Source organism: Saccostrea echinata, unplaced genomic scaffold (assembly GCF_033153115.1).
Source record: "Saccostrea echinata isolate AGI-Se365-2 ecotype Australia unplaced genomic scaffold, CSIRO_AGI_Sech_v1 ptg000044l, whole genome shotgun sequence".
Taxonomy (NCBI): Eukaryota; Metazoa; Mollusca; class Bivalvia; order Ostreida; family Ostreidae; genus Saccostrea; species Saccostrea echinata.
Window position 1 is genome coordinate 79,184 of NW_026889793.1, and position 144,179 is coordinate 223,362.

Consider the following 144,179-nt stretch of genomic DNA (forward strand, 5'->3'; position numbering starts at 1 on the left):
GTACTCATTTAACTTTTATTCTCAGAATTATTTAATGCCATATCAAAATGGTTCTAGCTGGAAATTTCCTTTATATTTTTTATCCAAACCAAGCATTTGTTATAGACATGCAGACCTACCACCGATAAACTGGGGGGGGGGGGGGGGGTTAAACACAAAAGTAAGTTAGGATAGGAAAGAAAAGAAAAAAGTACCAGAAAACCATGGGCTTTTCATGTTGACACACGTGATGCAAACACTACCCACTGTCCAAGGTACTCTGTTTTTGTTAAGGTGTTTTTTTTAATGACGTGATTTTATGCTGTTATATTATCTTGACACTACAACTGGTACAGACACCAGATTACCTACCTGTTTTGTTTCATTAACTATTCTTTCTATTATAGTACTTGCTCATAAGAAAAGCAATTGAATGCTTTATTTTCAGGTCAGTTTTTCCTTTGTCGTTCGGATTTCCAACTTTTTAGAACATGTTGATTAGCTGTACAAACACTTTGAAAAGATAACTTAATGACAGAAGTTAATTTTGTTAAAATCAATCCTTTAATGGTTTTTTTCCTCGATTGATTATATCTGTCTTTCCATGCTTTACATTTGAACCTTTGGCCATCAGGTGACCAAAGAAAAAAAGCAAATCTGATAAGTTGGTAAAACAATTTCAATATTATATTTTAACACTACAGGAGACTGGGTAGAATAGTTGATCTCTTACAACTTTTTATCTTGCGGTATATACTTGTATATATATTATAAACACTTGTATATTTGTAGCTGGTAGAGATCGTGTTTGATTAATTTTCGTGTTTTGACAGGTCATCAAATTTGTGCTCATATGTGATAAACGTGAATTTGTGATGTGATATTGAGTGTGTGAATGATGGTATGGACGCCATTCTTATTTTCGTTGTTTTCTTTTCTTTTTTTACCTATTTTAATCACAGGAGTTAGCTATTATTATGCTATTATATATATATAGTTCTATATATATTGATAATGCATTCGTTGTTTGTTTTTCATTACAAAAGTTTATATTTTACACTGTAGAAATAGGATGCACGCCACTCACCCAGGAAGCCTTAGTACTGAGAATTTACAAAAAAAAGAATTTTTTTGAGTTTCCCATAATATATTTTGAAGTTCAGCAAACAGCAAAGTATTAATGTTAAATTTAGAACCATCATGCAGTCAAATCAAATAATACTTGGTGCTTCCGGTAACAATTTTAGGGTCACTTCCGGACAAGAGGTCACGGATAGAGCAATATACAGCCAACATTCATATACACATAATTTACGATATTTTTCCTCCAAAGGTCATTTTTGTTTCATTTAGTTTTCAGTTCACTGTGTAAATGTGGTGTGTAGCATTTGTTTAATAAATTCAAGTTTCCTATTTTTGCCCATTTGATTTCTTCAGTGCTTTTCCATGGGCGCTTCGTTAGAGATGAGTCGTCCCAGATTTGTTGGTGAATTAGAAATCAATGTTATCTATGGTTTTGTTATTATCATGTGACACTTTTGTAAAGAGTCAGAAATGACATAGGTATATATAATAAAAATATATGTATTCTACGTGTTTAACAGAAACATTTGTGAAATAAATATATGAAAATGAAGCATCTTTGTTATTGATTATTTCAAGATGATATATAATGTTGATGGCTTTTGATTGCAATCGCTTCTTTGAAGATGGAACTTTTTATATTGAATGTGAATTTCACCTACACATGAACTTGACGTAAATTCTATTTCAGCTACCTGTAACCTTAATTTTTGTATCACTACATGTAAGTTTAGTAACTGACATTAGGGATTTAAGATTTGATGATAACTTGGTATTGTTAAGTAAGTAATTATTGTTAAGTTTGTAATTATTGTTGAGTAAGTAATTATTGTTGAGTAAGTAAATAATTATTGTTGACAAAGTAATTGGTGGTCATCGGTATCCTTGTTTAGGTCATTTATATACCCTCAGAAAGGAACGTGCTGCAAGTAAATTAGAAAACAGTGTAATTATAAGAAAAACTACATATGAAACGACAAATACTAACAAAATCTTCGTATAAAGAAACACGTGTTGCATGCTATTTGTTACGAACTTGATTTTGTCATCTACACAGGTAGTTGAAAAGGTCGAGATTCATTATTTTGTTTTGGATAAAGGTGAAAGGTCAAGTACAAGGTCTATAGACCAAATTATTTTTAAAGAGCTTGTTTAAATGTTACTAAGAAATCTTGACCCTTTTACAAAATTATTCATAAATCGCATGTTTTGATATATAAATCAAAGGATAATACATCTGTTATCCTTAGGGAAGTTTAAGAAAAACAGTCGAACGATTCTTCGTTTGCTTAAATATCTAATGTATATCTTCTGTCATTTTATTTTGTGACAAGCTTTGAACATGCTTGATGGATGAATTCAAAAATAATGACGGGCAAATTGAAAATTTTGACAAAATTCAACTTAACATATTTTTTCAGTTATAACATACATGTATTGTATATACATCATAGTTTTAGGATTTTTATTAGTGAAATATAGAGATAACGAACAGTATTTCCATCTCAAAGTCCATTAAAACAATACATATCGGGAGCAGGGCAAACACGGACCTCCAAAAACATCAGAGGTGGGATCAGGTGCCATGGAGGAGTGAGCATTATACTCATTGGTATAACTTCATTTGAAAAAAAGAAAGTATTTTTACATCCTAAAAAGACTTCTAAAATATATAATCAAAAGAAATAGGGGTTTTTTTTTATCCTTCAGACTATATTAAGGGATATGAATGATTATTGTAGAAACAGAAATTTTCATTGGGATAATATTTAGTTGATTTATGGTCTTAAATTATTTCATGGGGACTTGTTATCGTTGTTTCAAACATAAGCATAACACAAAAATGTATATGTTACAATTTGCTTAGGGATTAATTTTTTTCCTTGATAAAAGTAGGCAGCGAAATAAACAAAATTTAATCCCCAACGAATATTTCCGCTTTTACAGTAGATCTTAACCTTGATTCAATTTCTTCTCTTATGTATATACATATATTTGAAAAAAATAGATTTCGGATTGCAATTTTACATTATTTGTCTCAATTCTGGTTTGAAAAGTTTGAATATGAAAGAAAAAATGATAGAATAAATTTCCGAAAAATTGATTTTTTATCCATTTAGTCGATTTTTCAAATCTAAGCCAAAAAGAATTTTGATATGCAAGTTTTCTTACAAAAAATACTAGACATTGAAATGATCCTATTTTACTTATTTTGTTGTACTCCTGAAACTGGTATTTTTTTATAATTAAACATTGTTTTAAAAATTATAACACACAATAATTCATTTAGATTTTGTAATTAAAAGCAGATCGTCGTTTTGATATATTTTTTTTTGGTCATTTACAGCAAGTTTTTCCGTATATTTTCGTGACTTATGATCATTATATAACACATACATGTATTATTTAAAATATATGTTTAGTGATGAAAACTGAATTGTCTGTAAAATGTCTAAAAAAAATTTTGTAACTTGATAGAGGTAATGATTTCAACTACAAATAGTTTCAATTTATTTTTAGTAAAGAGAGATAAAGTTCATTGATCATAATAAAACAGTTTTGTTGCACTCCTAACGGCAGTAAAATTAAAACCATAAAACACAAAAATTCATAAAGTTTTGTCAGCATCAAGTTGTAATGAAATTATGCAACATGTATAATCCATAATTTTCATGGTTAAATTAAAGGAAATTGTTTAACGGTGGAGTTATATTTTGAATTATTCCTTATTTATGTCACAAAACTAGCTAAAAGAATATCTAGAGGATAAAAGTGTATTTTATAGGTCATTTTACTTATTTACGTATTTACACTGTAAGCAAGTGAGGTCAATCAGAAACATTTTACTCATCAATTTTTTCACTAAAATGTGTTTGTGCATATTTGATCATCGGTAATTGTAACATTTTTGTTGCAGACCAAAAACATGTGAGTTTTTAATAATAAAGTAGAATTGTGAAGCATAAATTACACCAGAATGTTTTCTTTTGTTTCATTGAAGCTGTGGTGAAATAAGTTGAATTTTATTTAAAAAAAAATGATTTTTTTTTATTTCATGAAAAAAAAATTAAAGAAAAAGATTAAAAAAAAACACATCTGGTGTGATAAAATTGAAAAGAGACAGATTTCAATAATAAAACTGTCCATATCATTTGAAAAGATCTCTTCGTTTTGAACTAAGAATACTTAATAGTATGAATAGAAGTCTTACAAAAAATGTGTTGCACACGGTGACTCCTGACCTGGAAATATGGATCTGAAAAACAGACAGATCCTGTAATCGATAAAATGGTCTTTTTATGTCTTTATTTTACAGAAATAGAAAGCAAAGAATAATTTACTGATAAAAGATTTTCTATGTTGGGGAGCAACACATCTAATGTTGCTCCTGACATAAATGGATATGCACATACTTTCATTAATTCTGTATGTGATTGATATCACCATAACATTCTTAATTTTGAAATGTTATATCAGTTATTGTTTTACACCTTGAAAATTCTTTTCTGACTTAATTTTTACAGAGATTTTTAAAACCAATTTTTTTTAATTTTTTTTTTTGGGGGGGGGGGGGGAGGGGGGGGGCAACATTCAATCTTTTCTGTTCCAGACATGGTACATGTATAACATCTGCCACTATAGTTTAGTAACTATAGTCTAAATTTAAGTCAATATATTGAATTTTGTCAGGAAGGTCTTTATTTCCAACATAAATCATTATTATTCAAATTTAATTTTTACATAAATTATTTATTTCATAGATCTTAAAAAAGATAAATTTTCAAAATGTCACAAAAAGGTGTTGCACTTCTGACATTTTTATAATCTTTTTTTTTTTGGCATATCATTTTTGTGACTTACGGACTAATGACCCTCTGTTCTAAATTAAATTAAAAAAAAACTTCCCAACATTGCTATAGCATCAGATAGTATGAGGTATGAAGCGCTGTTTATTTTTTTCAAAAATGATTTTTATGTCAGGTCATGATATATAGAAATTTTAACATAGAGAATAGGAAGAGTAATAATTTATTATCACAACACAAAGTTAAAAATATGAGGTGTATATATGAAAATAATATTTAGTGGCATACCTTTTAAATTTATATATTACAAAACATAATAAAGCACTGCTTCCTAAGTCAGAATATCACAATATTATATATGGTTGTAAGAAAAGAAAAAAATCCGTTACAAGAGATACATTTCTTATAAATATTTTTTCAATGGAAAAAATTGTAATACTAATAAAATTCTACATGTATGATACTTGACAGACCTCAAACATTCAACACAATTATAAATTCATATTACATGTATATGTCTTTCGAAAATAAATTTCATTGTTTATTTTCCTAGTGTATTAATAATTTGAAGAATTTGATTTTTAAAGAAAACATAGTTTCCACATAATAAATACATTTAAATGAACTTCAGAAAATAAAGTTCTTAAAGAAAATAGTGTTAATTTTATTTTCAGGCATAAAACGACACATGTCAGACAGGTGCCAGATATACATTTTGAACAGAAAAGTTCACTTGAGCCTTTGGTTAATTTGAGTCCAAAAGAAATAAATTGAAAAAAAAAATATTGATAAAAACCGAGATTTTTATGATCGAAGTCATGACGTACTTCAGTTAAAAAAATTAAGATGAATGTTTCATTCTAAAAGAAGAACGAACGTCTGAGCTCCAGAGTGAGTTCTTCTCTCTAAATTTTGACTCTTTTCCAGGAGAAAGCTTAACGAATCATGCTGTATATATACATGTATCACCAGGGACAAATCTGATACGAATCATGATCGAAGATGACAAGTTTATCTAGGAATTTAAGAGAAATCAACTTGTTGAACAGACATTGTTTTCATGCAAACTGTCTTAGCAGATGGCCAATCCTCCTTAAACATGTTAAAGCTACACAAACATGTATATAAAACTCCTTCAGGTACTTTTTACTAAAAAATATAAATCTGCTCAGTTATAAAAATATAGAGAGATACTGTGAGCATTTGAGATGACAAAATGATATACCCCCATCCCATGTAATGGTAAAGTCCATTTTTTATCTATGGGAAACCCCAAATATTTGTCCGATCAGAACATGAATTAGGAGAGGCAAAGTGACACTATGTAGTAAAAGATTCTGTGAGAGTCTAATTTAAATTTATTCAGTGGTATAGGAGAAGTTGTCGAATAATAATTGGTACCCCCAAAGTGTTAAGGACGTACGGAAGGACGTACCGATGGATACCCCATCACTACATGTATATACCCCCCCCCCCCCCTCTTTTCAAGCGAGGTATCATGTTGTAAATTTTGAATTTATTGGATGGCAGTATATTCAAAATATACAACAAGAAATGGGGTATAAAAATTAACTTACAAAAAACGAGTTTAACTTTCATACGATTATGATTTTCTAGGTGCTAATTACTTGCACTCTTAAAAAGTACACAAATTATAAATGTTATGTTATAAATCATTTGAAAGGGCTAAAACAAGATAATTATATATATATATTAAAACATATAAAATGGAATAATACACGTACAAGTGACGCGAAATTCCAACTTATGATTGAAGTCTAATTAACGAAAAATACTCTTTTAGATCCCTGCAGCCGCATACTTTCAATGTAATTTTTTTATTCTATAATATTTTGATCACAACTATGAGCTCTCCATTTGAAGATTTACTGAAACTTACGCAAAGAAGAGCAAAATTATGCCATTCAAAGTGAACTTAATTACCAGCGATGCTAAAATAAAAGAAAGCAGGGATTAAATTAAAATTTAAACATTACTACAACCTAACAAATCCTTTCCGTAATTTGGTGAATTAAAAAAAAATGACCAAACGCATATTTATCAACCCACATTAAAAATACAGATAATGAAAATAGATTTCTATGTCTCAGCATATGTCTTCAAATAGTATGTAAATACCTGCCAAATATCTCGTTGATATCCCAATTAGCAAAAAAGTTATGCCCAAAAATTATGCTAAAATTGTCAGGAGTGCAACACCTTTTTGTGGCATTTTGAAATTTCAATATTTTTTGGAGATCAGTGAAATAAATACTAATGCTTTATGTTGAAAATAAAGACTTTCCTGATAATATTCAAAGTATTGAGCTTTAAATGTGGAATGTAGTAACTTTTGTTTAATCAAGTTGTGGTCATGGTTGATGTTTTAAAAATGTTATACCATGTCAGGAGTGCAACAGAAAAAATGTAGTGTTGCCAAAAAAAAAAAAAAAAAAAAAAACATCAATTGTAAAATTCTGAAAGAAAATGAAGGAGGCTGGGGGGTCAACAAATTAACCATCAAATATAACTTAATTTTTTAGATATGATATCTTAAGCTGTCAACTACCATTTGGTAAAGAAAAATTTCATACATTTTAGTTTTAAAATTTGATCATTTTTGTATATCTTTATATTGAGCTCTTCTTCTAAAGGAGATCAATATAGTCTGAAAATGGCCACAACCCCCCAGCCCTCTTAAGACAAAAAAGAATTTTCGAAGTGTTAAACAATAACTGATATATACATTTTAAAACTTAAAAATGTTATTTAAATCACAAGCAGCATTAATGAGAGTCAAGTATATGTGCATACCCAATAATGTCAGGAGTGCAACGTTTGATGTTTTGCTTCCAAGCATGAAAAAACTATTATCATTATATGATTTTATTTTTATTTTGGAAAATAAAGACACAAAGAACATTTTTACCAAATATATTTATCAATTACAGGATCTGTCTGTGCTTCAGATCTATATTTCTATGGTCAGGAGTGCAACGCATTTTTTTTTTAAGATTCAAGTTGTGTGACGAAAATACTTCTATTCAGGCTTAGAAGTACCGTATACTCGCATATAAGTCGGTCTGCCTGTAAGTGGGTTGTATTTCTTGCAGTTATTTTGGAGGGATTTGCCACTGACCCGCTTATAAGTCGGTACAACTTTTTGCCAGACTTGGTTGACAATTTCAAATCAATGCTCTAATGTTTTAACCTGGTTTCAATCAATATTTATTTCAAAAAATGTCGCCAATATTTAATTTTAAATCATTAAAAATAAGTAATGCACACTTTAGATAAAAATAAAACTTAAAATTTATAAATACTTGTACTTTATGCATTATCTTAGAATACATAAATGGTTTAATATATAAAGAATTTTGTCAACGATAATTGGCGGGATTGCTTGTAAGATACAGTAACTATCTTTCGTCGTCCAGAAAAATATCAATCTTTCTATGACTCGCCAATAAGTCGGACATAGAGTTTTTAACCAAACTTTAACGCCCAAAAAACCGACTTATAGGCGAGTATATACGGTATTCATTAATTAATAATAGTCTTTTTGTATAATTTAATACTAAATTATTGACAGTTTTATTATAAAAATCCTTCCTTTTTCAATTTTATCAATTCAGATGTGTTTTTATCTTTTTGTGATTTTTTTTAATGAATGTTAAAAATAAACACACTAAAAGTTGTCATAAAATTCAAGTAATTCCTCCTCAACTTCACTGAAACGACATAACAAGTTCTTATATAATTTTCACTTCACAATTATACTTTAAAGGCCCTAATGCTTTTGGTCAGGAGTGCAACAAATATGTTAGAATTATAAATCATCCAATAAAAATAAAAATAAAGAAAAAATTGATGAGCAGAATTTTTCTGGTGGTTTACTGTGTTTGTCCTCTAAAAGAAAATATGCTATAAAATATATTTTATCTTCTAAATACACATTGAAGCTAGTTTTTTGGCATAAATAGTGAATAATTCCAGATAATATGCGAATTTTAAATACTTTCATCTGTTTAATTATGAAGTATTGGACTGTAAATATTGCACAATTTTATTACCACATGATGTTGCCTACATATTATGAATTTTTGTGTTCTATGGTTTTCATTTTAAATTTTACTGCAGTCAGGAGTGCAACAAAACTGCTTTATAATTACCAATGCTCTTTAACTATCTTTACCAAAAAATAAGTTGAAAAAAATTTTTCATACTATTTGATGTTCAAAACACACCCTTTACCCAAAGGCACTCTGTGGGTGAAGTATGAGCCAGATTCGGCCAAGGGGAGAGAAAATATGCTCCGGGCAAGAATTTACACAGAGAAGCTATTTTTGACCTTGACCCTTGACCTAGAAACTTCGTTCAAGGTCACTGCACATCCATTGACCAGTGGCACTCTGCGAGTGAAGTATGAGCCACATTGGACCAAGAGGAAAGAAGCTCTGGACAAGGATTTTTCATATGATTCTTCTATGACCTTAACCTTAGACCTAGAAACATGGTTCAAGGTCACTGCACACTCTTTACCCAAAGACACTCTGTGGGTGAAGTATGATCCAGATTGGGCCAAGAAGAAAGAAGATATTTTTATATCCTGATAGTCGTCTGGGATTTACCTTGAATACCTGTATTTTACCAATGCATTTAAAAGAATAAATTTTAACTTTAACTTGTCCAACCCAACTAATGATAAAGTTGAAAATTTAGACAAATATCCTTATGGGAGTTCATCCTGTTTCTTTTTTAAAAATTAATATTGTTATTTCATAAAGATAAAATTAATGAGTAAATGAATTCAATCTTAGTTATTAAAGAGAGAGAGAGAGAGAGAGAGAGAGAGAGAGAGAGAGAGAGAGAGAGAGAGAGAGAGAGAGAGAGAGAGAGAGAGAGAGAATATGAATAAAATTATAGTTTTGATTAGTGTTTATTTTTTATGTTTTAAAATAGTTTTTTCTTATTTTGAAATTACAGAAATATATCAAAATATCAAATGCAAAATTAATCATTTTTTTCTTCCTATTCTTTCAAACTCGCAACTACAGTGTATTATATAATCTATAGCAATTCAGTAATTATCTTACCTGGACAAATTTTCGTTTTGCACACATTTTTTCAATACCTGAAATTCAAATTTGTGCAAAACGGAAACAAACCCAAAAAGTATCCAATTCAATAGAAAATCATTAAAAATGCATTAGAAAAATCATTAAAAAATGCATTTACTGTTTCCTTAAAACAAATTTAGGAATCATTGCAGGAAGTGAAATAATTTTGTGCTACAGTGATTAGAAGTTTTAGCATCGCGTTGCTTTCTTTTTATAACGAAAAAGGGCGTCATTATGGACGCATGATGCAAAATAACCCTTTTTTGAAGATGGCTTTAGCAAAAACATTGTGAAAGAAAATTAGAAATATATATACCAGGAAGAAATGTTGAAATTTGTTGAAAAATGTTCAATTTTCTGAATTTAAGAAAACCTCCCAAATAAATTAATCTGATATATTTTTATACCAGTTTGTAATGGGGACACATGTTATTACAAAAAAAAATATCATAAAATCTTTTCAACAAAAAACCATTGTGAGTCATATCGATAGATAAAAGCATCCTTATATATGTTAGATACAGTTTTGTTCAAATCAATACCCTAGGGAATAATTTGGGGCTACAACAGGGAATAAGATTTTTTTTTAAAAAAGAAATCTACTGATGAAGAACAATAAAGCAAAATTGACCGAAGTGAGCGTTTTGACCCATGGACTTCTTGTTTAACTAGCACAGACTGTCACTTCTTCGCAAATTCGGTTGCGAAAAGACCGCCAATATTACATCGCCTAGGTCTGCTCCACAGTAAAATTTGAAAATTTGAAATGATGGAGAACCCAGAAAGTGCAGGTTTTTCGCCTATGATTAATTAAAAAAGAGAAAAAAAAAGTCCAGATGTGAATCTTTGAGTTACGTAAATTGTTTATACATGTAATACCAGTATTCAAAGCAAAAGACAATTTTCTATCGATATACCTCCATCAAAAACAAAAATAAAGTCCTATACTGACAACTGGTTTTCTATTTTAAATAAATCTTGACTGTGTTCGTAAATGATACAAAGATAAAAACGAGGAGCAATAAAAGGGGGAAGGGGGCTGTGGACAGCCTCAGACAGATAAAAATAAAAAATGACTTAATTGACAAAACCTGTACTTAGATGTGAGATCTTGATAAAAAAAGTACATACATCTAAAAACAGCTTAACAGAAGAATGATTGCACAAGATGAGTACATTGAATTGCAGATAAAAAATATACAGTAACTTTCCTAAATGTTATTTGACGATGCCTTGATTTCTAACTTTTATGTGTTACAAAAAGTTTGAATGACAGTTTCATCAGCTCTAACCCAATGGCAAAGTCTGCTAAGATTGTATGATTTTGTAAAGGGCTTCAAAGTTGCAGGATTGTTTTCCTTTATTTATAAATGCTTTCTGCAGATTCCGAGTACTCTTGGGCAAATCAACAGAAACACATTGATGGATATTAAATTTGATGCATAAAACATCTTTCTGCGCAGAAATGCATGTTTCCAAATTTTTTTGATATTTTTGATAAAATAAAAAGAAAATCGTAGAAAGGCACATTTATATAATTGCGTATGTTCACATGAACGTGTAATTATCACCTTAAATGACAGCTAATTAATACTAATTGTTAAAAATTGTTAAGTCATTGGTGTGATGTCATTCGTAAGTTTGCACAGCCCAATCCTACATCAATAAGCTATATATTACGGGTCTGTGAGCTGAATTACATTAAATTCCATTTGTTCATGACTTTTCAAACATTATGAAATATGAAACAGAAATTCACACACAATTACTTCAATTACATCACTACTTAAGTTTCACAATTTGTTCACACATTCCATTAGTTAACAGCCGTTTACATTAGCTAAGTATTGCATAAAAATTGCCCCTCTGTGTACTGAAGTACAATTTAATGTCGTAACATTTGTACTTTTCGTGATTTATAAGAAATTCCGCAACTAGTATGAAATATAAAGATAACGAAGAGTAACCAGGCTCAAAAGTACATTGAACAATACAAATAGTAAGCAGAGCAGACCTGGACCGCTAAAACATCAGAGATGGGATCAGGTGTCATGGAAAAGTAAGCATCTCCTAACAACACGTCATACGCACGCCACACACTTTGTCATGATTGGGGAAAATCCGTATCGATAGCATACGAAATATTGCTTTTAAACGAAATTGTTGACATCACTGTATCATCGTATCATCAACTTATTTGTCAATAGCCCACTTCGCTTCGAAAACCGTTCGTGCGTAGAAAATATCTGAGAGTCATGTCAGAAACCATTTATATTAAAATTAAAATAATATCATAACACTAACATTAATTACATGTATGCAGATAAGTGATTAAAGTGCTAATTGTTTGTAAAATTATTATATGGTTTCAATCTTTGCACAAAAGTCATCATTTTTATTTTCATTTTTTATCTTAAGTTGTTTTTTCCAGAATAAATGCCAGGTTCGGTACAATTATATGCTCCATGATGTTGAATGATTAAGCAGGTACTAAATTACAAAGTTTAAAAATCAATTAGTGAAAGACATGACCAATTCCAAGTCATTATGCATCAATTTTTGTAATGAAAATAACTCATTGTATTTGTGATTTGTGTTATAAACAGGTAAACACACGTAGAACTCTAGCAAATCTCTCAAACGAGCCAATGTTAATGATTATCAAACCACAATTCACACCCATTGTTCTTTATTAGATTAAAAATGTATAAAAACAGGAAAATGCTTCTCATTTGTGGTATGTTATTGTTTTTCATGAATCTAATAATCAAATATGTAAGAATATGTGTAAATTATGTTTGGAAGGTAATTATAATAATGTTTCTCTTCGAATTCACATTTGTTTTACGTATGTTTACCTATCATTTAAAAATTGATTCATTAAATAACCCATCCTTACAAAATAACTGCCAAAGTTTCTCCAAATTGCTATTAAAATCCTTATTTACAATTTTCAATCTACAATAGCTTAGCTACGAGTCTCAACAGCTCATCCATGACGTCAAAACCTATACATGACACTACGTTACTAAAAGACAGAGTCTAGAAAATGAAAGAAAATATTGTTGGCGTATTCATGCTAATACTGTCTTATCAATACTATGAATGAATTACGGAAACTGACACAACTTAAAAAGGTCATTATCTCAATCACTAAAGGATCGGCATAACCCTGTGGCTAAAATTGGAAGGAATATGTTTTTTTTGGACATACATGGATTATAGAAAATTTTATATGTAATAAAATTAATATTTGATGTAAAAGAAGAGTCTTACTAACAATAATAATTGTGATTTTAAAAATCCAGACAAAAATGAAGAAGAATGTGTTATCTACTATTGCAATGAATTCATTTATTAGTAAACAAATGATTTATTTTGATTTGCATGTATTATATTTAGGTTTTCTATTCCTTAATTATTACCTTTTATAATGCTTACTCCTCCGAATGGCACCGGATTCCAGGTCTGATGTTTTTAGGGGTCCATATTTGCTCTGCTTCCACTTGGTATTGTTCCAGTGGACCTTTGAGTTTGTTTACTGTTCCTTACCTTTATATCTAATGAGTTTACAGTAATTGGGGAAAAACCCAAACAAACCAAACAAACAAACAAACAAAAAAGAAAAAAGGATTAAAAAAAAAGACAAAACGTAGAAATAAAAAAGTTGCAAAAATGATTCATGGCTCAATTTTTTTTAACGTAATTAACTCTTTTTCCTAATGTATAGTTATGGTGACCAAATACATGTTTGTTTTTTTTATGATCGGTGACCAAGTACAGGAAAGGGTGTTAAAGGTTGTTAAAGGTCATCATCATTAGTAATATAGTTCATGGCAAGGGTGATATCTAGAACTCCGTGACACAGGGTGACTAAATTTTAGTCACATTGAACAATCAATGTAAATACAAATGCAAAAATGCAAAATTAAATTTCTCTTGGTTTATCAATAACCCACAATGTATTATTTTCCGCTGCAAGTTCAAATTGTCAAAACAGTACTTCCGGGTTTAATTGTTAAAATTCCACAGAAACCGTCTATTTCTTGTCTTGCACTGATATCAATAATGTATCATATCCGACTCATATCAATAATGTTGTTTACATGTACTTATTGGTGTTCAAAACTGTTTTGTGAAATTAATTTTGATCGTAATGAATAAACAAAGGTTTCTTATATTAAATGTCCCTGATACATTTAGCTGGTTGTAAAGTTAGATCGCAGGGATTGGTTTCTCGATTTAATAATTTGTAAACCTTTTTTTTCTGTTTGGAAATGAATGATATGGTTTCTGCAACTCCAATACAAACTTTTTCTTTTCATGAACAACACCTACCACCTGACAAGACATCTAAGATAAAGTAGAGTTTTTAAAAAAAAAAAAAGTCCAGGCAAGTTTAAAAAAGGATAAAAATGATAAAAATATAATAAAATGTACACGTATTAAGGTGCAACAATACTGTATGTGTTACAGCATTTTCACCATATTGAGAAATTTCTCCGGTTATGACTTATCTGTCAAAGAAATCTTAAAATGTTGAACAATTTTCATAAAATGTTACTTGAAATCTAAATTCTAAATTTTAATATCAATGTGTATAATAATAAGACATTGGATGATTTTTTTTCTGTTCTCCCTCAGTTCAGAGTTATAAATGACATATTAGGAGTACGATATGCAGTTTTATTGCCATTTATAGTAATATCATACGGTTCGAATCAATGATAAACTAGTAACAAATGAAAAAGTGATAATATCTAATCCGTTTTGAGAAATGATAGCAACAATTATGATTCTAATTAACCTGTTAACCTGTATTGTGCAAACAAATAAACTTAATTCTACTCTTGCTTGTTACACTTAGATCAAATGATTTAATTGATAGTATTTGGCTCCAGTCTTTGGCATCCCCTTTTCTCAGCTCTCTAAAGTTCTTTTTTTTTTTTCATTTATTTAAGTATTTCGGATTTTCAACGCTTCGGCATGAGCATTACTGAAGAGATATAATTTGTCGAAATGCGCATCTGGTGCATCAAAATTGGTAAGACTTACACAGATATAACGTACATAGTGGACTTAGAGTTAATGGAAAACAGGAATGGAATTATCTGCAATGACGACAATTTTCTGAAGGATGATGAAAACGAAAGTAGAATTTACATGAATCGACATTTGAGATAAATTATGTCTGAATTTTATTTTTTAAAGGGAAGTTAATGATTTTATTATCAATTATAGAAATGCCTTTTTAAGTAGATAGTCATTGTTAATGAAATTTAAAAGAATATCAAAAATAAATGAATGAAATAATAAATAAATAGTTAAGAATGAATAATAGACATGAATGAAGATATAAATGAATATATAAATAATTTTATGAATATAACTAAATAAATAATAATCTTCATAGTACATTCCGTATATTGAGATCAATTATTGAGACTTTATTTATTCTATAATACATTAACTTATTAATATGTTAATTAAGACCTGATCTTGCTATAGTATATTAAATTAGGCCTGACTTTAGATGATATATAAAATTATATTTGAAATGACATTTGAGGATACGTTATTATGGACCTAATTACTTATAAATTAAATTAATTTTAAAATCTTTTTTCATATTTATTACCTGTATTCCGGATCTTTATACATTATACTAGTATAATAGCTATTGAGGAACGCGTCAATTGAGAAATATTATTTTCAGCAAATTCAATGCAAACTAACGTTAAAATTGACTTCTTACTATATCATAGAAAACGCAATGCTAAATTACTAACGAAAAATTAGCAATGCAAAGATAAATGTCAGATTTGTTTTAATGTATTTAATAATGGACACATGTCGGGTAAAAACAGATCAAACGTATGGATTTTTTCATTGATTTCCTTAACAGTAACAGGAACTAGTAAACCAAGGCCTCATATAGCAATAGATGCAGGCATGAAAAAATATCCCTAGCTAAAACAGAAGAAGTACAGTTATTTGGGGTTCTGTAAATTTGCTACATTATGTGTATATTCTGTAACCCTTTTGCTAATAGAATTGTATGTCCCACTGTTTCAATTCTAATTATTCTAAATGGATGTAATAGTATAGCAAACGGGTTACAGACTATACGCATAAATTTAGCAAATTTACAGACAAGGAAGACGTTATAATGTAAAAATATAATGTGACTACAAACATAACAATACAGACCACAGAAGCAAGACTGTAGTTGAAAATGTTAAATGTCAGACATTTTATATTTAATTACAGTGGTATTTGTATTTTAAAAACATTGCCTTTGTTCAAATAAACAATGTCATATTATTGTATTATAGCAATTGTATCGATAATGTATGTGATTTTTTTTCTGGATATCATAATATTAGGGGAACAAACTATACAGGGCTACGGACACCAATCATTCATCTGTAACTTCTTTTGGTGATAGCATAAAATCTATTTATTACTGTTGATAACTTTACTGACAACTGTTAAAATATTAAACAAGAGCATGGTTATTTATACATTCTTTTGTTTAACACATTCTATAATGAAATATATAGGGCTATGGAGTATTATAAAATAATGGACCAGTATGTAAAAAATATTAATTACAAAGTGAGCACACATTTAATAGCCATATAAGTATTCAATTTTTCTCATCGAACTTTTTCCTTATGTAAAATAGATTTATTAGATATATGTTATTTGCTCTTTTTTAAGCAGAAATAATACATTTATTCCATATTCCAACATCGATAAATCTTAAATTATATTACAAAGGTACATTCGCATATATTTTTAATCATAATTTGAACATTTCTTAAAATCATTTTCCTTCCGGTAAAAAAAAAAACTAAACTTGAGCTGAATGAGTTCTCTAGCGTAAAGTATTTTTTAATTGGAATGTATGGTTAAAAAGTAATTTTGATAAACTTTTTATCTAATGTAAAAATAGCAAGTGCAAAGTGCACCAGCATAAATCCTAGAAAGTGGTTAGATCGTTTGCTGTAGAATCGAAGTGTAAGGAGTTAATCCTTACGTAGCAGGTTTGAATCCACTGTGTGACGTGAAGACCGTGCGTCCTTCGGATGAGACCGTATAAACCGAGGTCCCTTGTCGCAGTAGGTGCTGGCAGAGATCCCTCACAGCTCAATGGTCATAAGTGCCGAGTACAGGTCTAAATATGCAGCCTTCCATCGGCAGGTGGTGGCGTCTCAATATGAGTGAAAAATTCTCGAAAGGACGTTAACAAGGAAACGAACAAGCATGATATTCATTGCTTTACAATGCAACAAAAGACATTTAGATAAGATGCTACATTACATAACATCATTCAATGGTCAATTGACACCTGATCTTGGCTAAGATGATTCGTTAGTTTTCACAGCCCAATCCTAAATGTCAGCTAAATATTAGAATAACGTGAGAAGGACTATCTTAAAATCCATTTGTTCCTGCCTTTCATTTGAAAGAGATTCCTACGTGATTATTTAATTTACATCACTTCTTTACTTTAACCCCTTGTTCAACACATTCCTTTAGTTAACTATAGACTGAGGAAATATGTTTGAATATACTTTATATAATGCTAAGGTCGCCCGCGCGGCGCAGTGGTTATAGCGTTTGATCTAAAGTCGGGGACTAAGGATTTGATCCTTACGTCGCGGGTTTGAATCCTACTAAGGGACATGTAGACCGGTCCTTCGGATGAGACCGTATAAACCGTGCCGAGATTACTAGGTATAAAAGTGGCAGTTCTCCGCCGGCAAGTGGTGGCGTCTCAATGTGAACGAAAAATTCTCGAAAGGGACGTAAACAAACAAACAAACAAACAAAATATATAATGCTAAGTATTGAAAAAAAAAAATGGACCCATTATATATTGAGTACAATTTTGTGTTATAATTTTTGTATTTTTCGTGTTTTTATGGAGGTTTGGTTCTTTTATCAGAGAGTCATATCAAAAACAATTTATGTTGGTTATATTAAAAAAAAAATTATCAAAACGCTAGTAAGATTTACATAGATTAGTGGTTAAAGTTCCAGTTGTTTGCCTAGAGAAAACAGCCAACGTACTTTCATTTTTATTTTTACCTTAAATAATTTTCAGCATTAATGTTACGTATTGGCATACTCAGTATTTGCTTAAGATAATGCTCGAGTTTTGCTAAACATTAAATAAAGAGAAAAAGAAAAAAAAAGAGAAAAAGGGAGAATAAAAAAGAAGCTAGAACGATAAAATGTGAAGACCAGAAGAGATAGCATGCAAGGAAAATGCAGCAAAACACAAATTACCTGACCGAAGTATATCAATTGCAAAAGATCACTAATTGTAAAAAATACGAAATAAATGGAGCCTAATTACTATATGTGACAACTACATACAAAGGGTAAAGTGGTTCACATGATTTCCATGTGTTTTTCGACAGAACTAAATGTGGGAGTCAGCACAGTAGAATAAAAGAACCAAATTTAGAATCTTCAATACAAATGTCACATAGATGTGATGCTGTATTGTTCTGATCAACCGGGAAAGATGAAGAAAGGCTTGATATATTCAACACCAATGTCTTTGGAGAAACCTGAAGATACATTGGCCAGACGAAATCTCAAATCCACAGCTACTAAGTAATGAACGAACATGAACCATCCCACTATCTACAACAAAAGGAAACGGAGAGGTATAATTCTCGGAAGAGATATCAACTTAAAGGTGCTTGGACACAGATTTGAAGTTAATATTTTCTCAAATTTTCTGTATAATTTCATAACTTGTATGTTGATATAGCATTTCATACTAAAATATAATAAAAATCTTATTTCATCTCGAAGTTATTAAAACTCCGAATTTCTGGACGCGTTGGATTGACACATCCTTGCGCGTTCACATATTATAATTTTATTCTTAATACTTAATAAAAGTGGCAATTTTGTTGTGTATTAATGAAAAATATTAAAACTATAACACAGAAAATTCAGAGTAGAAATGTTCGAAAGCAAAACTCACTCACAGTATTGTAAGTCCGTGCTCAGTGGTGTGTGCAGAGTTCAACAATTGAACACACCCGGTGAATCGTAAACCTTAACAATAACAGAGCTCGTGCCCTGTTTACAAAAACAGTTTACGTTTCACGGATTGAACATTTGTTAAAGTCTGTACACATCACAGAGCACGGACTGACAATACTGGTGAGTTGGTTTTGTTTTCGAAAATTTCTACTCTGAATTTTCTGGATTATAGATGTAATATTTTGCATTTATACATAACAAAATCGCTTCTTTTCTTAAATATTAAGGATAAAGTTAAAATTTGTGTAAGTGCAAAGATATGTTAATCAAACGCGTCCCGGAATTCTTAGTTCCAATAATTTCCAGATAAAATAAGTTTTTAATTATATTTTCGTGTGAAATGCTATTGCAATATATAAGTCTTGTTATTATACAGAAAATTTTAGAAAATATTAAGTTCAAATCTGTGTCTAAGCACCTTTAAGCTTAAAATCGACCCTGAAGAATTCGAAAAGAAAAAGTGAGTAAGACCGAAGAAAACCGGTAGACAATGAAAAGTGAGAAAAAGAAGAATTTGGGTGGATCGGTTGAATTGAAAGTCGAAGGTGGTGCCATGTGTTTAATGGTCTATTGCGTCCTTAGGAGCACGGAGAGAATGGTAAGTAAGTAAAATCTTCGCAATTCCAAAACATTCCCCATCCATTTTTTATGAGAATAAAAACGTTTTTTTCTGTTATATGTGATACACAGGTAAATACATGTAATACTCTTGTAAATTTCACTATAATGATTATCAAACCTCATTTCCGTCCACCTTTTCTTTATTGAATCAAAATTTATGCAAAACAGGGAAATGCATACTTTTCTTGGTTTGTTCCCCCTTTGCAAAATTTTCATATAAGATACACAAAAATTGTATTTATGTGAATTATTTTTATAGGAATTATATAAGTCCTTTTGTTCGAATTTACCTTTTATTTGTGTTTCACCTGTCACTCATAAATTGATTCCATTGATCATACCTAGGTTTATTTTTAATCATAGTCAAAATTTTTAAAGTTTTATTTTGATGACATTTCTTTGATACAGATAACAGTCCTATCAGTAGTTTATCATCAAAATCAGAAGGGGGATACATTATAAATGTTAACAGATAATGATAAATTATTAATTCCACTTTAAAATTTTATAATCTACACACAAGTTTACCGATGAATAGCAATTTATATATAACAGGTTTATAAAGATTATTAATTTTATAAAAGGAGGTTTATAAAGAAAATGCTGACTACGCAATACTATAAATCAAATATGGAGATAACGAACAGTAATCAAGCTCAAAGGTCCAAAGAAAAAATACAAATCTGAAGCAGAGCAAGCACGGATCTCTAAAAGCATCAAAGGTAGGATCAGGTGCCATAAAGGAGTAAGTTTCCTGCCGACCGGTCACCCGCCGTGTGCTTCTTGTTATGATCGTGAAAAAAGAAAAATCCGTGGACAATTCAATATGTAGATAATGACCTAACAATAAGTATCAAAAACGTCAGTCAACATTTGACTTAATGATAGATTGTATTTGCTGATAATGCCATTGTAACGTAAATGATGACTTTAAACGAGACAATTGATATTTTTGTTTCATCAATTTGTTTGTCAATAGCTTGCCTCGTTTTAGAAACTGTTCTTATGTAAAGTATGCTCTTGCATATCCAATCAACTGGGAGACATAAACCCCACATGCAGGTGATAAGGGTATACATGATTTATTTAAGGACTAATGACACTCTGTTCTATATTTCACAATTTTTTTTTTGCAATTCTGAACAATGATTTTCATCAAGAGCTGTAGCATTAGATTCAAATGAAAAATAGTATGAGGTATGAAGCTTTGCGTATTATTTTTTTATATATATGATTTTTATGTCGGATCATGATATGAAGAATTTTTTTTCACAGAGAATAGGAAGAGTACAACATAAAATTAAAAATATGAGGTGGATATGAAAATAATATTTAATGTCATACCTTCTAGTATTAAACTCATATCAGAAAACACAATTAAGTACTTCTTCCTAAGTCATAATATCATAAAGTTATATGTGGTTGTAAGAAAAGAATACGTCCAATAGCAAGAGTTACCTTTCTTATATTTTTTTTTTTACAATGGAATAAATTTATACTAATAAAAAATCTACATATGGCACTTGATACATTAAGCATTTCAAAAATTGTCCATTAAAAGATAAAACTTATTTAATTTGTAAGGGCTGAAAAACAGGATTTAAATGTTTTTTGTCAAATATAATAAACAATTTGAAAAGTATAGGCAATAGGAAATACATGTAGAATTCGAAGTTAATGTTTGATATCATAATTATGTCAGGTTTGATCCAATTGACTAATCAAAAGGTCTCAAGTTTTAAACTCTGGTGAAGTAAACTTTGAGTAATATAAGGACTTTTTTTTACTTAGAAAGTTATTTCTCTTATCAGAGGGTCGGCCCCCTTAAACTTTTACAACGAAAGAAAATAACCATCTCAACTATTAATAGATCGGCATAACCCAGTACTTAAAGTTGGTAAAAAAAAATTAAGTTTTAGAATGGGAGACTATAATAGAAAGTTTGATATATTACGGTAACACCATATACGTATATTTGATGTATAATAGAAGGGTCTCACTTCAGATAATAAAATTGGAAAAACCGCAGAATATAAAAGGAGAAGGATGTATTTATTTTAACTATTGAGGTGAATTCATTTATAAATAAACAAATGGCTTATTCTATTTTCCTGTATTATGTTTCTTTATTATTATTCCTCGGATATAACAGTTTTGTTTTTGTTTTTATATAATAATTCAATTTATTAAAAAAAAACAAAAAAAACAAAAAACAAAACAAAAAATACACACACAATATGAAAATTAAATTAAAAAAATAATAAATTGTGATGCATTTTTAGACCTACTTAACCTCTTTTCCTAATCTGTAGTTGAGGTGACCATATCCATTCTTTATTATCGGTGACCAAGTAAAAGATACTCAAATCAGAGGAAAAGAAATATAGTTCTATGAATATGTATAAGTGCTGTGTATTACTGAAAGTCATACTGCTACTACATTTAAAACATATTGAATAATCAATTGAATAATTGCGGAAATACGAACGTATATATATATATATATATATATATATATATATATATATATATATATATATATATATATATATATATATATATATATATATATATATATATATATATATATATATACACTTTCATCTACTGACTTCCTTTGTTAGATGTTCAAACTGTCAACAATAGGTATTGTGTCAATTGATTGTTAAAAATTCCACTTACAGTGGCCATTTGTTGTCTTGCACTCAATGACATATCAATGATGTATCATATCCGATTTGGTTCAGTTTCATTTTAAATTGACGTACATGTATTTGACTGTGATCATAATAAACAAACAGAGATGTATAAGTTCTATATGCCCCTGATACATTAAACCGATTGATAAGTTAGGTCACAGGGATTCGTTTGTATATATATATATATATATATATATATATATATATATATATATATATATATATATATATATATATATATATATATATATATATATATATATATATATATATATATTGGTGGGTGGGTGGGTGGGTGTATAATCACGAACAATTTGGTTTTAGCTCACCTGAGCCAAAGACTCAAGTGAGCTTTTCTGATCGAAGGGTGTTCGTCGTCCGTCTGATATCTGTCGTGTATTGTCTGTAAACTTTCACATTTTCGATTTCTTCCCAAGAACCACTGAGCAAATTTCAACCAAACTTGCTACAAATCATGCATTCTTAGGTAAAGGGGATTCAAGTTTGTTCGAATGAATGGTCACGCCCTATTTCAAGAAGATATATTAAGAATTAGAGAAGGTGAAACTAACATAAAATTTCATAGAGAAGATTCAAGTTTGTTCAGATCATGACCAACGGAGTTAGGGCGGGGCCACATTTGGCGTAAAATTTTACATAAGAATATATAGGAAATTATCTTGAAAACTTTCCTCTCAAGAGTAGCAGATCCATGATTTGTCATATTTATATGGAAGGTTCCTCAGATAGTGTGAATTCAGTCTTGTTCAAATCATGAGCCCCTGGGCTTGGCGCGACTTTGTAAAACGATCAAAGCTTAATATAGATTATATGACAAATAAATCTTTAAAAGCCTTGTTCTAAAAAAGAAAATAGCCCTGGTTAGTCATTTATATATGGATGTGTCAACAGCTAGTGTAGATTCAAGTTTGTTCAAATCATGAGCCCCTGGGGAAGAAAATTAAAAATTTTCCTTATAAGAACGACAAAGTCATGATTAGTTAATATATTCATACGGAAAAATTCTCAGGTAGAATGGATTTTACTTTATTCAGATCATTGGAGTTAGGGTGGGGCTACATATGAAAAACAAAGTCCTACAAGGGAATACATAGGAAAAAAAATCTTTTTTGCAAACTTCTTCTCAAGAAGAATAGAGAGGGAGATTGAGCAAAATTGACTTAGTTCCAAGATATTTTAATGAATAAATAAAAGTGAAATTAGGTTAAAATATAAAAGCAACAGAAGCCATCGAAGAATATAAAAAAAAAACAGGTGTTAAGTGCAGTCATCTTTAGCATGAAGATGAAAGTGAAAATAAAATTTACAAGAAGCAAACATTGCTGAAGATGAAAACTATATTCTTATAGGGAAATCATTTATAGAGTTATCTTTTTAAGCAGAGGGTCATTGTCCATCAATTGTACAGAATATCAACAACAACAACAACAACAACAACAACAACAACAAAATTGGGAATAAATAAGTAATCATCTTTGTATTGTATATTATTTATCAAATCATGAAATTTTATGAACCTATTATTACATTTGTTTAGTTCTGATAAAGTGACCCTAATGACGTACCTTGCGCCAGTGACCTTCATGATGTACTAGTATCATGAACTAGATACTGTCATGACGTATCATGATCAAGCACTATCATGACGTGACATGACTTAGTGACCATCATGACGTATCATGACTCAGTGACCATCGTGACGTATCTTGACTAAGTGACCAACATGACGTATCAGGACTTAGTGACCATCATGACGTATCATTTTTTTTCACCAAGGATAGCAAAGGTAATGGTCAAAATAATTTGCAATATACTTTCAGTATCTGCGTTATCCTGGTCTTGGCAATTTGAAATATGATTAAGTGCTGTTCATTCCAATAACGATTATTAAGTTATAGACATAATAAAATTCAAGCAAAAACAGACAAACTATTTTATGAGCAGAAACAAGGAACAAACCAACCCATGTGCAGCAAAGAATTTAGAAGAAAAGTATTTATAAAGTATGATGACTTTTAAAGACGTCATAAGAAAAGGATCTATTTTAAAGACATTACAAAGTCTTTTTTTAAATTATATTTCTTACTTAATTCTTATACTTTTTAATCAAAGATTTCAAAATAAGATCGTTAAGATAAATAAATAATATTATTGTGTATTTCCTTATTCTATTAATTATTACTCAAGACAGATAGAAAACAATATACAGGCATGAAATACTAATAACGGTCTTAAATTGTTGTCATTAGATACGGTAGAACGTATTTGTGTTACGTCACCATTTTCATTCTTCTTAATACCTGTGCTATACCTTGATTACTTGTAAATGACGTCATACGGAGCGTTTGAAATCACCAGAACCACCACACTACAGGTAGCATACGTGCTAAAGGAAAATACATGAACCGAGATGGTGTGTTTTAGAATATAATAACATAATCTCTTTAGCTATTCAAGTTCTACCAATGTTTTGTTTGTATATTTTCACTACTTTTTAAGATTTAAAGTTATGAAAATGTTGTAGTACCATAGGCCTTTATAAATTTTAAAGTGGAATAAATCACTGCACACTCAATGGAAGAATTATTTCTCTTAAAAGTGTACTTGCATAATGTTCAAGCGAAGGGAAGTGGATACTTCCTTATAATGCATGCTCAAGCTATCATTACTTTATCATCTAAGTCATCTAGAGAGAAACGAGCGCGATTTCCTTCAAGAAATAAACGGAAGAGGACTAAAGTGTTAATGTATCGTATTTAAATTTTTCCTGATGTGTTTAAACGATTTCAAATTGTGTAAATACATTTATTTTTCCCCCTCCGAATTCTTCTTGTTGTCTGAAATCGTCTGAAAGATAGTTATAAATTCGTTGATTTACAGAACAACTTGAAGTAAGAATTACATATGTATAGCAAAAACTAGATGTTATCATAAGACAGTAAAACTAGCTCGTAAGTACATTAAATTATTTGACTCTGGAAGTATATTTTCTCGTACCTGGGTAACTATAGCAAAAAGTCTCAACACCTTCTAAAATTAGAAATGTAATGATTCTCAGAAGTCCATTTAAACAATACAAATTATGATGCAGAGCCAACACGAACCTTTCAAAAACAGAGGCGGGATCAGGTGCCATGGTCGAGAAAGCGTTCTCTGTCGACCGGTCACAACCGCCATGTGCTCCTTGGGCAAACGGAAAAAATCCGTAGACAATTCATGGTGAAGAAAGTAAAATGGTAGAATACTCCAAAAATCATTTAAAGTCTTCCTCGCCCCAAACATTGACTATTTCATTCTTTGTGTTAAAACAAAGTAATGACCGATATACATGTGAAAATCCCAGGAGTAATCTCATAGTTAATTGTTCAAAAACCTATCTGCCAATTTAAACCCAAATCGTTAACCACTATACAGTGCAAATACACCTGTATATATAACTATTGCCCCTGACACCACACATATTAGTCAATTACAGATTGTAATAATATCTGGGGATCACTTTTGGGGGTAGAAAAACGTCGTTTTAATTTTCAACCCCCAACTGTTCGCTTAATTCGTGATGGGGAGGTCCGGGTTTGAGCAGTATCATACCTAAGACGTAAAACATAGATAGTGATTATTCTTTCTCCAAGCGTCCGGTATTAGAATTGAAAGTCATGAGACCCATGAGTCGGATGAGACCTTAAAAACCGAGCTCCCGAGGTACGGTAAGCGTTGGCACGCTAAAGAACCCTCATTGCTAAATGGCCTTAAGTGCCGAGTATCGGTCTAAATTTAAAGGCCTGCACAGACTTACAGTGACGCTTCGTTATGAGTGCAATATTCTCGAAAGAGATATAACAACAAAAACTCAATCAATCAATCCCCAACAGACACCCAGGATGAACCCCCCCCCCCCATAAAAATATCAACAGGACACCACCAAAAATTAAACTGGCTACTGGTTAAAATGTAAGAGGAGTCTAGCTACGAATGAAGAAAGTATGATAGAATAATGGACGGACCAATATAACAAAATTATACCCAAACTTTCTGTACGAAATGCCCTGATTGAAACAATAAAATGCTTTCTTTGGTTGTAAGTGTGGGAATTAATGTTGCAGCTGTTGCAGAAAAAAAAACATAAACTGCCTAAGCGGGTTATATATATTCATTTTCTAAAATAGCAGCAACGTTAATTCCCTTACTAACAAGCAAAGAAAGCTTTTTATTCAGTCTAATTCCATTATGAATAATCATTTGAAGTAGGATTAAGTCGGTTAAATATTGTATTATTGATATGTACATCATAGTACTTTTCATTTATGGAAGAGACACTGTTCATGAAATCTATTTAGGTGGTTTGCTTCGTGGCGTACGCTGATTGATAAACGACCATGGTTTTCCTAAGATATAAACTTAAGCAGATTTTATTGATTGGATGTAAATGTAATGATATTAAAAAAATCACAGTGAAATGTTGGTTATATCCCAAAATTACGCTAAATCTTACTTTGGTTTTATAATTAAATTTTATTTTAAGGATATCCGCTCCTCGACCAGGAAGGAAAACTTAATATTATTATTTATTTAAAAAAGAGTCAAAAATATATAAGCTTGAAATTCAAATCATATTCATTTCATGCATCTCAATATGATTCAAGATTCAAAAATGAATACATCTTGAGAAAAATCAAATTCTATTTAATCTAGCCTTAGATACCAATGCTTTATAGCCACGATATGAAATTAGAAGTGATCTGTAATGGTTTGTAATGATGGCACAAGCTTTTATACCATGTGTTATATAATAATTGAAGAAAATATAAAAACTAGTATACCATGTACGTATAAAAAACGCAGTTTTCCCCGAATGCATAGATACCTATAATTCTTTTTATTCTAAAATATATTTGTTGATCAAATTACAATTAGAAAATGCATAGGTGGTGCTTTCATTCACGTTTCCTGTATATATATTTTACATTTGATAATTTTCCCTATATGATATGACTAACTATATTGATGAACTTAGAAGAAATACCATGGGAAAATACATATTACTTTGTGAATATTCAGAGACGTTTTTGTTAGCATTTTCAATTACTTAACTGCTGATGGATCGGGCTACCTTAATGGACCTTATATCCAATGCAAAGAAAGTGCATGAACATTTTTCAATGTACTTCATTAGAACTCGAAATGGGCTTAACATAGAATCAAATCTGTCTAACGTTATATTTAATAAATGACAATTTCATACACTAAACAATACACATGACAACAAGTAAAGAAACTAAGTAAACAAAAATGTAAATAAAAATCAGATAAATGAAATACGTGTACATGTATCTCATTGCTCTCAAGTTAAATCTTTAGGACATGTAGTATACACTATACATGCAAGATCCAGCTTAATTCAACCTATCACAAGCATGAATAATTATGTCTTACGCAAGTACTTTTATTAATTTAGTCCATACGTTTCACTGAGTCATAATACGAAAGTACGTTTGTACTTGCACAAAAATATTTTGATGACTCGCAGGAAAGAAAAATCTTGTGGCAATTTTAAGTGAGTAAGGTATTACGTCTGCATTAGAATTTCTCTGTATTTAGACAAAACTTACTCTTAGAACTGAAAATGAAAATGTTTTTTCCAAGAATAATTTGGAAGCGATGATCACAAAAAGTTTATTGTTTCTTTAATTTTTTTTTTTAAGAAAAATTTGTTGATATTTTTCATGGACATTGGTTTAATTACTATGAAGAGTTCCAATTAAAATACCCGTATAATACAAGCAGCAGAAAATTAAATTCAAAGATTTCTTCTCACGATGGCAGAGATTGTGTGTGTGTGTGTGTGTGGGGGGGGGGGGGCTTAAACATCATGCCTCAAAATAAGATAAAAGTTCATTTAACATAATCCCAAAGATTAGTAGTGGTTTCCACTTGTCTTGTCCGACAAACTGTTATTTTCGGTTTTCACCAAACCGCACAACACTTTACGTAGTAATTTCTTCACTTCCCTACGAAAAGATCGATCAAAATAGCCATAAATTATTGGATTAACAATGTGGTTGAAAATATACATCCTGCGCAGAATCAAGAAAATCTGAAGGGCAGAGTATGATTGGTTAATCCAAAAGTATCGTGATCGCGATTCTATAGCAGACACGATCACTGTTGGAATGTACGATATCGCAAAAAAGAATGATATCGATATAAAGATGTAAGAATATCGATGTGTTGAAAAATGGTTCTTTACAGCTTGATAGCTAGCTTTTCTGCCTCGTTTCGTCAGCTGTTTTGATTGAGTATCGATACGGGAGTTTCTCTGACAGATTGAGTCTCGACTTTTTGTGCCATCTTCTTTATCGATAATCATAGAGGATCTCGGGTGCCTCTCTTTTGCCAAATGTTCGACCAGGATGAATTGGGAATTTCTTACTTCGAGTCCATTGCTACTTGTTTGGCCTTGGGATGAACTGTTTAAAAGATCCTCGCTGGAAAAATCCCCCGTATTAGCATCGGCCATTTCTCGTAGCTGTTTCCGTCGGCTTTCGCGTTCTTTGAATGTGGCACTTCTTTTCTTCATTGATTTCAAAATGAAAGTATACAAAACTGTCATAGTGACCAGTATGCCAATCGTTGCTAGAAATAAGATACCATTATAAATCGAGAACATAACACTGTGGAGAGCTGTAGGTTTTACAATGCTGCACTCGAACCCCGTGACATTTCTTTCTTCACTGTATACTTCGCTAACGTCGTAAAACGCTGATATAGGAGCAGACAGGCCGGTGTCGCATAATATTTGGTCCGCCTCGTTTAAAGGTCCGGGGGGACCTAATACGATATCATATAAGGTCCGCCTTTTATAAGAAAAGGTCCGGCCCGTATAAGAAAAGGTCCGCCGAAGTTTAAAGGTCCGGGTGGTGCAAAATGTTTTAATCTTGACTTAAACACATAAAATTAAAGAGAGTTTGTTTACATCATATGAAGAAAGATTAAGGATTTACCCTAGCTGTTGTGTTTATTTTTTTGTACAATATATCTCTAAGGGCAGGAATTGCTACTCCATGTTTAGTGTGCTTTTAGCAATACCGTTTAGGGCAATGATTTTTAAAAAAAAATGTCGCATTTATTGGGCTTGTGTTTGTTTTTCCACAGCATTTGCTTTGTGTAAATTAGGACGATTAAAGGTGTGGAATCTGCCGGTGTGTATAGGCAATAAAACAATGGGGGTGTGAAGTATTCGTATACTTGACAGGTACCCGCAGGTAGAGCCCGCGGCAGATAGCAATGACAATGTAATGGTCACGTGTTTGCTTTAAATCAATAGATATGAATTCTCTATATTAATAAATTATGCTGAAGAACAAATTATAATACTATTATGATATTCATACGTACACATCAAAATTGTGATATAATTATATAATTATATATAGTCTATTTTTATTACAATATTTAAAGAAATTTCTTATTCCAAGTGTATGTAGAGTTTAATACTACGACCGATAAAAAATAAAAACATGTATATTATGCTTCCCTTTAGTTTTAACAATTAACTTGTTTTCAGTTTATAATAATATTTTGCCCTTTATTTGTGGATAGGGTAATTTATAGCCTAATGTTGTATTCGATCTATATTTACTGCAGAAACAAAATACATGTAATGTTAAAGCTTAAAACAGGTAATTCAATATTGAAAACATATACATCAGATTTAAAGTATAATCATGGTTTGGATTTAATTCTTTCTTATAAAAATATCACTCTTCCTCGTCATAATGAACTACATAAGAAAAAATATTTCATTTTTGTATTTTTTTTTTTTTTTTTTTTTTTTTGCCAAAAGAAAAAGAATTTACACATTTTACTGTGACTATAATAGACAGACTGTGGGATAATCTAGCAGGCTGTATTGCTTGACAGATTAAAATTTGAAATCATTATTGTAAAATATTTTCTTTTATTACCGACATGAAGCATTTTGGGCAAAGTTGAATGTCCAGTTCTATATACAAGTCATTTATGTATCTCACGTCTGTATGAACGGGGGAAGGGGGAGGGAACATCAGTTGATCCTCTTCCCTTTTTTTTTGCGTATCAAGGAATTTCTATTTTCTACATTAATTTGTGCTATAACCCCCCCCCCCCAGCCCACAAATGCACCCAGAAATATACGGAGTAATACTGAGCTGTCTGGAGCTTGATTGAGAGTGATCTCCCGTGTAGAATTTTCTACGCGGTGAAAACCAATAAAGTGTATTGTTTAGTACCACTACACCTGCTCAAGAGTTTTTGAAAAATTCTTTACGAAAGCTAGGAACTTTGCCAATCTCCTTAAATTATCCTTTTCGAAGTCCTCAGTCATTCTCCGTGGTAACCATGGAGGAAATAATACAATCGGTCTCATGTAGTCATGACAGAATTTTTGAAGTTCGATTTTCATAAATGCTATACATTGCACATATGTTGTTTCGGATATTACCTAACAATTTTGAATAATGATTATACAGGCGCGGATCAAGAATTTTTCCGGGGGGGGGGGGGCATCCCAGTCAAAAAAATTTCTAACCCAAAAATTTCTTGAGAAGGAAGAAAAAAACGTAAAATCCAATTCCATTTCCAAAACGTGAAAAACACCTATTTCGTGCTGGTGATGGTAGGGTCCACGTTTTCTAAGGGGCCCAAAGTCATTTATTTACTTCAGTACTCTGCAAATTCCAGATGGGGGGGGGGGTCCCCCCGACTGCCCTCCCCCCTAGATCTGCGCATGTTATATGAATAATTTCGGTAGTGGCTGGAGAAATTTCCGGTAATACATTGCATCTCAGGTGAGGAAGGGGGGGGGGGGGTGGCAATAACACCTTCTTTAAATTTCCATCTGCTCATTGCGTATCAAGTACGTAGAAAATAAACACCATCTGGTGTATTACAGATTTCTTTTTACTTGTCACACAAGGCATTTACCACATACATTATGTACGTAGTGTTGATGAACCCCTTTCTTATTTTTAAGGTGATTCTTTTCCCAAATCTTTGTATGAATACAGAAACAAATACTCCCTCTTTTTCATGCTATATGAATCAAAGTCTATAGATACGGATACAGTACAACTAATATGATAATTCTAACATAACATTTTTGTGATATACATGGATAATAAATCTGAACATATCTTTTGATTGTATGTGGTGAATATATTCTAGATAAATATACATTGTACTACCATTATACATTCAGATTCGTCACTGCCTTTTATAAAAGAATCGTCCTACGATTTTCCAAGACCTTGACATAAAATAAGAGGCCCATGGGCCACAACGCTCACCTGAGTCAATAAGGCCTGCTGTTTTTCATCAGCAAATTTATTCTAACATATCTTCCAATGTAAAACATTAATCACTATTGTGACCCCACCCTACCCCAGGTGTCATGATTTTTATAGATATAGCGCTAGCCCCACCCTACCCCACGGGGTGACGGGTCATGATTTAAACAAACTTGAATTTACACTACCTCAAGATACTTCTATATCAATGTGACTAAACATGGCTTTGTTGTTCCTGAAAAAAAGGTTTTAGAATTTTTTTCCTATACATTCACATGCTAAACCCTGATAGTGCATTGTGGCCCATCCTACCCCTAGGGGGTCATGGTTTGATAGATTGATTGATTAGGGTTTAACGCCGAGTCGGCTATATTTCAGCCATATTCCGGCGGAAAATTAATTTTATATGACCTGTTATCATGGTTTAAACAAATTTGAATCTACAATACCTGAGGATGTTTCCATATCAATCTGACTAAAGATGGCTTTGCTGTTCTTGTGGAGAAGATTTTTCGATATATATATATATCCTATGTAAAACTTTGATCCCCCATTGTGACCCCACCCTACCCCGGGGGTCATGATTTGAACAAACGTACATCTACACTAACTGATGATGCTTCCATATTGATATGACTAATCATGACATTGTTGTTCTTAAGAAGAAGATTTTTGAAGACTTTTTCCTAGATATTCCTATGTAAAACCTTTATCCCCCGTTTTGATCTATCTATTACAAAGAGAAAATTATAGACAGGGTTTTTTTCTGTAGCATGAAAAATAGAGAAAGGGGCAGGGCGGACCTTAAAACGCAGTATAATAAAAGCCCCGCCTTCTGTATTTCAGATATCGTACTATTACAAGGCGAAAACTTTGAACAGGTTTATTTTCGTAGCATAAAAGCTAGAGAAATAGGCAGGGCGGACCTTAAAACGCAGTAAAATAAAAGCTCCGCCCTCTGTTTTTCAGATATTTTACCATTAGAAAGCAAACATTTTGGACAGGGTTTATTTCCGTAACATAAAAACTAGTCAAAATGACAGGGCGGACCTTAAAACGCAGTATAATAAAAGGTCCGCCCTCTATATTTCAGATATCTTACTATTAGAAGGCGAAAATTTTGAACAGGGTTTATTTTCGTAGCATAAAAATTAGAGAAAGAGACAGGGCGGACCTTAAAACGCAATATAATAAAAGGTCCGCCCTCTATATTTCAGATATCTTACTATTACAAGGCGAAAATTTTGAACGGGGTTTATTTTCGTAGCATACAAATTAGAGAAAGAGACAGGGCGGACCTTAAAACGCAATATAATAAAAGGTCCGCCCTGTATATTTCAGATATCTTACTATTATAAAGCGAAAATTGTGAACGGGGTTTATTTTTGTAGCATACAAACTAGAGAAAGAGACAGGGCGGACCTTAAAACGCAGTATAATAAAAGGTCCGCCCTCTATATTTCAGATATCTTACTATTACAAGGCGAAAATTTTGAACAGGGTTAGAAAGAGACAGGGCGGACCTTAAAGCGCAATATAGTAAAAGGTCCGCCCTCTATATTTCAGATATCTTACTATTACAAGGCGAAAATTGTGAACGGGGTTTATTTTCGTAGCATACAAACTAGAGAAAGAGACAGGGCGGACCTTAAAACGCAGTATATTTAAAGGTCCGCCCTTTATATTTCAGATATCTTACTATTACAAGGCGAAAATTTTGAACAGGGTTTATTTTCGTAGCATAAAAACTAGAGAAAGAGACAGGGCGGACCTTAAAACGCAGTATATTTAAAGGTCCGCCATCTATAATTCAGATGTCTTACTGTTAGAAAGAAAACATTTTGGACAAGGTTTATTTCCGTAACATAAAAACTAGTCAAAATGGCAGGGCGGACCTTAAAACGCAGTATAATAAAAGGTCTGCCCTCTGTTTTTCAGATATCGTACTATTACAAGGCGAAAATTTTGAACAAGGTTTATTTTCGTAGCATACAAACTAGAGATAGGGCGGACCTTAAAACGCAGTATAATAAAAGGTCCGCCCTCTATATTTCAGACACCTCACTATTACAAGGCGAAAATTTTGAAAAGGGTTTATTTTCGTAGCATACAAACTAGAGAAAGAGGCAGGGAGGACCTTAAAACGCAGTATAATAAAAGGTCCGCCCTCTGTATTTCAGATATCTTACTATTACAAGGCGAATATTTTGAACAGAGTTTATTAAAAGTTATCGTAGCGTAAAAAAAAAAACTCGTTAAAATGGCAGGGCGGACCTTAAAACGCAGTATAATAAAAGGTCCGCCCTCTGTTTTTCTTTTTTCCCACATACATGTATCTCACTTACAAAGCAAAAATTATGGAAATGCTGTAAGTTCCTATTTTTTTTTTTCTTTGTTGGTTCGTGTGTTTTTCCAGGGTAAAAATATAATTAGTTTTTTAATTTTCGGATGGACGCTAAATTAACTTAGAAAACTCTTGGAATGGCCTAATTGTGCATAAGAATTGCATATATACTACATGTAGTAGTGTACATTTTTCATTTAATATGCTGACAAAAAGACAAAACTTTAATGTCAGTTAATTATCCACTCTATGTACGTTTGCAGGAGATGTGTCTACTGTATTGTATATCTATATGCAACCATAAACATCTGTCTGAAGGGACCAAGGATATATATTACCATTTAATTAGTAATGTTGATGACGTGCAGCAAGAGAACTATAACCCCCCCCCCCCCTCCCCTCCATCACACACACATAAATAAAAAAGAAATAGCCGCTTAAAGTCGTAGAAAATCTAATTTAAACCAAAATCAAAATAAATATAAAAAATATTAACAAAAGAACACGACTTGGTGGTGTTTTATGAATTTTTATATCAGTCACGATCTCAACAGACACTTTCCTTTTTATTTTAGGGGGAAATACATGTCAAGTTGCTCTGTAAAACCCCTCTGTAAACAGTATGGGTGGATAAGATTCTCCCTAGTAAGAAGGTGGAAAAGGAGAAAATTCTGTACTGAAGCGTACTGAGTATTTCCTATGGTGGGTAATAAAGCCGGGGTTGTTTCTTCCAAGCTCGCTGCATGTCATTTCCGAAATTTTGCATTGCATTTCCGACATTTTTTGTTTTCATTTTACAATACAATCAACAATAAATCTAGTAAAAATACGAAGTTTAGTAATGAAATGCAATAATTTCAATAATAAAACATGCAATTTTTGATCACCAAATTTTAATGCCCACTGAATTATATGTGTTTGAAAGCACCGAAAAACAGAATCTCCTCAACCTTGATTACTTTATTCCGTCAAACATAGTTTCTGTATGTCATAAATTCTATCTAAACCTTTCTGATCTCAAATTCAGTCTGATTATCTTGATTTGAAAAGATGAACAAAAATTCACAACTTACACTTACATGTGTCCGAGGATAAAATCATCATAAGATTCTTTTAAATATAAGCAGAACAAATTATTTGGAAATCAATGAATTATTCTTGATTTATTCTTTAATTTTTTTATAAGGGAAATTTCAATTTTGTTTTCATTGCCGGAAAAGTACTTTATGATGATAAATGTCAGAGATGAAAATTTTAAAACGTCAGAAATGAAAACTACAAAATGTAGGGAATGAAATAAACAATATTTAAAAAAAAATTCCGGAAATAAAATCCTATGCTAGGCTCATTTTCCAAAAGGGGAGGGGTCTTTAAACCCAAGCTCGTTTTTCCGGGAAAAAATATTAATGCGGGAGGAAAGTCTACAACATCAGTATTTTTTAAACTATTTGACATTTATCAGCATAATTTTGCTATACCCCACCCACCAAAAATACAACAACACCATTTATAATCTTTTCCTTTTTTGGGGGGAGGGGGTGTTTTATTGCTTAAAATGTTCAACTCGATTGACTTTGGTTTGATTTTGCCAATTAATGCACATCTTCCTTAACCAGTGTTAACCCCGGGGTAATATCAAGTAGAATGAAATAATCGTTAGTCTTTAACTGGATAAGAAACGATGGTTATAAAAACACGGGGGATATGCGACTTCAAGTTTCGTCAGGTGAGACAATAGGCCTACCCCCCAAAGCACAGACATGTTGTTTTAACAACAACGGGATAGGCTAGTACACCGTAACACAAGTCCCTGTCAAAGTGACCCTCCAATTATTTTATAGTTAGGTACAATATGAATCGTAAGAATTATGCATAATTATTATTAATGATATAACGAAATATCTTTCGAAAGATATGAAAATTCTTTTTGGGAAGTGGAAGTCGAACGTTGTTAGGAAAGAGACTGTAATGAAATGATCATTGTTGGACTTACGAACACCATATACTGAACAATGTGCCAGTGAAGGTATGCGTATTATATATATGTATTTTTTTTATTTTGCAATGATAATATTGATATCACTTAAACTATAAAAGACACATGTCGTACATGATTTTCCCATAAGGTAACTCGATCAACAGATCTTTGCATCTTTATATTTTTTGTTTTGTGCACTACCTGGGAGGTATGTACTACGATAAGGAGCTAACAGTTAATCAGTGCTAACGTCAAATTTTGAATAATTTTTTGATAGATAATTTGAGGTTTTGTACTGAAATATATCATAGTATTAGAAATATAATTAATTAAAATTGGCTAACGAAATCCAGCAACTAGCAATATATCGCAAGACTTGATCCTTTTAGTATATATACAATGTACATACATGTACGTCTCTGGAACTCCATTTTGCTGGGAGGAACACTTTTATAACAACTATACCTTAAATAATTTAAAAAGATTAATAAAGCAAATTAATTTCGAATCAATAAAGGAGAAAAATCTGCATATTAAACCGAAGGCGGACCTTTTATTATAGAGGCAGGCCGGACCTTATATGTTATCGTATTAGGTCCCCCCGGACCTTTAAACGAGGCGGACCAAATATTATGCGACACCGGCTCCAGCAGCAAGGCTGATCGCTAACATAATTTTTCGGTGGCGTGCGGTAATTTGTCTCCTCGTGGGTCTACAGACCAATTTGTATCGCTGGATGGAGATATATAACAGTACAATTCCCGACGTAACTCCTCCTGTTTGAAGAAGGAAAGAAAATACCTTGCACACTGCTCCATCTTTTGGGAGAACAAAGTAAAAATTTAGGAACAGAGAATAAGTGACTCCTGCTATCAGTGCACCAAGGTCCAGCTCCGCCAGAAACAAGATGAAGTAACGGTTGTCCGTCTGCATGTGCGAGCGAGATTTGTATACGAAAATTACAAGTAAATTTCCTACCACTCCAATGGTCAAATATAAGCATAGTATGACTGTATTAAGTAGACGATCCGAGGCAATTTGACTATTCCAGTCTTCGAGGTCTCCAACCATAGAACCATTGTAGGTCACGTTTGTTGTTACCCCGCTTTCATTCATGATCCTATGCAATGTCAGAGACGAATAAAATGAAATCCCGTTTACACCATATCTGATTAAAGCTTTTTTTTTTTCGTCGGAATGCGTAGAAAACTTTCCGGTATGCGCGGGGACCCACTGTGCATTATTGTTTACAACAAGTGTCCTTTTCCCGGAAATGACACAATACTGCTCAGAAGTTAAGATTATTAAGGCGAAAGTTTCATATCACACGACAAATTTCTACTTCAAATGATTTAAAAATAGAAACTAAAAAAAAAATTAACAAGAGGCGATTTGACGGTTATCTGAGTATCATGAGTTTCTCAGATATGACAACTTTGGTCTAACATGGAACTAAATCTCTGGTTTGGTAAGGACGGTATGATTTAAATCATATTCATGCAGCTTGTCTCCTAGAATTCATAGCGTAAAACTGCGAAGATAATATGTACAATACATAATACATTTCAATGTTTAACGGTTCAAACCCACCCTTTCTAGTTCCCTGGAGGATGAATTTTTTAAATAAAATTTTGTACAAGGTTAGCTGCTCATTATAATCATCCGAACAATTTGCTCACTAAATGTCCATGAGTAATGAAGTTTTTTAAAGATGTTACCAGTTTGCCTAATCTTAGCCAAACTCCGTGGCCTGCCTGATGTGTCGGGGTGTGGGGAGGGGTATGAATTACAATTTGGTATAGTGTCAAGCGTTCAATATAAACATGCAAACAGTAAATTTGTCTGCTAGATGTCTATTAGCGAAGATTTTCAATCTGAGGGTGTAATTTATTTCATATATATATCATTTACTCAGTCCCATCCTGAGCCTGAACTCTGGACCAAAGGGACAAGACTTTTCAAATTTGGTAAAAAAAAAAAAAAAAAAAAAAAAAAAATATATATATATATATATATATATATATATATATATATATATATATATATATATATATATATATATATATACTTACAATCACGTAATCAATTTTTCCCAAGTAGATAATCTTCAAAGAAAAAAACAACAACAAATAAACAAACAAATTTCAGATACAAGACCGACTTAGCCACATCCTCGGGTCTGAACCATAGGCCCGAAGTCACGACTTTTATTAGTTTGGAAGATGGTTAAGTCTTTATTATAACCATGCAAACAGTTTGCCTGCTAAATTCCAATGAATAAAGAGAAAACTTTCAAAAATATAATGTTTTTTCAATATATGATCAACTAAGCCCAACTCTATGACCTGAACTTTGGATTTAGGGCCAAAAATTAGGGGAAAGAATTTTTCCAACGAAAAAGAAACACTATCCATTTTAAAAATTTATTGCCAATCACTTACACTGAACATGTTAGCAAAAAGGCACAAATCACCAAAAAACATCGAATTATAATTATAACCATTAATCATGATATTTTTTTCATATAGCGGAATAGCATGTATAGTTACCATGCATGGTAACAGTTTATCTTAAAAGCTCTATTTTAAATAGCCGATGATAATGCAACATAACAAAAAGCTTATTAATAAGTTCCATTTTCACATATATAACACTAAAATGATGTTCAAAGTTTATTTCTAATGACAAGTGTACATAATGTGCATTTCGAACGAAATATCCATTCAATTACACTATATATCCATTATATACATGTATTAGATTATGGATTAACATAAAAGTTGTATGACTATAACAAATACAATGCAAGTATTTAAATTTTCCTGATTTAATCACAAAGCATAGGACTTCACACAAGTCACAAATGCTCAAATAACACAAAAACAAAAAGACGTGTACAAGTTAACCATGTTTCATTTATTATTTGATTAGATACCAAAAAAAAAAAAAAGAAAAAAAAAAAAATCCACTTCGATGAGCTATGCGTTTTAGTGAAGACATAGCGTATTCATAAAACCTTTTCAAGACATACAGAACCAAATAAAGTGTTCATGTCCAATTTATAAAACAATGGCTAAAATTCAGAAGAGTTTTAAGTAGATAGCCTACTGTAATATTACATGACTAGATGCAAGGTTTAACATAGACCGTTCTGCCTTTGTGCTATTTTTACGCTAAGTAGGAAGTATGTCACCTTTTCTGCGAGTACTCGACGTTGCTTTTCTGCGAAACAATCTACAAAGGGTTGACTGTATTCACCAATGTTTGATTTTTTTCCGCGTTTTTAAATACAACGGGTAACATGCTGCCACTTTATTTTAAAACTCTCTCTCTCTCTTTCAAATTTTTAAATTCAGCCATCAGGCAAGTTTTTATAGATAATTTCTCAGTTCAGTCCGGTCTGTGCGGGGCTTTGGTCATGGAAATAATTCACAAAGAAACAATTGCGGCAACAAATTTATAGATAGGAAATTTAATGTTTCATAAAAGAGTGAATACGTTTCTTTTTAATGTTGCAGTACCTATAAAAATCATGCAGGAATTTTACAACCATATAGCGCTAGTCTTAATTACAACAGCTCTCTGTGCGGTGGTAATGAGGTCTCAAGCACAACAGCGCTGTGTGCGTAGGTATGGGGAAGTCTCAAGCACAACAGCTCTCTGTGCGGTGGTAATGAGGTCTCAAGCACAACAGCTCTGTGCGTAGGTATGGGGAAGTCTCAAGCACAACAGCTCTCTGTGCGGTGGTAATGAGGTCTCAAGCACAACAGCTCTGTGTGCGTAGGTATGGGGAAGTCTCAAGCACAACAGCTCTGTGTTGGTGGTAATGAGAATTAAGCCTAAAGCACAGCAGCTCTGTGTGCGGATCAGGGTAGAATATGTTTAAAAATATATCCTTTGAAAATTATTAGAGAGGAGCTACAAATTCATGGAAATCCAACTTCCTCTTCCGCGTGGTATAAAGCAGGGGGCAAAAGATAAAAACAAATTACGGCAGCCTGTATTGCAGAGAAAAGGTAGGATTTTTATGCATAGGAAAGCAGTGTCAATTCACGGAAAAGGGGAACAACTTAATACATGTATCTGTACTTCCTTATTCGTTTATTAGCTGGTATGGCTCAATAAATTAATAAGGAATGTATACGAAAAAATAATTAAAATAGCTAGCATAAAGATTGAATTCCAAGAAATATATTTGTGTTCAGCAATGATCTGAACTACGATGGAATTGATCAAAGGACAAGGGGGTGGGTGGGGGTAAAAATAAATATTAATACATCTACACAAAATTTAAAATACATATACCAGAGCAAACGTAAAATAAATAATGCATTATTACACTAAAGGAATGCAACATAATTCAGAAAAATAGATACATGTATTTTGTCCCATAGTTTAATAATTCACAAGCATTTCCATAAAATCAAACGGTGTATGGCTACATTTTTCTCTAAACTTTATTTCAAAAGTACTAAAAATATTAGAATCTGATATATAACTGCAAATTTTTGCAGTAAAATAAATAATTTCACATTTTCCAGGTAGACTACTTATGGTGAAATGTTAAAATGCACATTAAAGGTACTGTTTAAAATTCCAAGAAATAAAAAAACATACAAATAAAGTTGAACATCATTATCTCGAAAAAACAGAATATGTCAAAGTGATTTGGAGGTCCAAACTACTTTTTCTGTATGTTTTTTTAACCTCGTTATCTCGAATCCTCGGACGTCTCAAAGGTTAATTTCAGTCCCAACAAGTTGGAGATATCTTGAAGTTTAATCTCAGTCCCGACGAGTTCGAGATAGCGAGGTTTCATATTTTCTTAGTATTTCATTTGAATGGTCCCTGACAATATCCAAGGATCAAGAGATCATTACACTGAAATATAAATAAATATAATTTACGTTTTCATCAAAAATAGAGACTTGAATATTATAGACAAATTACTGTTGAAGATTTAAAAATACAAAGAATCACATGTATAAAAGAGAGCTCAGGTCATACAATCATACATGTACTATGTTTGTTTGGCAGTGTAATATTGATATGTGTTAGTACTCAGTTACAGTTTGAATGGAAAGTTAAGAAAAAAATGTTTGTCCCCCTAATATACCCTGTAAAAGACGAAGATCAAAAATTTTAGCCGTTTCTAAGTTTGTTTAAAATAGCTCATCTTAAATTCTCATGCACCCCTGATTAATGTAAAGAAAAAAATAATTTGAAAAAATATATTTTGGACTTGGTTACAATTCTTTTTGTATAGCAGACTCTTGGTGATCAAATCAGTGAACCATTAAATCATAGAGAAAATCCATTCCTTATTATCAGAATGCCGTGTCTGTACATTCTGTCAAGTTTGAAAATTCTACGTTTTGAATTAAACCTCATGTACTTACCATTAATTATGGATATTAAGTCACTCAGTACATATAAAATATGAAATGACAGAATTCAGATTTTTTTTAAATTCAAAATTCATTTAAGTGGAATCTACATGTATTTCACATATATAGCAATCACTCTTTTGGGATGCATTTAAATAATCATAATATTAATCTTAATTATGATTATTAAATAATAATAACGATAAAAATTCTTTTCGAATAATTTAAATGATTAATAATTATAAGATATACACCTGAAATATTTTGTTCAACAAAAGTCATCATATGACAAAGTTTGAGAAGAAAAAATACTAAAAGAAAAATTAAAATCCAACTAAGAAATAGTTAAGAAACTAAGACAAATATTTCACATAAATTAAAGACTGACCTATAACTACTTTACAATACCTATCTTAGCAGGACAAAAAATATGAAGTTTTATTGAAAAAGTGTCATACAAACATACCAATGGTATTCCCAGTATCAGCTATTTACCGTGTAGTCCTGGTGTGTTGGTGTGTATGTGCATACTTCACAATGTCCCTATGAAGAACAGCAGTTGGGGGGGGGGGATTAAATAGCATATTAATCAGGTTTTAAAGACTGTTTCACAAAATATTATGCTGAACTGATTTTGTCTTGGTTTTGTACATTCCATCCAGTTGCATGTTTTTTGTTTTTTTTTTAATTTTAAATTTAAACCCTCTTTTGTTGACCTTGACTTGTAGAAAACATGCATTCTTGATGATCCTCCTTGCTTAGCTTCTCCCTCTTGTAACATTTTTCCAAGAAAATGCCTAGGAGATACATGTACATATATTAATTCCAAACTAAAACCAACAAACACTACTTTCACACATATCCCAGAACCCTCAGCTTGTTTCATCAAACAATAAATGCAATTATCCATCACAGATCCATAAGTCAAAAATGGCTCCACAGCACCGAGGACATTTCTATCCTAATATTCTCTAATCTACATAACAGTTGGCTAATATATGGCTTCATTATTCATCAAACTCGTTAGCCAGGAAGTGGGCAACAAAGGCAGCCCGCTTTATCTCCTCCTCCTTTTGTTTGGCTTTCTGGGCCGGGGAGGATATAGATCTTGCAAGGGTGTTGGGCGGGGGGCGTAGGAAGATTTCTCCAAATATAGAGGCTACAAAATACAAAAACACACAGGTTATAAATTTATCAAATTTAATACAAAGATATGTTACTATCAAGCTCTACAAGAAAGTCACATTACTAGTTATAAAATTTTAAAATGACTTTTAAAACAAGTATTATAATACATGTATTAAAATGATTAAGTTCTCAATTTGAAATAGTTTACACACTGTATTTGCTATAAACCTGTCACAAGAACTTTGTATTGCATAATTTTTATGAGTTTGTCTCCACTCAAAATTAAAGATCTTATGAATAATGACAGGAAATAAAACTTATACCATATTGTACAGAGAGAGTGGGAAAAATGTTGCAAGCAAATAAATATAATGCTACAAGTTGAGCTTTTTCAAAAAGCTTACCGTCTTTAGCAACAACCTTAAACAGTAAACTGACCTAAACCTATCAGGCCGTATAATTCTTGAACATTTCTTGGCTCTGTATTTCTTCATTAGTTTTTTTCAGACATAAGCTCTACCAAGTGAAACGTTAACAGATGCTCGGGTGTCTCCGTAAACTTCAACTCTGCTGCCTAGATCATTCGGCAAACCTCGGCTGATTCCGTCACCTCTGTGATATGTAGATGAGGTACGAATCGGTCGAGGTGTTGCCGAGTGCTGCCGAGATTAGGAAGACAGTGCAGAAGAAAGGGAAAAAGTATACATACAAGTTGTAAAGCTTGCATGCAATAAAAATCAATTCTGTTAACAATGAAAATATAGAAACGTTTTTTTGGTAATTGCTATAAAAAAAACGATCATGTTAAATCGAATTAACTAGTCCCAATTCCACTGTTCGTTTTGTCATATTTTTTTTACGATTGAAAATCATGAAAAATTGTTAAGTCCCACGAAAATTAGATCATCAGAAAATTATCTCCCTTGCCTTGAACAACATTTCAGCCAATGAAATAATTCAAAATTTTCTCATCATGCAATTTCTACCAATCACAAAAGAGAAGAAGTGCATAGTCCGACGACAGTAAAATACTTCAACTCTGTATACCGTCTTCCAAGGAAGACGGTAATAATCACACACAAATAAAGTCATGTGCAACATAAAAAAATTATTGAGTTCAAATCTAAAGTTTTCTTTTTCATTTATCATGCATCACCTTCACACTCACAAGTATACCCCCCCCCCCCCAAATACATACATACATATATATATATATATATATATATATATATATATATATATATATATATATATATATATATATATATTTGCATGTAATTTGCAATATGAATTCTCAAGAAGTTTCATAATTTTTTCTTTAACATGACTCTATATACAATAAACTCTTTCTGTGTGTATATTAATTTCTGTTTATTTGTAAGAATCAAATTTTATAGATTTTGAATAACAAATGTCCAAGGGACAATACTTGTTCATCAAAACAGAATTTCTACTGAATGTTACTAAGCTCTTTAAGCAGATACATGTAAATGCACAATGCAGGATAAAATAGAACAAGGGGTATGACTCATTATAGCTTCACTTACACAGTATGTTAATGTCTAGGTTGTTTTGTTGGGAATGGTTGAGGAGTTCCCTCAAGAATGCACATAAATAACGGAACAGGTTCTTGTGATGTTCTGGGATCTGGGAAATCACCTACAGAAGAAAAAAACAGACTGATACAAGCAGGTCAACATACCGAGAAAACTGCCTCTCTATATATACTTAAGTTTATAAAAAGAGTCAATATAAACATTTTGAAAAAAAAATTAAGTAAAATAAAAAAATATATTAAAGTTGTCAACATACCTGTTTACACACCATGTAGTTAGCGGAACATTCTAAACATCTATAGTAAACCCTGCTGGGAATGACTGGATCTGGGAGACATTCTAAAAATAGTAACAAGGCCTCGGCCACAGAATGAATACTGCCAGCTTATGGAAGATTAAGGAACTCTAAAATTTATATATATTTATAATCACTTACTTTTCAAAACATGTTATCAAAGACTAGGGGACCTGATGATTGTTATCTGTGAGTAAGACAAAGTCCCATAAAAATAGAGTGTTCAATAATACTGTAAATCACCTATTATTTGAACTTTATTTTCCCATAGATGCTTTGCTCAAGAAAATTTTTATGTTTAGTACTAACAATTATATACATGTGCAACAATTTCCAGGATTGGTGAAATTTTTATCTTGCTTACATGTATAAATACCAAATAATTTTCTCAAGATAATAAGGTGTTGCAAAAATTTGGTGATCTACAGTATACATTTGAAAGGGCAGTAATTCAGTCAAACCTCTATCTCGAATTCAATGGGACTGAGAAAAAACTTAAAGAATAAGTGTTTCGGAATTCCAAATCACTTCTGCATATCCATGATATTCAAGATATCAGTGTTTGAGATACCGAAGTTCAACTGTATTTACAAACACCTCAATAAAATTCTTACAAATCAAGTATAAATTATCCAAACTGTAGCTTTATATTTCAACATATCAAAGCGTACCATTTCCTGAAAACTATTTTTTTAAACATGAGGAATGAATAAGAGGCAAATTTGATGTGTTATGCCATGCTTGTTGTAGTTCTAAAAATTTTTTCTCTCAAATACATTCAAACCTTGTTATCTCAAACTTCATGGGACCAAGAAAATACTTCGAGATATCTGGGGTAAAATACTTAAGAAATAAGTGCTTGGGATTTCAAAATCAGTTCGACATATCCATGGTATTCAAAATACCAAAGTTCAACTGTATCACATATTCATCACTTTTTCATTCATTCATTCATTTTGATTTTCATTTGAAGGATACGGATCTTATCAGGTACACCTGTGTCTAGGCAATCTCTGATGGCCTGCAGCTCTTTAGTTAATCCTGCCTGTTGGAACAACTCACTCTGCAAGTAACAGATGAAAAGAAATTGAAAAAAGTACAAATGTTAGTATGTAAAAATAAGTTCTAATCAAACAGTAGTGTGAATGGTTTACACATTTCATGTGATTTTATTTCCTTTGAGACATGATTTTGTACAATTTTTCTGTGTATCTTTGGTACAATTGTAACGTAAGTGTTCAGTTAATCTCTTATCATTAGTGATTCAGCGATAGTCACCGACGATCAAAAAATTGTCATTGGAAGGTTGGCGATGCCGACAATCGATAGCGTAGCAGCAAAATCGATCGTCGCTTTATATATATATATATATATATATATATATATATATATATATATATATATATATATATATATATATATATATAAATTTATATGTAACTACTTTAAACATTATGCTAAATCTTAATATATATCTTTTTTTCATGTAGTGTTTCCTTTTTTCTTTTGTACAAAGAAGACACACTGCAGCTGATTAATTTTTAAATGTATCTTCCATGTGCACACATATAATGAATTCCTGTGTGTTCGCCTGTACTAAACGATGCATTTAACTACACTGACAGTGCCTGGGAAGGTCAAGCAACAGGTGGGGCCAATGGCCCCACTGTTCATAAAATGATGGGGCCATTTTGAAATTTAAGGGGCCGAGGGGAAATATATTGGGGCCATTCTAAAATAAATCATAGTATGATGCTATAGGATAATGCATATATATCTCTAACAACAAAATTTAGGAAAATTAAAAAGAAAAATGCGATAGAAATTGACAAGTCATATGACATTGACTAGTACAAATGATTTTTCCGTTTCTAAGAACTTCAGTCAATTGTCATCTAGATTCTAACCAGGGACCTATATACTAACAGGTCCCTGATTCTAACCAACTACTATTTAGAAAAAATATATTTAAACCAAAAGCACCTTTTTGAACGATGCCGATTTAGAGATCACGGGACAGGCAAAAATACATTGTAAGTGGACTTCGTTGAAAAGGTTTTTCACTGTAAGGTATATAAATTTTCCATGTGCGTGAATTTCGTAAAGCTGTGGTCAACCATCGAAAACGACTAGACAATTACGAATCGAACAACATGAAAAAAAAAATTGTTTCTTTGCCAGTCAATGTCAAAATGCCGAATGATGGTTCCAATTTTATTTTATAATACATCACAGATTCCATCTAACTTCGATGAAGAATACAGATAGCGCGGACTGCGATGAACTTACAATGTAAAAAAACATTTTGCGGGGCGCGCCGCATGGCGCTGCGCACCGTTATTTCATTGCGCCATTTTTCGACAGTATGCGCGTATGGCGCGGCCCCTTCCCAGGCCCTGCACTGAGTCAGTGAATGATTCATAAAAATCTAAATAAAATTCCCTTGTGTTAATGCAGGACATAATTCCTTTAAGCAACAAAAGAATTCATGATAAAACTATTAAAAGCACCACTCTTAAAAAAATTGTCTTTTAACCTGAATTTCCTCTGCTCTCACACTTGAAATGATATTTTCAATTTTCCACTCATATTTTGTCTATTACTTTTTACAGTTTAAACAGTTATAGGTCAGTCAGAAGTCATACACGAATCTACTGCTTTTTTTTTGATTATATAAAATGAATTCACAAGAAGTATTAATTAGTATTTTATTGTGCATACCAATATGCTGTGTGTACAGTTTCATAATTACATACTATTAAAATTCCATTTTATTGAATTGAAATTTAAGCAAGTGTTAATAGTTATAGTAAACTATCAGCAGATTCATTAAAACTTAAATATAGGCCAACAGGTATACTTATCAATTATTTAGACACTTGTGACTATAAGCACAATACAAGGCCTTTAATTATGTAAATATAAAGAAACACAAGAAATGTCCGATTATTTTCGATTATGAATCGAAATGGTGTTTCTGATTCGATTCGATAGTGTTTTTCTTCCGATTCTGAAACACTACTTATCATTGGTCTCCTACGAGGGAAACTGGAAGGGACTGTCTATGGGTTTCCTCTTCGTCTGTCCCTCTGTCTGTCAGTCTGTCCCACTGGGTTTTACACACTTTTTTTCTGCATGCTTGCAAATATTGAGCTGATTTCTTGATATGAAAGTCTGCCATGTTGAGTTTCAACTGCTTCAACAATTTCTTTAATGAATTTACAGCATTTAAAGTTTTTTAGAGAACAAGTATTTATTTGCCAGTAAGGGACTAGTATCGCTGATGCAATACTCCCAGAATGCTTTTTCAAGGTAAAACTTTCTTTTTCCATCATAAGCATTAATTTTGCAAAATTTAAATAAATGTAAATAAAGGTCTGGCACATGTACTTTACTGTAAATACAAAATGTAGTACAACAATGCAGAGCTCCATGTTACAGCTCATTATCATTCTTACACCATTACCCGTACTTCTTACATAAATCTATTGATTATTCAAAAATCTTCTATTATTTTTTATGACCTTGATCTTCATATTTTATACTTACTATGTACCTAAGTCGAAATCAAATGTATAAACTCATTATTTTCATTCGCTGTCCATGTCTGTAAGTGTTTACTGCTAACCATGCAATGACTTTTGCCACCCTCCCCCTCCCTCTTTCCAAGTAAAAATTCCACCGAAACAGTATTTTCACAAAAAAATTGTCTCCTTTAATTTCAAGTAATAAATCTTAAGATATTATATCATAGTCTACCTTGTCTCTCCCATAATGCCATATATGGTCAACAAGCCTCCATACTTCCTTAGGTACAGCATACAGTCTGCCTCCCTGTGTTAAATCTCTAGACATCAGACTGCCTGGCTGCTCCTGAAATATATTGAATTGCAAATTGAAATTCTTTGTTATAATTGATGAATTTGCAATTTGATTAATCTTAGACTCCATTTAATCACACTTGCTCAGATTCTAAGTAAATGGAATCCAGTTTTGAGTGTCCCATCAAAATGTTGAGTTGTAAGGGTCTCTCTAACTGAAAACATTAATGTACTCACTATCTCCATATTCAGCTTTTTGTAAGTTAAGAGTTTTTCTGATTGGTCAGTTTACTGTATAACACTAGTGCACTCACTATAAGAGTTTCTCTGATTGGTTTGTTTATTGTTTAATTAGTGCACTCATTATCTCTATCAGCTGATCTGTAAGAGCCTCTCTGATTGGTCTGTTTATCAATTAGTGTACTCACTATCTCTATCAACCGATCTGTAAGAGCCTCTCTGATTGGTCTGTTTATTGTTTAATTAGTGTACTCACTATCTCTATCAGCTAATCTGTAAGAGCCTCTCTGATTGGTCTGTTTATTGTTTATTTAGTGTACTCACTATCTCTATCAGCTGAGCTGTAAGAGCCTCTCTGATTGGTCTGTTTATTGTTTATTAGTGTACTCACTATCTCTATCAGCTGAGCTGTAAGAGTCTTATAATATTAGAATACTCACTATTTATATCAACTGAGCTGTGAGAGTCTCTCTGATTGGTGTGTTCATTGTATAATATTAGAGTACTTACTATCTCTATCAGCTGAGCTGTAGGAGTCTCTCTTATTGGTCCATGCATCTGAACGAGGGCCTCTAAGGAACAACCAAAGCTGGATGGGATGAAGTTTCCATTCACAGTTACCTACACATATGGTTAGGGAAGATAGACTCTGGTTTTAGAATCTTATTTGAAACTCTTTATTAGGTCTAGTGTCATGGTTATCTAGTAAGTCTTATAGAAAGGAGCTGTCATACTTACATATATAGGAATCATTCAAGAACAATATTCAAGGTAGATTTATATCATATGAGACCTATTCCAAAGTATCAGAATGTTCGGATGCCAATACTGATATTCAAATACAAGTGGAAAATATAGACTTCTTTTCTGACAGCCCCTCAAGTTAAACAGTAAACTAAATACATGTATATGCCTCACTATATAACTAGTTATAGTTTGAATTTGTTACTAATATAGCAAATGATAACATCACAACCCCTCCCCCTATTTAGTATATGTAGGTAATTATTTAAGGGAAATCATAAAAGGATTTTTTTTTAAATCACATTTGACAAAACATGTTTTATATATTACACAGTGGACACACAACAGGATTTAACTAAGCCAGTCAATTTTTCCACACACAATATACACAAAGGATACAAAGAAATCCTTTCCACCATTAAGATGTAGGACCAGGATATCATCTAACACGTGATTGGATGCATCTAATGCCGCTACACAAGTCTTTTCTACCAGCACGTCTAAATGGATTTCACAGCTTGATCCTACAACAAAACATTAAAGTTTGAATCTTTCTAGCTACATTTTGTACATGTATCTATAATCTTTTTCATTACTTAGAAATCATAACACTTTGAAAATGAAACTATGTAACCTTAGCCTCTACATGTAAGAATACTCAAATCATTAATTTTATAGCAGCTGCTAAATCTTATACATTGCATCATATTATCATTTTTCTATATTGATGTACAGCAAAAAAGACCCCACAGATATTTTTTTAAAGTAGATTTTTATTTCCGATCCCTAAATAATTTTTGTATTAATTTCAATTGGGCTTATCTCATATCTAAAAGGCAATTTGTAAAGTGAAATTTTTTTGTTGAGAATACAGTGGGATCTCCTTATTACGGTGACGGATTTATAAGATAGAGCGCTTTTTAGACGGTGGCTATTTATAGCCACAGGCTATTGCTGCTGGTCTGGGCTATGAATAAACAACAGTGTAAAAACACGGGGACCCTAGCAGCGATTTTTGCAGAGACAAAATAATGAAAGTGGAGTCGTTTCGATGTTCGAAAATAAAATGCACATGGTTCTCAAGTTATTTCAATGACATTTTGTTGATGGGCGCAAAGTTTAATTCCTGATATTTCCCGTTTTAATATTTCTCGCCTCATGAATATTCATTAAACTACACCGACTTAATGTTAATTCGAACAAAAACTGATTCGTATATAAGGAGTCAATTCGTATGCAAACCACAAAAGTCAATTCATACATAAAGTTTGTTGAGTATGAAACAAATGCAAAAAGTTAGTTCGTATACACGTCCTTTTTTACGTTGTGTAAATGTAAAATTTCAATAAAATTTATTAAAAGTAAAAAAAAAAAATCTGGGGGAAAAATATTTATGGATAATGGTTTCAAATTACACCTTACCATCTTAGGAAATAAAATAATTATTGTTAAACCAACACACTCTCGGCGGTTTCTTCGCTCTTGGATGTGTAACAAACACTTATTATACAAGATGTTCCCAATTTGGTATTCCCTAATTACGAAATACTCCATGCTTGGAATGCCTCAATCCCCAAATTTCTCCATTTCCGAAAATTCAGTTAACATGATTCGAGGACTGCGTATTCCTTGTTGCAGAACTGCATGTTTTATTTGAGACGTTTTGTGAAATTTTTATTCAATAATACTTATACAGTTTATTGAAATTTTGCGGTGTCTTTTGATGTATGGAATTTCTAGTATCTGTTGATGATACTATTAAAAAGATATATTTTCGGAATGGAAAAAAATCACGTCCTCTTAAAGTTTACATACATGTAAAAGAGAGTTGTTGAAGGCAGATACAATGCCATTTTGCAAAGTTAATTTCGGTTCTATCTAAAAACAAAAGTCATTGCCTAATTATCTCGGACACAAAAACTACTGAAAGGATGCTAATTTATCAAAGCTATAATTATAAGACTGTGACGAACAAAAGTTACCCACTCATATATTTCATTTGTATTTGAAAATTCTATCGTGACTCGAATAAAATTTACCCTTTAAAAAGTGTAAGAAAAAAAACTACACAAATGCATGTACATGAAATATTAGGATTTTCTTGCGAATTCAGTTGATTTAATTTAGGTCAGTCTTCTCCTACATGTGTTTTCAAAACTTCGTATTACGCAATGACTAGCGGGGTCAGTGCATATAAAGATACTAAGAGAAATAGAGGGTGAAAGATATTTTGTTATTCTGTTCTTTTTTCTTTTCTTTTCGAACAGTATATATATATATATATATATATACATATATATATATATATATATATATATATATATATATATATATATATATCAAACAAAAAGGTAAAACTACTGTACAATTCTTGAAGTCTTTCAACCTTATAGAAATACATGTAAGTAAATTACTGGAAATTTGGCAAAAATGGGGATCCAAAGATAAAGTCTATTTCATTATCTTTCAGCATATGATTTGTGTCGCACAATCTACAGTACATCGCCAAAAGTGATTCATCATTTCCCTTTTTACCATATATTTTAAGAAAAGTTAGTTTTTTTTTGTTTTTTTTTTTAAATATTGTGAGTTCAATTTAACTCCAGATTAGCAAAATTTGATAATTAACCACTGAGTATAAGAATTTAAATTATAAAATCACAATTTCTGTTTAACAACTTCAATTAATACATGTCCTCATCATACTGACGCAAATATAAAATAACTCATTAAATACATGTATTGTAAAAATTGCAACAAACGTTCATAATTTCCATATCATTTTACAGATTCTCATATTAATTTATTTAATTTAATTCATTCATGCCAGTGGCCGGTAATTAGAGCGTTTGCTCTAGATGTCAAGGAGTAAGGAGTCGATCCTTAGGTTGCGGGTTCGAATCCCACTGCGGGACGTGGAGACCGTTCCTTCAGATGAGACCGTTAAACTGGGGTCCTGTGGCGCAGTTAGTGCTGGCCAGAAAAAAGATCCCTCACTGCACAATGGCCCTGAGTGTTGAGTATAGATATAAAATTTGCAGCTCACCAATGGCAATGGTGGCGTCTCATTATGAGTGAAAAATTCCCGAGAGGGACGTTTTAATTAAAACAAACAACAATCAAACAAAATCATTCATGCCACCGTCTATAAGTACTCACAGTACTTTGATTACGTTGTAAATTCAAAGCACAAAACCATTTCTTTACAAATCTATACAAGAAAGGACCGTTTATTACGTTATCCAAAAATGCCGGGACTCGGTATTACGATGTAAAAATTTTGACCAAAAAAAAATTCCATCCGTGTTTATTCAGTATTGATCGATAATTGACACTTTAGGAGACGCTAAATAAACATTGGAACACCTGTTGTCTGACAAGGTGTGTTCACTACCAAACCTGTTAGGTGATTAGTGACGCTTGACTGATCACACTTTGACAGGTCAGGAAGAGAAGCCGTTGTTTCCAAGCCATTGATAAACTTTGAAAGTGTGCATATCTATAGCTTCTAGTTTATTTAATTATGTAAATTTACTTTATTTTTTAAAGGTTGGTTACCAAATAAAACTTATTTATAAAAGAAAACGTTGCATTTAATTGTGTTGATGCGTGTTTAATCCACTGTGTAACTACGTTCGCCATTACACGTGTTAATGGACAGCTTGGGTATCAAACATTATTTTTTTGGGGGAAAAAAACCCTCAGTCAAGTTTCAACAGCTTGGATAATGGCTTGGGCCAATTTAGAAGTGTTAACTGTTTTTTCAGTGAAGTTTTCATGAACGCATTGTCTACGTACACATGAAAGTGAAAGTAAAAGAAAATGGAGGGATCGCGGGAATGAATCCACATAGCCTATGTTTACTACAAAATATGATTGCTGCATTAGAAATAAAGCAAAAGGAGTTCAACAGCATGAAGAAATATGCATTTACAAGATAAGTTGTGAATAAATTAAAGTGTCAAAGTGTTTTAACTAAGATATTTAAGGTAGAACGGAAGAATAAAATACAATTCAATACACAGATAACATAGCCTTTCAAAACGATGTTTTAGTGAATTTTATTGGGAACTTTTATTACGTTGCCCTCGGTATTACGATATTTTACCGTGACAAAATGAACATCGTAATAACAAGACCGCACTGTATTGAAGATTTTCATGAATTCAGGGTTAACTTAAACTTATCTTTTAAGCAGTAAAAAAGGTTTAAACTGGCAATCAATGCTTCCAATCAATTTTGTTGGATTAAACAGCATCAACATTGGAGAATACTTTAGAAATATAAAGATATATTTAGGGACCAACTTGTAGATAATTTGACAAAATATCCAACATATGGATCATTACTTTTACAATTGTACTGTATGTACCTTTTTGGTTATTTTTAGTTTTCCCTTGTGACAGGTGTACATGTAACATATAATAATGATGTATATTTTTGTTTTTACTTGCATTGGCATTTGAAATAAATGCTCTTTTTCAATTCAAAGTATGTTGCTATTATCTTTTGGCAAAAAACAGAGCAGAGTAGATTCTGGTAGAAAAATGAAGAGAGGGTATTTGAAGTTAAAATAGACGATGGTATAATATGCAATACATGTAATTATAATTACCTGGGGTTACCACAGATTTGTATTACCTGGGGTTATCACAGATTTGTATGGTGAAATTTTGAGCCATGGTTGACAATAACTCTTCTCTTCTAGTTTGTTTATAAATTCAAACTCCACAGGAACCTGTTCAATGAAAATTACACATAAATTAATACAGTCATATTACAAATTTTAAAGCAACTCAAAGAAATACATGATTGTACATTGTACACTGTACATGTAGATTTACAGTGGTGTGAATCTATTTCTTGACATAAAGCATTGTGAAAGAGCTTCAGTCTTGAGATAAAAGAATTTTAAAGTTCTGTTGAATTAAACAGAATAAAGAGAATTGCTATCTTTAAAAATTCACAACATATTTTCAGTTTGCTTTACCCTTCTTTTTTTCTTTCATCTTGATTTCTGACTTAAAGACAAAATTAATACAAATCTCTGATGCCCCAAAATTCCACATTTTTTTTTTTTTGTTATTTGTTTTAATCTTGAAATTTCTGTAAACATTTTTACAAAAAACAAATCTTTGACTTTGAGGTTCTGAATTTTTTAGTTCATACCATAAAAAACTCCTTGAAGTACAAGTTTTAGAACCTTGTTCACAAAAATCAACCTTAAATTTCTATTTATAGTTATAGTAGCAATCTGTCCCATACCTGGCCTGTGCACCATTTATAGAAAATTTCCCCCTTACCTGGCCTGTGTTCTGTTTATAATGAATTTGTCCTTTACCTGGCAAATTTTCAATTTAATAGTGACCTTATCTTGCCTGAGTTCTATTTATAGTTCATTTGTCACTTACCTGACCTGTGTTACAGACAGTCAGAATTTCTGATCTCATCTCTATAAACATCACATCTTTAAACAGGAACTGTAAAAAATATGAATCAAAACTGATACTTTTTATGTTCCTTAAACATCATCCCATATATAGAGCTTAAATAACAGCATTAATTAATGATTTCTGTACATTTCCTTTTTTAGAATTAGAATAGTATTCTTTTGACTTTTTTTATTAATCTTGCTCAATTACATGTACATGTATCCTGCAATTCTCCTACCATTTTTGATTTGACTTGCACATACTGCATAAATAATACTTACACATACTGAGTATATCATTAAAAAAATCTACCTTCTTATAGAATATATTCTGTAAGTTATATAAATTATAGAAGATCTATTTCTTGTCTACATTTACTAATAATTAAAATGCACTGTTTTAAGTGTGTTGTAGATGTAATGCTCCGTCTAGTCTGAAATTAAGATACGCTTCAGTAATTTTGGATGTGATGTTGTGGACATAAACTCTGTATTGTCTATCTTGACTTAAGCATCTATTAATGACTTCAATCTTTGTACATCTTTTTTTCTTCAACTTGACTTGTAACTAATTTGAAGTTGAGAAATAAATTACTCAAGTTTTGTTCAACTTGACAGAGGGCTAGCTTGACCTTACCCCTGTTTTGTCTAATTTGACTTGAAATGTACAGTTTTACTTTGTGTAACTTGTTTTGAGACAAACCTGAATACGAGTTTACACTTACCTCTGTTTTGTCTAACTTGACTTGAGGTAGGTAGTCATTTTCTAGTCGGTCCAGCTTTTTCATTACGTCTTCATACACCTTATTGGATTTTTCTTTATCAATCACTTTTACCTACATAAAGAATTAATTTAGATTTAATTCATACAATGTAAATAACCTTTGTAATCAGTCTCAAACTGATGAAGAAGATAATATAAATGATAAAATAAATTTAAGATGATGCTAACAGTCTATCTAAAAACCTCAAAGGTATTCAGTAGGTGTTGCTAAATACAGTCTGTCTACAGCTGGGTGTTAAATACAACTTTATGAAAATGGAATATTAAAATCACAAAGGCAAAATTAATTCATTAACAAGTAATATATATCTACTGGAAAAACAGCTTTATTGCTAAAAATAACTACATTGTATTTGTAAAGTACATGCAATGACATTATAAAGAGCTGTTTCCTCATCCATAACTAAAAGTTTTCTTTTATCTTTAACGTGTTGATATATAAAACTTAACACAAACTATGCAGCCATTTCTTACATGAAGCAGGTCATAATAGCTGAAATACCTTATCAACAAGCAATATATCTGCCATCTCTATTACAATTCTCCCTAGATTTACATGATATTTCCTTCATTTTACTCAGAACAACCCAATCCATACAGAGTCACATTATTTCTATATCAAGATTAGCCTGATTGCAATAAGGAAATATAATCTGAATTCTGACTTCATACACAAGTTCCTTTAGTCCTGTACATGAAGTACTTTCTGGAAGTGTATTTCTGTGATCAGAAATAGTGTATATATCTATCAATGAGGACATTCCTGTCCAATAGAGGAATCAAGTAATAAGTAGAGTTAAGTGTGGGAATTGTCATTGATAATGAAGTGGTTACATTGGATCTACATCTACAGACCCACATCACAAGTGGGTCCTGAGTATGTGGACAGTGTTGGAATGCAGAGCAACGTTTCAGTCTTATAAATGGCTGTTTTCCTCAAAGTGTGGTGTATTTTGATAAAAACAAGGACACTGGCAATAGACCATAATTAATGTCTCATATGAAATTTGCAAACACTGATTTATTTTTTTCATAATACATGTATTAAAATGATAAGGCAAGAGTATTTTTATATAATTGAAATTTAAAATGTTTTTGAAAACAACCTTGGTAACATAATTGTTCACATGAAGTCCAGGTAGGGTTTTATTCAAAGAGCAATGCAAACTTACTGTAAAATCACGTATTTTCATGGGGTCAAATTTTCATGGATTGAGGAAAAAATATGGGTATGTGGGTATTTGATTTTATGAATAAAGATTTGTTCAGTAGTTATATATTGTAATTTACTAAATTCACAAATGACCATGTGAGCTAATGAAAAGTCAAACATAAAAGAGACCAAAAAATTTGACTCTTAAAAAAATATAACACCATTCTCTGGGATAGCAAACTAAACGTGAAGTTTAATAGTATAACAAATTTAATTTGTTAAAATGTACAATCATTTTCTGTCTTAATGCTGCACTATATCAGACATTCTTCATAAATGTTTCTGTCTATCATATAGCATTCAAAATAGAAATGGAGAAAATGAAATAAACAGAGAGGAAATATTAATTTTATTTTAAAAATTGCACAAAAATTGAAAAAAAATTTAAACTATCTTATAATTAAAAAGAAAAAAAACTATCTCCTATAACATGTATAAGTCTTAGATTTTTTTTGTAAAATAAATGATTTGCAACTCACCTATTTTTTTTTTTCAAACAAGCTATATACCATGCAGCAGTAAACAAGGCTACTAGCAGTTACTATGCCAATATATCAGGAAGAAATTTCTTTAAGGAATGTTCAATCCATGCTATTTTTATATTTTAATTTTAGAGGAATCATAAACGCCTTTGTGACCAAACTAGACACATCACAATGAGGAAATAGCCTGCAGTGATTGGCACGCCAGGAATGAGTTCTATATTACTCCAGCACTGATAATCAGGAAGTGCAAACGTGTGTTTGACAGAAAGTCATTGTTGACCACTTTTTGTTCATGTAAAAATAACTATATTTTATCAAACTTTATAAATGTCTACATTGAACATGTAAATGACAACATACATAACTTAATGAATAATTATTCTAAAAATGTGGATAATTCCTATTGGGATATTTCTTTTTAGATGTTTTACCTTTTTCGATAAGATAACCTTGACTAAAGATAGACTTGACCTTGACCCTTACTGCAACTAAATATCCAAAAACAGGATTAAATTATGCATATTTTAGCATATAGAATGCAAACAAGAAAACATTTAACACTTTCATTTAGTGACAAAAAAATCGTCAATTACACTTTGGTCATTTCAAAATAATAAAAATTAAAAAAAAAGACACCTAAGTATATTGTATTCAAGTACATTTTTGACTTGTGTTTGTTCACTTTTTATAAAGGAACAACACCTCTTTCTACAACACAGGTGTGTAAAGTAGATAACATAAAAGTGGAGAATGAATCACAAATGACCTTGACATTAACCATGACTTCCTCCATCTTGAACACTGAGGAGAAAGCAATGAATACAGAAGGTCAAGGACAGATGGACTTGAAATGACCATATGAAAGAGTCACCTCTATTTGGAACAGCATGAACATAGGTTTTTGTTGATAAATACAGAAATGTCAAGGCCAATTGAGACTGGAAATGACCTTGACCTGATGAATGACTCACCTCTATCTGGAACAGTGAGGACACAGGTTTGTGGTCGCTGATAAGTAGGTCAGGATGGGAGGTATAGTGAATTTGTTCTATCCCCTCCCCTTTATACAGAATCCTGTCACACCAGGCTGGAATTCTATTCTTTTCACTGAAAAAAAAATCACTTTCAAATCTCAAGTTATCTTAAATTAAATGCTTTCATCTGAAATTGAATTCAGTCATTTTTTTCCCCTTGCATGTTCTTACATGTGAATGAAACTCAGCTAAAACAATCAAGTTCTGAAAAATTTAAACATGTGTACCTTAAATAGCAAATGAAATATCACAGAATAATCCAGATACTCAGTAATGCTCAAAAAATTTTTGTCACTTAGTCAGACTTGAAAAGACTGTGATTAAAAGATTGATAACACGTCCATAAAAGTAACAAGGACTGAGGAAGGAAATGTCTGTGTGCATTAAACAAATACACGGCCACATACTTCTGATCATTATCAACATCATAGTGACACTGTACAGGTAAAATTATCAAAAAGGAAATTGGTGGTGGATTGCTTTGTGTGTAAAACAGTACTGTAAATATCAATGTGGATAGAAAAGGGTTTGTGGATATTATATACTGTAGATTCCTTATTTTTCGCGAGTACTTATTTTCGCGAAATGGCTCTTTAACGTCAAATGGCGAGAACAATAATTCGCAAGTGGACGGTTGATCAAGAGATTTTACATTGATTTCAGCACCATAAAAAATAAAAGCGAGTAATTTTATTTCGCGAGTGGTGCTTCTCGCGTAATTACGCGATAATTAATTCCTCGCGTATATTTCGGAATCTACAGTATACTAAGCAGTATTCAAGATTCTCAGAAAGTATTTTTTACAAGGTGACTTCTTCAAGAATATACATGTTGCTATATATACATGTACATTTATTATATGACTTTAATAAATATGTAAAATTTAAATTTGACAAGTAATTCATGAAATATAGGCATTGGAAAAAAGTCAAACAATGTACATGTGTTAAAAAATAATTGTATTTAAATTATTTCATGACAAGTGGTTGTATAAATAATATTTGACAGGATGTCTTTCTAAGACATCCAACTTCAATTGTAGGAAACTATTGTCATTGAATATACATGGGGACAATGGAAACGAGGAGGGGATGGGGCATGGGGGGACTTCCAGATTTCAAGTAAAGGTAGGATTAACATGAGTAAACTGTTTCAAAATTGAATGTTTGGTGAATTACCTAGAGACCCACTCATTAATTTCTGTGTTGTATTTATATGTTGGCATTAGACTGTATATTTACTAAAGACCCACTCATTAATTCCAGTGTTGTATTTAAACATTGGCATTAAGATTGTATATTTACCGAGAGTCCCACTCATTAGTTCCTGTGTTGTATATATATGTGGGTGTTAGATTGTATATTTACCTAGAGTCCCACTCATTGGTTCCTGTGTTGTATATATATGTGGGTGTTAGATTGTATATTTACCTAGAGTCCCACTCATTAGTTCCTGTGTTGTATATATATGTGGGTGTTAGATTGTATATTTACCTAGAGTCCCACTCATTGGTTCCTGTGTTGTATTTATATGTGGGTGTTAGATTGTATATTTACCTAGAGTCCCACTCATTGGTTCCTGTGTTGTATTTATATGTGGGCATTAGATTGTATATTTACCTAGAGTCCAACTCATTGGTTCCTGTGGTGTACTTATATGTGGGTGTTAGATTGTATATTTGCCTAGAGTCCCACTCATTGGTTCCTGTGTTGTATTTATATGTGGGCATTAGATTGTATATTTACCAAGAGTCCCACTCATTGGTTCCTGTGTTGTATTTATATGTGGGCATTAGACTGTATATTTACCTAGAGTCCCATCATTGGTTCCTGTGTTGTATATATATGTGGGTGTTAGATTGTATATTTACCTAGAGTCCCACTCAATAGTTCCTGTGTTGTATATATATATATATGTGTGTTTGATTGTATATTTACCTAGACTCCCACTCATTAGTTCCTGTGTTGTATATACATGTATATGTGGGTGTTAGATTGTATATTTACCGAGAGTCCCACTCATTGGTTCCTGTGTTGTATATACATGTATATGTGGGTGTTAGATTGTATATTTACCTAGAGTCCCACTCATTGGTTTCTGTGTTGTATTTATATGTGAGCATTAGATTGTATATTTACCTAGAGTCCCACTCATTGGTTCCTGTGTTGTATTTATATGTGGGTGTTAGATTGTATATTTACCTAGAGTCCCACTCATTGGTTCCTGTGTTGTATTTATATGTGGGCTTGAAGTTTATCTGGCCTTCCCTGTAGCCCTTAAACACATCAGATCTGTATAATTGTTGATGAAGCTGAAAAAAAATGATCAAAATTTATTACACTGTAGTGATATCAATATTTTACATGTACATAAAATAAAAACAAACAACATTGAAAACATGCTTTCTAAATCTCAAGCAGCCTTTTGATAATCTTTGCAAGGTACACAGTGTTTTCATTTAGAATCCCAATAAAACTATAATTGGTTACTGGTGTGATTCAGATGTGTTAAAAGTTAACAAAATATTTAGAGAAGGAAAAAGTATCCTAATGCACAAACAAGAGTAGGAACAAATTTTAAAACTAAAACCATAATTATGTACCGGTACATTCTGAGCACTGAAAACTTTTTGTTACATACGAGAAATATAACAGGTTTTCTGATTTCTTTTAGAGGTAAATATTTCTTGCCATAAACAATTCACTTCATTGTTAATTTATGCAGAATTATTCTTCAGTTGCAAAAAATTAATAATCGCAAAAAGTTGTCAAAAATAATAGTTTGTTTAAGATACATGTTAAGATTTTTAGAAGCCATGTAAAACTTGCCTGATCATAGCTGAGAAGATCTGGGTATTTCCCCTTGTCAATCATGGTCTTCACCTTCTCAATGTCCAGCCCATTTATTCTGTAGTTCAGATCACCAATCCAAAATATTTGACTGAAATATTAAATTTTAAACAACTGAAATTGCACTTGCCTTCAGAACCCTGCAGTAGTTTAATGGTTTTGAACCTGTAATGACCCCCTAATTATAGGCCAGAAGTTGAGAAATTATCATTTTGTTATCTTAAATTCTTGCCAAAACTTTTGGACAATTGTCAAAAACGTAAATCATATTGTTTTTAGGTTACATATATTTAGAACTAATTGAATCTTTTACCTCACTATGTACTGTACAATACAAAAGAAAGATGTACAGATCAAGTCTCTATTTACACATAAATGAGAAATTTACAACTAAACTCTAATAAACATAACAATTTCTAGATATAGTTCAGAAGGGATTTAAAGCCATTTTGTTAATCAATGGAATATTAATTATGATAATTATTTTCTGTTGACTTACTCGTGTTCTGATATTGATAGTGGAGGCAGGAACTGTTTAAACCTCATCTTGCCTTCCACATCTCTATAATCCTAAAAGTAAACATGTCCAAATATATAGTCAAGACTAGATGTCTCAAAGATGACAGGGCTGTTATAATGCAAGATATCCAGCTGTATTAACAGCATAATATATATTCTGAATTCAAATAAACCATAAAGAAAGGCATATTTTGAAGTATGAAAGGGGGGGGGGGGGTTGTTTTTTTTAAAGATTTCTTTTAATGAGCATAAATTACCCTCAACAGGTAAATTTTCAATCTTAAAGTAAAGCATGGTTACGGAGTACTGAATGACAAAATCTTTAGAACTCTGAAGTTTTTCTGAAATGAACAAACATGTACCTGGTTTCTTCGTTCATACTCGTCTTGGTGAGCTGCTAAGTGGGTGTTAACAAAACACAGGGAGGTATTGTGGAGGGTCATCCTTACCCCCACCCCTCCTTTGTTACCCTACAAAACATGCAAAACAAGATTGTCAATATAGAATTTTAACATAACTAATTGAATGATGAATTATTCATATTTGAAAAGAAAATCAAGTTACAATGAAAAGCAACATGTAATATACTCTGTATCAAGGTAATTGATATGTCAGTGTAAATGGTACAGGCATTAAAATTTCATCTGATCAAGAATGTAAAAAGTATATTAATTTAATACTTATGTAACCACTAATATTTTTCTCTGAAGTTAATATGAATTGGGCAAGTTGTCTCCCTTGAATAACCTCAAACATTTGTATGCTTTAAATCATTTTCAATAAAATATTCAGTAATTATTAAATATTTTTAATTTTATTTTTAATTATGTGATCTGTGTTGGAGAATTAAAATTATAGCCAAAAGCCAAGACTAAAGAAGAGGCGAGGCACTAACATATTTTACAAAGAAACTCTGACAGAAACCAGAAAATATATATAGTGTTAAGTGTGTTAATACTAGCACAATTTTAGCAGTATTTGGGCCCCAAACTTTCGTGTGGAATCAATTTTGTGGAAATAATAATAAAATATATAAAATTTATATTGAATAAGGCTAATGAAATTTCTCTTGAAAAAGATTACTCATAGAGAAAAACACTGCATTTTTTCACAGAAAAACACAAAGTTTTCCCCCTTGCAAACATTTTCATATCCTTAGTACAACAAATAATACAATGTCAGAATAAATGCTCAAAGTGATCAATGACCCTATAACCTCACCATAATTCCCATGATGCCTGTGGGCACGGAGTCTGCGTCTATGAGGTGAGGGGGAACATCTGGGGCGAGGGAATCTTTGACGTATACCAATAACATAATTCCCACCATACGAATCAGCTTCACCTGTTAAATTATCAAATATCAGAAATTAGTGATCAAAATATTAACTTATAAATAGCACTGCAATTCTGTGGTCCATAATTTACTTTAGGGGGGTTATAATGAGACTGAGAGAAGTCGAGTGTAAAAATTTAGCTGCAGTTTCCATCAATTACTCTGCTTATATGCTGAAGTTTATTCATATCCTTTGAGTATAAATACATGTAATTAATCCAATATAATATTTGACACTCAAAAGTCCAATCTAGAACATGTAAAGGAAGATAACTCTTTTCAATCACATAGAAATCAAAATCTGGAAATTGGTGAATCTGTATACATGTATATGGATGACTGACCCTTCTGTATTTGTGTATGTATGACTGACCTTTTCTATATTTAGATGACCGATCTTTCTGTATTTGTGTATGGATGACTGACTTTAAAATATTTGTGTATGGATGACTGGACTTTTCTCTGTAAAGATGACCGACTTTTCTATATTTTTGTGTGGATTACTGACTTTTCTGCATGAATGATTCACCTTTCTGTATGTGTGACTGACTTTTCTTTCTTTATGGATGACTAACCTTCCTGTATGTTGATATTTGTGTATGGATGACTGGTTTTTCTGTATGAATGATTCACCTTTCTGTATGTGTGACTGACTTTTCTTTCTGTATGGATGACTGACCTTTCTGTATGAATGACCGACCTTTCTGTATGGATGACCGACTTTTCTGTATGGATGACTGACCTTTCTGTATGGATCACTGACCTTTCTATATCGGACTTTTCCAGGCAGACTCTTCCTGACAGCGTTGTTCCACTGTTCTTCCTTCACAGAATCACTGAACACATAGGCCTGGTTACTAAGATCTAGCTCCTGAAATCTGTCAATTACAAAACAAACTGGCATTGTTACTATCTAAATACACTGAGTAGGTGCTATGTTACATGTACGTGTGAATTCTAATCCAGAGTTATACTTTTAACATTCCATCATTGACAACAAACTACTATGCAAACAAGTCAGTGTGAGAATTGCTCAATGGCGAATGGGAGATTTATACTGAAACAAATTAGAAGCATAACAGCAAGAATAAAAGAAATTTATCCCATGTTTACCCCTTTATCCCGTGGATATGGCTCATTGGATAAATTTTTCATATTCCACAGTTAAGTGCAGTTGTGACGTCACAATGGTTTTTGAGTTAGAGTGATGAAGTAAAATAAAGTGGAGTCCTATATAAAACAGTGTAAAACATTGGATGTGAAGTATTTAACATGGGATAAAAAGAATCTCCCATGATTTGTAGTTGGATATGACTTTTATCCAACTTGTGTGTTTTTATCCCCTCGCCAAGGCTCGGGGATAAAAACACACAACTCGTTGGATTAAAATCATATCCAACTACAAATCATGGGAGATCCTATATTTATACTATGCTACATGTATATTTTAAGAAATGAATTTATTTTTGAGAATTCATGAGGACATGAACTACAACGCTTCACACTGGCATATTCCATGATAAATATGCTGGCGTGAAGCGTCGTAGTTCATGTACCTCATGAATTCTCAAGAATTAAATTCATTCCTTATATTTACATTATTTTTTTGATGATTTGCCGATATTTTTGTCATTCAATGATCATCTTTGAAAAAAAGGTTGCACTAGCTATTTTTTGACTTCAGTTAGGTCATAATGGATATATTCTTACTCATCCCACGGTAGTTCATGAGAACATGAACTTTTTCTAATTTGCAAAGTATCATAAGGAAAAATATTTGGAAAGGTAAATATTTATCACTTAACTTGCACTATATTTCAAAGGAAGCAAAATTTCCTTCCAAAAACACAATGCCCAAACAGAAACATACTCTATTTCATCACAGAAATTAATGTAAGTCCACTTCTTGAACTTTAATCTTGGTGGCATAAAAAATACATGGAAGCAAAACCATGTCACTTACCCTATGACATATATGTATATATCTGGTGGAGTATCAAGTCTAACTAATGCTTCAGTGACAACTTACCCTAACATATATATCTGGAGGAGTGTCCAGTCTGTTTACTTACCCTACGACATATATATCTGGTGGAGTGTCCAGTCTGTTTACTTAATACCCTATATGAAATATATATAGGATCTCCCATGATTTGTAGTTGGATATGATTTTTATCCAACGAGTTGTGTGTTTTTTTATCCTTGAGCCTTGGCGAGGGGATAAAAACACACAACGAGTTGGATAAAAGTCATATCCAACTACAAATCATGGGAGATTCTTTTTATCCCATGTTTAATACTTCACAACCAATGTTTTACACTGTTTTATATAGGACTCCACTTTATTTTACTTTATCCTGCTAACGCAAACACCATTGTGACGTCACAACTGTGGATTATGAAAAATTTATCCAATGAGTCATATCCACGGGATAAAGGGGTAAACATGGGATAAACATGTATATCTGGTGGAGTGTCTAGTTTACTTACCCTATGACATATATATCTGGTGGAGTGTCCGGTCTGTACTTACCCTATGACATATATATCTGGTGGAGTATCCAGTCTGTTTAACCAATGCTTCAGCGTTACTGGAGGACTCTGGCCATTCACATTCCAAGTTCCACAAAACACACTGAAATCGTTTAGAAATATTCCTATGAAAAACCAGTATTTCACTTTTGCTTTATACTGTATGGCTAATAAAGTGACTGTGGTACCATTTTAGTTCTGAAGTGCTTTATTTGTAGTACTTTCATTAATGGAGAAATGATACCATTTGGTATATTTATGGTGCCTATCATAACCATGTTCACTATAATCATTTTAATATCAGACCTAAAAACATGAAGTGTGTATGTACGTATTTACTTTAGCAATCATGAATTAGCAATACTCACTTCTGCATTGTGTATTGTTTTCAAGAATGATTCAATGGTATTCATGAATTTAGCGCATTGTTGTCCATGACAAAGCCACTAAATTTTGAAGCTCGCTTTTTTAAGTACACATACAGAACCTTGGGGTGCAAAATTTGACAGGAATTGCCCTTTCTACTTGACATTTTTTAAGGGAATAATAGTCATTGTAACTCCAATGAAAGTAATCTCTTTTTTCAGATGGTCCATGAACCTTAAAGTGACAGTCCTTACGTAAAGTATTTCTTATAGGTGAACTCCTCCTCCCTCATTCTCATGTAATGCCTGACCACATGTTCCCGAGCTGTGGTAGGTTTAAGGTTGTTGACCAGTTCGACCCCTGACCCCGGGATCCCCAGCTGATTGGTGATCATTTTCAGGGAATCAGGAAATGCCCCGTTGTCTTCCTCACGGTAGTATCTATTGAACAAATCCAGTTATTAGCAATATTCTTATAAAATACTATTTGAGATCTACTGTAAACTTGGGTATTTATCATGATTAAGTATTTTTGAGAGCAACCATAAATAGCTATTGAACAAAAAACTTCAAGAAAAAATACATAAATACTTTTTAAAATTCAGTAGGAAACAATTTGAACAATGCAAATGCATTCAAAACTGGGAATTAATTTAATTTGGAATAATTCTTAATCACATATGAAGTAATTTTGAAAATAAAAGTAAAGTTATTCTGAATATAAAGCTATTTTGAATATATGAAAAAAAAAATTTGGCAATGTATTTTTATGTTAGTTCATTTTTTGATAATACTTTTTTGAAGATCCTTTGTACGTGTCATAGTATACAATGAATAACTCTGTTATGAGAGATAAGTACAGTTCAGAGACACTTACTCTTCTAACAGATCTAGAGAGTCTCTACTCTCAGCCTTACGTAGACCAGGTGTCGAGTCTGTCATATTGTCCTCAACCATCGGGCTCGGCTTCTGTCTCACTATAGAATAAAAGAATTCAAAATGAATCAAAGAAAATAAAGAAAAGAAAATACTCAGTCTCTACAATTCTTATTAACAGACATCCTTTAAATGAAAAGTTGATCACCTTTCCATAAAAAAGACAGCCCCCCCCCCTAAAAAAGTTAAAAATTATTTAATGTAAATTGAATTTATTATACTATTTACTATTTTGCTCTCTTTAATATGTTTTCAGGAAGTTCCCTATTGAAAACTGCTTTTGTACACACTATATACATGTAATGATTCTCTTTTTTTACAGAGGATAAAACGTCTTCTAGTTTACACCAGTATTTCAGAAATGGACAATTTTCAATGACCCAGCTGACAACCAATATGACACAACAATTACCAATGTACATAGGTAATACCTATGAAGTTTCCATATCAATTTCTGATTCACTAAATTCTACAATAAATGAGTGAAAAGATTCAGAAAATGAGAGAAACACACCAACACAGATCCCATTTTTCATTTTCCAACCTGTGTCAGAATGTAATATAATTTTTTTGTCCTTCATGTATACATGTAAATCATCTTTCTCATTGACACATTTCTCTCCTTGAAATTCTAAAACGATTGATTTTATGATCAGAATTAATGAAGCATGACGTAAGAAGAATAACATTGATCACTATATACACAGCTGTTACAGTCATGCAACAGTGACGGTCACGTGAGCGTTTAACCTGGTGACATCTGTTGCAATTACATGCATAAGAGGGAACTTATAAAATGACAATAATAAAAGTGAACAATTGTGTTTGTAAAATCATTGATGCTTAAAGACATTCTCTCATAAAATTTTATCAATGCATGAAAATATGACTCTCTGTTTTAAGGAAAAAACATTAAGAATAAAAGAGCAAATCAATACACTGTAGATCAAATATTAAACAGGATTTCTTTTTGTAATTTATATTTCCTGTATGTTTACTTAAATCTAATATGTTGTGATAATTTAATGAGATTTTTATTTAGTTAGTATGCTTTTTAGAGTAAAATTTTTCATTGGCCTATTAATTTGAAAACAAATTAATATTTTTTTTGCTAAAAGCAAATTTAATAAGAATTTTGATTTGTATAAACTTTTGTTTTTGTTACTGAATAAACATGAACTTTTTTTCTACCCATAATCTGTTCAAAAATTGTCAACATTATAAGAAAAAAAAAAAACAGTTGGCTGATATGAGCACAGGGCCATTCTTCATGTTCATAATTACAATGAATAAGAAGACAACAAAATTGTAGGAAGACTAAATGGTTTGCATTAAAATCCACATTAATGACAAGATTTCTTAAGATTGAATTAGAATTTTTCAGGAGATGATTATTCATGCAAAAATGCTATGGACAAAGTGCAGATCACATGGACATCAGAACAGAAGAGGAATTTTGTGTACAAGCGAAGTAACCAAGTTTAAAGAAAAGATGTATATGATAAACCAACTATCCTTTGTGCTAATACTTTCTTCAAGTTTTTCACAAAAGAAATATGCAGAATATTTTCTGCTTGTGGACCAAGTGGTTTAATTATTCTGTCATAAGTAGACAATAATTTTAAGTTACAGAAAAAATACTCAGTACATTTTTCATTTTTTCATTTCAAAACAACTTCTGGAATTTCAATTATTGTAAATCCTTGTAGAACCTGAGAAAGTCGCACAAAAAAAAAGTTGGTTCGACTTCTGTGAAAATAATTTTACACACTCTCAACATGGTCTGTTGCCACAACGTTCTCGCCATCCGAAATATTCATGTATTTCAGTGGGTCAAAAACATCCTCCTGAAATGGATTTTGTGACCTCTCTGGTTGAAACATGTCAATCCCAAAAGGATTGTCCAAATCGTGTACTTTCGAGACGTACAGGCATTCGGACTGGGAGTGGCGGTACCTGTCTGTCCAAGCAAAGGAGGAGGGAAGGCCCTGGGGGGCACCTTGTGGGAGTTCTGCAAGGAGAATACATGGGTGGATCTAGGATAATAATAACGTAAAATATGCACCTAGATTTAATATATTTTGTCAACATCACAAGGAGATTGGGAAGAAGTTCTTATAAGCATTCTTTCTCTAATGGATATTAAGGTTATAGAATAAGCAAAGCATTCATATACACAGTCATGTATAAATATATATATCTGGAAGACAGGGTTAGAAACTCCCTAAAATTACAACTCGCAAATAATTGCGAGTACCAAGAAAATGAACTCGCAATTTTGTAAGACTACTCGCAATTTTCATATAAAGTTAAATTTATATAAATTAAATACATGTAAATTAAGGAAAAAGTAACTATTGTACAATACACAAAATACAACTACAGCTTGACAGTGTGACTTTTATTTAAATTACTGATTTAAATCAAAAGCATTGTGTTCTGTCATATTATATAATTTTGCTACAGTTTCAAAGCAAAAAAATCAACTCGCAAGTTTTTGCGAGTTAACTTATTTTTAACTCGCAATTTTGGAATTCTAACTCGCGTTTTGCGAGTTGTATATAGTGAATTTCGAACCCTGGAAGAGATAGGAATTTTAGTGGGAGTTTTTAGTGGAAGCAGAAAAAAATTTTCTTTTGTAAAATTCTGTATTCCACAACACTTGCTGAATGTTCAATACAAAAATAAATAAATGTATCTAAATCCACAGCTTATAAAACTACTGTCTCCAAGGTTACATAATTTTGATACTTATATAAAATTTGTAAAAAAATATCTTCACAGGTAAAAATTGGCCTTTGCTTCTAATTACTATAATTTATATGTGTAGACTGCTTAACTAGTGTCTTAATTAAACTCCTTCAACTGGCCGTCTATTGTTTCCTTAGTCCCCATGAAATCCCAGTTTTCAGATATCAGTTGATAAAAAAAATTTTTTTTTCCCTTTTACATGATATATAAAGCAGGATACAATATATTTACTTCCAAGTTTTATACAGATACCACTTGAAATCCCAGGCATATACAATCTGAGGTTGCTACAGAAAGAAGCATTACCCTCACTCATAGCTTCCTACGGATAACAATCAGATCTAACATTATGAGCTTTCACATGATTTTAACTGATTAAATTTTACAACTTTGAGACTTCCCTACTGATATCAGATGACTGAGTTTTCTGTAGATTGTGGCTGTTAATTACAATGTTGCTATATATATCTTTTAATATCAGATGACACCGATACATTCCTGAGCTTTCTGTAGATTGTGCTTGATAAGTACAATGTTGAGATATCTACTGATATCTATGACATTTGCTACTCTGAGCTTTCTGTAGATTGTGTTTGATATTTACAATGTTGAGATATCTACTGATATCTATGACATTTGCTACTCTGAGCTTTCTGTAGATTGTGTTTGATATTTACAATGTTGACATATCTACTGATATCATGTGACATTTACTACTCTGAGCTCTCTGTAGATAGATAATTATTGATTTGGATGCCATACATGTAGCATCTTTTAATAATACTCTGATAAAATTTTACAACTTTGGAGATTTCTCTACTGATATCAAGGATATCAGCTGAAACTTACGACTCTGGGCTTTCTGTAGATAGGTAATTAATGATTTGGCTGCCACAGCATCTTTCAGTAATACCCTGACGTTCTTGCCTCCCACAAAAAGATCAACCACCTGCTCAGCTGAAATCAGAAAAATAACATTTTGATTGAAACATTTTAATATTTTAACAAGGTAAATTTTTTAAAGGAATTTTATTCAAAGTAGAGAAAGGAAGACCTTTAACCAAGTGAAACAAAGTTTTCTGTAACAAAAAATAAAGACTTAGATAGATCTATAACAATTAAATATATGATATTTATAAAAGAATTATACACTTTAAAGATACATAACTATAAATAATAGATTGATTACATACATAATAAAGAATACACATGAAATGAGTAACATACTGTTTTTCAGAGGATCAAAGTCATCAAGAGAGGATTGTCTGTTGACATTGTCTGTAAAACAGCCAAAAAAAAAAAGATTACATTGTCTATAAAACAGAGAGAGAGAGAGAGAGAGAGATGGGGAGAGAGACATAAATATGGACATTTTTTCAATGGTAGATGCATGCAATCACAGCTCCAGTTATAATCTTTTAGTGCAAAGTGTATTTTAATTTTACTCCATGGTTTTCAATTCAATGCAGATTTTAATTTGCATCTGAGCAAAAAGCATAACATATTTTGCTGTTTAAATGTAAAACGAAAATCAAACACTGAGCTTACCTAAATTCACATTTAATATTAGATATGTTGAACTTGTACTAGTGGTATTAAATTTGTTGCACACATACCGGTAACTTTCAGAGTATAACTCATATTTACAATTGCTAATGCATAATTGTATGCCCAATTTCAAATTTTAATGTGTATTTTATAAATGCATATTTCTTTAAATATACACATTATCTGGACTGGCTTTAAGTCTCGATAAATAAAACCAATACAATAATATTTATAAATACAAATTTAAGTTTACACAACAACAAAGTATGTGAATCCCCTTTTTTTCTCTCTGGATAAGATTTTAAAACAAGGAAGAAATTTTCTCTCATCTCTTTGTCCAGACAAACAAGTAAATGTGGTAGACATACTCATAAAGAGCTAAAAACATAATTGGGTAAACATGGTATAGAGATCACATATTCCCCCAACTTCATCAGATTGTTATTAATAATAGTATTAGTACATACAATAAATATGTACTTGATCATGAGTCACATGCTCCTTATAACATGTTATTATCTCACATGATAATTCACAATTATATATATTATATTTAAGGACATATGCAACATAGTTTTGAAATTTATTTTCATACTCCTAGAATAATCAAACAGTTGCAATAATCAAGGGTCCTTTGTGCAATTTAAAGATGAATGGTAATGCTATGTACGTTTTCTAAGTCAAATTTTGGAGAAATTCCTGCTGAAACATTTTTTAACTTAATTTTTCTTTGAAAAATACAAGGGCATTTATTATTTGATATCTGTTCAAAAGTTCTGGAAATGAATGCTGATTTTTTTGGTTTAAGAACATGTGATTGCATTTTGATTTTTAATTAAGAATATCTCGGAAAATTATCAGTGGGTAAAGTACAATGTAAAAAACATGTACATGTATGTTGCATAAGTCCTTAATTATTAATCAATATTCCACTCATCTTTAATGTTCACTGATTGAAATTTAAAGATCATGGAGATCAAAATATTAGTTCACCACTGTTCACATGAATAAATAATTTTTGATTTAACATTAAGAAATAATGAGACCATTGATATAAATGACATTCTTGGTTTACCTTTTTCTGAAAAGATCAAGAAAGAAATGCATGGTAATAACGTCTTTGTGAGTTCATCAACCAAAGAAGAGAGATAATGAGCCCACTAATGCATCCTCAATCAATAATGCAGATTCTTAGATCATCTATGTTTATATAATATGGTACAACAACTTTACTAACACAGAGCTGCATTGATTGACTTAAAGCTTAGCTAACAATAACAGTGCTGCCTTGAGATATGAAGACTTCCTAACTTGGATGAAAACAATACCAGTTTAAGAACAACTTCTGTAATTTTTCTGAAGTTGGGAGAGGTCATTTAATGCTGATGATTCTAATACTTTGCTGTTGGTATTATTTTCAAATTAGTATATTTTCTCAAAAGATGTTTAAGCTGTTCGTCAAAAATTTAAAAATGCAGTTTGGCACTGAGCCTCCATGGATACAAGTTCAGTCACTAGCTTACGGTTATTTAGGAATGGACTTGCTCCAAAAACCTTAACCTTTCATTCATTTTGAAAATTAATGTCAGATCCAGCATCTGAAGTAAGTATGATAGTGTGCATCCCTAGATCTATGCTTAGATTTATGCATCAAGTTAAGTCACCATGGGGCTTAAAGTTACTGGGAATGGACTTACTCCATATACTTTAACAGGGCACTCAACTGGAAAAGCAGGTTAGATCCAGCATCTGAGGCATCCCAAGATCTACGCATCATCCATGCAAGTTTGGATACCAAAGAATTTACAGTTACTTTGGAGTGTACCTGTTCCAAAAACTTTAAACTGGTCACTTTAATATCCAGATAATCAATGAGGTCAGATCCAGCATCTGAAGCAAATCTTGTGATTATTCCTTCCCATGATACATTATCCATGCAAGTTTTGTCTAGGTACAGCTTATAGTTAGTTGGGAATGGACTTGCTCCTTAAACTTTAACAGGAACACCAACGCTGATACCAAGTCAGGGGTGTAGCATAAACTCCTCTTGACTTAGCTGATGTAAACTAAAAATGCTAGAAATATTTTCTATGCTCTGCTCTAGACAGAGAGGGACTGTTCAAGACCAAGTGATCATTGAAGAAAATCAAGATATTGTGTATCTGTCAGCCTGTTTGTGCTTTGTACTATTTCTGTGAAATTCTTACTTTGTGACATGAAGAGATGTCTGTATGCATATGTGTCTCATTTTGCTCTGAGCTTTTTACTGAAAGGAACATTACCAGTGTGTCTAGCTGTCTGTCTGTGTCTTGTCTTGAGTTTCTTTGTTGACCCTGAGAGGAACATTACCAGTATGTCTAGTTGTCTGTCTGTCTGTGTCTTGCTCTCAGATTCTTCGTTGATGTTGAGAGGAACATTATCAATGTGTCTAGCTGTCTGTCTGCACAGTATTGTCTTGCTCTGAACTTAATTTGTTGATCTGTGAGGAACGTTATCAGTGTATCTAGCTGTCTGTGTCTCATCTTGCTCTGGTTTTACTCTGAGAGGAACATTACCAGTGAGTCTGTTTATCTGCAGCTCACATTCACTGTTCTAAATGATAAGAAGCTCTTTGTGTGTGTGTGTTTGTCTGATGTAAAGAAATATTGATGTCTGTATCAGTCTGATATGAACCTCATTGTGTTTTTTAGATATAGAGGCCCATTGTCTGTGTTTGTCTTTCATTGCTTATTTTTTCTGTCTGCCTTGTGCTCTTTGTATTCTCACTTTCCCTCACTGGGAAAGTCATATTGTCTGTCTGTTTGTGTGTTGTGCTATTATTTATATTCTCGCCTTCCCTGACCGGGAAAGTCCTATCGTCTGTCTGTTTTCATCTTGCTTACTTTCCCTGGCTGGGAAAGTTATATTGCCTGTCTGTTTGTGTGTTGTGCTGTTTGAGATTCTTACTTTTCCTGACTGGGAAAGTAATACAATCTGTCTGTATGTGTGTTGTGCAGTGCTTTGACTGGTGTCTTACTTTGTCGGAAATGGAAATCCTCGTTTACTTTTATCACATCCTCCACAGATAAATCATTCTCACTAGTGCAGGGGATTCCCCGGGAAGAGAACAGGAATAACCTAAAAATGATACCAAAAAATATTCAAGTTTTGTCATCTTTGGTTATTTTTTATTTTCTAAAAGTTTAGCTATATGCAAGATCTGCAGGAACTCTTCTACTGAAAAAAAAATTTATCATGAAATAAATTTTAGAAACAACACAGGACTATAGAGATTTACTTCAGTTCAAATGGTCAAAGACAAAGGTCAATATTAATTACGGATTTACTGATCATATTACTAGCACTAACATAGAAAATTAACACAGTATATACATTTATATAAAAAAATATACATATTCCAATTACTTTCTTTTGCAATCACATTATTCCTTTAGTTATTGTAATAAATAAATGATGCTTTACAATTATTTTGTTTACTTATCACTGCTTTTGTAAAGTCATAGTTTTCTTTTAAAAGTTTCCTTGATTTATTGAATATCATGTACAACAATACCACAGTATCATGATTCTTCAAAGATCTGACTTAATTTATATGTATAAATTTATTTCCTGTAGGAGTGACTGGAGTATATGCACCTAGTCATAATTCTACTTCAAATATTTTCTTTGAAATCTAAATATTGTTTCTACTTTTTTTTTTGAATAATTAAATCTACATCTCATACTCACGCAGTATCTGCCTGTTTCTGTACGACAGCGATGTACCTCTCTGCCTGGATATTGTCTTCTATGATCCGGCCCAGAATACAGTACAGTAATTAAGGAAGCTCACACAATTAACTATTACTTGACCAATAGTATCCAAAGTTATATATTTAAAGTCAATGACATGTACAACTATCGCTAATTATTCAATCCTATAATTTTTGAAGCTGTTGTTAGAGCTCTATAGTATATATAATCAATAAAAATCTTGCATTTGTTATACAATATGTAATATCCACAAATCATAATGACAGTTATTGTTTATATAACACTGCTGCAAATGTATATAACAAAAAAAAAAAAATTGCATAATATACATTTAGTATTTAAAAAAAAAAAAATGAATTAACTTGTGAAAAATAAAAATCTTATTTAAGTATACCGATATACATTTATATGTCCTAAAAGTAAACTATATTGAATATCTTTATATAATTATTAATAATGAAAATTATTGATAACTGCTTTTATCCTAAAAGAATTTTGCAATAAGTTCTAACTTAATTAATTTTCTGATTCAATTATTTTGTCGTAAACAATATTAAATTGAGTGACTGACCATGCTGAAAGTGCTTTCATTCCTTAGTAACTATAACAATCATTGTATATAATTATAATTACTTAAAGCATCTATTTAAAGTAAATGTGTCACTGAACATGATCTAATATGTTCAGAAGTTACATAAAGTAGCATATACGTACAGTGAATAAGCTTCCTAGAGAACAATCTACTAATCAGGACATCAGGAAGTGAACGACCGACTTCCTTTTAACAACTCAATGTTTAAAATATTACACGCGTACACCACTGTTGTACCGGTAACCAAGAGATTGTCAATGATTAGAATTAGTGATGTTATTGATTGTCTTTCACCTTTAATCTATGTTTATGCAATATATGTAAAATTTGTCTATGAAAGAAACTGGGATAATTATTTATAATCAATTAGAATGATTCAGTCAGAATTTCTAAAAATAAATACTTGTGCATTTATCATGTTTATTTCATCTGTTTACAAATAATAATAAATAAATCAATAAATACAAAGTATGTGACAGGATTTTTAAAGGTTAGTGTAATTAGTAAAATATGTATCATGCTTTGAAAATAGAGTCAGTTCAAACAGCCTACTTGAGGCAAATTATGACAAACCACCAAGTGTTTTTTCAATCACTTTTCATGAATATGAGGAATAAATGGAACACTGAAAAATTAAAATGTTATCATTCTGGTTTGCAGAAATACAAGCAAAATATACTGTTACCATGATCATGGATCATAATACCAAACCATAGCTGCCAATAGACCTGAATGTCAAAGGATATGTACAGTACTTTTTCGTCTGCTCGCAATCGTCTCTTCACAAATGGCGTGACCTCCATTCCGCGTGCAACATTATCAATTTAATTCCATTCAAGCGTATCTTTGATTTATATCTATCAGGAATTCACTTTGAGTTTAGATCAAGTTTCTTACTTGTATTTCGCATTCAATTTTTGTTTTCGCAGGAAATTGAATTTGTCATAGTTGCAGTTTCTACATCTTGAACCCGATCATTGAGAGGCATTTTAATAGCAAAGGTCAAATTTTTTTTAGGTTTAGTAAATATATGCTAATACTATATATATTTCAATACTTAATTATCAACATTGGTCAAATTAATCAAATATTTTAAGAGAAATATTAATGGCTTCCATGCAGCATTGAAATCAATCCTGACTATATTTCAATCGGAATCGGAGTTGACTTTATCTAATTTCCAACGCGGCGATAAAAACTGAGAAACATGATGATGATCAGCGAGGAGGAAATCTTTTATTCTGTCTTAATTTTCCTTTGGATCGTCTATTTCTGGGAGTCTTATCTTTCCTCAAGACAGGTGTTACTGATCTGCAATTTGTTCCAATATTTTCTTTTGTGAATAATCAATATGGGCATATTTTTTCAGTTTGTGACAGCAAGATGCCTGATGGAATATTGAATTCACTATCCCGTCCATGTGTGTGTGAGATGAGACAGTGGCGGATCCAGAAGTTCCTGTGGGGGGGGGGGGGTTGAGGCCCGTAGAGCCGAAGCGGGAGGGCATGGGAGGGGTGTCCCCCTCCCATTGGTGGGGGTTCGGGGGCCTCCGACGAGAAATTTTCTTTAAAAATGCTCCAAATTGTGCATTTTCCAGCATTTTAAATTGAATTAATTAGTTTTTGTCCACTTTTTTCTAGATGTTTTTCAAGACTGACCTACCCAAATTTTCAAGAATTTGAACATAAAATTAAAATTTGGGAGTTAATTATATGCACTCATTATTTCTTTTTCTTTTTTTTTTTACACACTTGCATGTACATGTAGCAGCCTAATGCCTGATAAAAGAAGTCTTTGCAAAATTGTTGGAATAATTGCTTATTCATTGGGGGGGGGGTAATTACATGCACTCTTTAATTCTATTATTTTTTACCCCCTTTACCAGCCCAATGTTTGAAAAAAAAAGTCTTGAAAGACAATTAAAAAAGTGGCCAATTCTTGTGTTCACAGGACCTCTACTTTATACATATCTGTTTTACCTAAATTCATAATACAAAGTTGTAACCGTTAGTTGTTTTTTTTTTTAAACAACATTCAACAGTAATTTAAAAAAAAAAAATGCAGATCTTTTGCTTTTTAAAATTGCATTGAAACTTCCATCTACAAAAGGAACACTTTCAATGTGCTTTTTGGTACAGGCCACAACGTAAACAACTAGTAAACCATTATTACTCGAAGGGTCAACTTTCCCAGTAGTAAAAGCAACCTGATTATGTCATGAAAATATTGTATTAATTGATTTTTTCTAAATAATAATAATCACAGTTTATTCACGTAGTTCAAGAAACACTGATAAAGTAACATTCATTAAATTCTTGAAAGTATATTAGTTTACTTAAGCAATTATACCAAAACCGTAATAACTACGTGCAGTTTTGGTTGTTAGTATATGACCTTGTGTGATCTCTACTGTTGATTACCTGTGTATTGTACTGTGCACTAAAGCAGAAAGGGATTTCTCGTGGTGGCTGTATATTTCATCTCTTTGTGTATAACAATGGGCTTGAATAGAGTCTCATTTATGAAATATATTGTTAAAATGACACTTGTAAAAAAAAATTTTTTTGATTGGGTGGTTTTTTTTTCCCGAACCCCCCCCCCCCCCCCCCCCCCCAACCCCCCTGAATCCGCCACTGTGTGAGAGAGAGAGATTACTGTCTTCAATTATTGCCCCTTTTGGTAATGAAAAGGTTAAAAAAAGAAAATTCATGAAAATGGTTTTCTCACCTTAACTTTAATGTAAGCAGCATAAACTATTTTTCAGAATGGTGGAGTCATTTTTTGATGAAATAATTATGTTCTTGATATTGGCCCTACTTATTTCATAATTTAGATAATTACAAATTTGTTAATCATACCCATTTTATTAATTACAGCAGGTCCGTAGGAAGCAAATTCAGTTTGGGGGGGGGGGGGGGTACAGCCATACATTTTCAGTTGACAGTTGAGGGGGCACTACTTCCAAAATTTCCTGACAAACAAAAAAAAAAAAAAACAAAACAAAAACAAAAAGGTCATCAACTACCAGAAATTCCTTGACAAGCAAAATAAAAGTCATGAGATGTTTTTATTGAGGGGGCACAACCATATAGTATCTATGTTTACTAATACACTGTTACAGTACTATAGTAATTTATATACCGACAGAATAATTGGAGGGGGGGGGGTTCCTACGGCCATGTAAAATGTATCTGTAAGTGACTATCATTATTAGCATCCAAGGACACCCAGTTCTTCCTCTTTTAACATCTGTGTCTTTTAATGTTAACTCTAAGTTAAAAAAAAATTACAGTAAATTATTAGATGCCTTGTACTAACAAAAAATGAAATCCAACTTTAATATGTAATTAAGTGTACAATTTTACAATATACAGGGAGTTTTCTGGTACATAAACCTGATAGGATAAATGGGCATTTTTTGTCTTAAGAGAACTTTGAACAAACTTGAAAAATTGTAACATTTATTTATTTTATATTTGTAGAGGTATCTTGCGAAAACAGTAACAGATGTTCCAGCAGAGCTAGAAAAAGTATTGGACCAAGAAACATTCACCAAAGCTAGGCTCTACTCACTGGACAAGAGTACCTTTGGCTTCTGGTCGGGTGTTTACCACCAGCTAGAGTCCACGGTAAGAGGGGTTATCTCAGTAGTTATATTGAGATATAGTAATGACTAATGAGATGTGGTAGAGTCTATATGTAGTAAGAGGAGTGTCTGTGATCTCAGTGGTTGTATTGAGATATTGTAATGACTAATGAGATGTGGTGGAGACTATATATAGTAAGAGGAGTGTCTGTGATCTCAGTAGTTATATTGAGATACTGTAATGACTAATGAGATGTGGTAGAGTCTATATATAGTAAGAGGTGTGTCTGGGATATCAGTAGTTATATTGAGATATTGTAATGACTAATGAGATGTGGTAGAGACTATATATAGTAAGAGGAGTGTCTGTGATCTCAGTGGTTATATAGAGATACTGTAATGACTAATGAGATGTGGTAGAGACTATATATAGTAAGAGGAGTGTCTTGGATCTCAGTGGTTATATTGAGATATTGTAATGACTAATGAGATGTGGTAGAGTCTATGTATAGTAAGAAGAGTGTCTTGGATCTCAGTGGTTATATTGAAATATTGTAATGACTAATGAGATGTGGTAGGGACTATATATAGTAAGAGGAGTGTCTGTGATCTCAGTGGTTATATTGAGATATTGTAATGACTAATGAGATGTGGTAGAGACTATATATAGTAAGAGGAGTGTCTTGGATCTCAGTGGTTATATTGAGATATTGTAATGACTAATGAGATGTGGTAGAGTCTATATATAGTAAGAGGAGTGTCTTGGATCTCAGTAGTTATATTGAGACATTGTAATGACTAATGAGATGTGGTAGGGACTATATATAGTAAGTGGAGTGTCTTGGATCTCAGTGGTATATTGAGATATTGTAATGACTAATGAGATGTGGTAGAGACTATATATAGTAAGAGGAGTGTCTGTGATCTCAGGGATAATATTGAGATATTAATGATGTTGTAATGAGATATGGTGTGTCAACTCAACCACAGAATGAGATAGCATCATATCATTATTGACTTGTATAAGGCCAATGCTGTCATCTACAATGCATGCAGCTAATTGAGAAGACAGTATTCACCAAATCAGAGGGTTGACATGAATATACAGTTGAACTTCAGTACCTTGAACATTAGTATCCGAAAATACTCTGAATATGTTTGAAGTGTATTGGAAGTCTCAACTACTCTACCTTTCTCTATGTATTTTAACCTTGATATTTGAGTCATTACGTGTCTCAAAGTTTTTTTTCTCTGTCGCATCAAGTGCAAGATAACAAGGTGTGACTGTAGTTATTTGAGAGTAGCTAAAGTGCTTTTCAATGCTACAGTTAGTTAATATTCAGAAACTGCACTAAGATCGATAAGTTGAAAATATTAGGATTCAACAATATTAATAATTCTAATTATCATAGTTTTTTGCCAATATATGTAGTACAATAGTTTCCTTATAAAATTAGAATAATGCAGCTGTTAGATCACATTTCTTGGCAAAAAATGGAAATTTTACTTGGAACATTGTCTGAGGCAGTAAACTAAAACACTGCAAAGTTTCATTTGTATAAAACTAGGCAGAGAGTCCTAAGTTAGGAAACTTGTTCTCGTTCTGTTATATATTGATAAAACTTCCCACCAACAGGAAAGCTGAAACAGCTACTAGGGCTGATCAGTTGTTTAATTATAAGGATTTTTAAAAAAAAAATGACTTCATTGTAATAGCATGTTTTTCAACAACTTCTGTTATCTGGTACAATTCCAGTGCTTCATTTAAACTACAACTTTGATAGGTTTCAAATAAAATTTTCATGATTATAGTTTTTGATGAAGATTACTAAGGTACATGTAGCATTTATTTTGTTTCAATATGCATTTATCATTATGTCAATTTTTCCAGGTAATTCTGTGTATTGGTGCCCTGCCATTTGTATGGAAACTAGCTGGCAGGATAAATGGCCATTTTGGATATGGCACTGAATATGAGGTGACTATATTTTTAATAATTAAAAATGTCTATAAGTGCAGAATGTTTAAGTTGATAATGATTAATATATACATTTGCAAATGTTTTCTTTAATATAACACTATTAAAAGCAATGCGTATCTATATCCGTATAAACACAGGTTCCTCACGTCATAAACGTTCGACTTAATTTCTCAGTGACGTCATAAAGGGTCGACGCGCAATCAATGGATTAAACACGTGCCGTTGAGTTTGAAAAAATAAAACACTTCACACGTTAAAGATTATAATCAGGCAAATATAAAATATAAATAAGTCACAAATGTAAATATAAGTAATAAGGTATCATTTTAAAACATCTATCTGGCTATAAATACGGGTTGGTACGAGATCAAAGAGCTAAATCCACAAAGGGGCTAAATCGGCCTATTTTTTCAGGAAAATTAAACTAAGGGGAAGAAGAAAATTAACAATAGAAATATTATCCTTGGGTATCAAACGTTTATAGTTTATGCCAACTTTTTTATTTGATGACGTCATATTTGTACAGAAAACGTCTAAACACGTGCACTTTGATAGTTTTTATCAAAATAAAGCATTTTTTCCGTCTTTGGTTCAAATTTTTGCTGTGGCCACACCCTTCGAACAAAATAAAATTTATACCATTGAAAAGAGGATTAAAATATGAATAAATAAAGTACTTTTTTATTTTGTTCGAGGGGTGTGGCCACATCGAAATTAATACTTTTCGTTCGATTCAAATATCTTAGCACCGACTCACACAGTGAAAATAGCGGGGATTACCCTACATTAATATGAAAGAAAAGGATTATATATTGTTTTTTATTAATATTAAAAAGTTTCGAAATGAGAATGTTATATTTATTATAAGTTATTTTGTGTTGTGGTGCAAAAAAGTACGAAAAACTCTTGCTAAGCATGACTGCATATAGATGCAATAATGTCGACATTTTGTGTACTATATACGTGCCTCGGTCCTGACCCAAGACTTTTCCTTCAAGTAGCTGATATATATTTATCTCGTCATTATGCTGAAATGTTTAAAAAAAAATAATGTGTTCTCTTTTCCTCTGACAGCCTATTTATTTATGCTTTGAATTTGTTTTCCAACTCCCGGCTCCTCGTCACCATGGTCACTACGTAATCAAAGGGAGATCACCTGAGAAACATGTAGGCTACATCTTTATTTTCTCCTGAGTGGCCATGTCGGAATAGCCTAGAATATTAAACAGATTACATCGGATGCAACTACCAAGATGATTGTTTTGCCACCTTACAAAACATAAATGTCGACTCGTGAAGTCTGCATCGACAGCATACAAATGGTTAATGTTACGCAAATAGAGTCTATTATAACTACATGTACATGTATATTATAACCCATACCCAACATGCGTTTCAGAAATCGCCAGTGATATTTTAAGACAAAAGATTAATTAATATTTATTAGTGAAAACCTTTACTGATCCGAGACCTCTAACATAAATTATGTTACGAAGTACTGAACTAGAAAATTCGAGTTGACAAATCAAATAAACAATAGATTGATTTTACAGATCGCGTGTAATTTTTGTGATAGGCCTCTATAAGAAAAATGCCCTATATTGTATAAACGAATAACTTACTACACTGTACCAAAGCTGTGGCAACTCTGTATGGTTTTAAGTAATTTCAGTATCGCATGCATGCTGTGACCTAGCCAACACATGAAAAAAAATGTCAAAGGGAGGCTATACTTGCTATCTCTTTCTATTTTGAGTTACTCCGCTTAAATGTAACAGGCCCAAGGGAGAGAGGGCAACCAAGATTAGCAAGCATACATGTAGTAGTGTAATTTCAAAAAGGGGGATTAGAGCATTGATATAAAATAAGAAGCAAAAAAAAAAACCTATTAAATTTACAAAAAAAAAGGGGGGGGTTATTGGGGGGGAGAGGGGTTTCGGGATTCCCATCCTCACTCATTAAATACGCGTGGGACAGTTCGACCAATTACTGCTGCCATTTAAACAAGAAAGTAGTAAAGTGAATAAATAACAATGCCAAATATGTTAGTCCTTGTATATATAGGATGAAAAAATATCATATACATGTTTTCAATTTTTTTTTAATCTGCTTGAGAAAAATTTAATTTAAAAACGATTGATTTTTTGTGACTCGGTCGTTGCATAAATTTAGCATAGATCCCAGGCCCGTAGGTAGTAATTTCAGTTGGGGGGGGGGGGGGGGGGGCACAGCCATACATTTTCAGTTGGAGGCACTATCAACTACCAAAATTCCTTCACAAGCCAAAAAAGGGGGGATCAGACGTTTTTATTGACGGGGCACAAGCATATAGTAGCTTTGTTTTATGTAGTATTCTATATATCGGCAAAATTATTGGGGGGGGGGGGAGGGGGCATGGCCACCCCCCGGTTTCTACGGCCATGTATCCTGAATGTATTATTATTATTAACGGATATAACTGCTAATTTTGCCTGTCTATCATATTTGTTTTTTTGAAAGGATGTCTATATAGAATATAACTTCATAGATCGGGCATTTATGGAATTTGATCTGGTGACCAACCCGTATTTATATCCCGATAGATGTTTAAAAATGATACCTTATTTCTTAAATACATACATTTTGATATGCTCATTTTAAGAAGTTTTAAAACTTCTCTTATTTTGTTAATGTGAATTCTTACAATTTTTCTTTTTGTGTGAAAAAAGAACTTTGTTTAGAGAGCATGTAACTCAGAGCTTATTAAAACTATTCAACAGAAATAACAGAGGTAAATAATAATGCTCCAAACAAATTGAGACTCGTGGGAGTCTGGGAGAGAATTCAATGTATCAACATTGTACACAGCAAACACATAAATAAACCATGAAAATATTTTCAACTCTATAATATACTGTATGTGTACATAAAATAGCGGGCTTCATATTTTAGCGGCTTTGGTGCAGACAACGATGCTCTAATTCATGAATACCACTAATAAATAATTTATAAACACAATATATGGCGCGTTTGTGTGTAGCGCTAATTCATGAATACACTAACAACTTAATACCCAGTAATTGCGCTAAATTATGTACACGTACAGTATGTACATGTAAATGAACTGTGAGAGTTTCTTTTTATTTCTAGATTTTGCAGTCCATCACATTTATTCTGATATTTTTACTGTATTCCACGATTACCTCCCTTCCCTGGAGTTTGTATCACACATTTGTTCTGGAGGAGAAGCATGGATTTAATAAACAGGTATGGTATGAAGTGAATAATTTCAATACACAAAAAGACAGCATAGAAATTAATCAAATAATGATTTGAATAATTTCAAATAATCAATGTCTCACTATTTACAACCCCAACTTTTAATTCGTTGATCTGAAATTATGTAATTGTTGGATTGATATATTTCAGTGACGATTTACTTCAGCTAGATATATATTATTTATTGTTTTCTTCCAATTTATGTATTTTAAGATCTGCCATTCAGTAAGGGAGTGAATTCCTGTTCTCATTCACTGATAATTGATCATTTTTCTTTGCATCAGTTTAACAAAGAAAACTGTAAATCTGTTTTTACATAAATGTAAGATTTTTAGTAAAGCATTACACAGGGAAAAGTGGCTCACATGATATTCACATGATATTCATGGGATTTTCTTTCCATATGAAAAGTGTGCGAAAATCATGAAAAAATTCTATGTATGTTTAATGCAAATATCATGTGAATTGGTTGGCAAGATATTCACATAATATTTTTTTTTAGAAGTTTCATGTGTATTTTTCTTTGATCGATATTTATGCCATATGTTCTTCATCTAAAATTCCTGTGAATGTTATGTCAAAATCACATAAAACTTTTGCATAAATTTCATGAGTCTTGTTTTTCATCTCTTTCTCATGTGAAGAATTCACATGAAATTCATGCAAATTTGATATAAAATTTATGTGAGCCACTCTTGCCAGTGTATTTCTCAAACTTTCAATGAATTTTTCTTTAATTTCAGACACTGCCATTTTTTATTAAGGACACAATAAAGAAAATGATTGTAGGCATGGCTCTATCTCTGCCGATTGTGTCCCTTCTCATCTACATTATCAAGATCGGGGGCGACTATTTCTTCATATATGCCTGGGGATTTATGCTGGCTGTGTCACTGGTATTTTGCCAATTTCTTTAAGAATAGTTTAAAGATTTCAGTTAATCAAGTTACACACTGGATTTTGGTTTAGCTTTATGTAATTTTATCAGTCCTTTGAATATGTTGATGAGTTGATGATTGAAATATGAAGATGATGAGCAGTAGTCAAGCTCAAAAGTCCATTGAAACAAAACTAATTTGGAGTGGTGAAAATGTGAATACTCTTCCCTCTTCATTTGAACGTAACGAGAAGGACAATATACAAAGATTTTCAATTGACCACAAATTAAGATTCAAAATCTATTTCAGTATTTTTTCAAGTCAAACTACATGTATTTTAAACAGTTTATTTTCTGTCTCTAATCCCTTAGTTTCTGATCACCATTTATGCTGATTTCATTGCTCCGCTGTTTGACAAGTTCACTCCGCTGCCTGATGGGGAACTCAGGACCAAGATAGAGCAGCTGGCAGCAAGCATTGAATTCCCTCTCACTAAACTCTATGTTGTTGAAGGTAAGGAGAGATATACATGATATATATCAGCTACCAATAAATACATAAAAATGTTAAATCAGTATAGGAGATGAAAATTTAGCTCACCTTACCAGTACTGTAGATTCCGAAACATGCACCAAGAAATTAATTATAGTGTAATTTGTAAGAAGCATATGAATCTCAAATAAGAATATCTCACTTTTATTTTTCTGAAACTGAAATACATATTAAAACTCCTTATCAACAGTTCATTTGTGAATGCATATTCTTCCTTTTTTGATTTCTAAGAGTCATTTCGCAATATTAAGTACTCACAAATAAGAAGGATCCTACAGTATTTGCCAAAGCATCCAATGCAGAAGGGTATTCAAGTTTTACCAGAGCAAAGATTTAGCTCATTTTTTGCTTGCCGATAATGATATACATGTACATTTGTAGACCTAAAATTATTTATCAATTTCAGGATCTAAGCGTTCAGCACATAGCAATGCCTATTTTTATGGATTCTTTAAGAATAAGAGGATTGTACTGTATGACACACTTATTGAAGACTACTCTCCAGAAAAGGAGGAGGAAAAGGTATGTACCTGTATATTATCAGCTCTCTTTTTGGTTAGGCCAATATACATGTAAATTCCGTAGACTGTCATCCCTGCCTGCCTCGATTTTTTAACTGCCACTTTGTTTTTTTAATTTCTGTTTTTAAAAACTTAATTTGTCGTAATTCTGATGGGAATCGGTTTTCAGCTAAACCGTTCAACTTTCTTTTTTTATTCTGCAAATGTCGGTGTAATTTTGACATCTGACAAGATGGTGTTTCAGACAGAGTATCAAACAAGGACCAATGGTTGTTAAAGATTGTTGAGGTTGCATAGTAAGAGATATGTGCATAAAATGGAACTCTACAATGACTTACAGGGCTTTAATAGATATATCTATAAAATTGATGAGGTAAAAAAAGATATATACATGAAATGGAACTTAACTGCTTTTATTTGAATATACAATGTAATAGATAAATCAGCACCAGTCCATGAGGTCAACAAAAATATCTGTACAGTGAATAAATAAGAAATATGTTATAAAATTGCCCATCAGCCATCGGCCATGATTTAAAAAAGAAATTGGATGAGAGTCTAGGAATTTTTTATTATGGCCTTATACATGAAAGTCTATACATGTAATTTGAACTAAAAATATTGTTACTGAAGTCTTTTGTGTTGGATAATTTTGCAGAAATAATTGAAATTGATCACATATTATACACTGTACTTATTGTACAAGCCTTTTAAAAGAAAACTTATTTTGAATGGGTTTTAATTTTGCCCTTTTTTCTCCTTCATACATGTATATACAAAATTTGTAAAGATTACCTATTTCCAGGGTTGTCTAAAAACCTGGGAGCCGGGAAATTTCCCAGCCTATAATGACATAATTCCCCGGTTATTCTGGTATTCCTCCTCAACCCCCTCTTACATGTACCCAGACCCCGTTCTATTTAACGTCTCCTGCTATTTCAAATTTTAAGGACAACCCTGCCTTTCACAATCATTTTTGTTCTAATGGTCACATCAGATGCTGATTTTTGATTTGCTTTGAAATGGTCTTCACAGTGGTGTGTATGACTGTTTGAAATAGCTACATCTAGTTGATTATGTGTCCCATTCTCTTGCATTCTACGTTATTGTATATGTGTGCTTTCTTTGTTGTTCTCATCCTGAGTAAAGTCTTCATAAGTAAAAATTAAAAAAATAACACACAGAAAAAAAATGTAAAACTTGGATAAATGCTTCTCTAGTCTTAAATTCTAGGAATCAGAAGGTTCATTTCAAAGTGCCAGTAAACAGAGTTGTGAAACATCAGAGTATGTACCTGTTAAGTAATAATTTTAATTGCTTGGGGTCGTCAAAGCACATACTTAATTGAAATGACTGAAGTCCTTTGTACAGTGTAAAACCAGTTTTGCACTGCTGAAATAGTGAGATATTTATTCTTGTCATCATTTTCATGCCTATTCACATTTTTGTATGTCGTTCATTTTCATGTCTATTCACATTTTTGTATGTTGTTCAGAGTTAGAGCTGTCACATTGAGCACATATTCAAACTTATATGTTTTTCCGACATTCCTTTACAGACTGACTCAAAAGAAGAGAAGGAAGTGACAGAAGAGCCAAAATCTGAAGAAAAGCCAGCAGAGGAGAAGCCAAAGAAAAAGACAGGATGTAATACAGAGGAAATTCTGGCTGTGTTAGCCCATGAGCTTGGACACTGGAAACTAAACCATGTTCTAAAGAACTTTTTTATTAGTCAGGTAAAACTCATTATATTATTTCGAGGGAAACCTATCAATTATTAAATCTTGTGTGTATGTTATAAATTTTCTCTGTGTTCAATGACATACTTGTAACATAATTAAATTCTAGAAAAGAAGATTTTAAGATTGTTTACTTTTGAATATATATCCTTGTAATGTATAATATGAAGTGAAATGGATTTAAAACATCATGGATTGGTGTAGCTTTAGGAAACAAAATATTTTTTATTAGCTCACCTGAGCTGAAAGCTCAAGTGAGCTTAGCTGATCACATTTTGTCCGTCGTCCGTCCATCTGTCCATCCATCTGAAAACTTTTCACATTTTCGATTTCTTCTCTAGAATCACTGGGCCAATTTCAACCAAATTTGCCACAAAGCATCCTTAGGTAAACAGGATCACAAGTTTGTTCAAATGTAGTATAAATTCAAGTTTATTCAAATCATGACCCCAAGGGTAGGATGGGGACATGACGGGGGATCAAAGTTTAACATAGGAATATGTAGGAAAAATTTTTCAAAATTCTTCTTCTCAAGAACAGCAAAGCCATGATTTGTCACATTGATATTAAAGTATCTTGAGGTAGTGTAGATTCAAGTTTGTTCAAATCGTGACCCTTAGGGGTAGGATGGGGCTACAATGGAGAATCAAAGTTTCACATAGGGATATGTAGGAAAAAATCTTCAAAAATCTTCTTCTCAAGAACAGCAAAGCCATGATTAGTCTTATTAATATGAAAGCGTCCTAAGGTAGTGTAGGTTCAAATTTGTTCAAATCATGACCATGGGGGTAGGGTGGGGTGGGGCCATATTGGGGGTCAAAGTTTTACATAGGAATATATATAGGGAAAAATCTTCACAAGAACAGCAAAGCCATTATTAGTCATATTGATATACTGTAGGTAGTGTATATTCAAATTTGTTCAAATCATGACCCCCCGGGGTAGGGTGGGGCCACTATGCTCTATCAGAGTTTAATATGTTGATGTATAGGAAAAAAATCCCTTAAAACTTTTTTTTCAAGAACAGCAAAGCAATGTTTAGTCCATCTTCGCTAGCCAAGGGTTTCTGATACGCTACTCTCCTCATCAGCCCTTGGCATACGGTGTTAAAAAAAGTTGGGATTTTTTTCTCAAGTTGTGATTGGAGTTGATCGACATCGTTCGACCAATCAGCAATTGTTTTTGTAAATGACGATATTTGCGTTCGGGATATATCTTGACTCTTTAATATTGGTAATGTAAAACGCAAGTAAACAATGATCCGTAAGATAACATGCCATTCTATGAATAGCTATATGGTGTCATCCAATATCTAAAGCTACGTGCACAATATGTGATTAAGAATCTATACTGAAGATGTAGATTTGCAAATTCACATAACTCAATACCTTCTTGTTAATTATTCTTTAAAAACAAAATTTTTTTAATACGCTTTTTATTTCTGTCGATGACGCAATCTTCGCGTACCTGGTAAGAATCATGATCACGTGACAAAAACAATCCCGTCTTTTGTCAGCACCGTATGCCAAGGGTTTATGAGGAGAGTAGCGTATCAGAAACCCTTGGCTAGCGAAGATGTGTTTAGTCACATTGATATTGAAGTATCTTGAGGTAGTGTAGATTCAAGTTTGTTCAAATCATGACACTTAGGGGTAGGGTGGGGCTACATCAATAAAAATAATGAAACTTGGGTTTAGGGTGGGGTTACAATAGGGATTAATGTTTTACATAGGAATATATACATGTAATAGAAAAAAAATCTGCCGATGAAGAACAGCAGGACATACTGACTCAGGTGAGCGTTGTGGCCCATGGGCCTCTTGTTTCTTCAGTGATTAAATTGCAATATTTCCAGGTGATTGAATGAAATAATTTGAATGTAATTTACACATGAAATGGAGCATTTACAATAAGTAAAAAAAGATTTTTTTTTATTTTCCAGCTAAACTTGTTCCTTTGTTTCATGGTGTTTGCCATGTTATCAAAGAAATTGGTGATTTACCGAGCATTCGGATTCGACACAGAGCCAACACTTATCGGTCTCATGATCATATTCCAGTTCATTTTCCAACCTTATCACGAGGTATGTATTAATTTGTGAAGAGTATCCAAATACTGATAGAGGTTTTGAAGCAAGGCATGGTCAGAAATGAATCCATGTCCTTACATGTACCAATTTGAAATGATGGATCAACTAGTTAAAGGACAGATAATACAAATAAAAGAAATGGATGCCATGATTGATATATACTTTTGGCCTTATTTTGTTTGTGAATAAAATAGATATAAAAATTTTAAAATTTTAAGAAATTCTGAACTTTCTATGCTGTTCAAAATTCTATATTTAGCCGCCACTCTTATAAATCTTTCCAACTTTTAAATCACATTTTAAGAATTCATTGTGAAACATTGTGAATAAAAATTAAAATCTACCTGGCTAAACTTTTTCATTTCACATGCATGTAGTAAACATGGTTTTAATAGTTTTACTCATGATTTTTGGAGAAAGTTTGTATTACCTGTCCTTAATGTGTTCTTTATTTGGGCAAAAAGTCTGTGTTTAAGAGGTGAAAAACTGTGGGAGGGAGTGAATGTCATTTAATTATCACATTAAAATGAAAAAGAATTCAGTAAAGATAGCAATTGCCAAAATTGGCAATTGCAAAAAGTTACCACAATAATATGATAGACCTTGATGTAAGTACATGTGCTATATTTGGTTAAAAAAATCTTTTTAGAATTTATTTTGTATCAAAAAACATTTTTATAGACTATATGTATTGTTTCTGCATTAAGTACTAATTAAAATTAAACCAAAGAAAGTATCTAGATTAATATGGTTGATCAAAAATAAGTTGATTATCGGGTTTCATGCTACTTTTAAGGATGGAAAAAGTTTATTTTTGCAGAAATAACAGAAATGCAAATAGATGTAATTGTTTAAATTTTGAATAAGAAATGCATAAATTATATATAAACCTCTGAAAAATCTTCATTACAGGTTCTGGGTTTCCTGATGATAATCTACAGCCGACATTGTGAGTTCCAGGCCGATTTCTTCGCAAAATCTCTGAGACATGCTAAAGAACTGAAATCAGCTCTAATCAAACTAAATAAAGACAATCTAGGATTCCCCGTCACAGACTGGCTGTACTCCATGTTTAACTTCTCACACCCTCCTCTATTAGAGAGAATGAAGGCTCTAGAAAAAACAGACTAGCTAAAGATTTTGATTTAAAATTGTCTCCAGGTTTTTCTTTTATTGTGTTGATGAAAAAGTGAATTAATAAACTTTAATGTTCACTGGTGATTTAGTTTTTGAAAAGTAAACTGTCAATGATGAAAGAAGAATTAGCCTTTTCAGGATAACTGCAGTACTGCTCTTTTGAAGGGCAAAATGATAAAGTTTGGTGAAATATGGCGTAAAAGTAATTGTTTTATATAAATAATTTAATTATCTCGTAATAAATTTTCCCCAAACATTATTAATTTGCCCTTCAAAAGAGTAAGTTCCACAGTTATCTTGAAAAGGGCTAATTTGTGCTTACTATTAAAAAAGTACAAAGCACCATTAGCTCGAGTTGTTATTAATTTTTTCTCCAGGATTTCTTTATGATTTATTTTTAGGACACAAGATAAAATGTAAGTCACTCTTTCCTTTTATAAACACTTAAATCTCATTGTTTCAAATGACTTACAGACTTCATTTTTACCATATACTAAGTACATATTCATGGTTTTGACCTCCTTGGGGCCTACAAAATGTGGATTTGGTCTTGGAATTTTTTAAGACCATGATGAAAATTTAAGTAAGTAAACAATCTTTTCTGAAGAGTGGGTCTTCGAACCAAATTTTTGCAAGTGTAGAAAGAAACATCTTTCCATTGTCTTTCATTATTCGTTCCAATATGGAGCGATGACCCACTCTATTAAAAAATACTTTTAAAGCATCCAATTTATGTCGGATTTTGTGAAAATTTAGTGTGTTGCCATTTTGTTGTGTTTATCATAATCAATTTCGCAGTTACTGTATGCACGCATCATCAATTTTGTATGCAATTGGTAATAAACATTACCTAAATTTAACAAAATGTGGAATGTGTGAGAAGTAAATTTATTGATTTTTTTTATCCGTCGTTATGTGGGCATATGGCTTGGCTCATCCCCCCAGTTTCTTTGCTGGAAGAATGTGGCATGAGCGCTTTTGATATATATTCGGCAGAAATTTGCGCAATTGAAATGTAAAAAATTTATTTAGCCTTCAAATTTTAGCATCCTATTGATACACGGGGTTCTTGTGTTATAAAAAAGCCCCTTATTTTCCTCATACTGTTTTTTCAATTGCTAAATCAGCCATGAGATATATGAATGGCTAAAGGTAGATGCGTCATTTTGTACGAAATTTTACATTTTCCGACACGTTTTTCTATTAATTTGCTTTTGCTTTCTGTGGGTCATCTCTCTACGAAATTAAAACATGATCTTTGTGCATTATAACTCAACAAAACTACTGAAAACATGTAAACAATAGAAAAAAAATTAGAGAGAAAACCCAGAGACCATAAAATATGACCCCCCCCCCCCCTCATATTCACAAGCTATAAACATGGTAAATGCAATACTTCGTCACTGGTTTAAAACCGCTATTTTGTGTGTAACCTGTCTATGACGGTTGTAACTGGAATTTTTCAGTTCTGTCCTCCCAATGAGCACGATTTATCAAAATTTAAGAAAGATAAGTTAACATTTGACTTTGTTACGTTACTCCACTGAAATTCGATTCACTTGTTTATTTGATATGCCTTATTTATACCCTACAGCATTTTTTAAAAAAATTATTTAAAATTATATTCGGCTTTCACAAAGTTTGCGATTAATTTTTTTTAGATTCATTTCTCGATGAACAAAATTTATATAGCCATTCCTATAATGAAGTTGATAGAACTATACAATAAGAAAATTAATAGGACAAATTTTCCGAATATCTGGACACGCTTGCCTCTGTTTTTTATTCACAATATACTTGTTCAATTTTTAAGTATTATTTAGAGAACTCGACAGGTGCTGTATCGGAGATACAAATTTGGGGGTTGACGAGTGCGTAGCACGAGTCTCCACCCCCAAATTTATATCTACGATACAGCAAGTTCTCTAAATGATTTGTGACACGATCAATTAAAAAAAAAACAACCGCCCACTTTATAGCTGTGCAGCATCCAAACTTCCGCCAGAATTCGTTTGTGAGGCCTCGACGGGAACTATACATCCGCAGTATATATTTCCACGGACAACGTAAGATTTTGTCAGATTAGTTTGACAACGGGGTAGACGTAACAGACTTGAAGTCAGTCTTAATTGATAAGGGGCGTGCTTGATTTAGCTTAACTTGTGTACACCGATGTGAAAGGTGGTGGTGTATAATCAAGTGCATTTTACGGGGTGTAGTGTATATGGTGTAGTATATGTGTTACATGAAAGTTTTAGAATTCATAGAATATAAAACTAACTATAACAATCTTATCCTACCAGGCTAATTTCCCCAAACTTCACAGACGAAAAAGTCACTGTGAAATATGTTTTGGTTCTCGCCAGTGTGTGGCTAAATTTTTATGTTTAAAGTGAAAAAAAAATTAAAAAAACATTAATAATTGACTAAATTATTTAAAATGGTCAAAAAATGATTTCAATGTCATCACTTACAAACAAAAGACAACTTGAATGTGATTTCTTATCCTTTATATCACATAAAACCATTTCTTAAATTTTCAATCGTACCATTCTCCGCTATATTGGATTCAGTGTACACCTTTCAACACATGCCCTAAATTTGGTGTAAGAAAGTGTACAGCGCGCCCTTAAAGTGGACGATTTAACCTTGTTGTAGATGGAGATTGATCCTTATTTATTTCAGGGGTCTTAAAATCTTATTTTAACTCGATATACATACAGGCGATACAGACAGTTTTTCGATGGACTTTGATGTTACGGATTTATATTTTCTTATATTGAAATGCGACATTAAAAACGAAGTGAAAGAGATGTGCGGCAGTCGTCATCGATAAGGATTTAAGATGAAATTTAAATTAAAAAAATCTGAAAAATGGACTTGATTGCGTTTGCACGAGACGGGTGGAAAATGGGGGGGGGGGGAGTGCGAATTTCACCTAATGTATGGTGCATCCGTGAACCCATTGGCATTACTATTTTGAAGGGGACACAAAAAGCAGGGAAAGCAAACAGGTTTTCAGGAATTTATCCAATAAAGGATATTTTCCATAATTGCGAATTTTCCTTTTCCTTTGGCCGGGATCGGAATAACGTGTAGAATCTGTGTGGAATAATTTTTTAAAAGTGATTGAGAAATTCTGACATTTTACATTCCTAAGGAAATATTTCTCCAAAATTTATAATAGGAAAAAAATCAGGATTTACTATTTGTACGTGCTTTTGATAAATTGAATCATATTTATTTTTAGACCGTGCTGTATTTCAGATACAGAACAGTTGGCTAATACAAGACAGTATACAGGGCTTTAATACAGAACGGAAAGTAGCTCCGCCCACTGCATTCCCGTTCTGTATTGCTAATACAGAACAGCAAACTTCAAAGAAAAACACCGCAATCGTGTCACAATAAGAAAATGCAGAAATATTTTGTGCTTTTCTTCGAGTTTCCTGAAAATATATTTGAGATTTGAAAATTTTCCCTATATATATATATAGGCTCGGGGATAAAAAACACACAACTCGTTGGATAAAAATCATATCCAACTACAAATCATGGGAGATTCTTTTTATCCCATGTTTAATACTTCACAACCAATGTTTTACACTGTTTTATATAGGACTCCACTTTATTTTACTTCATCGCGCTAACGCAAAAACCATTGTGACGTCACAACTGTGGATTATGAAAAATTTATCCAATGAGTCATATCCACGGGATAAAGGGGTAAACATGGGATAAATATATATATATAACGTGTTTATTTAAATGCATAGCAACTAACGTTGAACAACGTATTATGACGTCACAATGTACATACATTAGAAAAACAACGTCATGAATCAAAATCGCGCGAAAAACATCTGAAAAGATTGCGAGAGTTGCAAAAGTAATCAAATGATATATATATTTGGACTCTAAATAATGTAAAATGAATTATTCCATATAAATAAACATATTCATATATACAATGTACACACGCAAAACTGTTCATATAATGGTTTAGGGGCAATAGTGCTTCCTTTTATTTATACCAAATGGTATATAAGTATTTAATTTTTTTCTTCCGTAGATTCTCTCTATATTTCCGATAAATGTCATTATTGTACAGTTTTTCAATACCTATAATACTGTAATCTTTTAATGTGTGAAATTCTGAGTAAAATGTGCAGCAACAGGGTCATTGGTTTCTCTTCTAATGAGTGAGAGATTTAAGACATGTCTTTGGTATAAAGTCCCACCAGTTTCTCCCACATATACACAATCTTATTACACTTTTTACAAAAAACTCCATATACAACATTGCAAGATTTACAATTAATATAATTTTTGATATGATAAATATTTCCCTTATTGTCCTCAAACAATAATTTTATGTTTATAAAATATGCATTTAAATAAACACGACTGATGAAGGCCGGTAACACGGTTGAAATATTTCAAAAAGTGTTTTAAAGTGTTTTTAATATATATATATATATATATATATATATATATATATATATATATATATATATATATATATATATATATATATATATATATATATATATATATATATATTACGATTTACTAAAAGAATAAACTTTGAGAAACTGAGAAACTAACATGGGTATAAATATACATGACTTTATGAATTAAGTAACATATTTTGTTAGCATTTCAATTACATTTTATATAACTGCTGATTTTTAAAACCGGAGGAACAAACTACCTAACGATATTTTTAATTCATATGTCAGATATCCATTTTCTACGGTTCTATTGATTTAGTGTAAAAGGATTCTGCATTACAAGTTCATTGTAAACATGTTATCAAAGCTATCTTGTAAGTCAACAGCAAGGTATACGATTATTTACGATCATATACTCTCAGTATATACTTACAAAGTATGTCAGTATTTAAATCGATATCTATATTTATCTCCAACCAGGAAGTAAATTAGAGATCTCGTTCAAGTCTCACGTGGAGTCTCATTCTAATATTCCAAAGTCTGTCAACAAAGTCATTTATAGGTCATTCAAAAAAAAAAACTGTAAGTATAAAACATTTCAATTAATGAAAATCAATTTTACGAATAATTATGGAATGATTTACAGATGAAAATGCATAGGATGTCACAGTACACGTATACCTTTACAGACCCCCCCTCCCCGCCCTCCCGTAAAAGAATTTATGTAGGAATCACCTCGTCCGTCTGTCTGGCCGCCCATCATGCGGTCCGTCTGTCTGTCTGCCTGTCTGACTTGGTTTTCCGCATATTTCTCTAGGCGCTGCAGTGTTGATTTATAGGTATGTGACAAGATACAGACTTAGTTTTTTTTTTGGTTCCGCTTCGATAAATCATTGGCAGGGAAAGTGTAAAATTTGTCCAATCCCTAACTTTCTCACTGAAAAAAGTGGAAAGTTCATATTTCACACAAATATTACTTAATCCTGAAGGTGTGTCATGACTTTCGTTTTTTTTGAACCAAAGCTATTTTGGCAAGTTTAAGGTCAGTTTTAGAAAAATGCATTTTGGCACTTTAAAACTATGCAGATGGAGAGGAAGGGGGGGGGGGGTATGTAAAATTTTGTGTGCTTGCTCATAGTACCACTAGTTTCTGTTTGTTTGCTGAAAAAAAAAAACAACTTCATGTAATTATTCACACAATGTCAATGAAGATATGAACTTCTAAAATAAGGATTTGTAACTATTTTCTTATAATTTTTGACACGAAGGTTAAGGTATGTCAGTCGTGAAATTAGTTATTTCAATGATTTTTTGAAAAGTATATTTTAGATAAGTACTCATATAGCATGACTCAAAAACGCATAGAAAATGGGGGGTCAGTGTGCATCTTGCTGGACTACAGTACAATTAAGTTGACCTTTTTGGACTTAAATTGTAACTCTTTGGATAATCACTTTAATCTTTATCATATTTTATCAGATGTAATTATGGCAATAAATATAATTCTAATTTACGTAAAACAGTTTGAATAATATTTATCATTGAACAAATCATGCAAATTAATGCACATAAATTATTGTGTGACCTTTTTGCACTAAAAAGGTATCACATTGGGGTATAAAAAATCTAAATAGCCAATGAAATATTTTTTTTGTATCAAACTTTTAATAATTTAAGTGCTGGTTGGTAGGAAGTATCGTGCTGTTAAAAATAATAGAAGAAAAAGTTGGGGTCAGTGATGTAAATTTTGAGATATTGGTCATAATGTGCGATTTTCAGGCAAAAAAAAAAAAAAAAAAACGGTGTAAATTTTATCTTGACTTCGTTAATATATCTTCATTACTTGGCAAAATCTGTTGAGTGAATGTATAGAATTTGTTTTAAAAATATAAATTGAGACCAATATTTAATATTCCTAGCATATCATAACGGAAAATATTCTCTAAGTAAAAATATGTGGGGCTAAAATTCCAATATATTAAATTTAACATGAAGAATTTTCTTCTAAATATCCTTCCACCACAAGAAATAGTCCCTCATAAATCTTGCTTCTTTATGTATTTATGCAGTTTTTTAATTGAATGTTGAATAATTTGCATTGTTTAAACTAAATATGTTATAAAAATTGAATTGTAATAAATAGTTTTGAAGTAAAAGGATCTGACTGAACTTTTTTAAAAAGCTGACGAGTGACATACCTTAATTTTTTTTTTTTTTAGATGTCATTATCCAAAATGGATATTCCTCCCAGAGCCCAACACTTTTTAGAATGTGGCATTGAAGAATGCGAAAGAAACTGCGAGTTCTATTGCAACACTTGTCACCTTAGATTATGCAAACAATGCAAAAGTGAACATCTGAAAAATCCAAAAAAGAAAAACCATGAGGTGGTCCATTACCAGCAACGCAAAAGACAACTTCCTGTGAAGAAATGTGAGATCCACCCCACAAAGGATGTGGACATGTTCTGTGAAGAATGCCAAGTTCCAGTATGTTCCAAATGTGCCACACAGGGAGACCATCGGGGGCACATATTTACTGACCTGGAAACAATTTATGCAGAAAAATATGCAGTTTTCCAAGAAGAAATCTCCAAAATACATGAGTACTTTCTCCCTACATCACAAGATTTACAGAAAGAAATTAAAAAAGATTCCTCTGAAATCAAACACATCATGGACGATATCAGAACATCCATGAAGACTGAAGGTGAGACCCTGAAAAGGGTGGTAGACACAGTCGTGTCTGAGAACATGAACCAGCTAGACCAGATAGAGCATACATTGTTCGAAGATCTAAACACCCAAGACAAGACACTGGATGATTACATCACTTATCTTAATTATCTTATCAAAGAGCTCCACATATGCCTTTCGTCTACAGAACCCCAGAAATTATTGTCCGAGAAGAAGCCAAAGATCCGATCCATACCAGAGACAACAAAACCAGTCACACCAGGATTTACTGCTGGTCAATACAGCAAAAGTGATGTTGCCAAAATACTTGGTAAAATACATGTGCCCAGCACTAAAGCAGAAAAGAGAAAAATAATGTCCATTGAAAGTGTCTACAATACAGTAATGAAAGCTACACATAAACAGATGAAAGAAGACAGAAAGAAATCTGACAAGAAACAAACATTGTCTCTATCTGCCTCTGTCACCAAGGTCAGGGAGTACAATGTACCAGGTGTTGATAGTGTATTCCATATATCACTAGATCAATCAGACAGACTCTGGATCAGTGACGATTATGGTAATCTTGTCCAAACAGATCTACAGGGGAATGTGATACAGAAGATAAAAACCATTGGTGAAATAGAAGGATACCACACAGTGACACAGGACGGGGATCTGATCTTTACAGACAAAAACAAGAAAGTTATCAATAGAATAACACAGGATAATAATATCACTGAATTCATTAAAACTGGAGACTGGGTACCACTCAGCATACACTCCTCCCACATCAACGGGGACTTACTGGTGGGGATGGTGACTGATGGAGAGGCTAAAGTCACCAGGTACAACAAGTCAGGAAAAGAACTACAGAACATACAGAGGGATAACAAAGGACAGGAACTGTATAGAATACCACACTATATCACAGAAAACATCAATGGAGATATCTGTACATCAGACTGTTATAATGGAGTGGTGGTGGTGAATAAATCAGGACAACGCAGGTTCTCCTACACAGGTCAGGAGTCAGAGTTCTATCCCTGTGGAATCTGTACTGATGTCCTTGGCCATATCCTGGTGTGTGATACATACTGTGGACATAACGCTCTTCACCTCCTTGATCAGAACGGTCAGTTCTTGTCTCTATTACTCACACCACAACAAGGGGTAAACTTTCCCTATAGTGTGTGTGTGGATGATGAAAACAATCTCTGTGTGGGACAAGTAAGCAAGACACTGACAGTGTACAAGTATCTCCACTGATTCTTATTCTGTCATAAACATGTGTAAAGTGCTGGTACTGCTATTTATATAAATATAAAATGCTCCCAGACATCATCAGAAATGATTCATATTCCATCATTATATTACTGACTGTATATTTTTAATAATGTTGAGACAATCAAGTTAATGTGTTTAGTCATCATTATAGTTACTTTTTATCAAACTGTCACATGAAAATAAATTGTTTTGATTCATCAATTTACAATGATCATTTCATATTACTTTATTTTCCGGGTTCTGCATCTGTTTACGTAAAACCTATATCACATAAAAGTAATTTTTTATGGAATAACTAAGGATGTACAACGCCCCCCCCCCCCCCCCAAAAAAAAATTCTGTCGTTTAATGTTCGTTATTTTTGTACATTTCATACATGACTATATCTACTATGTGTATGCACATTTTTGACAACATCGTTATAGTCGTATTTGGACAGGAATTTCCAAAAGTTACATCCCTTTAGCTGTTCACGAGCAGAAGAAATTTTCAATCAACCAACTATAAAATCCTTGATTTTCATCAAAAACCTTGGGAAAGTCTGGCTGTCAAACTTCATCGACTAATTCGTTTGACCATTAAACACACAAATAAAGTAATTTTGTAGAAGTATATATCGACACAATTTTTTTTGAAGACCTTAAAGTGAAAAACTATGGTTCATCTTAGCCTTGAAAAATGCATATTTTTTAATTTTTAAATATTTTTTATGAAAAAACTTATCGTTTAATTTTGGAAAAAATACTTTGTTTATGTAGCTGGTTGCAAAAATAGTTTTCGTAATTTTTTGTAAATTTTTTAAACGACCCGTTTTGAATTTATAGCGGAAAATCACCCCCTCCGCCTTAGTCCCTATAAATCACGTTTCTCAAGCGTCTTTCAGACTTGGGATGCTATAATGATATGAATCTACAAATACACATAAAAAAATCAAAGTGGAAAATATCTTTTGCTTTAAAACTGGTATTTACATTTTATTTTAACAGAGTTTTCAAGGCGCATTTAAATGTAGATTTATAGGCAATTTTTTTTGCTACGCCCCCCCCCCCTTCCCCTTTCCTTTTCTTTTTTGCGACACAGACTATTCGAGCTTGATGAAACATCGGATATATTGCAGATGTATTTAGTCCATTGGATTCCTGAATTACTAATTTGTTAACTCGTGTATGCATATTGACTACTAATAAACTAATAAATATTGACTACTAGACTAGTATGTTTTGTAATTAAGAAAAACTTAGTTAGGATTTTATGCCCACGTGTCCGGTAACCGTATGTAGTCCTCATGTATGCATTCATATTTCACACCTGGATATGAAATTCAACGGTTATTGAAATTTACTTTTATTTAATGAATTTTAAATTTCTTTATTATTAAAAGTGAACCCACAATGGCGTATGTTCCACTCTGTGATATATAAAATGGAATATTTATATAGTTTCTTAATACATGTATTTTCAAACAATTACTTAAGGAGGGTGTGAGGATCCCCCCCCCCGATATTGTATGCATACTTCCGTTGCTTCTATAGATAAAATGAAAATTTCGTATTCGTCCATATTAACTTCAATGTATCTAACTTTAAAATTCTTTATTTAAAATGATCCATGTGTACAGTGATATAAGAGAAATACCGACATCTTACGAACGAACGTAACTCGCCCTAACTTCCCGTATCTCGGTCGCTTTCCCGGGACCAGTTATTGCACCTAGTTTAAAATTAATAAATCGGAAAAATTAAATATATGTGTATAATAGAACGGACAGTATTTTAATCACTTTGCAAATGATAATTTCTCCTGTCTAATTTTCTGTAATCACTTACAATGTAATTAAAAGCAGACAAATAGAAGAATATACGCCAAAATGCCTATGACGGGTTAGGAAACACATTTGTCAGCTGTTTGTCATGCGTCAGTGGTTATACGTATACATGTATATACTAGTGTGCGCTGTGTTCATTTGGGGAAAGTTACGTTTTTGTTGTAATGAATTATACAATGTAGCATTGTTTTCTAACGTTTCAGAAATCAACCATTAAAAATCACAAAAAAGTTGGCACTTCTCCGGAAAACGTAATATTTTTAAAGTGGTCGCGCGTAGATGTTTGTGTACTTGGAGAGGGAGAGGGGGTCGAAGCTCAACTAATCGAATCAAATGTCCATTTTCATTACATTTAAGTAAATATATGGAATACTACGATCCATATAGTACAATCCTTATAAAAGTGGAATGGGGCAATGCATGTATATGCAATAATTTTTTTCCCATATCATATCTAGTAAAAGAAAAAGTAACTTCATAAGGAAAGAAGGGTAGGTTTTTATTTATGTGGAATATCACTTCAAAGAAATAAACGAGCATTCATATGATAGACAGTGTCTTCTTGGATGATGTATTATGTTGCAATCTTCACTTAATTTATCTTTCGGCTGCCTTTCGTGATATATGTTATATCTGTATAGATATGTGGATTATAATTATATTATATTTTTTAAAAAGGGGGGGGGGGTCAGCCAGAGAAAAAAAATTCAACTTACCTGAAAAAACCTGACAAGCAAAACAAAAAAAATTCTTCTTTCGGTACCATTTTTTTTTCATACATTACTACATTAGCCTTATTTGACTGTACTGCAAGAAAGGGAGGGGGGAGGGGGGCAACAAGCCTTTCAATGAACATTTCGAACAGTAAAAAATAATGTGTGGAAAAGGTGGGGGTAGGCCCCTCTGATGCTACAAGCTGTGGGTAGTGTATATTTATTAAATTTTCTTTGTACTCAAGCTATGTACCATTATGTCATTGTTTGTTAAGCATGCATTATTCGTCAGAATATAAAATTACAAGATACACTGTATACGTGAAGGGTAACTTTGACCCCGCACTCAGAGTAATTTTGACCGAAGCTCTAATGTACAGAGAGAAAAAAAACTATAGTCGAAATTATAACTTGAGTCATCTCTAAGAAAAAAAAAACATAAATTGATTCGAGTATACTGACAAAAAGATACAGTACTGTAGTTCTCAAAATGTGAATAATTTGAAGATATCAAGTGCATGATGCTGATTCACTGAGTTGTCAAGGCATGCTTCAAATGTACCTGTGCACACAGGTAAATAAAAAGAACAGAAGAGTTTTCACTGATGTGTAGAAGTAGTTTCTACTGATATTTTTTTTCATTTTTTAAACAGTCATGAATTCTTTCTGGTAAAAGTAATATTGCTGCAGATTTATTTATTATTCACTAGACTTTGACCCGTGCGTGCACGGGTTGACATTGTTATGAATGCATCCATATGCATATCGGACATTTACAAAATAGATACATCAACACATTCATATTGTAAGGTATTTTTTAAATAAACAATGAATGTGAATATAATTCTGTTTTTTTTTTGTGTGTGTGTATGTGTTTTTTTTTTTTGGTGTTTGTTTTGTTTTGTTTTTGTCCTGTTTTTTTAAATTGTTGCGTAACGGCGTAGCGCAGAATGGGTTTGACCACCAGTTAGCTATAAATCAAGTCTTGAGTTCGAATCACGCTGGAGCTTACATAAATTTCACCCTTCCAAACAAATTTAATAAAAGAAATTATGGATGTTCATTGAAAATATGACAACAGCAAAGAGTTGAGCACACTGTTGATACATATCAAGCAAAATAATGAAAATGAAGAAATGTGCTAAGCTGGTATTTTTACACTATCAGTTAATAAAGTAAAGGTGTAAAAAAAATTGTAACAATTTTAACACTGCAGATCTCAACTTGTTCAAAATATGACCTCAACATAAAAGAGTTAAGCACGGCTAATACATATACATGTACTTTATATATACACAGGTAATAGACAGGTATATAATCTGTAAAAGACTGTTTTGATAAAAATTAATGTAATATCCTTGAATTAGTACATAGAAAAAGTAATAAAAAATGAAGCTTAATTGAGAAAAAATAAAAACAAATTGGTTATCTTCAAGTACCAATGATGTTTAAAATATATAAAACAAAAGACAGTATTCTTAAATTCCGATTTATCGGTATTAAAGGCCAAAAATTCGAGTCTATAATTTTTATATCGTAGTTATTATTGTAATTTTTGGCGGAAAAAGAATGCCTACTTCACTAAGATGTGATTCTAACTGGAGTTGTAACACCCCCCCCCCCTTCAGTTCCCCTAAAAAAAACATAAAAGAGGAGGGATAAAATAAATCGGGTAGTTACATTAATTGTGCTCCTACGATCATGAGCTTTTTGCCTCCGTTGAGATGGCCAGAGATATAAATAACATATAATAAATGTGTCTCCGAGATGGCGAATGATTACCCACGTGGCCACAATATCACATTTGTATGGATATAAACTCAGAAACGAACATAGGCGTCAGAAGCAAATTGAAAGTGGGGTGGCTATTTGAAAGTTGGGGGGGGGGGGGGGGGGCTAAACCAACGAAAAAAGGTAAGTCCCAATTTTCAATGCCTATATTATGTCTATCTTTGCAAAAAAAGGGGGGGGGGGCTAAGCCCCCTTAGCCTCCCCCCCCCCCGGTTCCGACCCCTATGACAAATACGTGTAAATTTTCATTGGAAATTTGCTATATATTCTGTTCATATATATAACTGATTTCTTATTAGAGAAATTATACAATAAGAAATATACATCTACTTAGTATTTACTTTTGTCTTCTCTGATTTGAACACACTCTCGACCAACGGCTCATACATTCGTGTATGAGAGAGAAACGAACGACAACTCTGCAAGGGAGATTGATTTGAACACCGTGATTTAGCGTGAATGTAATGCGCACGCGCAAGATTGTAAAATCCAAAAAATCCAGATGATTTCCGGAATTTTTTGAGGAATTTTCGTTGATTATTAATTAGCGAAGCTTAATTGAGAAAAAATAAAAACAAATTGGTAATCTTCAAGTACCAATGATGTTTAAAATATATCAAACAAAAGACAGTACTCCTCCGATTTATCGGTATTAAAGGCCAAAAATTTGAGGCTATTATTTTAATATAGTAGTATAGATTAGTCGAATTAGAAACATATAATTTTCGTTTTTAAAAGTGGAAGGGGTTGGGGGAGCCAGAGAAAAGAAGGGGAAAAAAAATCAACTTTCAAGAAAATATCTGACAAGCCAAAAAAAATAAAAAAACAAACAAAAAAAACAAAAAAACAAAAACAAAAAAAGGGGGTGGGGGTTTAAAGTCGAAAATCCTTTTTTCATGGGGGGGGGGGGGGTTCCAATTTTTTTGGGAACAAAATTTTCTTCATACATTATCATATAAAAATTGGGTCGGTAGATAGGTAATAAATTTTTTTCCAGAAAATTTCAACATTCTTATTGATGGAGAAAGAAAATTCGGGAGAAAATCTCTAGATAAATCAGCCATTCGCGAATTATTGCTTTTGCGCTTTGACGCCCTTCGGCCATTTCGCGATATTAAGTACTCGCGTAAAATAAGGAATCTACTTAATTAAGGTATGTCACTCGTGAAATTTGTTATATCAAGGATTTTTTGAGAAGTATATTTTGGATAAGTACTCATATAGTATGACTCAAAATCGCAGAGAAAATGGGGGGTCAGTGTGCATCTAACTGATCTACGGTACAATTAAGTTGACCTTTTTGCACTTAAATTGTAACTCTTTGGTTAATCACTTTAACCGTTATCATATTTTATCAGATGTAACCATGACAATAAACATAATCTTATTTTACGTAAAACAGTTTGAATAATATTTATCATTGAACAAATCATGCAAATTAATGCGCGTAAATTATTGTGTGACCTTTTTGCACTAAAAAGTCTCACATTTGGGGTATTAAAAATCTAAATAGGCAATAGAATATTTTCTTGTATCAAACTTTTTACGACTTAAGTGCTGATTGGTCAAAAGTATCGAGAAGTTTAAAATAATGAAAGAAAAAGTTGGGGTCAGTGATGTAAATTTTGAAATATTGGTCAAAATATGCGATTTTCTGGCAAAAAACTGTGTAAATTTTATCTCGATTTCCTTAATATATCTTCATTTCTTGGCAAAGTTTGTTGAGCGAAGGTGTAAATTTTGTTATAAAAATATAAATTGAGACCTATATTTACTATTCTAGGCATATCATAATGGAAAATATTCTCTGAGTAAAAGTATGTGAGGCTAAAGTTCCAAAATATTAAATTTAATAAATGTGTAGATTTGCAGAATTTTCTGCTAAATATCCTTCCACCACAAGAAATAGTCCCTTATAAATCTTGCTTCTTTATGAATTTTTGAGCATTTTTTTTAATTGAATGTTGAACATTTTACATTGTTTAATTTAAATATGTTATGAAGATTTAATTGTAATTAAAAGTTTTTAAGTAAGAGGTTCTGACTGAAATTTTCTAAAAGGCTGACGAGTGACATACCTTAAGAGACATAATTTGTTTAAAGAGACACTGTGACGGACAAACGGGAAAATTGACAGAAGTAAAATTTTTGCAAGACACATGCAAATTTTATTCAATTCTTGAAAGTATTACGTTTCAGAAAGTTACAGGTTTCAGAACCTAAAAAATCTACTTTTGAGGAGAAAAATACAAGTAAAAAAAATTTTAATTTGTCCCAACACGAAAAAGAAAAGTTAAAAGAAACATGATATTGACTCACTATGTAACTTTAAATGCACCTCTGGTGCATCAAAATTGGCACCGTATATGAATTACATGTACAAAGTTTAGCCAGTAGCATGAACAAAAAGGCCATTGTTTTATGTTGTTGTTTTTTTAACTCTCCCTCGCCCTCTTTTTCGTAAGACAGAATCTTTGACTTCATGCTTTAAAATGAGACATTTTTCATTTTTCTTTTACATGTGTATTTCCCTTTTCGTAACCCCTTTGCTCGTTTAAATGTCCATTGAAATGTATTGTAGCCGGTAGCGACTACGACAAGAAGTAGTTTTGAGGTATCCTGCGGGGATTTTATCTTTTGAAATCGCAATAACATTGAAGAATTTAATAACGCAAATGTGAATACAATGAACGATCCCCTTTTTTGGTTACGTTCGTTCGTAAGATGTCGGTATTTCTCTATATGGACATGCACGGATATGTCGAAACGAGTTTTTTGTTTTGTATTTTAACCTGTATATCTCGAATCATCGGGTTCCTTGAAGGTTTTCTTGGTTTCATCGAGTTTGGTTAACGAGGTTGGATTGTATGTAAAATAGGTTCCTCGAATATCTGATTCATACAAAATTGTTTAACATTATCCTGTTTTTTAAACTGCTATCAGAATGTCTTACATGCATATATTTGAACATTTGGAAATTCCAGGAGGTTCTAATTTTGCTCCAGTGGAGAGTTATTATACGGCGCCGTTGGATGGCCAGATGAAAAAAAAAATGTTCGGACGAATAATATATTTTTTCGGACAAATTAGAAATTCGTTCGGTCGAATTAGAAATTCGTTCGGACAAATAAGATATTTGTTCGGATAAAATAGAAATTCGTTCGGACGAATTGGAAATTACAAATTCACTAAGCTGCATGCATTATTTATGGCATGTGAATTATTTTTGTGGAGATACATTATTTGTACTTGTGGAATGTATCAGATGAAAAAAGGTCTTTGATGAGTTTTTAGTTTTCCTGTACGTATTAAGAAAACTTATATTAAACTCATCTTAAACTCACTAAGAAAAAAATGCGCTGAAATGAGGAAAAGGTGGAAGGAAACGACATCGAAAAGTGGAGGATTAATATATCGTGGCACAGCCATGAATAGTGTCAAACGGTTACATGTATGTCTACATACACTGCATGACAAGGTGTATTTTAAGCTTGCCCCATAGCTTTACAGAGCATAATTGTGATAGGGTGATTTATTTCATATATTAATTATTATATTTCAGGATTACATTAATTCAGTTAAATTGTCATATTTATTTCTTTACAGCATTTCATTTATTGAATAAATCCACATGGAATTATTTACATCAATCTGTGTTTATTGAGTTATTTATAGATGTATGACATCACAGTGGTCATTTAAACCCCTGTCCCTTTTCTATATATATTTTGTGTAGTGTCCAGGCCAACTTGGATTTCATTGGTTGGTTAGTTTCCCTCTCTTTTGGCTTTTACTTAGTTAATTACTTTTGTTGGAGATCTTGGTTTGACCAGACATATTGGCTTTTTGATATTATGATGACTTAATTATGACAATGACCAAGACAGGACAGAATATCACTGAATAGAGTACAGCTGTGTTCAGCTTTATATATATTTGGAGTTATGGCTCTATATCACATATAGGTATGATGTACATATATTTTGAATATTGTCTATATAATTATATTATTCTGGAAGAGTTCAGTATAATTTGATCTCATTGTTTTATCTATATATTCCAGTGTTTATACTTTGTACATATTATTGATTAAGAAAGATAACTCTTAATGTTTTATCTATGAGCATAATTAAAGGGAAATAACTCTTCATTTGACCGTGCTATCTGGCAAGTGATCTACATGTATGCTTTGTTATAAAATATTTATGATTGTTTATATATATTTCAGAGCTGTGATACTACTGATACTACTGATACTACTGATTATTCTGAGATTGAATATATTTATCCACAACGACAGTATGGTGTTTGTCATTATTTTCCTTTAAACGAACCCCATTTCATAATCATAGGCATTATACTCCCCCAACCCTTATTTAAGAGGTAGTTGGACAAAATATCTCTGAATTTCATTTGCAGCATTTCTAGATTTTATTAATAAGGTTTCACAGTATCAGTTCTAAGGTGTGATAGGCCGATGACTCACTATAGTCCGGGGACTTTCCGAAGCCCACTCACCAACACCTATTATGGGAAAATAAATAATGAATGAATGCCAGAATATTTTCAAGCAACCCCCCATTAGAAGATTTAGAGTTCAGAATTTCCCAAGTTTTGGTATAGGGGCTCTGTCCAGTAAGATTTCCAATAAAAGACGTGTTAGTTATCAAAATGTCACAGGTTTTACAGTTTTTTGCAACAATTTGAAACATTAGACATGGGATCGGAAAAGGAAACTTCAAATGTATCTCTAATAGAAACTTTACATTCTTTCAATTTTTTGTATGAACTATTGGTTTTATAACTTTTATACCAAAGAAGTTGGAAAATACCCCCCCCCCCCTTGAAATAGGATTGTTTGGTCAAGTAGATTTTCAGACGAGTTGATCTTTTTCTCTGGCTGTCCCCTCCCCTTCCAAAAACGATGCTACGCCACTGTCATCATAATTACTAATCCTGTTCATAAAGTTTGCGATTCGTTTTTTTAATTAATTTCATGATGAACTAAATATTTTGTATCGCCAATCCAATAATTAAATTAATAGAACTAAACAGTGTAAATAATATTAAAAAAAAATCATTCAATTTTTCCGAATGCTTGCATATATGTACATGTGCCTCAATTTTCTAAGATTCTAAAATAAACTTGAACATCAAATTTCAATTAGAAAATGCATAATTGCTGCTTTTACTCACGTTTCCTAAAAAAACCCATTTGAGATTCGATATTTTTTCCCTATATAATATGATTAACAACAATGATGATCTTTTAAAAAAAATAACATGGGCAAATGCACATAACTTCACAACCTCAGTTAATTTTGGTTTGCATTTTCAATTATGTAACTGCTAATTTTCAAAACCGGAGAAACGTACTACCTATAATCAATTTTAATTAAGATGGTTAGGTATTCTACGGTTACCAAAATTATCTATTGATTTAGTGTAAAAGGATTCTGCATTATGGGTTCATTGTAAACTTGTAAACAAATCCATCATATAAGTTAACACCAGGGTATACGATTATTTTCGATCAATATTCTCAGTATATATTAAGGAATGTTAGGTATTTAAATCGATACCTGTATTAATTTTCAACCAGAAAGTAAATTACAAATCTCGTTCAAATCTCACCTGGGTTCTCATCCTGACATTCCAAAGTCAGTCTGTCGACAAAAACATTTATAGCTCATTCAAAAAACTGTAAGTATAAAAAGAAATCGCTTTTTATGAAGTTTATTAATGCTGCAATGATATACAGATGTATCGGGATAAATGAAAATGCATACGATGTCACAATACATGTATCCCTTTACAATTTATCCTTCTTCGTATAGGAAATTGTATGGGAATCACCTCGTCCGTCTGTCTGGCCGCCCGTCTAGCGTTCCGTCTGTCTGTCTCAACTGGTTTTCCGCATTTTCCTTTAAACGCTTGCAAAGTTGATGTATTGGTATATGAGTAAACCTTGATGAGGTACAGATCAAATTTTCATTTCGTTCTGCTTCTGTAAATCAATTCCTAACTTTCTTGCTAAAAAAAGTGGAAAGTTAGTACTTCATACAAATACCACTTAAACCTGAGGTGTGTCATGACTTTTGTTTGTAAACCAAAGTTATTTTGGCAAATTTAAGGTCAGTTTTAGGAAAATGCATTTTGACACTTTAAAACAATGTGTAAAAGGAGAGGAAAGGGGGACTGTGATATTTTGTGTGCTTGCTCATAGTACGTCTAGTTTCTGCTTTTCATTTTCATTTATCCCGATACATCTGTAAATCATTGCATCATAATTCATATCAATCGTTTGCTGAAAAAACAGTTATCTATTTATTCACATATTGTCAATGAAAATTTGCACTTTTAAAAGAAGGATTTGTACCTATTTTCTTAATTTTTTTTTATACGAAGTTTTATCTTTTTAAGATGGCATTATCCAAAATGAACATTCCTTCCAGTGCCCAACACTTTTTAGAATGTGGCATTGAAGAATGCGAAAGAAACTGAGTTCTATTGCAACACTTGTCACCTTAGGTTATGCAAACAATGCAAAGTTGAACATCTAAAAAGTCCAAAAAAGAAAAACCATGAAGTGGTCCTTTACCAGCAACGCAAAAGACAACCTCCTGTAAAGAAGTGCGAGATCCACCCTAATAACTATGTGTACATGCTCTGTGAAGAATGCCAAGTTCCAGTGTGTTCCAAATGTGCCACTCAGGGAGACCATCGGGGCATATCTTTACTAATCAGGAAACTGTTGATGCAGAAAAATATGCAGTCTTTCAAGAAGAAATTACCAAAATTCATAAGTATTTTCTTCCTACATCACAAGATTTACAGAAAGAAATTAAAAAAAGATTCATCAGAAATCAAACTCATTATGGACAACATCAGAACATCCATGAAAACTGAATGTGAGTCTTTGAAAAGTCTGGTGGACACAGTCGTTTCTGAAAACATGAAGCAGCTAGACCAGATAGAGCATTCACTGTTAGAAGATATAAACACCCAAGACAGGACATTGGATGTTTACATCACTTATCTTAATAACCTTGTCAAAGAGCTCGACAGATGTCTATCTTCTACAGAACACCAGAAATTACTGTCTGAGAAGAGGCCAAAGATCCCATTCATACCAGAAACAACAAAACCAACCACTCCAGAATTTACTGCTGGTCAATACAGCAAAAATGATGTCACCAAATTACTTGGTAAAATACAAATCCCTAACACAAAGGCAGAGAAGAGAGAAATAAGGCCCATTGAAAGTGGCTACAATATAACAATGAAACCTATACTTTGGCAGATGAAAGAAGACAGAAAGAAATCGGATGTGAAACAAACATTGTCTCTATCGGCCTCTGTCACCAAGGTCAGGGAGTTCAATGTACCAGGTGTTGATAGTGTATTCCATATATCACTAGATCAATCAGACAGACTCTGGATCAATGACGAGTATGATAATCTTGTCCAAACATATTTACAGGGGAATGTGATACAGAAGATAAAAACCAGTGGTGGATCTGAAGGTTACCACACAGTCACACAGGGCGGGGATCTGATCTTTACAGACAAAGACAAGAAAGTCATCAATAGGATAAGACAGGATAATAATATCACTAAATTCATTAAAACTGGAGACTGGACACCTTTCAGCATACACTCCTCCCACATCATCGGGGACTTACTGGTGGGGATGATGAGGGGTAGAGAGAGTAAACTCACCAAGTACAACAAGACAGGAAAAAACTACAGAACATACAGAGGGATATCAAAGGACAGGGATTGTATAGTTTACCACACTACATCACAAAAAAATCAATGGAGATATCTGTACATCAGACTATAATAAAGAGGCAGTAGTGGTGGTAAATAAATCAGGACAACACAGGTTCTCCTACACGGGTCAGGAGTCAGGGTTCCGTCCCTTTGGAATCTGTACTGATGTCTTTGGTCACATCCTGTTGTGTGATATATACAGTGACGTTCACCTCCTTGATCAGGACGGTCAGTTCTTGTCTCTATTACTCACAGGACAACAAGAGATATGCAGTCCCCGTAGTGTTTGTGTAGATGATGAGAACAATCTCTATGTAGGGCGAGGTCACACCAACACACTGACAGTGTACAAGTATCTCCAGTGATTCTTATTCTGTCATAAAAATGTGTCAAGTGCTGGTAATGCAATTTATATAAATATGAAATGCTCTTAGACATCATCAGAAATGATTCATATTCTATCATTTTAACACTGATTGTATATTGTTATTAATCTTAAGACAATCAAGTTAATGTGTCTTCATTGTAGTTACTTTTTTTAACCAAATTGTCAGATGAAAAGGAATTGTTTGGAATCATTGATTTACAACGACCATTTCATATTATTATATTTTCCCGGTTCTGCATCTGTGTACATAAATAGCTTTATCACATTAAAGTAAATTTTTATGGAATAAGTTTTGATTTCTACATATTTATCTGTATAAACCTTTAGAATATAATGTATGTTTATTAGTATTGTGGCACATCTAAATACAGATTTTTGCAATTTTATTAAGACAATTGTTCAGTAGAGTATTTAATCTGTTCAAAATAAATATTTCATCGTATAATTTATGATATTTTTTTAATGTACAATATAAATTTATGCATGTATTCACCAATTAAGGGCTTACAAGGTTCATTCACGATATGATTTGAACATTATGAACATTTATACATAGTTTTTAAAACGGCAGTGGCGGATTCAGGGGGTGGTGTTGGGGTAAGGGGGTTCGGGACCCCCCCCCCCCCCTTGCTCTTAAATTTTTTTGAGTGTCATTTTAACAACACAGTGCACAAATCAGATTGACTCTATATCCAAACCCTTTGTTTAATACAAAGATACAGCCAGCACTAAATTTAGTACAACAGGAAACCCCTCTCAGCTTGAACGCACGTTCCTCAGGGAAAGAGTGGAGTCACAATAAGGGATCAACGTTTTACATGGGAAAATATAGGAAACAAAACACAAAGCAGAGTTTGCAACTCAGAATGGTGTTTATGAATGGAAAAGACTAGGTGTGGGATTGAAAAACAATTGTGTCTCATCACAAATGGTCCTGTCACAAATTTTGAGGGGTTTAAACTGGAAAGAAATGCTTTATGTTGATGACATTTGTGCATTTTTAAAAGATTTTGTTTCTTACATACAACATCTAAACCTTTTTTTTTCTTGAGAAGTGCGGGTTTAACCTTAAATCCTAAGAAATGCAATTTTAGAGCTTAAGAAGTTAATTTATCTCCATATATTTCATTCCCTTCGGAATCTTATTTCAAAACAAGGCATTCAAGTCGATCCAAATAAAACAAAGCTTATTGATACGTTTCCCACTCCACAAAAAGTAAAACGTTTAAGATCATTTTTGGGAATGTGCAATTATTACAGGCGTTTGATCAAAAGTTTTTCAACACTGGTAGAGCCTTTAAACAAATTGTTAAGAAAAATATAGACTTTATTTGAACGGAAGAATATCAGAAGATAGGAAAAAATTTAACAATTCTTCTCAAGAACCCCTGGGTGGAAAAGAAGAAACTTTTGTGAAAGCCATTACATACTGTTGATTTTAAAATCAAGACCCTAGGGGATATAGGGCTGGACCATGATATTTAATGAGTGTTTTTCATTTGGATATATAAAAAAATTCTGAAAAACGGATAGGTCAGTTTTCTGACATTTTATACAATCTATCATTAAGTAAAATGCAGACTGACTTTTTTTATACTGTTGGGCCATTATTTACACACTGAATTATCGACGGATTTTCCCGTTATATACCGATCATGACAAGGAGCACACGGCGGGTGTGACCGTTCGGCAGGAGATACTCGCTCCTCCGTGGCACCTAATCCCTTCTCTGATGTTTTTAGATGTCTTTGTTTGCTCTGCTCCCGATTTGTATTGTTTTAATGAACTTTGAGCTTGAACAATGTTCGTTATCTCCACATTTCACGCATTCAAAATTATTAAATTTAGGACACAAGAGATCGAGTGTGCGAGAGTAAGGAGTACACTTCGTATGGAAAAAAAATGAAGATAAAGAATAGTGATCATTCTAATAAAATCTACAAACAATACAAATCTGATGAACAGAGCATAAAACACGAGTCCCCTGTTATTCTAGAGGAAAAATCGGGTGTCTATGAGGAGTAGGTGTCCGCTATTGACCGGTCATACTCGCCTTGAGCCCTATGCATAGATTAATTAGTCAGTACATTCCGTAATCAAATGAAGTATACATGTAAAAACAAAGGCCTTAAAATTTGTAATCATGAAACATATCAGCCAATAACGACCTAATGATAAGTTATATTTGCTATCAAGGTCATAATAACGACCTTAGGATTTACATGTACGAAATGCAGACTCTAAACGAGATTGTTGAAAATTCTTCTAATATAATTATTTGATCAGTCTCTAGCCTGACTTGCTTTAAAAATTTTTCGTACTCAGAGAAAGCTCTTGAGTTTGGAATAAATTGGGGGCTTAAACTCCATATGCAGGTGATAGCGGAATATTGCTACATAAATGTGAAAATTGGACATGGAAAAGCTGAAGTCATCTCGTGTTTTATATAATTTAATTGTTAGTTGGTACCGATCGTCTATATTTAGTGAAACATCCAAATATGAAACTGATAAGGCAGACTATGCGATTTCTTTTATTTTAAGTCGTTGATAAACATGTATCTCAATGTAGAGCTGAAGGCAACAACAATTGTTTTCTTCTTCTCATGTAGAAGTTTTGATTAAATTCTGCTTCAAAAGTTTAAGTACAAAAACATGATCGCTTTGTGATCGGGATCCTCGTTTGCCACGCCGCATAAAACCTTAGACGGAAATAACTGTTTCTTCGCCAAGCGACCGGTGTAAAGACGAATAATGACCCCCATAGAATAATGACCGGGGGTATTTTTCGCCGCCATTATTTAACGGCGAAAAATGACCCCCGGTCATTATTCGACGTCGAAAAATGACCCTTTTGCACGTAGAAAAAGTGTCATCACCCTAAAAATCTGCATACCCCACGTGAAGAAAAAAGACCCCCGTACAATAATGGATTAAAGGTGAAATTTTTAGGGGGCAAAATAAAAATAATAAATCAAGAGACCTGTTGGACAAAATGCTCACTTGAGCTAAATTGGGAATAAATCGATGATATGTTGATCTCAATACATTATACAATTGTTGCTGTTTTAAGTTCAATGCAATTCAGAATCTAGAGGAGTTAAAGATTTATCGAGCTGAAAGGGCGAGGAGAGCATTGTTTTTCGATGGTGGAAAATCACTGATCGTCCTGACAGAAAAAAACAGAATAACTATTTCATTATATGATTAAACGATTGAATTGATACAAACTGATTAAGCAGACATGTCAAGTTTCTTGTTTTACATTTGATCCAGTCCTAGCCAAACACAGTGAAAGAATCGGAGTTAACATAAGCATAACCAGTATTAATTTTGCATTTGACATCTAGTTTTGGTGCAATGTAGAAAAAATAAATGTCTGGTATGGCAACGAAAGGGGAAATGGCGCATTATAAGAGGCAAAATGACAAATTACCTTAGAAATATCTTTGATGAACCCCTCAAAACATTTACTGATGTAAGGAGGATTTCTTTTTCATCTACTGTATCAAAAAGTTGGGGGTAGGACAACCAGACTTGCAATGACCATTTTAAAGCAAAAAAAAAAAAAAAAAAAAAAAAAAAAAAAAAAAAATATATATATATATATATATATATATATATATATATATATATATATATATATATATATATATATATATATATATATATATATATATATATATATACACGTTCATGGAAATGGAAGGGGGAGGACATCCCACCCCTGAATCTATGTGCCTCAATGTTTTGTTCATCTTGTCCACTCAAGTATGAGAGATTTTTTTACTATACTGTATAAGAAAGAGGGGGTGGTTACGAGACTTTCAATGAACGTTTTCAAACTAGAAATTGCTAAAAATTACATTTAGAAAAGGGGGAATTTACAATCCCAACCTCTTCTCAGATTCTTTGTGCCTGAATGTTATGTTCACTTGAGTGGAATTCAGATGCAAGTGAAATAACTTTTCAGAATTGTGTTCAATCTATTTTTAGTTCAATGTAGGAAAAATAAATCCTTATATTCACCTGGAAGGTCAATAAAATGGTCTGTCTTTAATTATAAATTGAAAACATTAATCTACTTCAATATACACTGCATTGAAATGTTTCCATATTGATTTGACAAATGTATCACTGTTTTAAAGTGGATTTAATAAACAAAAAATATTCCTCTTACATGTATGTATCCTGTTCTCACACGACCATGTTAACAGACTTAAATGTACATTAATATTATACTGGGATTCTTCTTTATTACTTCCATATATTTGAAAAGAAATTCCCATTGAGTAGACCACTGTTTATAAATAAAATTGAATACACAATATATATCTCAGACATACAGAAATTTTGTGTCCTTCTTATGTTTGCCACGTCTGCTTCATATTTGGACGTTCCAGTGACTATAGACGATAAAGACCAACTAACAAATAAATTGTCTGACAAACGGGATGATTTCAGCTTTTCTATCGTCAACTTTCCTTATTTATGAAGTAATATTTCGTTATCATTTGCATGTAATGATTACGTCTACCAACTTATTCGATACCCAAGAGCACAATTAATCTTTAAATCGAGGCAGGCTACTGACAGATACATGTAAGTTGATGTTACAGGGGTTTCAACATCCTCATTTAAAATCAGCATTTCGTAAATTCAATGGTCGTATCAATGCCCTATCAACAAATATAACCTATGATTGAGTCAATTGTTTGACCCTTGTTTTTATACTAAATTCGACAACGGAATGTCCCGTTTACCTGACTTATTCATAGGGCTCACGGCGGGTGTGACGTGTCAGCAGGGGATGCTTACTCTTTTTAGGCAACTGATCCGACCTCGGCAATTTTCGGGGGTCCTTTTTTTGCCCTGTTAACAGAATTGTATTGATTGTGGATATTTTAAAATCATCACTGTTCGATATCTTCACCTTTTTTTTCATTAGGAAATATATGGTATGTCGTTCGCACGAGATATTACGTCATTTTCGATACTTTCTACCTCATTTGCATGACTTTTTATGTCATTCAAAATATACCTATATATTAGATTGCATAACTTTCCGTATTTATTTCCGAAAACTTATATCATTCCTTTTTTCCCTTCATTTTCTAAGAATGTTGATCCTACTCAAAGTATGCTGATTACTTTGGGAGACATGTTTACCAAAGAAAAAGCCAGAACATCCCGCTTGTCTGTTATTTAGCTATGAATGTCTATAATCAGTCAAATATCCAAATATGACACAAATGGAAGACATTCATAAAGGGAGATTACGTTAAGAGTTATAACCAATAACAGGCATTTTGCAATTTTCAATATGTGCTGAGAACACAATAGGCTTAAAAGATAGAAATATGCATGTAAATGTAATGCTATTTTATTTGCGCGTTCGTCCAGTGTTGGTCAAAAAGGGCATGAAGAAGAATATTAAACATTGAGGTTCAAACCTTGGCATCAATCACCTGTTATAAATTTTGTGTCATGCACTCTGTTAGAGAAGGGGTCATTTTTCAACGGGGGTAAATTTTTAAAGGACGTACACATAAATAAAAAGACCCCTAGGGCTCTTTTTCTACAAAAAATCAATTTTTTTCTAAGGGGGGGGGAGTCATTTTTTGTCGTTCAAAAATGACCCCCGGTCATTATCCTATGGGGGTCATTATTCGTCTTTACACCGGCATAAGAAGTTAAATACACAGATCTCCCGAATAAGGCCTTAAATAAGGAAGTCCCGTGTCACAATAGGCGTGAGCACGAAAAAAGAACCTTCACTGCTCAATGGTCCTTAGCTTCGAGTATAGGTCTGTACCGGCATACGGTTACAATCTATCAATCAATTTCATCATAACAAAGACCACACCCTTTTTAAATAAAATGGAAAAAAAAAACAAGAATAGGGCCCAAAAAGGGGTTGAAGGTGTTACATAGGAATGTATAAGGAAAAAAGATATTTAGCAATCCCTCCTAAGACAAACGACATAAAAAGAATTTTTGTGAAAACTTCTTGACATGTACGTAGATTCTGTATTGATTGTGCTTTGGTCATCAGAGGTAGGGTAAGGCCACTTTAGAGGATAAATTTTTACTTGGGGATAAAAAGGGAAAAACCTTCCAAATTATTTTTCTCAACACAAGTAGAACCATGCTTAGTAGAATTAATATACAAGCATAGATAATGAAGATTAAAATTTGTTGGAGACAATGTAGAATTAGGCAAGATAATCTTTCCAAGAACCACAATGCATGTACAATAATGAATTCGCTAACATTATAAGTTGTGTTGATTTTTTTTTAAAGTTATGGACACTATAACTGGTATTTGTCTGAAATTGGGGATTAAATTTAGATACAGGGGAACATTCCTCTATTTAAAAGCAAGGCCGTTTAAGTCATATTGGTTTTAGAGTATCCATATGTTTTGTGGATTCAGGAATCCCTTATAATGAATACAAAATGGCCACAAAATGGATATTAATTTTTCACATTTAAAAAAAAGAGGAGAAAAAAAAAATTCTGAAGAATTCTGTTCTATCTTTCTTGATACAGTATCCTGGAATTTGTACACATTTTTTATAACATCAAGTATTTTCTCGGGGTAAAGTTTTCTTGGTTTGAGGGAAAAAATATTGGTTCATTGGGATATGATTTCATGGTTGAAAAAATGAATATTACACTGAAGTTTGAAATAGCTTATTCAAACATTTCTTGAATACATGGGTCTCTCCATGCCACGGAAATAAAGAAAAGATAAACACAAAGAAAATAAGTGGTTTTCACAGTTTGGGATTTATTCATTGATTTATTTATTGAACAAAACAAAACAAAACAAAAAAAAAAAAAAAAAAAAAAAAAAAAAAAAAAAAAGAGAGAGAAAATTTGTTAGTAACGTTTTATTTTTCATATGATTTTAATATACTCAAAATAATTTTCTGAAAATTGTGTTTACAATGACAGCAGCATTGATAGGAGAAATAAACATTTCTCTGTCAGAGTTTTTGAAATTATTAACAAGAGCATAAATAAGAGAATATGTGAAAGAATACATGTATATACAATACTTGAATTCTTGTTTCCAGTTTTTGTATTAATTTTTAAGCAGAAAAAAAAAAAAAAAAAAAAAAAAAAAAAAAAAAAGTCAAGTACAAAATTTGTTTGCTCCTAGACTGTAGATTCTTTTTTTTTTGTAATGATTGGTGCAAGTATAGATATTTCTCTTAGATATAATATTGAACACCATTCATTCAATTGCAAGCAGAAATCAGAAAGAAATAAAGTACAAAAGATTGAAAGTCGAAATTTTAAAAGATATCTTAAAAAGTGAAAAAAGATTGAGTTATACAAGTTTGTTAGAGAAATAAATAAAAGATTATAATATCTTGAAACATCCATTTGTTATTTTTTTTTCCAATTTCTATAATTAAATATTTTGAAATAAAACAATTGAAGAAAAAGACCATTGTAAAGATATTTAAATATGTATCACAAAAACCATCATTTACAATTGATTAATAAAAAAAAGTGTCTAGCGAGCACAATTCCGCCATATAAGCAAGATTACGAAAACTTGCACTGTAAGTAAATGTCACATCTTACGAACAAAATGTTATTTCTGCGTAGGTATCTTTAAAGTAAAATGAAAATCAAACTTCAGAGATGATATAAATAACTATCTCTAAACCATTTTTTCAGAGTCGTTTTAAAGTAAATTTCTTGTTAAATTGATCAAAATTTATTTGTAAATCATCCAACATTTCCTTTTACGTGCGACTTATTTTTTGCAAATCATGGAAATCATGAGATTTTATCAAATTATTATGGAGTGTTTTACACTTTTATGCATGAAAATATAGAATAGGTCAAAGAATCGCAAATACAATTCAACATGTGTATAATCAAATGACAATTTTCTCAATCGAACCTTTATAAACACATTCTTTAAGACACCTCTTGGTAAATTAAAATAATTTGAAATCAAATTAAGGACAGATGATATAAACAAACTTTTATCGAAAACTTGAAAATTATAACCAAATTCATATCTATGTAAGTAAACTGAATAAGTTTAACCGCATAGTTTTTAATTTATCATTCAAAGTTTCACAATTATGGGATTTAAAGTGAAAAAACAAATGTATAGGTTAATAAGGAAGGTTGCAGAAGAGTTGAATTTTGAACATCTAAGAAAGTTTGCAATTTTTAAATAATTTAAAATTTTTTTATTTGCATCATTTACAATTTAAATAGGTTAAAAAATACCTATTCAGATATCCATTTTTTGTGTCTTCCATCCTTAAAGACATAATAGAAAATAACTTTCTTATCTCCTACAATGAAGATTTACACTTGCTGTTTTCTTAAAAATATTTCTTCAAATGGGGAACTAATAAGAAATATGATTCTTAAAAAACTCATGAAAATATTAAATGTTTTAAGAGACATTACAGTCATAAAACACCTAATATTTCAAAAAAGAAATTTCATATTATTTTAATTTACCTGACAGGTGAACTTATTCACAATTTTCTGATCTGATTTCATTTTTCTGCTAAGAGAGGCAAACGTTTAAGCAGAGATATTTGAGTTTTGGACAGGATAACTTGTGTTATTATCCCTATACAATATACAGAAGAAACCCAAGTAAATCCATCATTTTCAGTAGAAAGAGTTGGATTCCTGCTATGTAAGGAAGCTTTATTTTTTTTTTATTTATTTTATTTAAAATATAATATATTGAGTAAAGGTTTCAAAGTAAAAAGGCAAATAAAGTAGATATCTGATACCAACCTCTTAAAATGAAAAACGTAAACAATTGTTTTATGACATTAATACGTGAAGTTGAGACTGATATATACCAGTTTAGATTTTCTTAAAAACTTTAAAAAAAACATTGTTAATAGTTCTGTATTAGGATTCATGGATGTCAAAATTGTTTGCATCTCGCAGAACGTGCATTCTTCTACGTAATATTTCTATAGGTTTATAACAAATTCTACAAATTATAGATAAAAATAGCATATTTTTAGAGCATAAAAAGGCATCCATCACTATATCATTTACGTACATGAGAAACAAAATGTGCATTTTCAATTATGCACAATATCCCTCAAACTCTTGGACAGTACAGCTATGATAACAGCACTCACACACGATGTTTGTGTCGCCATTTCTCTTCACATAAGGAAAATGGCTTGCCCTCTTTATGGCGTGAGTTGCATGCAAGTCGCCTGAGAGAAATGCGAGTGCTTTCTCTTTGTTCGATAAAAACTTTTTGATGACTGACTTCCATGGTGAACGTCTTGAGTTTAAGGATGGATGATGGGGTTTTATTTTACCAAGATGACGTAGTTTTTCTAACGGTAACAAGTTTTCGGATGTCGTAAAATTTTGTTTTATCATGTCTGTAATATACAAAAAAGTAGAATTAGAAATTTGATAAAATAAAGAGAGTGGCATAATGCAAGTTTTAGGTCATTGATATCAAATATCTATTCATGAAAGAATTTGAAAGCATTATTAATAAGTCATTACTAAAAAAATGTCACGTTATTTTATACTTACTCCTACGAACAATTTTGTCTTTTCTTTCCCGGGTACTTTTATTATTGCAGACGATTTCGAGAATGTCGGCTAATTTGTCTCCGCATGCGCCTTGTGGATGTACGCCTCTGCGATAGGTTTCATATGTACAGACTTTGTCATACTGGCACAGCGAAGGACTCAAGAAGTACAGAAAGGATAGAAAGATAGTGGACCACAGGTGGCCGCCTTTAGGCATTCTCTATGGGCGGATCCAGAAAGAGTTCGAGCTTGAGGTGAAGACCTATAGATTGCAATCAAAACTAAACATTTAAAAAAGTACTTTCGAAAACTTTTAAATTTTTACAAGAGATGAATTTCTAGTTGTATTTTTCTTATAGATTAAAAGAAAATGAAGAGGGAAAAACAAGCTAAGACAAGAAAATAAACAAAAATCAACAAATACAAATAAAAAGAAAATACCCCAAAAATAAGAGCAAAAAAAAAAAAAAAAAAAAAAAAAAAAAAAAAAAAAAACAAACAAACAAACAAACAAACAAACAAACAAAACAAAACAAAACAAAACCAATACAAAACAAAAAACAAAAAAACAAAAAACAAAAACAAAACAAAACTTCGTTAAATGGTTTACACACTATTTCTGCATGGTTACCATAATACATCTCTGGACAGGTCACATACATACATGTACATGTATATAGAGATATTGTAAAATCACAGAAGAATTCTTTACTTAAAAATCATACTGTAAACCGTATATACATCGCTAAATTCAGTAGAATTTTGGAGAGTTGTAAATAAAATGAACAATAAATAACGAGCGATTTCGTATTGCTCTTTATCATGTCGCTTACGTTATTTTAAAATACGATGTTCCATTTCTAAAAAACGTAAATGTATTTGAAACGCTTTTTTCCCCACAAGACAGTATAGAAAGGTACATAATAGAAAAAAATATCTCTATCTAATGTACTACCGTTTACAAACGTCCATTACATATAAAACTGGCGTTACACACAGAAGTTGATTACGTTTTTCAAGGTATTTTTTAATGATCGAAATTCAAACTTAGCGTCTGTAGAAAAAAGTAATATTGATAATCATGAAGATGACTTGTGTTTACGAATGCTTTTAATACTTTGTTTGATTAGTTTGCAGTGTTCAGTTAATTTCACAGTAACCCTGTGTAATGAATATGCGGGGAATATACCGGGTTAGTTTATATTTGAACATTTTCAATGATGGTGCTGAACAGTTCTGTCATATCATATAAGTTTCAATAATTATAATATATGGCAAAATAAAACAACAGTAGATCAAAATTTGCTCAACCCATGAAGTCACATGTCAAAGAGAAGGTGAATTAAAAAAGGAGGTCTCGGCATAAAATTGGCCATCCATTTTTTTTATTGTGTAAATTACATTTTACTATATTTTTTTATTAATCAATTACTGCTTTTAAAACAATTAACCAAAATATAATTTAAAAGTTTTTTTTTTTTTTTGCTGTCACATTTGAAACAAGAATGTGCATATATACATGCTTATATAGAGAGTGCTTTTTGATATGTGATTCAATTATCCGGACGATTCATTTATCCGGACGATTTCGTTGGGGACAGAGGCGTCCAGATAAACGAGGCGCCACTGTATATAGAGATATTGTAAAATCACAGAAGAATTCTTTACTTGAGGTTAATATTGATTTAATTAAATTACTATTTAATATTGAAAAAAAGAATTTAAAAAGATAATATTTCATATCAAAGTATTCAGATATATTCATTAAATTGATATAATGCTTCTGGATGGTAGAAAAAAAGTGGTCCTAAATTATAATTAGTTGATCATCAACCTGCTGTCACAAACAAATTAGACCTCAAAAGCTTTCTGAAGCTTGGTTAGAACGACTTTCTACAATGAATTTTGCAAAGTACAGATCCTGTTATACACATGGTACAGACCTCTAAATGTTGTTTTTACAATATATATGAGTTAAAATCTTGTATCTTGTATCTTGTATGAGCCGTCTCACGCAAAAGGGCTCTTAAGGTAGAAATTATCAAAATTTACTATTCAGTGGATTATGATAGATTACAGTGTAAAATAACCAAATTTTAAAGTTTGATTTAAATATTCATAATGATAACTTAAGCTACATGTAATAAATATTAAATTATAAATAATACATAATATATACTTTATAGTTATGTTAAATCAGCAACAAACGTGTCCATCTTTGAGGCTAAAGTCTTATTTTGAAAAAAAAATGTTTCTGGGATATTATGTCCTGAAAATTTTGCTCGCTGAAAGGAACAAAAAAAAAAAAAAGAATATGAGGGAGTTTCGAATGTTAAATAAGCGAATTATTTATAAACATGTACTAGTATGTAAGTAAACGAGTCTTTCAGTGCGCGTAAATTTGTGCATGAAAATAATTATGGCTTATACTATATAAAGTATTAAATCGAATGAAAAAATTGGAATTATATAATTTTTTATTTATATCTAACGATTCATTAAAATGAATAGCTTTTAAATTTCTAGGTAGCCAATGACGGTAGCCTAGTGGCAGGGCGTTCGCTTTGGGATCGGGAGGCTAGGGTTCAATTTTCGTTCGCTGCGTCAAACCAAAGAAGTAAACATAGGTTGAAAGCCACGGGTCTCTTGGATGAGACCAGAAAAACCGAGGTTCCATGTCACGGTAGGCATTGGCATGAAAAAGAAACCTCACTGCTCAATTGCCCTGAGTGTCGAGTATAGGACTAAACTTGAAGCCATTCGCCGGTATATAGTGATGTCCCAAAATACATGAAAAATTCTCGAATGGATGTAAAACAAGATACAATTAATCAATTTCTAAGTTCTTTTTTGAAATTAAAATCTGTTCTATCTATTTAGTATTTGTCAATCTTATATTAGTTATATAAGTAAGTTAACATTTACAGAGTGTAAATGGACTCAAAATTCACAGTAATTTTGAAATATTAAATATTTATATTATTTCTTTGATTTAAAAATAAAGTTCAAATGCATATTTCAAATGATCAATGACTTAACAAAATCTTCTTACTTTCCTTTTAGTTAAATGAAATTAAAAAAGTAAACATGTATTCATTTCATTTCTCGCGTACGTTTGAAACACCTACCTAAGCGTTGATCCTTCGGAGTAGAAGCTACCTATCCCCTGGTGACTGACAAGAAAACAACAGCATTAAGTTGTCTTTATATATGAAAACAACAAGTGCACAAAATATAATTAAAATACTCTTAATTGTAGCATTGAAATCTTACAAATTTTTCACAATCTCCGGCGAAAAATCCAATCTTGAAATGGCAACACTTCATTCATATGAATCCGCAATATGAAAGTTGTATTATACCGGAAACTATGATGTCATCAACGATCAAATTCTTTACATAATAAACACCAATGATGTCAAACAAACCGGAATTTTTCTCCCCTCTGTCAACATTTTTTTGGTTTAAGGTTTGTTTTCTTGATTAATGAGGTTCTTTTTCCTATGTCTTCTGCGTCACAATGGCGACAAAAAAGACAGACAAAATGTAGCCTGTCTTTTTCTGTAGCCTTGAGTTGAACTGTCATTGACCATGGCTTATTACGAACAAAATAACAAAAAGAACCAATCCTGGATATCTGTCTCTCTAGTTGATCTCAATACTATTAATTGTTTGGGGTGAGGAAAGTGCCTTAAATTCAATCTTATAAAAGAAGTCCAATGTGGACGACAACTAACCAAAATAGAATTAGTTGTTTTCTTTTAGAGGTCTGGAAATATACATAGTATTAGCTGTTTGAGTAATACTACAGTTATATTTTTCAACAGTATAAGAAAATAAAACGTTAAAGGTTTACAAAAATGTTCACAATACAATCTACGTATTTGATGGTTTTTAGATTCACATTAAACAATTCGCTAGAAATGTTTGGTTGTTTCCTTGCTTGTTTAACGTCTCTTTCGAGATTTTTTTACTCATATTGAGAAGCTACCACTTGCCGGTAGAGGGCTTCAAATTTAAGACCTATACTCGGCACTCAGAGCCATTGAGCAGTGAGGGATGGATCTTTTTCGTGCCAGCTAATACTGTGGCACGGATCTCGGTTTATACGATCTAATCCTGAGGACCGGTCATCACGTGCCACAGTGGAAGCGCTAGAAATGTTTTTTTTTTGTTTTGTTTTGTTTTGTTTTTGGTTTTGTTTTTTTTGTTTTTGGTTTTGTTTTTTGCTTAATTTTGTAAATAAAAAAGCATTTATTACTTTTGGCCTGATACTTCCAATTATTTTTTTCCGAGCTGTTGAAAGTGTAATATGTTGACGTATTTTTCTGAGTAATTTTTTCTACACATATATTACCATTAAATTTCTGTTTATGTTGTGTACTTCAGAAAGATGTGGAAATGCTTGGTGAAAAGTTGCGTCATATGCGTTCAAAAAATGTCATGTAGTGCACAAAATTACGCTTTATTACGAGACCTCTTAAAAGGAAAATTACAACATTACAGTCCATTTGAAATTTAAAGTCGCACATGACATCTAAAAGAAATTATTAACATTAACTAAGAGTTCCATTGAACATGTTTCTTTTGGAAATAAAGATTTTTACCGATAAAATCGAATAAGACTCTCTCAATATCAAAAGTATTTACAATATCTCTAACTTAATTTTTTTTTTTTTTTTGATTATTTTGGATTATTGACGTAGTTTTTTCTGGCTCATTCTCATTTTTTCAAAGTTTGTTGATATTTCCATGTTGTGTATCCACATTTTGTTGTTGAACAACTAACTAAAGATGGGTTAATTCCTAGTAGACAAATTTCCATGTATAGATATAGTATTTGGATGAAGCAGCGTTTTGTAATTTTCAAACAAAATTAATGTAGGATTTATTATTGTTAAAAAAATTATGGTTCATATTATTAATACAAATTTCTGCCTTTTTTAAAAAATTAATAAATTTAACAGCTAATATCAGTAAATTGATATAGAAATTATCAGAACAGTGCAGCTAAGATTTAAAGCAATTCTACTCCAGTCTAAAGTAATAATTGTGAGTTTTCAAAATAAAAAAAAAAAACAACACAGAGGTCTTATTTCCTTTCCGTAATCAACATTTCCCACAAGGAAAAAACTCTTACTTTGAGGATAAAAAACTTAAAAGATCTAGCTTAATACATGCATGTATTCTTCTAGATGTATCTTTTATCATCGTCAGATAACCGTAACGACAGAGCTCACGACAATTTTGTAACTTTATAAACCTCATCCGGTTAAGGAAAAATATTCCATTGACAAAGGAACCACCGGGATTGCACTTAAATCCTCCGAAGTACATTCCTCTGGTGTTAACGTGAGTGGGAAGGTATAATGGTGTCCCTCTATTCCAGTTTCCTACTCTTTCTCAAGGTTACTGATTCATTCACTCCTTTATCTTTGTATAATTATCAAAGACAAACATTATTCGATTTTATTTCTCCATTTACAAACGAAGTCAATTGCTTAATAGCCATTCAGATCGATGTTCCAGAAAACTACATTATCTTGACAGTAACGGTTATTCTGTTACGCAATGACTCGGTCCTTTTATTTGCTGGACGTGTAAACCTACAACAATTTTAGTATTATAATTTGTCATGTTTTAAAAATACTTTTGTTAACGTTCCGAACATAGTTTTTCATGTCATAAATATGTAATCAAACCCCTTTTAGAAACCTTGTTACACAAATTAAATATGTTATTTTCTTTTAATGTACAGTGAAAACTGTCTAATCCGACACCTGTGTAGTCCGTTTCAATGTAAATTCTAATATTCATTTCCATTGCCATTTTTTCCACATTCTTTACACTGTGTAATCCGAGATCCTGTTTATTCCGACATAAAATTTGACTCCAAGTGTAGATCGGATTAGACAGATTTCAATGTATAAACTTTCTGATTTATAAACTCTCAGAATACATTTTGGGGAATAATAGAACTTAAATAAACGTTGACTTAATTGTTGTAGTGGGAGAGTTTGGTTTACTTTGAAACGCAAAACAAAAATGTCCAATCTCTTGTTATCTAGTATGTAAATTCATCTCACTTGCCTCTCTCTTTCTAGACTTTATTCAGGATTTTCTTTGATTGCCATACACAAACACAATGGAATTCCGAACAACCAATACATCTCTGATTGTAAAGGTTCCCTGTGGACCTTATACACAATATAATTATGCACATGAAGTATAGTAGACTTTTTTCCCATGTAACTTTTCATAGAGATAAATCCTGTACTCCTTTCTGGGTAATGTATACTTGGTTTCTTGCTCGCGTTTGTTAATTCTTTTTGTGAAAAGTTTCCGAAGAAAATTACGTAGCTAAAAAATGAAACTCACTGCCTGTCTTTATTTATTGATCATCAGAGTTTGGATTTATTGGTTGAATAATTGTTGTTTAACGTCCCAGTTCCAGAAATTTTCACTCATATAGAGACCTCACTATATACCGGTAAAGGGCTTCAAGTTTAGACCTTTACATGTACTCGGCACTCAGGGACATTGGGCAGTGATGGATCTTTAACGTGGCAGCGCCTGTCGTGACACAGGGCCTCGGTTTATAAGATCTCATCCGAAGGACCCACAACTTTCATTTCAAAGTGCCGAGCGCTTGGCGAAGGAACAGTTGTTACTGTTTTTTAACGATTTAGGTCAGTCGCATCCGGGGTTCGAACCCATGACCTTCCAAACACGGAGCGAACGCTCTACCGACTGAGATCAGATAATGGAAATAACTATTCGAAGACTTGTTCTTCATCGACAGCGCTCATCATAAGTATCAAAATTTACATTCTAATGAAATGGAGCAATATTCTGTGCTTCAAATTTTGAGAAGTGCATGTATAATGCTAAAATACTCAATTTTATTTTGTGAGGACTTAAATATTAAATGCAAGTGCTAAGAAAACCCATTGTGTGATTTTGCACAAGGAAACTATTTATTTTTTTCACAAAAAGAGCTATATCGATAGGTGTATTGAGTTTGGCCCCTAGAGGTCAAATCATATTCAGTTCTTTTGTAAAAATCTAAAATGAAATTTGAAGATGACGAACAGTAATCAAGCTCAAAAGTTCATTGAAGTAAAAGTAAATAATGTAGATCACAGAATTTTGGCGACACTTTATTTTTGCGAGAAAAATATTCAGTACTTATAAGCCGGACAAATTCATAACGAGTTTGAATATTGTTGACCAAGTAAATAATCTTCAAAAATAAAAGGAAATTCTCGGGAGCAGACAGGCTGTCGTAGACATGTAAAGAAAACTTCTCAAGAACACAGTGATTTAAAATGCACATAAAATGTAAATGTGCATAAATAAAGAATTGGTTTAGATAGCAGTAGCTTGTTGACTTGTTAATTGAAAATCAAGGACACATATCCTTTTTTTAAAGAATGTGATCCCTAGATATCCAGCTGATTACAAAAATATCCCAACCACCTGAGACCAGAAATCTGACCGCGTTACCTTCTTTCACATTGTATCATATTCCTACTCGCTATAGTAGTATATATAGAAGTTCTGATTTATACTGTTAATGAGAAAATTTACGCCTACTGTGGTACGATCTTTTTTCACCTGCAAATTAAGCACAGTGGTCAGCTATCGCGTTTCCTTGGTTAATTACGCTTGGTCAGCACTGACCAATAAATGACCTTTGAGTAAAATCGATTGAACTTAAACTTAAGTGCATTTTTTTTATCCCCAGATTTTCTTTCCATAAAAACATATTATGGAGAAATTGTGAAAACAATATCAGGTTTGCTTTGAAAGTCTGTTCTTGGAAGCTGTGCAATGTACTCTTCTAAAAAACTAAATTTAATCATCAAAATCAGATTGATTCGGTTATTCTGATCGTAAGCAGTTCAATCAAGTACACAAAAGTGCACCAAAGTCCTAATACAGTATTTTTGATGGGGTGATAGGAAGTTCAACAAATTTTATTTTAGAACCAAGGGAAATTCTTTGATCGTAAAGTCTGCATAGAAATTCATGAAACATCTTTAAATTATGGCTTTCTTTACTGCAAACATGTTAAATATGATTTCCCCCTAGTTCTAAAACTATCATAAATACTTTTCACTTAATAAAATAAATAAAAGTTATCCATATAAACCAATCATTTACTATAATATTGAAATTAATAATTTGCCAAATAATTTAAGATAGGTATGTGTTTTGAACAGTGTGGAACTATTTTACTACTCTCTCATGATAGATATTAGAATCATAAGTCACCTAGAAATAAAGTTCTGGGTTAATGCTAATAATCACATTTCATAGCTATCATATTCATATTGTTTCGAACAAGACAAGGAAGAGCTATGTCTTACTTCTATCGGTATCGATACGAAACGTCACCGAGCTAATTTAGTACAGATGAGTGACAGAAAAAATAGAAACATAGGATGAAGCCATCAGTGTATCAGATTTATCAGAATATATTTACTACATTGACGACTGATCGAGATTCCTTTGACAGATGTAGAACGCAAAAACCAATGGTTTTAATGGAACGATAAGTAAACGAAAAAACAATACCTTCAAGTGAGAGAAAAGGACACAACTTTTTAATTAATAAAAAAAAAATCAAAAGAAGAGGGATTTAAAAATAAAATGTATATTTTTGTTGTTTATGAAGCAATAGAGTTTTTAACATAGCAAACAGTGTATGGGACCCCTTTAGATTTTCCAGATATGTATGCATCGAATGAAAATCAGATACATGTATATTAAGAAATAAGATATAATTTTAAAACTTTTTTTGATCACATGACCAACACGTATTTACATCCTGATAAAAGTTTAAAAACTATACCTTATTTCTTATATTTACATTTGAAACTGATTTATAATGTATATTGTGTACTGATGTATTAAACCCATAAAATGATAAAATTTTGCAAACCTCAATGGTATAAATTGAATGTATTGAACTCGTCTATGACTTATGACGGCACTGTGAAATTTGTGACTGAATAATGAATTTTATGTAATCCTAGTGATCTGGCTAGGCTACCACATAAGTTGTAGTTAAATTTAAGGACACGTGACGAACCTGTTTTTACACAGAATTAAATGCGCCTTGCTTAGATAGTGTTATTTGCAAATGTAAATATTCGTTTATAATGATGATATAGGTACGTGGTATTTGAGTAGCACACAGGTTTTCCGTCAATTGGCTCCAGGTTCAAACCTTGTCTTATAAAAGGATCTACCCTCAAACATACCGATACACTGGATTCTTCCTATAAAAAGGATCCAAAAATGTTTAGCATGTGCATATCATTACAGATCAAAGCTGGATCAAATCGCCATGCAATAAGATCTGAAGATAAATGTGAGACATCGGGTACTGAGAAGACTTAAATATGATTTGATATTTTCTCAGCACATTGAACCTTGATATAAGGTGTTCATTGGTGATAGGAATCATGTCGACTTGGATAAAACAAATTCTTCAATCAATGCCAATAGCTCATTTTACTCATAATACAGATGCTTAAGAAAAATTTTTTGCTGTGAATTTAATACAGAATATTGCAGATAAGTAACAATCACAGGTGCTAATATATATCAATCTTTGATGTGAATGTCTTTTAATTGTGATGAAGAAGGTATTGTCTAGATACACGCAATGATGTTATAAAAACAATAAATTAATAATCCTTGTTTCATAATTTGGAAAAAAATACTCTTATAATATAAAGAATCTCAAAACGACTACCAAATTTTTCACCAAAAAGGTTTCGTATAAACTAAGGAACATAGTTCCTGTTTCATAATCAATTTATATCATTAAGATCGTGTGAGAAGATTTCTCAATTCATGTCTCGTTCTGAAAAAACACTACCATGGCTTATTTAGCTAGTTCTGAATGAACCATTAGATCTGATCAGTCCACAATTAGGAATTCGTCTGATCTGTGTCATTAACAGCAGTATCATGCACTTCTGTCGCGTGACCAGGATTTTGTATTACAGATAAGTAGGCGATGTTTGCAACGGTAACTGCCTTTATTTTATGAGTTATGAAAGGCCTGTTTTGAAAACACCTAAGATTTAGAGCAAAAAAAGTACTGTAACCTCATGTCAGTACGACATTGTCATGTATAAGTACATAGACAAGACAGTTCATAAAGAATAATGGTAGTAAATTCTAGTGTTACGCTGTTTCGAGGTTACATAGCGAAACAAATTAAGTTCCACCCTATAATTACTGACATAATACCTGTACTTTTCTTCATCATATACTTAGTAGTAAATACAGAACACCGATTTTGTTCTGTGCGATCGGGTGACGCCTCAATACCCCACTATCAATGACCAGTCTGAAAAGCCATATCACGTATCAAAACCGCGTCAAAATAATCCATATCAAATCGTAAGTAACATTTTTATACAGTTTAAAAGTTAATTGACTTGAGTTTTCTTGAAATGTACATGTAATACAATTCCTAAACTTAAATTTCTCGATTTTGTAAGTTAAAAATGGCATAAAATTTGCTCTACCAAATTTTAAAGGAAAAGGTCATATGTAATACATGTATTCTCTATTTCCTTATACGAGTATACAATGTACACTTGTATATGAAATCGTAGAATTCATGAAACCAATAAAAAAATGTTGTTTAAGAAAAACTGAATTTCTTGTTTTAATCACTTTCTATGAAATGTTGGGTTTTGTAGTAAATTTTCAGACTTTTTGAAATGCTGACGCCTTTCTTTAAGTACACATATGAATTGACCGCTACAAATTGTTTCATTTACTTGATTTTTTTAGTGTTACTGTATTGTTTTTTATTATTATTTTTTAGAATAAATGGCACATTTGTATCTGTCTCACACATTGTCTTTGTTCTATATATAATTTGTTCGTTCTTATCTCTTACTGTTTATCGATACAAAATATGTCAAAACACAACGTAAATACATGTAATCATATATGCATGCATTTCTTTTCTTTTAATGAAGCTTCAGTGAAGGATTAGGGAAAAGAGTGTGTGGTTTTGACATGAAGATTAATTTTTATATGAATAATAATATTCCATTGGGAAAAAAAATCATCACTCATCATCATTCTGTAGTCATTTCAATTTGTGGGGGTATGTGTTAGTGGGAAGCCAAAACATTACTGGTTCACGGTGACGTGATCTCTTGGCTTAATCGTATATCCCAAAGACTGAATCTACCAATACAATGACAAAGTTATTGTTTATGGGCACGTTAATTTATTTGGTGAGGATGAGCAAAACAAAGAAATCCTCAAGTATTGGGCCCCAAAGAACAATGATGATTTCACAGCATACTATACCAACTATGGAGAACGCCATATCTGGGAATTATTAAGCTTGTTTTAATGATATTGGAAAGTTTTAGTAATTAAATCTGCATTTTCATAATAAAGTCAAAGAGGTTTGCACAAACGCAAAAAAAAACAATAGACACAAGTACGCAGGGGGTTCAGGCTGGTTAACCATATCCTCCCTTACACGTAGCTTCAACTGTCTTAAATAATCCAATAATTTAAAGACTGTCTTAATCTTAATGACGTATATTTTCCTTGAGTTTGATTCAGAAATATGACGTTAATTTCAAGATCTTTTCGTCATTCAAATCCAGTTGTGGTCCTAGAAATATCCCAGATTTGTATTTTTAGGTTCCAAATACTAAATGACACAAAGGAAACACATTACTGGCAATGACATTTGACGTTAAAAAAGGAGCTTATGACATAACAACATACAACCGAACAGCTGACTTTATCTGAATGAATAAATGAATATTTGTAGTTGAAATTCAGGTCAGCTCTTTATTGGTAAAAATATGATAGGATGTTGTAAGAGAGAGAGGCTTATGTATGCAAGCGGTGGAAAGAGCAAGTTAGAAATCCTCTTTATCTTTTATTCATGTTTGTCTATAATTAGGATACGTTGTTTGTCCTTGATAGTCCATCATTAATAACGTTCGTAACATATGACCTTCCCAGATCGAGACAGCAATTGCTCTAGTAACCTATAGAAGTGAAGCTTAATGTTAATTATTAATTATGACTTCACCTAACCGTATCCAACATCCGTTTTATACGTCAGATAATACCCTTGATCTCTATAAAATAGCTCAATCACTGTGACGATATCAGGGAGATTTACAAGATTGATGATAGTCTTAAAAAGACTGCATACAATGCTCTGAAAAGATGTGGTCAACGCCTCGCATAACTCAAGATTTAACAGAATCAGTAATACACATTACCACGTACGTAATGTACAAGGAAACTTACATAAATGTCTAACTTATCAAATGACGTCAGTTATCCTTTGCCGGGAAGGCAAAAAGAAAATAAGAACAGAATTTTTTTTTACCTTATTAGAAAACAAGTTTCTGAAAATGTCAATTCAAATCTTACAATTGCAATCTTTATTGTAAATATATATATAAAGTTAAATTATTCTAATTCATAAGCTTAAATGCACAACTACCAATACCCGGTGTATGTAAGACTTGAGTTGAACTTCTCAAAAACTCTATCCATTCAGAGTTTCCTAAATAACAGTTATAATTAATACATCTGACTGCCCAGTGACCTTAATCTTTGAAAAAATAATAATAAATCTCTAGATCATAGGTCAAGAATTTATATAATTTCAATATCCTTGTAATCAAGATTAATCCGGTGTTAAATAAATTAAAGTGTCATATAACCTTTTATTTATTTCATTTAAAACATATGCAGAATAAAAGGTAACATTGAAAAAAAAACCTTCTTCGGTTTAACTTGTATTCTTTGTTGATTACTGTTATAGCAAAAACAGTTTTTCAAAGATTATTCACAACGGTGTACAAACCCCCTACAAAACCTGCCACCTACACAGGTATTATCAACTATAAAGACAGACAAATTCATTTCCAACCTTTGGTTTCCTTTACAGCTGATGACGATGTATCAAACGTTTAATTAAAGACTTTCATTTAGAGGGAAGACCTACAAAATCAAGGAATGGAACAAGACAGAAAAAAAACCCCTTCTGTTGTAGACTAATGACATTCCACTCCTTATGATTGCAATGTTGGTTTTGATGAACAAACAACCTAATATAGCCATAGACGATAAAAAGTAAGTTTTTATCCTCTGAATGCAAAAATCGGGGCATTTCTTTTTTTTTTTTTTTGCCTGTCCTTCTATCCCTCTATCAGCAGACACTCTAATATTTGGCTTTATAATTTGAATGGTAGAAGGTAAAATATTCAAGGATGGAACACTTATTCAACTATTAATGCCGATTTTCTAAGTAAACATCTCTTGTCTACTAACATCTTGTATATATAATCACATAAAACTATATCTAAGAGTTCTTGTTCACATAACTAGGCCATGTTCGGGGTCATCTAAGTTTTAACAAAGACATCTTGTTTTGTTGTCATATTTTTATTGAATTACTAAAAAATAATACAATTCAAAAGGGTATTGTATTTTATGTAATGATACAATACTAAATTGAAGCCATTTCTTTTAAGATCAGGAAAAAACGACGAAATACCCATGCTGAGCAGATAACTCACTCGTTTAAAGTCAACATTTCGTAAATTATATGGTTGGTATAATGACCTTGTTAACAATTATAACCTATCATTGTGTGGGTCTTTGATAGTTATATTTCATACCAATTGTTATGCCTTTTTTTTAAAATACTTTTGATTACGGATTATTCCGTCTACTTGATCAATATATAGAGCTCACGGCGGGGTAACCTGTCGTCAGGGGATGTTTGTTCCTCCTGGGCACCTGATCCCACCTTTCTGTAGCTTTTTTTTTTTTTTAGATCGATCACTTTTCGTTTATCTTCATCTTTTTCATAACTTAAGTCTCCCTATTTTTCAAATACGTATTGCTTTTGATTTAAAAAAAAAAAAAAGAGCAGATATAGAATTCAAGCTCATGGTTGAGATCTGCAATAAAAATATTCTACATGAATACCAAATTTTTGAAAAGTCCCTTTTATTTATTCAAACCAGACAGATAAATGTCTTAATCGTCATTTTTCAGCAGATCACATTTTTCTTCATTTTCTAAATATAATATTCCCTTTTAAACGGACAAGGAAAACCAAAGACAATAAAAGAATCATTAATCCTAGAAATGTGGGATCATTTGAATTGATTGACTCTTATCAGTTATGGAGGAGGATTAATTCTCAGTCTATTGAACTAGTTTTGCATATGATCCATATAATATAATGGTTTCAAAAGGACAATATTACGTATTCACTTTTTTATATTTACGAGGAAGTCAACTTCAGCGACTATTCGGGTACTTTGAAACTTTATCGCGCATAATTTAGTAAAGCTATTTAAGAAAAAGGTTAACATCTTCTAAGATAACCATTTTATCTGTTCTTGCTGAAATATTCCAATGCGTAATTGCAAATGAAAATTAGCATATAATTATACCATTAAGCATATTTTGGACAAAGCGTAAAAATGGGCTACTCCATATTATATTCAAAACATAACCTAAATACCAGAATATAAATGTAAATGTTGCTATCGAAATTCTAAACAAAATTATTTCTGCTTAGGAGACAAGTTTGGTTAGATAAAAGTTCGGCGATTTGTGATCTAAATGTTTTTAACTTTGTTGTTTCAAAACTTACCACATTAAGATATTTCTTGGTAAAAATTCGTATCAGAATTGATAAATTTTGATAAATTGATAAATTTTATCAACAAAATAAACGAGTTTAAATCATAAAACAAATATTTCTGCTTTTACAGTATTATATGTGGTCTTAGAAAAGTAATGAAGAATAAATGCCATTAATATAAACCTGACAGTGAGCTTTACATTGAGAGGAATAAATGTAAAACATCATTTCGATCAAAATATTGGATGTTTTTATTTGCTTGAAGTATGAATATGACTGGAAAAATTGACACTTTTGATCTTTACCTTTAAGTACCTTCTTTCTTATTTGTCCTTCTAACAGACATGAAAAGATAATCCACATAATAAAAGTAAATGGTGGGTATTTTCGTTTTAGCAACCAAGTCTTTAAGCACCTCTAGAGCGATAAATATTGATTGAAATATATTATTGCTATTGTCCTTAAAAAAGTTAATATCAAACATATCTTGCGGTGTTTTCAGATGTATCCAACTGATTTAAATTTATTTCCTGGTCTCAACAACTTCCTCAATTCCTATCCTTGAGAAAAAAATAATAAAATATCAAACGACACAGTATTGCTAAATGTTCTTGATATTCTGACAAATTACCAAAAGATCCCCTCCCCTCCGAAAAAAGACATAAGTAATGCACTCCTTGCTTTCCTGTAGGAAGTTGCTTGAAACAAACGATCAAGTGTATTCCGAGGAAAATACTCTTGATATGCTACAGAAATGATCCAATACAATTTTTTTTCAATCCAATCATATTATATAACTCGGAGATATATAGATTATCATATAAAAGCATATAAAAGCAATGCACCAGTATTATGTCTGTGGTGGTACCTTTTACAACATTGAAATTTTTGCATATATTTTTGACAATTTGTATCCTTAAAGCTCTTACATGAATGAGGAATCTTAAAGAGATCTTGGTTTGAGCAAAATAATTTGCACTGAATGAAGATTCTTTCACTTAAAGAATTAAATGATTTTTTGTTTGGTTTTCACAAGAAATAATGATGAAAGTATTCAGTGGATATGAATATATAAAATGATCAAGTTGTAGCTTAGTACTTCTTGAGAAGATATATAAAACAATTTTTCTATAAATCGCGATGTAAAAGGTTCGATACTTGATGGGACCTCATTATACTAGATTAAGTAAGATCATGAACCATTCTCTGAACATGTAAAATGTGAAGATAACGAACAGTGATCAATCTTTTAAATTCACTAGACATAATCTATCGTAAACAGGGCAAAAAATACAGACCCTGGAATCGCCAGAGGAGGGATCAGGTGCCTAGGAGGAGTAAGCGTCCCCTTTGATAGGTAATGTACTTGAATCGTCACTACATAAGGACATTTCCCATAATTGTTATCACTTCTTACCTGGTAGTATTTTTAAAGGTTTTTTCAAATGATCATAAATGAATTTTCTCTATTTCTGTTTCTACCGTTGCCAATGGGACTGCTCTCTACTCTAAAACTTTAACCCCTATTACACAGGGATACTTTTGCAAAAGTATTTGATTATGGAGAAAATATCAAATCTAAGAAAAGTTTGACGCGACGCTTGTATCATGCCTGACTACGAACAATAGCAAAAGGTCACCTGAGTGACGAGGTTAACCATACAAGCACTTGTTCTTGATAATAGTCCCAGTATAGATCATCCAAATTTTTAAATTTTCTTTCGAAAAAAAAGTTCCTTACTAGAATTGATGCATTTTAAAATGAAATGTGTATTCAAGCTCAAAGTCCATTGAAACAATACAAATTATGAGCATAACACTGATCTCTAAAAACATCACAGCTGGTATCAGGAGCCATTCAGGAATAAGAATCCCCTGTCGACAACTTACACCCGCCGTGAGCTCCTTGTCATGATAGGGTAAACGGAAAAAACCCAGACAATTCAGGATGAAAAAAATGGCCTAACAACTTGTATGAAAAACTTTGGTCAACATTCAACTTAATGATAGAATGTATATGCTAGCAAGGCCGTTGTATCGACCATAGATTTTGCAAAATATTGACTTTAAACGAGATTGATGATATCCTTGTACCATCAACTTCTTTTTCAATAACTTGCCTCGTTCTAAATGCAAAATAGGACTGCTTATAACTGGGCACAATTAGTTTCATTTTTGTTGGAAAAGCAGCTATCTATGATGTCATAAAGTTCGGTCTTTAAATTATTGGAAATGGTTGTATGAAGTGTTGATCGAAAAGTCGTATATGGTTTGATGCCATTGAATTTGGTTAAAAATAAATTAATTTTTCTAAAAGTTCTTTGGAGTTCTTAAGTATCCACACCTGATTAACACCACATCTCAAATATGCTGTTGCACTGTACTCCAGAAATAATTGTCCTAAACACAACATTCTCAAAGACCAAATGAGTTTTCGACTTACAATCTTAGGATTTGGAGTGGCAAGTTGAAATGTAATTTGACATGAAGAGTACAAAATATAAGATACAAATTCTTTCATTTATATATATTTTACATCCACTGAAAATTAACCCTTGCAGATATTGCAAAAAAAATTACATAACCCACTTACTCGGTTTATGTATTTTTTCTGCAACAGCTGCAACATTAATTCCCATACTTACAACCAAAGAAAGCATTTTATTATTTAATTGTACGTAGCCCAGTAGTCTTAGAATGCAATCATCTAATCATCGTGAAAGGATTAATGTTCTGATTCAATTTTCTAATTTTCCTTTGGCCAATATATATATCAGGCAAATATTTTGATGATGAGTTCCATAATACTAATCTTTTCTATAAATAGAATGGATCTTTACAGGCGTACTAGTTTTTATGCTTAATCAAGATAATCGACGCCTTTCACTAATTAGTTTGGGAAATTATCAAATTAATTTCTTCGGGTGTTTTTGATAATTTAGGAGATTGTCCTGAAAATGAGTTTACAACCTGAATTTATTATGTCATTTGACCGAAATTATAATCGGATGTAAATCATAACCTATACTTCCGATGATATGAAAAATGTAGGAGGTGAATTGTATTGAAATTGTCTATCAAGGAAAAACCCCATTATATAAAGATTCTGAGCAATTGATTTCGTACCTTTTGACTGCTGTTAAAACTTCCTTTAGGCCCTGTGTCTCAATTAACGTTACAAGCTATTTATCACATTAACTTATCAAATTCTTTGTTCTTGACCTTATGAAATATGCTTATGTATATCTGTTTTTATCAAAAGTCACTTGTTTAGCAAAAGTCACTCGAGGGTTGATATATTAGTCGCCAATTTTGATTTTCAGGACATCTTCCTGTGGTTGTTTTGATAGATTTATGAGATAGTTATATATTCTGGGTATCTTTATAACACTATATAAGCGCAGTTCCTCTTTACTAAAAGTACGAAAGCTTGCAATTAATTTCTCTGACTGTATATTTGACATTTAGCTAAATATCTTTTATATGATTTACTGAAGGTAAAGAAACAATTTAAAAATTCCTGAACAGTTTTTGTGGCATCTATCATTACCATTTCAGCTTATTTCATTATATTATTTACGTTTTTTTAATTTTCTCTAATTGGTTATCTTATACAATGTATTTATTGATTTTACCCGAAATGAGAAATGTTCAAATGCATCTCGAATTTTATTTTAAAAAAAACACTAAATACTAAGTTGACATGTTTACCAGAACTTTGCATTGATTTAAATAAAGACAACAAGAATGGAACATAAATATAATGCGTTTTATCGTAATTATTTACGGCATCATTTTAAAATTACCGGGTTATTTCTCTCTCGTTTTTTTCGAAAAGATTTCAGTTGTGTAAAATGTTGTATACAATTGAAGTCTTACTCAGTGCAGGTAATGAACACTATAGATAATCTTTACTTTTTTTTCATGAATAATTAAATGGGAGTGTTCAACTGATTTTTTAAACGTGCAAAAAGGAATTAATTTTCTGGAAAAATTAAATGTAAAGAAATCATGCAAGAAAACTACTCTAAATAAAGAAGGGAGAAAAGTTATGTCTTCATAACCTCCACGAACCTCCAATTTGCTTGAAAAAGTTTTATGCACGCCCCTGAGAGTAATGATTAGGGGCTCCATAACAAGGATTTCCAAGATAAGCTTGATATCAAGGTGGAGTCTAATTCTAACTTAGATTTTGTTTAATATAGAATATTAGATAGATAACATCAATTAATAGGTAAGTTATTATTAGTATTATTTAGTTAATATTACTGTATATTTGTCTCCTGATCCCACCTCTGATGTTTTAGAGGTCTGTGTTTGCTCTGCATAGTTGAATGGACTTATGAGCTTAAAACGGTTCATTATCTCCATATTTCATTCCTTAAAATGGGGCAATTTTTTATTGTAAAGAAATTAAAATTAATGATTGTGCAAATAAAACAAAGTAACGAAGGAAAATAACAAACATACCATATATGAACTAACATTCAATGAAAGTTTGCATTTTGTGTGAATGTATCTAGGGATGTCACTATGTTAAGCTTACTGGAAGAATTGCAGTCTTCAATGTTCATTACAAATAATTTTTTTTACGAAGCTTTAAGATTAAATAGAATTAAAGAAGATTCGGATTTTAGTCCTATATTTTTTCCTGGAATACTTTCAATGCAGTGTCTATTGCAACCTTTAAAGTAAGAATCGCACTACATGTAAAACATTTTTAATTTTAGTTCTGGGTTATCAATGTAAACTTACAGCTGCAGTGTACACTTAGTGCAACAAATAATAACATTGAAGGATATACTTTTGTAAGCATTTTAAACAAAATCATTTTGTTACTGAGTTTTCCAAGTTCAACTAGATATGCTTTAGAACAATGTTGTATCATTTGACAAAGAAGATGACGATGTGAAATATATGGAGATAACGAACAGTATTTAAGCTCAAAAGTCCATTAATCAATACAAAATAGGAGCAGAGCAAACACGGACCTCCAAACATCAGAGGTGGGATCAGGTGCCATGGAGGAGTGAGCATCCCCTGCCGACCGGTCACACCCGCCGTGTGCTCCTTGTCATGATCGGGAAATAACGGAAAAATCCGTCGACAATTCAGTGTGTAAATAATGGCCTAACAATTAGTGTGAAAAACGTCAGTCAGCATTTGACTCAATGATAAATTGTATTTGCTGACAAGGTCATTGTATCGACCATAGAACTTACGAAATGATGACTTTAAACGAGACAGCTGATATTCTTGTTTTATCAACTTATTTGTCAATAATTTACCTCGTTTTAGAAATTGTACATACGTAGAGCATGCTCTTGCGTATCGAATCAACTGAGAGATATATACCCCATATGCAGGTGATGAAGGTATATTGCTGCATAAGTAAGGGAAGTTGACGATTGAAAAGTTAAAGTCATCACGTTTATCATAAAGCTTGGTTGTTAGATCACCATTAACGTCTTTCTCAAGTAAAATATCCAAATATGAAACAGATGTGTCAGACTCTGTGGTATCTTTTATCTCAAGTTCACAAGGATATATCGTATCGACATAAGAATGGAAATAGCCATTGTTAATTGACAATACGTCATCGATATATCTAAATGTCGAGTTGAAGGCCACAGCAAGTGTTTTCTTCTTTTCACGTACAAGATTTTGGACAAATTCTGCTTCATATGAATACAAAAAAAGGTCTGCTAATAACGGGGCGCAATTGGTACCCATAGAAATTCCAATAGATTGTTGGAAGACCTGGTCTCCAAAAACCACATAGATATTGTCAATCAGAAACTCAAGCATCTTTTTAATGTCAACTTCAGAGTACTTGTGTGAACAATCAGAATGTTTTTTAACAAAATAATTTTGCAAATGACCAATGACAAGGTAAGTATATTTACGAGTTCCATTTTTATTGAAAAAGCAGCTGTCAATGATATCAAAAAGCCTGGACTTTAATTTATCGTGGGGAATGGTTGTGTACAAAGTTGAAAAGTCGTAAGTTTTTAAGCTGTTGATTTTGGTAAAATCTTGTGATTTCAAATTTTCCAAAAGTTCCTTGGAATTTTTAAGTATCCACATCTGATTTACACCACTTCTCGAATATATTGTTGCACAGTACTCTTGAAGTTTCTCCTTCACCACTGTTAATATCTTAGTGAGGAGTAAAGATAGAGGCTTGGTTGAACATTTACTGGAACCCGCTATGTATCTTTCTTTGTAAGGATTTTTATGAAGTTTCGGAATCCAATATAAATATGGTAATTCAAATTCATTTTGGTTGTTTGGAATATTAAAAATATTCAAAACTGACATATGATTTTGAAGAATTTCTTCCTTAGAAAGGGAACTATGAGTATAAGTTGGATTACCACTTGTAGAATTAAATCCAAGTTCCTCTAAAATACATTTAATATAATGAGCCTTACAAACAAAGACAATGTTGTTACCTGCTTTGTCAGCAGGGACCAGTACGTACTGATCATGTAATCTATCTAATTCTTTTTTCACTTCTGGATTATTGAATACAGAAGGATAGATGGTTTTCATATTGCCTCTCAATCTTTTAATGCGTGATTTTAACATACATCTGATACATTTAATCCATTCTGACAAAGTGTCAAGGTCTTCTTTTTCATGTCTGGTCCATCGCCTGGCGTAGTCCTCTACAGAATCCATAATATTTATGAAATTCCGACGCCAGTTGAAGGATCTGGGTTCCCTAAATTTAGGACCTTTTAAAATTAGTGATCTAAGGTCCTCATTATTAACTATATTTACGTCACCAGTAATAACGTGTCCAGCAGGACTATAGTTATAGGGCGAAGAAGAACATGAACACGATGGAGGATTATGCTTCAGATATTCGATATCCAGGCCCTGTAAAGTTTTCTTGTAATTAAAAAGTTTGGAAGCAATAGTCGATGTATATTTGTAGGAAATACAAGGTGGAGTCTTTAACTTGACATATGGTGGAATACAAGACTGGACCCTTTTGTGATTAAGAATATTACTTATATTAACCGCGTCAATTCCTTTGTTGGCATATTGAAGTTTAAGGAAAAAACGGATTGTTTTAACTGCATTTTCTTCAGTAAAACGCGGGGGTTTAAAAAGCCTATGATTGGCAATATCCATAATTACAGATCCGAGCCTATATTCTGGTGTCGAGGAATCAAAAAATGGACTTTCCTTGACCTTTTCAAGAAGACTATTTAAAAGTTTCAAAGGGACAGGGTAAAGTTTGGTGCGAATATGATGTAAACCTAACTGTTGATTTACGTAAGGTAGTAATGAATCAAAAGAGACATCGTGTATTAAAGGTTTATTGTAAGACCGATGCCCATGACTACTGTGAAACCTATAAAAATGGAAATCAAAATTATTTTTGTCTTACTGTGAAATCATTAAATTTCGTGGGGTTTAATTTTTGTTGTTTTCGAGGTATGAAGAGGCACATAAATTCATGTCCTCCACAAAATGTAAAATTCATACACATACATATCTACTCAACACTTTAACAACCATGAGAAAGTAAATCCCCATAAACCAATATATTTTCCTCAACCCTCGAAAATTTGACACCACATAAATATGTGATTTTATAGTATTTGATGGCATTATTAAATTTAGATACTCCACCAATATACGTATTCATGATTGAAACATTTTGTTGTGATTCAATTTATTAATCTGCAGAACGTACATCATCCTCCACCTTATTTCTTGTGAAATTGTTAAAATTTGGATACATAAATTTCATTAATAATTATTGAATTAGGAAAAAATTAAAAATTTAAAATACATGTAATCAAATCAAAGGAAATTTAGGTTTCGTAAATTCCTTCAAAGTATTTTCAGTTGTAGACATTAGTAATTTTTTTTATTCTCTTCATAAAATTTATAATAAAGTAACTACATAATGTATATAAATA

At 32.0% G+C, this 144,179-nt stretch overlaps 2 protein-coding genes and 1 pseudogene across 2 annotated transcripts; 2 read left to right on the top strand and 1 right to left on the bottom strand.

Annotated features, from left to right (window-relative positions):
- Window positions 1–41,726: 41,726 nt before the first annotated feature.
- Window positions 41,727–76,308, bottom strand: LOC133201499 (inositol polyphosphate 5-phosphatase OCRL-like). Its single transcript, XM_061337296.1, has 26 exons — window positions 76,091–76,308; window positions 74,729–74,808; window positions 74,016–74,116; window positions 70,679–70,729; window positions 70,301–70,408; window positions 68,472–68,711; window positions 66,642–66,741; window positions 66,020–66,205; window positions 65,401–65,502; window positions 63,631–63,745; window positions 62,754–62,876; window positions 61,895–62,002; window positions 61,513–61,583; window positions 60,993–61,104; window positions 60,366–60,475; window positions 58,102–58,237; window positions 55,374–55,484; window positions 54,629–54,697; window positions 53,859–53,955; window positions 49,617–49,741; window positions 48,984–49,094; window positions 48,172–48,285; window positions 45,391–45,475; window positions 44,374–44,501; window positions 44,109–44,220; window positions 41,727–42,592 (listed from the first exon to the last, which is right to left on the bottom strand). Exons 1-26 carry the CDS (start codon window positions 76,145–76,147, stop codon window positions 42,441–42,443), a joined length of 2,904 nt encoding a protein of 967 aa, XP_061193280.1. The 5' UTR covers window positions 76,148–76,308; the 3' UTR covers window positions 41,727–42,440.
- Window positions 76,309–76,509: 201 nt separating this feature from the next.
- On the top strand, window positions 76,510–91,161 carry LOC133201501 (CAAX prenyl protease 1 homolog). Its single transcript, XM_061337297.1, has 10 exons — window positions 76,510–76,644; window positions 78,827–78,973; window positions 80,822–80,908; window positions 84,041–84,157; window positions 84,913–85,065; window positions 85,419–85,560; window positions 86,006–86,121; window positions 87,679–87,855; window positions 89,801–89,941; window positions 90,860–91,161. Exons 1-10 carry the CDS (start codon window positions 76,552–76,554, stop codon window positions 91,076–91,078), a joined length of 1,392 nt encoding a protein of 463 aa, XP_061193281.1. The 5' UTR covers window positions 76,510–76,551; the 3' UTR covers window positions 91,079–91,161.
- A 6,596-nt stretch (window positions 91,162–97,757) lies between these two features.
- Window positions 97,758–111,923, top strand: LOC133201415 (uncharacterized; annotated as a pseudogene).
- The last annotated feature ends 32,256 nt before the right edge of the window (window positions 111,924–144,179 follow it).

Bases quoted from the DNA above. Each gene is read 5' to 3' on its own strand.
- LOC133201499 (XM_061337296.1), bottom strand. From the start codon at position 76,147: ATGGAGGTCACGCCATTTGTGAAGAGACGATTGCGAGCAGACGAAAAA. The intron at 63,746-65,400 runs GTAAGTACAGAC...TGTAATTGACAG, and splicing joins CCAGATATATATGTCATAGG to ATTTCAGGAGCTAGATCTTA. The intron at 42,593-44,108 runs GTAAGTGAAGCT...TGTATTTTGTAG, and splicing joins CCTAGACATTAACATACTGT to CCTCTATATTTGGAGAAATC.
- LOC133201501 (XM_061337297.1), top strand. From the start codon at position 76,552: ATGATGATGATCAGCGAGGAGGAAATCTTTTATTCTGTCTTAATTTTC. The intron at 85,066-85,418 runs GTATTTTGCCAA...CTAATCCCTTAG, and splicing joins TTATGCTGGCTGTGTCACTG to TTTCTGATCACCATTTATGC. The intron at 85,561-86,005 runs GTAAGGAGAGAT...TATCAATTTCAG, and splicing joins TAAACTCTATGTTGTTGAAG to GATCTAAGCGTTCAGCACAT.